The sequence below is a fragment of the Phoxinus phoxinus genome, assembly GCF_949152265.1.
Source record: "Phoxinus phoxinus genome assembly, chromosome: 2".
Classification (NCBI taxonomy): Eukaryota; Metazoa; Chordata; class Actinopteri; order Cypriniformes; family Leuciscidae; genus Phoxinus; species Phoxinus phoxinus.
In genome coordinates this window covers 12,192,541-12,314,436 of record NC_136877.1, presented here as the reverse complement: position 1 = coordinate 12,314,436, position 121,896 = coordinate 12,192,541, and the positions used below count along the sequence as shown (strand labels likewise).

General features: G+C 40.2%; 2 protein-coding genes across 3 annotated transcripts; one reads left to right on the top strand and one right to left on the bottom strand.

The window, feature by feature from the left end:
• The first annotated feature begins 778 nt into the window (after positions 1-778).
• LOC306984861 (E3 ubiquitin-protein ligase TRIM21-like) lies at positions 779-16,085 on the top strand. 2 transcript variants are annotated; one of them, XM_079586565.1, is made up of 7 exons: positions 779-887; positions 4,614-5,186; positions 5,566-5,661; positions 9,910-10,143; positions 10,259-10,400; positions 14,577-14,603; positions 14,925-16,085. In XM_079586565.1, the coding sequence occupies exons 2-7, from the start codon at positions 4,632-4,634 to the stop codon at positions 15,479-15,481; spliced, it is 1,611 nt and encodes a 536-aa protein (XP_079442691.1). In that variant the 5' UTR covers positions 779-887; positions 4,614-4,631; the 3' UTR covers positions 15,482-16,085. The 2 variants fall into 2 exon arrangements, with proteins under 2 accessions (XP_079442691.1, XP_079442692.1); XM_079586566.1 differs by having other exon boundaries at positions 783-887; positions 4,594-5,186.
• An 8,149-nt stretch (positions 16,086-24,234) lies between these two features.
• Positions 24,235-61,117, bottom strand: LOC306987728 (uncharacterized protein). Its single transcript, XM_079592249.1, has 14 exons — positions 60,989-61,117; positions 57,715-58,355; positions 57,050-57,145; positions 47,364-47,597; positions 46,942-47,089; positions 46,812-46,838; positions 42,365-42,904; positions 38,664-38,738; positions 35,529-36,181; positions 34,571-34,666; positions 32,716-32,949; positions 32,057-32,204; positions 25,887-25,913; positions 24,235-25,763 (listed from the first exon to the last, which is right to left on the bottom strand). Exons 1-14 carry the CDS (start codon positions 60,993-60,995, stop codon positions 25,210-25,212), a joined length of 3,480 nt encoding a protein of 1,159 aa, XP_079448375.1. The 5' UTR covers positions 60,996-61,117; the 3' UTR covers positions 24,235-25,209.
• Positions 61,118-121,896: the final 60,779 nt, after the last annotated feature.

The following is a 121,896-nucleotide window of genomic DNA, read 5'->3' as shown; positions in this document are numbered from 1 at the left end:
CATTTCATAAATGTGAATGAGGGCTTCAGGTGTCAGGTTTCTTTCAATATAAGAATAAAGCACACACATTTTTGTGTACACTTTGGGCATACACGTAAGAAAGGTTAATCTTTTCCCACAAACTTTACTCTATTCCATCAGTGTTACTTCACATTATTTTTCATATGAGCCTTCATATGAGCCATATAAAGTATGAGACACATATAGTGGTCCTTCAAAGTTAATTGGTCAGATACAGTTTATACTCTTCTTTTTATGCATATTAATTTATCAATAAACTAAGACTTTTGGAATTGATTGAATAAACAAATGAACAGATTATTTTAAAGCCTCCTAATTCTTTTAATCATATACTTCCTGTTCATCTTCACCCACCCTGTCTTCATTGACATCCTGTAATATAATTACCTTATGCAGGTAAATATTTTTTCATTGGAAACATTTTATCTGACTCCCTAGACTCTCCCAAGAGACTCTCCCAAGAGTCTAGGGGGGAACATTTGTCCAGTTACTTAAATATACTTATAACTTAGTCAACAGGCAATACAATACATTTATGGACAAAGAATGTGAAGATGGATAATGTCATTGATTGATGTTGGTAATAACTAGTGCGGTTGCTTTTGATTTATTGAATGCAGGCACGTCAAAAACACATGCAAAGTAATGATGAAAATGTGTGTAAATGTGGAGTGGTAACAGAGGGTGTGGTAAATGTGGAGTGGTAACAGGGGGTGTAGCTTTTTCTGGGAATGAAATGACAACAGAGAGAGATTGTGAGGAAACGAAACTCTACTGTAGTAGCCTACATAAATAGGAGGAGAGAGAGAGACACTGATAACAGAGTCACTGACGAGAAGAATAAAGAATTCATACTTCTGATTAAGGTAAATCAAATTCCTGCTTATTTCTCATGATCATTAGGGTGTTTGCAAATGAAAGGATGAATACTACTGCTCATCATTATATTGTTTTTCAAAACATTTAAAAAGTATTCAACTGTGATATGTGAATAATTTGTAAAATCACGCTGCATGTTGCTTTTCTAAGCCATCACACTTGCTAATCATACTACTTTTGTATTGTTGTTTTTCAAAAAATAAAATTTGGCAGCTTGTTGAGGAAAGCCGTGATATTACTTTTATAAGCCATCAGACTTATGGTTTTAGCAGTAAGCTAGAAGATAAGATATTAAATATGCAGTTCGCTTGTTCGATAATGCAATTTTTGTTCAATCAATTTCAATTATTTTTTTATTTAAAACCATTGGATTGCCAAAATGCAGCATCAATGGCACCTGGGTTTAAGGGTTAAGTTTTGCTTGTCTTTATGTGCTATAAATGTATTTGAGATGCATACTGTATGTGTTTCGCTGTTTTATCAGCCCTCAGCATTGAATCTTTTGTCACTTTACACACACACATATCATCATGGAGACTTGAGAATGCACTGTTTTCAATCTGTCTTACAGCCACTTAGGAATGTCCTAACAGCTACACAGAATGTCTCTGGTTACGTAACCTTAGTTCCCTGAGAGGTATAATCAGTGTATAATCAGTCCAATGAATGAGCAAGACGTCATAGGCGGGTGACGTCATAGACCAGGAAGCTTTAAAGCACCCCTGAACGCAGTGCGTGTCAGCTTCTGATAAGACTGAAGCAAGTCGATCAGGGCATGCAGGAAGTATGGCAGGCAAACGTTATTTTAATAGGCCTATATTTATGAACTGAAACATAACAGTAAAATAAATTAAACTAATTTATCGTAAAATTAAAACATTGTCAGGACTTGCTAACCGGTTTCAGTCGGCAGCATTTGTGTTTTAGCATTAATTCATATTTAAATAGGTGTACAGTAGGTTGTTATGCATAATTTTCTTTAATAAAGAAAGAAAACATTTCAACATAATACATTGCAATAGAAAAATGTCACACATTTGTTCAGAGTTTGAAACTGAACGAACATTGAAACAGAGTTCAGACTGTAGCTGTGTGGTCAACGCTTCAACATGTGCGTCGCGGACCTTCAAGCGATCAGGAGTTCGATTCTCAGCTCTATCCACATAATTTTGTTTGTAGTTTAAAATGATATTTGTCAAAAATAAAACCTTCTGAATTGTTCATTTAATGATTCGAAACATTTTCCGGAGCTTTGTTATTCATTGTCTGTTATTTTTATTAGAAATAACGACAGTCCGCAGATCTTGCCTACCTCTAACTAGCTTAGTTCCTACAATCCACCTCCGAGAATCATTGGAAAAAGCAGGCACCTCGGTGTCCTGAAACGGCGAACCGGCAGGAAAACCGAACTGGCAGCGTTGCGACCCTCCTCAGAGAATCGCACCCCAGAGGGCGCCGAGGAGAAGCGTTTTCTACCCTACCCCGGAGGGGACCACCCTCAGAAGCCTGCAGCCTCGGCGTCAGGGCTTCTTCTTCCAAGCTATTTTAGAGATAAAACAGTCCTCAGATCTTGCATATCTCTAACTGGCTAGACTGCGACCGCCACCTAGGTCCCTCTCGATTGTGGATGAGCCCGAATGGCGACGCTCTGTTTTGCAGCACTTTATGCTGCGAGGAGCTTTAGTAGGCTAAACTATTCAGCGGCGTTCCAGAGGTTTCTTCCTCACCAATCTAATTTTCCTGAGACTGCTGGGCAGGAGCAGTCTCAGGAACATTAGATTGGTGAGGAAGAAACCTCTGGAACGCCGCTGAATAGTTTATTTCTTTGTTTTTTTGAAAGCGGAGCGTTCAGAAGAACAGACATATTTTATCTGTATTTTTCTTTACCTCAGAAAAACGTCTCAGGTTACGACTGTAACCCTTGTTCCCTGAGAAAGGGAACGAGAACTGCGTCGAACCACGCCACAATCTACGCCTCATTCGCGCCGCAGGATTTTTTTACGCGCGTAAGCGTCTTTTGCATTGACTTAACATTGAAATCACTCGCGCCTGACGCGCTATTCGCATATAAATGACAATATAACGGAGACATGTTTTTAAACCGGCCGAAATGACAGCTTGGAAAAAAGCTGTGCATACCAGCCTCCTACGGTTCTGACGCTGCCTCAGAAGACGTAGTATACCAACGCGGTGGCTACACATTGTCATGTTGTACAATTTAAATAAGACAACGTCTCTATTGCATACCCCTCCATGTTGCGTTTTTTTTTTTTTTTTGGTAACGCAACATCATTACCATAGAAACCTATGTAGATATTCCGGAAAACGAAAGAGAGACAAAGATACACAAATCTTACAAAACAGTTGCGATACACAGTGTGGACATCAATAATTTTAGATCAGATTCCAATCAGATACATAAATTGGAGTGTGAACGTAGCCTATCTGTAGGACCCATTGAAACACATAGGCAGAAGTCACCATGCTGCCAGATTGTCCTCTCGAGACTGACATCTGGTGCATTACGATATGTCCGGTGCTCTGAAGTGGATGACCGGAAGGGAACAACCAAGAACAAATGGTTACCAAGGACTTTTATGCAAATCAATATAACATAACCTAAAGGAACACTTAAGCAATTAAGGGGAAATACTTAATGATGGCCTTAAGTCTACGATGTTCAAAATCGGTCGAGAAAGCCTGAGACGGTTGGGAAGTTTTAAAAAACTCATCCCGCCCCTCCACACACACACACCGCTCCCCTCTGTGCTACCTGATCCCAATGCCGACCGGCAGACTGATAAAAAGCTATTTATGTAACACGTCACACCATAAAAGTATAAATAAATGTTTACCTGCTCAACAAAAAGTCAGCCGTGTCAGCGTCGGTTTTCAGTCCCAGATCTCCCTGAAGCTTCCTCCAACGGTCAATGGTGGACCCTATATTTATCCTACTTAGAGTCCGGCGTTCTTCACATTTTTTTTTAATCTCTGCTCTTTCCTCTACAGACTTTCTCTTTCATCCAAACTTTACATTAGGGGCAAGCAGAGGCCGCTTGCTGCTGTCGTTTATTTTTTTATCCATTGCTTTATCCATTGCTGATCTGATGCTACTTAGCTAGCTACCATAGACTGTCAGCTGCTTGCCCGCGCAATTTCATGTCGCAGGAGGGGGGCGGGGTCGGGTGCGGTGGGGTGGAGACGCGAGCGCCAGGCGGAGTTTCAAGTGGAGCTGGTGATTGGATGAGAGCAGTTGACCAATGTAAGCTGCCGGACAGCTTACATTGGTCAACTTCTCTGCAGCTGTTCACCCAATAGAGTGAATGGATTTTTTTCATTCTTTTTTCTCTTCATATTGTTAGGATTGTACTGTAGAACCATAACCAGCATCTAAACAGGGTTATTAATAATGAACAATCTTTGAAATCATAGACCATAGCTTTAAGGTACCTTAAGCCTTTTATGACCCTTTAAGGACCCTTAGTTTGTTTTGCAACAGATGTTTTACTAAGGGTATCCTTAACTTTATAAATTAACTTTTTAAGGTTTCTTATAACTGAAGGGCCTTGTTGGAACTGGCCCCCTAGTTATTACTTCATCTTAAATGTAAATCTTTGAGCAAACAGTCTTTTTTTTAGGTGTAATCCATGGCCATTGATATTATAATTAATGTTGCTTTTGTTGATGTTACAGCTGTTCTGTTTTCCCCTTAGTTTTGACAGACAATCAAAATGACTACAGCCATAGATGTCTCTCGCCACCTTCATTGCCCCATCTGTAAAAACCTGTTCTCAGATCCGGTCTCAACCACATGTGGGCACACCTTCTGCAAGCGTTGTCTGGACCAGCACATAAGCATGTCTGAGCCACACTGCCCTCTTTGCCAGGAGCCTGTGTCCACCAAGCCATCCGTGAATGCAGCAATCGACGCCCTCCTGCGAGAATTTTACCAGATGCAGTTACCCAACATGAGCCTCTTCTGTGGAGAAAGTGGCGTGGTCCCATGTGACATCTGTGACGAACACCGCACGTTCATAGCCGTGAAGTCCTGCTTGAACTGCCTTCATTCGTACTGCGATCAACACCTGAAGCCGCACCAGTCTATGGTGAGATTCAAAGGCCATAAACTGGTGAATCCCATGGAGAAGTTGGATCAGAGAGCATGCAATGCGCACGGTAGGCCTCTGGAACTGTACTGCAGACGGGACGAGCAATGCATCTGCACCTTATGTGTGAAGTTGGGTGGAGATGTGATACCTGTGGAGATAGAGAGAGAAAGGAGACAGGTGAGAAAATCAAGCTCTCGGGAAATAACACAGATTAATCTTCTCACCTGAGATAGTGTTTGAATTGTTTCCCAAAAAGAATGAACAAAACTTAAACTGGCGAGTTTTTTAAATAATTGAGAAAGAAAAAAATACTATTTAATCATTGAATTTTAAACTTATTAAAAACAAAATTTGAATTTACATAGTTGCCCATCACACCGGGTTTTGATATAATCTTAATTGACTTTAATGCAGTGTACTCAGAAAGCTCTCTCTCTCTCTCTCTGTGTGTGTGTGTGTGTGTGTGTGTGTGTGTGTGTGTGTGTGTGTGTGTGTGTGTGTGTGTGTGTGTGTGTGTGTGTGTGTGTGTGTGTGTGTGTGTGTGTGTGTTGTACAGGCTGAGCAGCAAACAACTATTGAAGAGCTGGAAAGGATGATCAATCAGAGGGAAAACAAACTCGACGAGCTTAAGGAATCAGCCAAAAAATGCCAGGTACACGCTTCTTTCTACAAAACACGCAAATCTGTATTAAACAATTACAATGTATAACTTGACACCACTCACTAAATTAAAGGGGACATATTATGCAAAATTCCCTTTTACATGGTGTTTGAACATAAATGTATGTCAGCAGTGTGTGTACACAACCACCCCTGTAATGGTAAAAATTCTCAATTCTAGATTTTGTGACGTCACAAATTTATGTCACAAAAACATAAATAAAAAATTTAAATAGAGATCACGATTCTCCCACAATTCTGAATAGACTACTAAAGAAAATAATATATATTCCTATAAATGTTTAATTGCTGCATTCTATTTAAAATATTTAATTCATTGGAATTATTATTTTTAAAAATGGGTTTGAATTAATGATTTAGTGACTCACTATGTGATAATTTGAATTATTGTAACAGAAATAATGATACTGTGTGGTTGAAAAGACTGCAACGCTGTTTCATACCTATACATGACAACTGCTCTCTCTGGGTCAGTGGCAACGTATTTTTAAATTTTGCATTGGCATCGTACTTGTCAAATGTTTAATAGACATAGGTGAATTGTTGTCATTTAGGAATAAGATTGCATATGTGTTTGAATCGAGATTGCAATCTTTTCAGCATTAATCATGCAGATTTAAATGGTTGGCACGTTGTATACTGTGTATAAACAGTTGACAAAACAAACAAGCCAATGGGAGTTTGAAATGGTAATATAGCTGTTCTGTGTGGAGTCTGCATGCTCTCTGTGTGTTTGTTTGGGTTTCCAAGGACATGCCACATAAGTAAATTGGAGACACTAAATTTGAAGAATCATGTTTCGACACAAGACAATGACAAGAGCTCAGTGGCAATATAAACATCAACTCGTTCAGCAAATCACATGCGATAGGCAACGTTAGTATTTACTTTCATATTTAAGTCAGGTTCCTTGTAAAGAAGAATATGCAAAGATCATGCAAAGACTAGTTTCACATTTGACTTTGGGCTGCCCATACAGACAGAAAGAGACTGTCACAGACAGTCCAATGACAGTTCATTGTTTTTAAATGCAATTTAGGGGCAGATTATCTGAAATATATACTTCAATAAAATTCAAATGCAAACAAATAAATAAATACATAAATAATTAAATAAGTGTCCAATTGCAGTGTCAACATGATTAGCTGTGAAAATGTGTGTAGATTTTGTGATCAGAATTTCAAGTCCAACAGTTATGCATACAGACATTAAATTAAATTAACATTTAGGCTTATGCATACCTACTTAGCCTACTACTAAAAATCTAAATATGTGGTTTATTAAAATAAGTTATTGTATCAGCCCAGTACTTTATATTCATGACTTTATATCCTGATGGACTGGTAAAACTTGTACAACCATAATTCACTCATTGAAGAACCTAGACCTATGGAAAGAGTCCTGAACATGCAGCCGATTCCTGTTCACAAAACCTCTCCAGCTTTTCTTTCTGTACATTAGCTTTTATATGATTTCCAATGGTGGGGTACAAACCGTCCAATGAGAATATACATTACATCATATAGAAACCAAGACAAAGACAGAAACAAGTCCATAAAGAGAAATGCAAATGTGGCAGCATATGTTCTGGACAAATCCATCTCCTATCTGTGCTGGTTTACAAGAATGACACACACAAGTCACTTTCATTATATACTGCTTTTAACATTATAGATTGTTAACAACAGAGATTTACAGCAGCTCTATAATAAAGTTATTGTCCAGCTAAAGTTAGTTTTGATTGATTCACTTCCATTGCAAAGATCATTAGAAATTATCTTAGGGGCCGCTAACACAACAGAAAACCCTTAATGCGCTCAGGCCCGCTCATCCGCACTAAACAGTACACACTTACATGGAAAAGTACATTAAAACAGATGTGTGCTTGAACAAAAAATGGCTTCTCCCCTCTCCCCATTTTCCCCTTATAGCCTACTCCAAAGTCAGCAAGTTTACAGACCGAGGATTTAGAAAAGTCAGACTGCGAGCTGAATTGTACAGACAATTCAAGCTCACAATACTATTAGTATTTATTCCTATTTTTAATGATTTTTTATTGTATTTTTAGTTTTCACTTTAATTTGAGTAATTTGGGTTTGCTTTTGTCATTTTCATTCGTTTTTAAATATTCCTATAGCTTTAATACATGTTTGTTTCAGTTTAAAGGGATAGTAAAACCACATGATTTATCCCATGATTTACTCACCCTCAAGCCAACCTAGTATGTGACTTTCTTATTTCAGACAAACACAAATGGAGATATATAAAAAAAAAATGTCCTGGCTCTTCCAAGCTTTATAATGGCAGTAAATGGAGGACGAGAGTTTGAAGCCCAAAAAAGTGCATCAATCCATCATAAAAGTAATCCACTTGTATCTGGGGGGTTAATATAGGCCTTACTATACTCTTTTGGATATTTTTCTTTCACAAACGCATCACTTCAAAATCTCATCCTCCATTCAATGCCACTATAAAGCTTGGAAGAGCCAGGGATTTTTTCAATATAACTCTGATTGTATTTGTCTGAAAGAAGAAAGTCATATACACCTAGGATTGCTTATGGAACTTGTCGTCATGCCGATGGAACTAATAATGTTTATGGTTGTGAATACATTAATGTTTGTTTAACATGACTGTGGTACAAAGCCAATCGCGATTGCTAATGGGAGACACATATCATCGCCACACATTACCCGGATATAAAGGAATAAGGACATTTCATTCTACCGAACAACTCGCAAGTGCAGAATTACTACTCACACAGGTCAGTTTATTAGACGAATGAAACTTGTGAGGTAATCCAGCGCTGTTTCACTTGGTCTACACTATCACACTAAACTGCATGTGAGTGTGCATTTGAAAGTTATAATGTTATTCAATGTGCTAATTTGTTGGCTGTATGAGACTAGCAGTAAGCTAGATCAACATTAGAATAACATACTGATCATATTCTAACATTTCATAATTTTGAGCTATATAACATTGATTAGTTTTATGTACATTTGCTCACCTGTCAAATAAAGTACATGCAAGAGCGGCGTCTCGTCAAGTCGAAGTTAGTTGCGGACATGGAGCTCTCGGGATCTCGAAAACGCCACGCTGATATCTATCCTCGTTTTAGTTCTTCTTTTGTCCCAAAGTCTGCTCGCCATGGTCCATAATGTTTGAACGAAACAACAACAGCGTGAGCGTGCCGCTAGACGTAACGCAGTTGTCCACGTCTGTCGCCATGGTTACTAGGAAACCAGGGATAACGCGGATATTACGTCATTGACAGGTGACAATGACCAGGTACGAGCCATTATTTAAAATGGGAATTTATCTGAAATTAAAAATCTTTGGGAATTTTTGGGATATTGTAAGTACACAACTGCAGGAAATAGATCACACTGTGCAAAATATTTTATTACAAAATTCTTAAATATTGTACCTTTAAACATGTATTTCAGTTAGTTGCTAGTTCACATAGAAAAACCTAAAAATTTTCAAATTTAAAACTAAAAATGCTAAAACTTTACCAAAGAATTATTTTATAATATCTACATGTGTATCTGAATGCATACTGAAGAAAAACTGACTTTAGGACCCAGAGGAACAGCTCATTTATTCCAAATTGAGATATGAGGCCATCTAGTGGCTAAATATATGAAATATCATGTTATATTATTCATTTTCCACAAGATCGGCAGACACCCAATGTAAGATATTTTGAGCTGAATTAAAAGGTTTATGCATGAAATTGTGAGTTATTTTGAAAAGTTGAAAGAATGTGAGTAATGACTTAAATGACTATTTATGTATTATTTATTGATCAAATCTAGTAATTTAAAGGTAAATAAAATAAAAAAATAACAAAAAAAATCTCCAAAACAATTGCATTAAAAAATAGAGAAAATATTATCAAAATGACATAAAATAATATTTTTACCCGTGAGGGAAGGATTTGTTACAGAACGCGATTGCAGAAAGCGGTATAAAAGTTTTAAAACTGCAATAAAGTTGCCATGAAACGGAATAGTCTTTTCTCCACTATTGTGACACATATCTGAGTGTATGTGTATGTAACAAGAACATAAGTAGTTTCACACCAGTAAACATCTCATCAGAGAAGAGATGCCTTCTTTAACAATAATAACACTGACAAATAAATAAATGATTTAGAGCTTGCCAGATCAAGAATATGCTTCATTTTTGTGTTATATGCCTCCATTCTTTGCAGGCTCTGATAGAAAGAGAGCAGCAGGAGATAAAGGAAGTTTTTTCTGTAGTGATGGAGGCTGTGAAGAGATCAGAGCAGGTGCTGATGGCCCCTCTGGAGGACGGAAGGAGGTGTTTGGAGAAGGAGATTGATGAGAAGACACAACAAATACAAAAAGACATTCTCAAGTATAAGGAGACCATCGACTCTTTGAAACGTACTATGAATGAGGAAGATGACATCTTCTTCCTGCTGGTCAGTTAATCATGAAATACTGACTAATATTTGACAAACATAAAATAATACTATTATATGCCCCATATAATACTATTATGTGTCCCAAATAATACTATTATATATCCCTTTACAGTCTTACCCGTCTGTACCAACTGAGTTCAAAGATGACTGGATGGTTTCCATTGACACTGAATTAAACTTTGGCACAATGAGAAATATAAAGGCAGGCTTATTGGCTGAGATTGAGACTCACCTGGAGAAACTTTGCACTGTTGGTGAGTTATTATGTCTGAGAGCTGTGACAAAATTAGAAAACATTCCCTATTGTTATTGCTGATAAATAGAGTTAAGGATTTGGACAAGATTAACTTGTCCTGCACTCTTAGTGAACCCTTGTGAAAAAGAAGTATACTTCAGCATACTTTTAAAAATATTACTTATTACAGAAATAATATAATATAAAAGTAAACTTAAGGTTTCGACCACTTAATTGCATGTTAATTGCAACAATTTCATTACTAAATAAAAATGCATTATAGTTAAAATTTATATTAAATGCAATTAGCTGAAATTTAGAGTTTTTTTTACCCACTTAAGTATATCTTTATATGCAATGTATATTTCATAACTACTTCTATTGTCTTTGAAATATGGTAAAAGTGTCAGAACGCCTCCTCTTGCGGGCAAAAATCAATCGGCGCTCTCTAAAAGCAGCACATGTGCCGGGCAGACTGAACCAAGGGGCAGATATGCTGTCCCGGGGCAACGTGTCCTCAGAGGACTGGACACTCCATCCCCAGACGGTTCACTTGATTTGGAGTTTCTTTGGGAAGGCTGAGGTCGACCTCTTCATCTCAGAAGACCACTCTCACTGCCCAATATATTTCTCAAAGGACAGAGATGTGATAGCCCACAAATGGCCCAGCCTTCCCCGATATGCCTTTCCCCCGGTTGCGCTGCTCCATCAGGTCATCAGAGGAATCAGGGAGGACAGACGTGCAAGTCTTTCTGGTGGCCCCTTTCTGGAGGAATCAGTCATGGTTCCCAGAGTTTATGCAGATGTTCACAGCAGCCCTCTGGTCAATTCCCTTGAGGAAGGACCTTCTGTCCCAGGTGAAGGGAACAATCTAGCACCCCTGACCCGAGTTGTGGGCCCTTCATCTCTGGCCCCTCGACTGCAGCCTATTGACCTTCCCTTGAGTCTTAAACACTATTTTGTTAACCCTGTCCACTATTTTCGTATAAACCCTGTCCACTAGACGACTCTATGCCCTTAAATGGTCCTTCTTATGTGAAGAACTGACATCCAGTGAGATTTCACTGGAACTGTCTTTCCTTTAGGAGCTGTTTAGGCGCAACCCCTTCCACACTCAAAGTTTATGTGGCGGCCATAGCAGCATACCACGCTTCTGTGGACAGCCAGTCCGTAGGCAGGAATAACCTGGTTGTTCGTTTCCAGAAGGCTGAACCCGCCTCGTCCCCTCATGGTTCCTACATGGGACCTGTCTACAGTCCTGTCTGTAGCTCGAGCCACTCCAGTTGGCCCCTTTTGCTAAAGACCGCCCTCCTGCTGGCCCTAGTATCGGTCAAGCGAGTGGGTGACTTACAACCACTCTCTGTGAGTGTGTCTTGCCTTGAGTTTGGGCCTAACAACTAGAAAAGTCATCCTCAAACCAAGATGCGGCTAGATACCTAAGGTGCTCTCTACTCCATTCAGAGCACAGGTTATTGCTCTCTCTGCTCTTCCCCCCTCAGAGGACAAGCAGGAGTTGCATTTACTCTGCCCTGTTCAGGCCTTAAAGGATTAGTTCACTTTTAAAGTGAAAATTCTGTCATCATATACTCACCCTTAAGTTGTTTCAAACCTGTATGAATTTCTTTCCTCTGCTGAACACAAAGGAAGATATTTAGAAGAATGTCAGTAACCAGACAGTTTCTGGTTCCCATTGACTTCCATAGTATATTTTTTTCCTACTATGGAAGTCAATGGGAACCAGAAACTGTCTGGTTACTGACATTCTTCTAAATATCTTTCTTTGTGTTCAGCAGAGTGTACTGTATATATAAAGCGCTCTGCCCAGATCAGGGAGTCAGAGCAGCTCTTTGTGTGCTTTGGTGGCCGCACCAAAATGCATCTGGTCACGAAGCAAAGACTATCCCACTGGATAGTGGAGGCGATTGCGCAAGCTTATGATTGGCCTTCAGTGGCCCATCGGAGTAAATCGCTGCGCAACTCCTGCAACTCCGCGGCACAACCATTGGCTCGTGCAGTTTCATTGCGTGATTCTATAAGGCTTTAGTAATCTGAGAAAAAGGAGTTTTCCCAAAGCGGCTGGCGACGCAATACTCGTTCCCGTTATCTCAGGGAACCAAGGTTCCGTTAGTAACCGAGTACATTCAACGGCACTCTTGGTGGATGCGGATCTGGAAGTAACTCTGGATAAATATACTTGTCAGGTAGGGTCAGTAGTATAGGGTCTCGGGATTGGTAATGGTCACGCAGACAAGATTGGCCCAGTGTGCTTTGTTCGACACTGCTTAGTGTGTGGAAATTTCCTGCCCCTTCATAATAGCCAGCTCTACTCACTCAGATGTAAAAAGCCTATTAAGGATGGGGTCAATTTCAAACCAATTCAAGCCTGATTTAGACTTTAATAATTATAATAATAATAATAATAATCAAGTGTAGTGTCAGTTCTGGCAGGTCACATTAGTCAAGCTTGCATCAGCTGACTCTCAGCTGATCCACGTCTACCTATAGGAATACAATGCCTATCACTGTATACATATATAAGCTCCTTTAGTATTATCAGCAGCTATCGTGTTTCTCAGGAGCTAATTACTCTCCTCCATCCCCAGCTCCTCCTCTCGTCAGTCAGGATTTGGCATTCTGATTACCCCTGAATTAGACTAAAATTATCTAATTATGTTGTACATTAAAATTAATTAATGATATCTGCAATAGATTCATGTTGGTTCTGTTCTGTTTACCCTAAGGGGGTTATTGATGCTTGCCCTGCTCTTATCCATGCTAGGCTGCATGGATGCGCAGGGAATTCTTGACCAAAAACAGAACCATACCTCCAATCCTAACTGTATGCTAATTGTCAATCATATTTGACGATAGTGGTCCTGACAGAAATAATAATAATAATGTTAACAAACAAGAGGATTGTGCAGAACGGATTTCATTCACGGACTGTGCAAGCACGGCTTGTTTCAGAGTGGTATGTTTTGTTTAGATACGATGTTATACACCATTTATTATTATTTTTTGCGTGTTCTGTGGGCGTGGGTTATTTAAATTAAGAACATTGTGACTCCATACGATCCAGAAAAATTGTGTTGTTTGTGTTGTCTTCTAAAGTGATTGAGGTGTTCATTCTTACATCCAACAACACAACACCTAAATCACTTTAGAAGACATTCTAGTCTACAGCTGCTCTGGTGTCGAAACAATGGAGGACTGTGGCTCACTCAGGGTGAGTCTACGCTAAAACTGCAATGTCAGTCAACAGTCGTGGGAGGGGCTTGTGCAAAAGTACGTCACATTGCCCCGAATCTGAGAACGGCTTGTTCTGAGACAGTGCTTATGATTTATGGGGATTTTAAAAAAAAGCACTGGGTGGATTTTTATCATTATAGGGTAGTTGTGTACACTGCCAACACACCTTTATGTTCAAACGCCATGTAAAAGTGAATTTTGCATAATAGGTGTCCTTTAAATAAAATATCTCCCTTTAGATCTTTTTTATGCTCAAACAACAACATTACAGACTAACTAAAGTTAAAAAAGTAGGACTCCTTTAATAAAGATTTGAAGTAGGCCTACACTACAAGTGCACATTCAATACAATTAAGCGCACTTCTTTTTCACATGGGTACACAGTCATGAATGACACCTCAAATCTTGTGTTTTGTTAAGGAGAGGTGGATAGTGGTAATGATTGTAATACCATGGTATTATTTAATGTATTTTAGAGTAACATTTATGTATCATATGAATATGGTATCAAGGTGCATATATAAAAAATCAGATGTTCATGGCGTGTCTGTCTCAGTACTTTTAAAAGATTGTTTCACTTCAGAATTAAAATTTTCTGATAATTTACTCACCCCTAGGTCATCCAAGATGTTTGTCTTTCTTTCTTCAGTCAAAAAGAAATTAAGGTTTTTGAGGAAAACATTCCAGGATTTTTCTCCATATAGTGGACTTCAATGGCAACCAATGGGTTGAAGGTCCAAATTGAAAACCTCTGAAACCTTAATTTATTTTCGACTGAAGAAAGAAAGACATAAACATCTTGGATGACATGGGGGTGAGTAAAACATCTTTGATGACATGTGGGTGAGTAAATTATCAGGAAATTTTAATTCTGAAGTGAACTAATCCTTTAAATGTAAGGCTGTCGTCATGATTTGTTTTGTGATGTTATCTGTTTTCCTTACAGAAATTAGAAGAATTCACAGCTTTGCAGGTATGTGTAGGAATAATTGGTAATACTTTACAATAAGGTCCCATTAACTAACGTTAACTAACAATGTACAATACATTTGTTGCAGTATTAATTCATCTTTGTCAACGTTCATTAATAAAAAATACAACTGTTTGTGTCAGCTCAGGTCCATTAAACTTTTTATTTAAATAATGTATTAGTAAATGTCGAAATTAACATGATTAATATATGCTTTTAAAGTATTGTTCATTGTTATTTCGTGTTAACTAATGCAGTTAACTAATGTTAACAATTGAAATGAAGCACAAACATCAAGTATCTGAGAATCTTGTCTTTGCTCAGTGGACGTGACTCTGGATGCAGAAACGGCACATCCACACTTAGAGGTGACTAGAGACGGCAAAGTGGTCAGCGACACTGGAAAAAGACATGACATCCCAGGCAGTCCACAACAGTTCGACCTGGTTGGAGGAGTCCTGGGAAAGCTTCGCGTAACGTCAGGAAGAGCTTTCTGGGTCGTGGAGGTGGGGAAGAAGGTGGGCTGGGAACTCGGGGTGATAAGAGAAAGTGCGAACAGGAAAGGGAAAGTCTCCAACAAACCCAGCGAGGGATACTGGTCCATATTGCTCTGCGGTCAAAACATGTATGGAGCTTTTGAAGACCCTCCAGTTCTGCTGAATCTCAACACCAAACCCCAGAAGCTGGGAGTGTTTGTGGACTGTGAGGAGGCTCTGGTCTCCTTCTATGATATGGTGGCTCTGTCACATATTTACACATTTACTAAGTGTAGCTTTCATGGTGCAATCCGTCCATACTTTAATCCTCATCCTAACAAAGACGGGAACAACTCAAGTCCATTGGTAATTTGTGATGTCAATCAAACTGACGTCTCTGTGTAATAGAAAGGGCAAATCTTGATTTTGAAACAAAGGATCCCAAAGTTTATATACAGAGGTGAGTGAAGGCTATATCTATATAGGCGTTCTGGCGCAATATGGCTGCCGTCGCATCGGTGGTGGTTGGGGAGATTCCCCCCCTTCTATGTAAAGCTCTTTGAGGTCTCAGAAAAAGCGCTATATAAATGTAACAAATTATTATTATTATTATTATTAGCTTCCTCTTCTGCTGATTGTTTGATTACCTGAACGTGCTCCTCCCAAACTTTGTTACATTAAACTTAATTTAAAAATGTTATATTTTTTTATTGAACCTTCTAATTGTAACTTTCTAATTTATTGAACCTTCTAATTGTAATCGATCTATCCATCCATCCATCTAACCTGTAACTTTAAAATTAAACTTGTTTTTTTATCTTGTGGGGACCTTTGGGGAAAACAGCTTATAAATCATCCTAATTATGTTTTTTTTATTTTTTTGTTTTTTTATTATTAAAAAATGCAGAAAGTTTTCTCTAGGTGTTGTGTTTAGGGGTAGGGTTAGTGGATATAATATACAGTATGAAAATTATTTTGTCTATAGAAAGTCCCTATGGAAACACAACATAAATAAATAAATAAAACAACCTGTGTGTGTGTGTGTGTGTGTGTGTGTGTGTGTGTGTGTGTGTGTGTGTGTGTGTGTGTGTGTGTGTGTGTGTGTGTGTGTGTGTGTGTGTGTTTAAGTTTTATGCTTTCGGTCCAAATATTGCTATTATTATCTCCAATCTGGCAAATGAAGAGGCACAATAGCATTGCTACCTTTTGCTTTGCAGCTTTTTGGTTGTCAACCAACTACTTACTGGTAACAAAATAATAATTAGTCACTATTGGAATAATAGGTATAATAGGAATAATATAATGTATTAGGTACTAGTATCTATGAATAAGTAGTAACTAATGAATACTAGTATCTAATAATAAGTAATTGTATCTGATGAATAAGTACTAGTATCTAATAATAAGTACTAGTAACTAATGAATAAGTACTAGCATCTAATAATAAGTACTAGTAACTATTGAATAAGTACTAGTATATAATAACTAGTATCTAATGAATAAGTACTCGTATCTTTAAAAACGTACTAGTACCTAAAGAATAAGCACTAGTATCTAAAGAATAGGCAGTACCTAAAGAATAAGCACTAGTAGCTAATGAATAAGTACTAGTACTTAATGGAATATATACTAGTATCTAAAAAAGAAGTACTAGTAGCATGACAATAGATACTAGTAGGTTTAAAGGATTAAATGTTAAAAGGGCTTGCCATAGACAAACTCTACGTCCCACCACACAAGTGACACTGAAGTTAATTGTTCTCATAACTAATTAATTATGATTACTTTCCCATTTTCTATATTAACATAATTGATGATTAATAATAATTGTAGGTACTAAGAGGAATATATTTTCTATCCACACACTTATGAACAAATCAAAATATTCACATATTTCACAATGTGCATTGTTGTCCATGTATATCGTGCAAAAGCGGGGCAGGTGAGGGAATTACACATGCAAATCCACAGGGAAGTGTTTGCTTTTAGAGTGCTGAATGCTCGCAAGAAACTCAAGATATTCACATCTTTCACACTGTGCATTGTTGTCCATGTAAATCGTGCAAAAGTAGGGCAGGTGAGCGAATTACACATGCAAATCCACAGGGAAGTGTTTGCTTTGAGCGTGCTGAATGTTGCTAAGTAAAATTATTACTTTTATTTCTAACTTGGAAAATTTGTATTAGTCGCTTTCTGAAATGTGTGCTTGAGTTTAACATTTGAATGAGGAAAAATCTGTGTCAGGTTTGATAAGACTGCTGAGGAAAAATCCTGACAATGTCTCAAGATGAAAGCATTTGAAATGTCAGCATTTGCGTGCGTCTAAAGACTTCAAGAAGCAAACTACTTTGAGAAATGGCGAGTCAGCCAGTCCTTGGCACTCCTAACAGAGTTATTTCGGGTTTTCTGGCAGCCTTGCGAGTCGAATGAATGATGGATTCTGTGTAGAAGCTGCATCAGGGTCAGGTTAGGTGAGACTGTTCATTATGACAATATTATCACTTTCATTTTGTCCCCATTATTTTGCGTAGTTAGATAAACATGTTTTGTTGTTCCTTATCAAATAAACATTTAACCATATCGTCACCAACCCTAACAATAAACTATCACTAAAATCAATTATCAGCTATAAAGCGCACCCAAACTAAAACAATGTCAGCTTCTGTGCCTCCAGCAAGCTCTCTGTGTGAAATTGTCTCTATTTATTGTTTGTTTGTCACAACAAGCTTGTATATATATGTATATATATATATATACAGTATATACATCAAAACAGGAGTATCGAGCAAACAGCATATTGAATCGTGTGTCCCCCTGCCCTCGCTACATTATGATTAGGAATACATGCAATGTGCGTGTTGTTCATTTATAAAAAATTCCCAATTTTTGGGAAAAGAAGCATGAACTATCTGGAGTTTTTAGCTCCGCTCCTGTTGTCTTTTTTTCTCGAGGGAAGAAAGTCTTATGGAATTGGTTCGGATCTCGCGTTTGCCGAGGCAATGGTTAGATCATATAGATAAAATATTTGTATAATGTGGTGAGAGCTGAGCAGATGGGAGTTTCCCTTTCTCTCTTGTTCCTGTGATCACGTGCAAACTAATTATGTTAATATTATTTTTGTAGAATTCTTGTCTGCATTTAATTTTGAGATATTAAATGGAACATGTGTCTGGCTATGAGAAATTAAATGGTCTGGATGAAAGAATGAAAATAGTATTTTCACAAAGGCTATTTTTCTTGTCTGGCTGATCTTTGGCTGCATTTAATTTAGAAGAAATAAATGGCAAATACTCATCTGATTTTGAGATGTTAGATGTCTGTATTAATACACTATATTTAGCCTTTCATACAGACTGTGTTCCCTTTTAAGGGAACTCGAGCTGCGTCGAGACGCGGTGGGAACGCCCCTGCGTGATTGCGCCGTGAAGCATGTGTATAATCAGTCCAATGGAGAGACGAGACGTCATAGGCGGGTGACGTCATCGACCAGGAAACTATAAAGCACCCCTGAAAAAAGACCGCGCTAGCTTCTGTGCCTTCAGCAAGCCATCTGAGTGAATCTGCCTCTGTCTATTTATTGTTGTTTGTCCACAAGCATATATATTTATACATCTAGACAGGAGTATGGGGAGTAAACATCTTTGGATTCATGTGTTGTTTGTATGGGAGTGGAGCATGCACGGTCAGCTCTAGTAAAAGGGGGCTGACAGTGTTTATTCATAAATTCCCGACATGTAACATGTGTAACACCTGTGTGATACTTTATCAGTTTATGGTAAGTAATAGGTATAAATGTTCCCTGAAGACTTCACCTAATCACTGACCTTCAGAAGATTTAGGTATCGCAGGAGGCAGGAAACACACTGATCTGAATTATAGGGAAATTTAGTTTATATATATATATATATATGTTTGTTGAGGAAAACAGTGAATTAATTTATTTAACCAATATTATAATTGTGTTTTTATAACAACCTCTTTAAATCCCTGTTTAATTACTCCTAATGTTTTGTTTTTCTTTCCTTCCCTTTTAACTTATAACAAGAAACTATTTTCCTATTTTTTTCCACAGGCTATTTCAAAGTTACTGAATGTTAGATCATTCAAATGTTCAGGTAAATACCTCAAATGAAAGAATCAACTGATTCAAATTTCACATATCAATGTCAGAACACATCACATGAACAGTAAATACAATTGAAATGTCCGTCCACTGCGAATGAGCTATGGAAGTCTCAATGGAAACGGAAGGATCAAATAGAAAGCGTCTTTTTTTCTAAGCGCTCAGTCATTCAGTGAGCAACCGTTAAAGTGTTCTGTCTGCTCAGTTGTGAAATATAACGAAAAAACTCAAGGATGCGTGAAAGAAAACTCAAGGATGTATCCAACCAGTTTGTTCGATGTGAATCCACGAAATTTCAGTCCATTCCGCTCTTTGGGTGGCCCGCCATCTGTTTCTCTCCTCGACTACGCAGTTCTGCGTCAGCGATTCAGCAACTCGTCTCGAACACAGTCCGAAAAGCACACAACAAAAAACCCGGCCTGCACATAACCGGACAGCAAACTTAATTCACTCACATTAAATCATGACAACCTTGAAATGATTTTCAATTCGATATCGTTCACTTAACAGATCACAAGATCAGTTGTTAACATCATACAAGTGATATTACGAACATAGATCGCGCACAAAACAAAATACAATTTCAGTAGTCTATTAATCTATCTTCAAATAAAGAAAACATTATTCAATTTGAATATTGAACTCACCAATTCCTCTGTAAACAACTCAACTAATGTTGTTTCCTCCGTGTGACGCAGCTGAAACTGTGTGACGCAGCTGATATAAAGTTGATCTATTTAATCTCAAAGTCTAATTCTCATTACAAAACTCACTCAATCAGCAAATCTAGTTCAATATTATGTTCCTAAACAATTCGGATCTAGGTTTTTTAACCAATATTTCTCATATTCTTCTCTTTTCAGGGTTTCTCTGCGGAAAACCAATCTTTTTCCAAGTTCAACCAAATCTCCGTCTAACTTGTGGGCGGAGTTACCATCACTGAATCAACCTAATTGGTCAATCTACATCTGCAGTGCGATTTCATCATTTCCATTGGGCAAGTTTTTCTGCAGTATGCCATATATTCCATTTAATATAATTTTAATTTTAATATTATTGCGTTTCATAAAATCAAAACAATTTATTTGATCATCTAAGGGATTTTTTATTTTATTTTTATTTTTTTCACTATGGCTGTTAAATTGGGTCCTATTTTGGCCCTGGGTTACATATGCACTATCGAGAGTTTAGCTCTGCTCCTGATGGCTTTCTTCTCGAGGGAAGAAAGTCAATAAAGATTCTGTTACTCGATCTCTGATCTCGCGTTTGCTGAGGCAGCGCTTAGATTATGGGGTCTACAATAAGAATCTAGTGGCTCATACAGTATCTGTCACAGTGGCTGGTTGTGTTCCCGGGTGTCCACTAGAGGTCTCTTCCCCATTCAGTCACCACATCATCATGTACTACGTTTCCCATCATCCTGTCTGTCTAATCATTGCACTCAGCTGTTCCCTATCACATTGTTAATATCTGTGTGTATATATACCCTGTCTATTTTAGTGTTTGTCACAGAGTCCTTGTTATGTGTCATGCCACTTCCAGAGAGCTGTTTTTCCTGTTCTTGTTTTGTTTCTTGTTGTTTTGGATTGCCTGTATGGTTTTTGACCCTTGCCTTGACTGGATTACGATTGTGGATTATCCAATAAAATACTGCTCATGGATCTTACCCTTTTCCTGTGTGTGTAACGTGACAATATCTCTAGTTTGTAGAGGCAGCGCATAGAGTATGGTCTGCATATCTGCAATAATAATCTAGTGGCTCATCTCGCGTTTGCCGGGGCAACGTGCAGATAATGGGTCCGCAATGTATAAATATGCACAGGGAATTGAGCAGACAGGAATTTCCCTTTCTCTCTTTCTCTTATGATTTTGTGCAAACTAATTATGTATTCTTAATTGTTTGAGATTATAATACGAAAATTCAGCCTGTCATTCAGACCATATTATTGTTTGTTTGTTCTGGCTGCATTTCATTTTTGAGGAAATGTAATATACTCATCTGATCTCTTTGAGCAGTAAATGTCTGTATTGATATACTATTCAGCTTTTTCATCCAGACCGTGTTTACTTAATATTTGGCTGCATTTAATTTTTGATTAATTAAATTTGTAAATAGGTAATAATCTTATATTTTAGGAGTTAGATGTATATATTAATACACTATATTCAGCCATTCATTTAGACCGTTTCTACTTGTCTGGTTGATATTTGGCTGTATTTAATTTTTGAGAAAATTTAATATACCCATCTGATCTTTTCATTTAATTCTGATGAAATAAATGGTGAATTCCCTGGGGGAAATGGATAAAGACTCATTATATGGTGCCCATCTCCCTTCTGTGCCCTCTAGCGAGTTCTAGTCTCAGTGTCTGACTCGCAGAAGGAGGGTTTTAAGAGGGGTCAGTTCGTTTTTTTCCTGCCGGTCATCTGTTTCAGGACGCTGGATTGGCTTCTCAAGCTATACTAAAGACCCGTCTCAAGAGGCTGGTTCCTTTAGTAGTCTCAGCCATAGTCATCTTGGGATAAGACATATCCGAGGACAGTCGTTATCTCAAAGAAGGCTTCAACTAAGAAGAAGTCCTGATGCTGAGGCTGTCAGACTTCTGAAGGCAGTCCCCTCCCGTGAGAAATGGTTTCCACCTCATCAAGATACGGTGTCTGTTTATTCTCGGCGCCCTCTGGGAAGCGACTCTCTGCAGGGTCGCAGCGCTGCCAGTTCGGTTGTTCCCTGCCGGTTCACCGCTTCAGGGCACCGAGGTGTCAGCGTTCCCGAACAATCCTCCGAGGAGGGTCGTAAAGCAGTCCCATTAAATGCCCATCTCTCTTTGGTGACCTCAGGGGGCTGTTCTACCAACCCTGCCACCTCGTGTGCTTCGGGTGCAGGGGTCTTTAGCGAGTTCTTGTCTCAGTGTTCGCCCGGAAACGTTAAAGCACTGGGAGACTCGCACCCTACAAGGAGAGTTTCAGAGGGGTCTGTTTGGTTACTTCCTGCCGGTCATCCGTTTCAGGGCCCCAGATTGGCTACTCGATGTATGCTAGAGACTGGTCTTGAGAGGCTCGTTCTTTCATTAGTCTCAGCCGAAGTCTTTTCGGGATAAGAAGAATCTGAGTACTGTCATTATCTCGCTCGAAGAAGGTTTCGGCGAAGAGGCCCTGATACCAATGGCGCAAGACCTCTGAGGGCAGTCCAATCTAGGGGGGAAGTGGTCAATACCTCATTGTACTGTCCCCATTTCCCTTCAGCGCCCTCAGGGGGCCGTTCTGCCTACCCTGCCACCTTGTGTGCTTTTGGCCTCCATGGAGTTCTAGTCTCAGTGTCTGACCGGAAACATACCCAGCGGCGCTGGGATGCTCGCACCCTGAGGAGGGTTTCAGAGCAATTAGTTTGGTTGTCCCCTGCTGGTTCACTGCTTCAGGGCACCGAATTGGTCGCTCGAGTAACACCAGAGATCAGTCTCGAGAGACTGGTTCCCTTAGTCGATTTTTTAGCACCGTGGAAACTACTGCCAAACATATCTCTCGACTTGTCTACTGTGGTAGACCCCGAGCTGGGGAAGGGAGCCGTAGAACATGCTTCTCCCCCCAAAGAAGGTTTACAGCCGGTATTTTATCATTCTGAAAAATTATTGAGGTTGCGTCCAATTGTAGATCTGCACACTGATGTGAATCGCGGCACGATCATATCCGAGGACTGGTTTGTCATGATAGATCTTTAGGATGCATACTTCCATATTCCATCCTTCCTCAACTCAGGAAGTTCCTCAGGTTTATAATAAGATAGAGTAAAGGTTATGTGTATTTGGCGTGCTGTCCAAGGGAGGGCTCCGAGCTCAGAATTTGGGCCAATCCAGGTGTGAGTGAGAGCATGAATGTGTGCCCACTTAAATGAGTAGTTCACTTCTTCATTTCCTGATAATTTACTCACCCCCTTGTCATCCAAGATGTTCACGTCTGTCTTTCTTCAGTCGCAAAGAAATTAAGGTTTTTGGGTAAAACATTCAAGTTTTTTTGTCTCCATATAATGTACATCAATGGGTACAATTTATTTCTTACTTATTTCTTTTACATTTCTTCAATTATTAATCTTTAAGTCTGTGCAGATGACTATGTTGGCCCCCTCACCCTTGTCTTTGATGATACTCAGAAGTCTTTATACTGCCATGAATAAGAATTATGGAATTACCTGGTTGCATTCGGGTGCAACAGCTGGAAGGGGCTAACATCTTCAACAGTTTCAGCTACAAGTGTGGATATTCCACATTTGTTCTAAAGTGCATCACATTTTCCAAATGTTGAACGGTACATTTTCGTGTATGCCTCATTGGATGTTGCTTGCATGGCATTAAAGGTGTTTCCCCATAGTATCAGAAGAAACAATGTCGAGAGAACTGAAATCGAAAGGAAACCCGCAGCGCAGTGTAAAGGAAAAATTTACTGTTTTTTTATTTGTACATGAATCGAAAAATTGCTGCTTCTAAGCTAACGCAGAGGTCCTCTGAGAAATATAATCCTGTCTGGTTAGGATATGTCTGGGACACCTTATTACTTGGTGAGTTGATTCTCTGTTTATTCCTATTCAAATTTTCATTTCAGCATGAACATTTACCAATATCTTATTTTATTTATTTTTACCAATATCTTGTTTATTGTTTCATAACTGTTTGTATTATATTTCACAATAGTAAAGCAACGGCTGAGATACATATGTGAAAGATGTGACATCATCTTGCACACAGATGAACTCTGAACATTACACAATAAACCAACAACACAATCTGCTAAGAGTGGACCAAAAATAAGTTCAGCAGAAAAAAAGGATCAAATAACTACACAGCATAATCTATTTATTCTGCATAATGATGTTGTTTGTTTACAGTAATGTTTATGGTTTCCAATACTGTAAGCAAAGCCAATCATTTTACAGTACAATTGTAAAAACTTGAACAAAATTGTCAGTAAAGTACTGTTTGCAGTGTTATGTTTAGTTTCATTGTCTTCTGTTTAAATTTTAGTCATGTGTTTTTTTTTTTTTTTTGTCTATGTGTAATCTGTAGCATTGCTTTTTGGATTGTTTTCTTGTTTTGATTACCCTCTTTATTGTATGAAGTTAAATAAAGTATTGAAGTGGCTAGATATCCGTTTTCTCAACTCTTTCATCCTCCTCTGCAACTCTATGAGACAACTGTAGATTTTACAGGAGATGTCTGAGAGTGCAGTTAGATACAAGATAAATCATACATTCATGTACATGAATGTGTATGTCAGGCCATAAATTCACAATAACTTTGCATGAGCTCTTGCTTTGGTGTTGCAACCTCTTTGCCATCCTATAAATAATTTTCTAGATCCGCCCCTGCCAAGGTCGTCGTATTAGTCTAGCAGTCTGTATTGCCTGTCCCCTACACTGGAAAAACACACTGAATTAAATGTGAAATTTTTAAGTAGAAAAAAATTCAAAAGTATTTACTGCTTCGAATCTTTCTTTTTTTTTTACAATGTGTTTTTAATTTGATTGAATATTTTTTAATAGTCCATGTAAACAGTAAAAATGTAAACAAATTTTCCAAAAGGCTGGCCAAAAGTTATATCAAAAATGTATATTTAAATTAACATATTTGAAAACGTATACTTTTAAAATTGTACACCATTTTCCAATATCACACTAACAAAAATAATGGTGAAGCTTGCAGTGGTATTTTAATATGTGGAAATAAGTCTAATAAATACACTTACACTGATGTACATGTTTATTTCAACATTCAGTTATTCAATTAGTACAAATGTGTAAACATGGATTATATGTATTAATTTGTTTTGTATGCTTTGGTTCTTTGTCATAATTGCTCTTGTATGTCCAGGCAATAAAATTATTACTTTTTTTGTAGAAATATCCATATAACAGTCAGGAAATAAAGCAAAGAAAGCAGTTCTCAAACACACATAGTAACAGGATAGAAACAGCAGTACAGCAGGTCATGTCACCAGACCAAGTCATTGTGGAGCTCATGTTTCAGCACTGTTTAGTATGAGACGTCTCTTGCATGGGACAGATCATCATAGTGTCAGAGGCCTTGTCGCAGCAGTAGAGGTAGAAGAACGGGAAGAGTTTCTCTTTAAACGAGTCCACAAAGGTGTAGATGTGACTTTTGTTTTGTACATCATAGAATGACAACTGTCCTTCTTCGTAGTCCACATATACGCCCACTCTCTTCGGCTTGGGCTCGATGGAAAGCAGGAGGGGTGGAGAGGAAGAAGCACGATATTCTCGCCCTTTCCTCATAGCTAAAGCCCAATAACCATGAGCCGTACTCACCGAAATCCTCCCTTTTCTGTTAACAGATGCTTGGGCGACACCTAGGTACCAGTCGTCCTTCTCGCCCACCTGAACTTCCCAGTAATGGCGTCCGGAGGACAATCCTTCATGGCCGAGTGCAATAACCACCGTATCAAAGCGCTCTGGTGTATCAGGCAGGTCCTGCCATGCTCCGAGATGACGCATCTGACGCCTGTCCTCGGATAGCTGCAGCCAAGGGTTAGCCGTGTCCGGGTCAAAGGTTACATCCACTTCAAGGGGACATACAACGGAGATGTGAGTAGATTATCAAACAGAACAGGCAGAGATAAACCCAATTGAATGCAAAGTGGTCTAGTGATATATGACGGATTAAATGAACTAGGAAACATTACCTGAGTACTTCTGAACTCTCCTCAGCTCTGTTTAAGATGACAAAAATAAATAAATTAATAAATAAAGTAATTGCTTTATAGGTTGGATTGTATTTGAGTGGTTTTATAATTATTTAACCTTATTAAAACTTTAGAAAAACCTTTTGAGTCATGTCATATTTGCACAATTACAATATTTTTAATGATGAAGTTGCAATTTGATATGTAAAATATGTTTAAAATGTACATACATTAAATGTAACATTGAATAAAAATAATTTTGTGTTATGTGCAACGGGCGAGCAGCATCGGGCTCCTGGACAGGACCTCGGCTGCACTAGCATATCAACTGCCATGAATTGTTAGCAGTATGGCTTGCTCCGCGCCGCTTCAAATAGAGGGAGTTGATTCAAATTGAGGGAACCTGTTCAGGAGCCTAATGCTGCATGCCCGTTGCACATGGTACCCCAGCCTGTTGCAAGGCAAGCGCGGACTGGTCCGGATGTACAACACTGCAGCCGTTGCGTACATCAACCATCAGGGTGGTCTACACTCCCGTTGCATGTCGCAACTCGTCCGCCATCTTCTACTTTTAAGTTTAAGTGAGGTCACTTTGCGTCATTCAAATTTCGGGCGAGCTCAATCGTGCAGCCAATGAGCTCTCACGACAGCCTACAGTCCCGGGAGAATGGCGACTCCACCCCCAGACAGTCCAGCTTATTTGGAGACGCTTCGGGGACGCATGGCTAGACCTGTTTTCCTCTCCGGACATTGCCGCCCCATTGCCAGTTGTTTTACTCCCTGACCAAGGGGGCCATTGGCACGGATGAGGTGGCACAAAACTGACCTAGAGGCCTACGCAAGTGTGCATTTCCCCCAGTGAGACTTCTCGCACAGACACTGTGCAAGGTCAGGGAGGACGAAGAGCAGGTCTTGCTAGTTGTGCCATACTGTCCCACCCGGACCTGGTTTCCGGAACTGATGCTCCTTGTGGATTCCTGGAGGAAGGACCTACTTTCTCAGAGTTGGAGAACCCTCTGGAACCCGCGTCCAGATCTCTGGAACCTCCACATGTGGTCTCTGGATGGGACGTGGAGGATTAGGTGATCTACCACAAGCGGTAGATCACCACCACCAGTGATCTATCACTTCGGCGATAGCACCCTCTACGACAGTGTTTCTCAACCCTATCCTGGGGGACCCCCAACACTGCACATTTTGAAAGTCTCCTCTTTCTGACACACCAATTTCAGGTCCTAGAGTTTCTTCCAATGAGCTGATGAGTTGAATCAGGTGTGTTTGATTAGGGAGACAAAGAAAATGTGCAGTGTTGGGGGTCCTTCAGGAGCAGGGTTGAGAAACACTGCTCTACGAGGTGTGTAGAAACACATGTCTACCCTTTGAAGTGGAAGCTGTTCGTTGAGTGGTCTCAACGCACTTCCTTATATAACTGATTTGCAGGACTTGATTTGCAAATCTTGCATGCCAATGTGCATTGGCTTGTTTAGTCCAATTCATCAGTTCAGTTCTGAAATAACCTCCTTTTCGGGGGTTACATTGCCTTGACATTTTAGTCTTGGAAAAGGCTTCTCTGTCTGGAAAACCCCCCACCATGAAAGTGTAGCCTACTCTCTTTTAGTAAACTTAAGAGGGATTGTATTTTATTAATATTATAAAATCTGCAAGGACAGTACATATACTTTGAAGATTTGAAGTAAACTACAATTGCACATTCAATAAAGTGATGCAAGTATGACTTAATTCCATAGGCCAAAACAGGGTAACGAGTTAGCATTGTAGCATTTCTGGTTCCATCATCCTGATGTCAATGAGTTTTTTTAATGAGATTTTGGTTAAATGGACGAAATAAGGTCTGTGGTGAACACAAGCTCAAGGCACTTTTTACGTTTTACTATTCAACTGGCGGCCCGCGGGCCAAATCCTGCCCGCCAATAATCTCCATCCGGGCCGACGACACCAACATCCCTCCTACTCTTTTCCTGGCGGTGCGGCTAATTTAGTTTGATACGCGCTCCGATTGACCTGAGAAATGTTTTACGTGCGAATATTTCAGCAGTTATTATTTGTGTCCCGAATTTCATTCGACTGAACCATTTGAATTATTAATTCTTTTAGTTAGATTCTTTCTAAACGCGTTTGCATGACGGCCTGAAACTATTCGGATTCGTTCGGGCCGCTCTCTCACTGAATATTCTGAAGCGATTTCTCGGTCATTCACAATAAATAGTGCTGTTTTCATTTGTTTCACTAGTTCTTTCAGCACGGCCCTGCACGGAGTTGTGTTTACTCCCGGGTCCCAGACACTATTATTAATCAGCGTTGCAACAACCAGTGGGAAGCGTTTCCATTCGACAGACACCTCACCGTTACAAACCACAAATCACTCGATGATTTAATCCTTAAAGACCTTGAACATTTTTGGAGCACCTGACTCGCCTGTTCTTTTCTTTGTTTTTCTAACCCATTATAGCAGTCAGCATCAAGTGCCATATATCATTTTAGAACTTGAAGTTTCCATTTAGCTCATTTAAATTCCCAATTTTACATTAATTTTGTCTTGGAATGGATGAATTTACCAGATTTAAGAAAAACGGTAGCACATTTTTATTTTATTCTTTTATTTTTATTAAAGTATTAAATCGGATTAAACAGCCTCACCATTCCCAACCAGACTGATGAGGAAAGCATTAGAAACATTGTGCCATGAACTACATTTCCTAATCGCCACCCTTACAAACATTTACAATGAATGTACTAGTAATTTACCATGGTTTGGACAGAAATGTGGAATATTTATATTGAATACAGTATGTCAGCCTATACAGTAATTTATATTGCATTAGATTGATGGGTTGAGGAATATATAATTAATTTTTGTTATGAATTAATGTCAGTTTATTTGTGTTAGTTGACATGTATTTGCACAGTTACTTATAGTTAACAGAATGTTCAAAAGGGACCATCAAAATAAAGTGTTACCCTTTAAAAAGGCATTTACTAAGAAGTGGCTAAATGGGACTACAGAGATTGTCAGGGAGATTAAATGTCATCACAGCGAACAGGTCAGCTAAAGTCTGCTTTCACAGCCTCGTTATCTTTATAATCGTGCTCTAATAAACTATTCTCTCAAACTTGCTGGGAAAATGTTTTTTAGATAAAACTGAAAGAGTAGTCGGAAGTTTATTGGTAGTGACGTTGAAGTCATGGGACCGCGGTGTAGTTCGTTTATAGCCTACCTTTAGCTTTTTACTTCTGGCCGCTGCATTTAGACAAAATTCATAAACGTTGTGTTCATCTGGGAAAATTTTCTTGATGGACAAAACGTGTAATTAGAATAAACCTTTGTTTAAACAAAGTGTCACCAGGTGACTACAGGTTGTGGGGCGGAACTAACATTCCCGAGGTTTGTTTCCCATAAGGAGGAGGCATTAAAAGACGGACCAAAACAAAGCCGGCTCTCACATGTGATGTCCTTATCGCTGACGATGGACAGGTGTGCAGCGGGAAAATGTGTGGTTTAATGATTGGCTAACAAGGCTCAACAATATGTTTTTAAGCTGTTGACATACAGTCTTTGGGTGTAAAGAAAACTTTGTGGGGTGAGACGACGGATTTGTGACAAACTCTGGATTCCCGATCAAGAGGTAGTGCTGCTTAGACACGCTAGAGATGCAGCGGTAGAGGCTGTAATAAGGAGAGGACAACGAGCACGAGTGAATCGGAAGCTGGACTGTCTGGGGCTGTGGAATACCGTATCGGACGAGAGCGATCGGCTGGGCTACGATAAGCTAAGTAATCATTTCTACATAAAGTGGCTGGATTGAGTTGTGGAACGCTAGAAAGGTGGTACTGCCAGTATATGATCGGCCGTCCTCCGTCTCCCCCTCGTTATTGTGAGCAAAGTTTTGTCTGAGTATACGTCCAGTTTGGGACTGACCGTGGGTGTTGTAGCCAACGATCCACCAGCCTCATTGTACTGTTCTACCGACTTCCATAATGGATGTGCATACTGCTGTCTTGCTAGTGTTGTAGCCAACGACCCACCAGCCTCATTGTACTGTTCTATTGACTGCCATACTGGATGTGCATACTGCTGTCTTGCTAGTGTTGTAGCCAACGACCCACCAGCCTCATTGTACTGTTCTATTGACTGCCATACTGGATGTGCATACTGCTGTCTTGCTAGTGTTGAAGCCAACGATCCACCAGCCTCATTGTACTGTTCTATTGACTGCCATACTGGATGTGCATACTGCTGTCCTGCTAGTGTTGAAGCCAACGATCCACCAGCCTCATTGTACTGTTCTATCGACTTCCATACTGGATGTGCATACTGCTGTCTTGCTAGTGTTGTAGCCAACGACCCACCAGCCTCATTGTACTGTTCTATTGACTGCCATACTGGATGTGCATACTGCTGTCTTGCTAGTGTTGAAGCCAACGATCCACCAGCCTCATTGTACTGTCCTATCGACTTCCATACTGGATGTGCATACTGCTGTCTTGCTAGTGTTGTAGCCAACGACCCATCAGCCTCGCTGTACTGTTCTATCGACTTCCATAATGGATGTGCATACTGCTGTCTTGCTAGTGTTGTAGCCAACGACCCACCAGCCTCATTGTACTGTTCTATTGACTGCCATACTGGATGTGCATACTGCTGTCTTGCTAGTGTTGAAGCCAACGATCCACCAGCCTCATTGTACTGTTCTATCGACTTCCATACTGGATGTGCATACTGCTGTCTTGCTAGTGTTGTAGCCAACGACCCATCAGCCTCGCTGTACTGTTCTATCGACTTCCATACTGGATGTGCATACTGCTGTCTTGCTAGTGTTGTAGCCGACGACCCACCAGCCTCATTGTACTGTTCTATCGACTTCCATACTGGATGTGTATACTGCTGTCTTGCTAGTGTTGAAGCCAACGACCCACCAGCCTCATTGTACTGTTCTATCGACTTCCATACTGGATGTGTATACTGCTGTCTTGTTAGTGTTGAAGCCAACGATCCACCAGCCTCATTGTACTGTTCTATCGACTTCCATACTGGATGTGCATACTGCTGTCTTGCTAGTGTTGAAGCCAACGATCTACCAGCCTCATTGTACTGTTCTATCGACTTCCATACTGGATGTGTATACTGCTGTCTTGCTAGTGTTGTAGCCAACGACCCACCAGCCTCATTGTACTGTCCTATCGACTTCCATACTGGATGTGCATACTGCTGTATTGCTAGTGTTGAAGCCTACGATCCACCAGCCTCATTGTAGTAGTCCATACTGTCTCGTTATCACTGAATCTGTATTGCAGCTTAAGGATCCCAGCTCTCCGCTCCAGGCATACAACTGCAAACCTACCATCCTGTACGTGTTCTCCCTGGCATGTAAATATCGGAATAGCCCATTCCAGTGCTGCCTGCCTGTCACTGTTCTGCGTCAACTGCCTGCTGATTATTGGTGTGAAGATTGTGGTGAGACCTCACTTGAACCTGGGTGTGTTGCGGTGTTTTTTCTGTCTCAAGAGTATTCCACGTGTGCTGTGGATTTTCCCCCAGGCATCGTTGACGGGGTTGTGACGGACTGAGCATCTAACAGAGTGCCGGGAGTAAGCCTGTGACATCGTACTGCCAGTTACCTGCTGAGGGAGCATCTAATCCCGCTTGGTGGCAACACCCTTTAAGTGGGGGAGTGTGGAAGAAATCTGGACTAAAGCCAGGCTCAGAGACGTCTCGTGGAGGAAGGCAGTTGCTCAGACATTTTAACTAGTGAGACTTTAATAAATTCATTGTTTTAAACTCAATTGACAAGCCTCTGAACTTTATTGGTGGGTGTGGTTTGCTCCTCGGGGTGGTAAGTGGGGAGAGTCGCCCCTTTTACCTTGGTCACAAAAGCTTATTTTTGTAATAATCCAAAAGCCTATGAGGAAATCCTATTGGGTTTTTGTCGAGGGAACCAGTGTGATGCTAACTGCTAAAGTGACTTCACACCTTCACCACTCTATACAATTATGCACTACTTCACAAAGGCAGGAAGACCCTGACAGTTAATTCTTCATGGTTACAGCCAATCTGTCTTAAAACTGTGCCACTTGTTAAGGTGAATATAAAGTATAGGGGCAGAAAAAGAGTGATGTGCATTAGTAAAATACTGTAACAGTAAAGTTCTTACCCATTTCTACAAGTTTTTCTACTTCTTCTGTAAGTGTCTCTTCTAGTTTGAGCACTGCTCTTCTGGTGGTGCCAACACACTGATCCGCATGCACACGTGTCTCAGACCAGTCTTTGGTGTTTGGATGAGCCATTAATGATGTAAAATTCTGGAGGAGAAGACAGTGGACCTTTTAAAGAAGCTGTGTGGCATACAACAGAGATTAGCAGCAAATTCCCTTTCAATTAATATTCCGGTAGCATCCGGAGCTTCTAACGGCAGCTGCAGTAATGCAATGACTTTACTAATCAGCAATTGGCTCTTTTATTTAGAAGGCGGGGCTTATTACACCATATTGGGCATTACAATTTCTACCATTCATAGGTAATATGAGTGTGCCATCTTTGTACATCTAAACACTTTGTTGGCAGACTCTGAAGAATACATCTTGTAAAACATCCAGCTACCTTTGAATGTTTGTTGCCATCACAAAACACTTTGGAGGTCATTTTTAGCACTGTACATGGGTCTCTAGATTTGTTTAATCACTCTTACATTTGAATAAAATAATCCACATCAACAAAATTGACAGTGAGGACATTCTTTTTACACGTTTTACATGAGTAAAAATTAAGAACTGATTTCATGAAGAAAAAAAAAGTAGGTTAAAAATGCTTCACCTGCAGGAAGTGAATGTGGTCTTCAGTGTGTGAGAGATACCCTAACTCTGTGTTTCTCAGTTTCAGAACATCTATTTCCTGCTCCAGTTCTTGTATTTGTTTGTTGGCCCAGCTCTCTGTCTTCTTCTGTTTCTCCTCGATGTCCAGCACCAGCTCGGCCTGGACCTTCTGGACTGCTCGGATCAGATCCGAGAATACCTGCATGCTGTCCTCAATTTCTCTCTGAGTGCTGCTCTGTGTTTGGGAGGAGATACACACTAATCAGTGGAGACAAAAATAATTTAGCAAATAACTTCACTACACTTGAAAGACAAATATCATACTTTTTACTCCTCTACATTTCTGTCAAGGTCCTTGAGTAGAAATTAGTAACATCAGTCAGGGGTTGCATTTTGGTTGGAAATGAAAGTCGAGTTGACGTCAGAACCCGACATCGGATTGGCATCTGAACCCGACGTCGGACAGACGTTGGATTTTGGTTGGAAATGTAGGTCGGGGTTGATTTAAAACCAACCCAGAGATTGCTTCTTTTTTGCTTTACAGATAAGATAGCCTATAGCAATCATGCTTAATCTCTACGTTCCCTATACTTTTTAAATATTATTTAATTTGATGAGTAAATAGAAAAGCAATAGTGGAAGACTTGCATGGTCAAAATACTGTACATTAGCCATACATTAATCAATTCACAGGTATTCCCCTTTTTATTTTTTTTACATTATGTCTTTTATTTTTGGAGGGAGTGAATTATAAGATATTTTTTTACATTTACTCTTGATGATGATCGCCTGTAATCGCGGCTACATGGCAAGGCCATAACCATGTCTTGGAAAAAATAAAATATATATATATTATATTAAAATTTAATTAAAGAGAACAAAGAAAAAATATATATCCTGTTCTAATTTATGAAGTAATCGATCTAAACTATTTGCAAATATTATTTCATTTTAGAATATGCACACATTCACTATGTATGGAAATAACGCAAAAGGTTTCTTGTCTCGTCACATTTAGTTATGAATTACATGAAGCAATTAAATGATAGCATATTTCAAAATGACAAAATTTTATTAAAGTAGTTTGCATTATTGAATATTAATGTTGGTTGTTGAACATTTCTATTGTAAATATTAAATCATTTGTACTGTGTTAATTTGGTAAACCCCACCTTCTTTGATTTGATTGGTCATCTCATTTTGACTGTAAGACCATTCTTAAAAATGTAACTTTTAAAACTTTTTGTCAAACAAAAGACCAAAAGATCATGCGTAATGGAGTGCAGCAGAGCAGCATTAAAATATCGGGGGAATTTGGCCATTTCTAATTATTGGGGGGTGTTGTGTATTGATGTGAGGTCATCGTGACTTGTACCCCTCATTGTCTATGGTGGTTTACGACCCTGCAACACTGACAGCTACACCTCAAGCCATCATATTTATTTGTGCTGAATAGTTGGCTGCATCCGAATTTGCATACTCTCTTGAGTATGTACTTATTTTGATTAAGTAATTAATTAATTCATGTGTGCTATAATGTATGTGCTATATAGCATGCATATGTGTAGAATGTCACAAATCCTCTCACACTTCAGAAACTCATCTGGGCACTGTGAAGTTGCACTTACTACTATTGTTGCATACTGTTTTCACCAACTATAGGGAAGTATGCAATTTTGGATGTAGCCAAAGTTCCTTGCGGGTAACTTGCAGTTTTAAGCATTAACAACTAGTTGCAAAATGTACCTTTAAGTCACACCAGCCCGAGGATCTCTGTGGATTAGTATTGAAGAAGAGAAAGGCTATAGCATCTGCCCATGTTAACTAATCTGATAGACATAAACACTTAAACTTACTTTGTTCAACTCTATGGAGTGTTTGATATCATCAACTTTCTTCAGTCGGCCCTGAATCATCTGCTGAACTTCTGTTTCAGTTTTCCTCAACAAGGCCTGTCAATCACAATATATTGTGTTAAACTTTTTAAACCTGCTCTGTGCATAGCTCTTTTTAGTGACGTAGTCAATCTGTATCCTATAGTAAATCCTTGTAAAAATCAATTACAAAGTGAAGCATTCTTGGTTCAGTTGGAAGTATTTTTCCAATTAATTTTTTGACTATTAAGCCATTCATTTCCATAAAATACTGCAAATTGTATAATATTTATATTTTTTTATGTATACTTTTTAGGAAAATTACTGCTGTTATACGCTAATAATACAAAATCACACATTAGCTAGCTATACAACTGAACATAATATGGGCAACTTCAGTCTTGGAAGACTGCAGAGTTTAGCTCTCTCTAGCTTTCTTAATCCTGAAGACATTGGTTAGCTTGTTCAGGTGTGTTTGGTTAGGGTTGGGGCTAAACTCTGTAGGATAGTGGCCCTGCAGGACTGAAGTTGGCCATCCATTATTTACATGATCTGATTACTTTATTCCGCCAGTAACAAGTAATGAGTAAAGCAATGTTTACTTTTTTTCAAATAAGTAAACTTCAAATTTTATTATGTATCTATTTTCTGACAATTAATTTTTTACTTACTGAATACTGCTTTTTCCCCCACGTTGAGAGAAATGTGGGTATGTGTAGAGGTGTGCCAGCACTGGAATAACTGTAGCATGTATGAGCATAATGGGTATTGCCGTGTTTTTTATGCTTATCAGTGACATACAGAGCTTGTAGCTTCCTTTCCAATCCAACGCAATATTTTTAGTAAATCGAAGCGTTTCACTGTCAATCAGTTGTTCGTTATTTATAGTGGACAAAACAATAGAATTGGCCCTTTTAGCAATGAAAAGTGGCACTTTTACCTTTTTCTCTGTCCACTCTCGTTCGACAGGAACAGTGTAATGTGCCCTGTGGTCCATCTCAGTGCACAGCACACACACAATGGTCTGATCCTTCTTACAGAACAGCTCCAGCAACCTCTCGTGCTTCTTACACATACGGTCCTCAAGGTTATGCACAGGTTCGATCAGCTTGTGTTTGGTGAAGCGGGCAGTGTGCGTCTTCAGATGCTCCTCACAGTAAGACGTTAAACAAACCAAGCAGGACTTCACCGCCCGTCGCTGAGGCCCAGTGCACACGTCGCAGGACACCTCCAGGGCCCACGGTCCATTAGGAGGAATCAGTTCAGGCATTTCTGTAGGGAGCTCCTCATGGGTCCTGAGTCCTGGGTCCAGCTGCATTGTCTTCTGAAAATTTCCGACTGGATTGGATTTCATTGCCTTAAATTTCTCAGCGATTTCCCTCAGCACTGTGTTGATGCTGATGTCGGGCTGCTTGAAGAATGTCTTTTTGCACATCGGACACATAAAGAGGGCACTGGACTTCCAGTAGCTGCCGATGCAGGCCATGCAGAAGTTGTGTCCACAAGGGATGGAGACAGGGTTTGTAAACACATCAAGACAGATGGAACAGTGCACCTGCTCCTCGGCTAACATGCTGGTGGGAGATGCCATTCCTATAGAGACAAAGGGAGAAGCATGTGCCCTCAAAAAAGCTGAAGTCTTCCAACTTTGATCAAAATAAACTTTAAAATGTATAGAAAGCAGAGACAACTTCTCTCTAAACTTGTCAATATTGTTTTCCATGAAACAATAAGCTTTTTTAAGTTTATATACCGTCACTGTCGGGCTGAAGAAATCGTGACTTCTGAGAAAGTGTATTGTATTATGTTTTCATCATCTTACAGGTTACAAAGTTTATAGAATCTTAAAGCATCTTAGATTATTAAAGTCAACAGGAAATACCATTTATAGCCCCTTTTCCTTCCAAAATGTAATGTGTTTTATGAGCAAAACATTCTGTAGCAGAATGGATCAGGACCTAAATGCAAATGGAATGCTCTGGAGAGCTAATCTTAACATATTTCAATGGAAAACAGTTATTTTCATTACTTTTTCATTATTTGCTAATTTTAGAAAGGTTGCATTACATATACCCTAAAAATGTGCTATGCCTATTAAATCAGATGAAAAGGAAAGTCGTTTCAGTGCTTTACAAAGATTACCATGGAATAGCATTGAAGATGAATGGTGCACATTAAGACCAGGAATGTGTATTATTTAGAAACTCACAGTAATAATCAATTTTGAACTCACATTGACTTTAAACTGTTGAAATGTCATCCTATTAAAGGGGTGGTAAAATGCCATTTTCACAAGATGTAAAATAAATTTCTGATGTCCCCAGAAGTGTGTATGTGAAGTTTTAGCACAAAATACCCCACAGATATTTGTATATAGCATGTTAAAGTTGTCACTTTTTGAGGATTTGCAAAAACGCACCGTTTTGTGTCTGGCCCTTTAAATGCAAATGAGCTGCTGCAGAGGGCGGGGTTTCAAGAGCTCATGTGTGTGTTAGCAGCTGCTATTACCTCATGCAGACAAACTAAAATAACAGAAACTTTTCTGTCTTTAATGTCAAAACGGAGTCAGACAAAGATGGAGAGACAACATGTAGAATGCAACAGGACGTCTCTGAAAGGTTAGTTGATGAATTTATGTTGCTGATGTGGCGTTAACTATCTTCAATTAGCATATTCTGTCATGGTAATCTATAAATCGCTCGTATAGGAACTGTTGTGAGATGCACACAGAGTGACTTTCGATTGCATGTGAAAAGATGGATGCTAAAGTTTGAGCTGACTCACTTCTGTGACAAAATACTATACAAATATTACAAATACAAATATTTGACTTGTTCCCTCAACTGCGTGTTCCCGGGGGCGGGGTTTATGTACATTTTAGACTTGCTGATGTCACTAAACCCGGAGGAATGTTGTGTAGTCCCTACCAGCCGTTTGTTGTAGTCCTTAAAAAAACTATTTCTTTAAAAGCAAATATCTCCCTTTGCTTTGAACTTTGAGCGTTGTAACTTTGCAGATGTTGTTTATGCTCAAACAGCAACATTACACACTAACTAAAGTTGGAAAAGTGAAATCATACTTTACCACCCCTTTAAAGGTGCATAGCGCAATATTCTGAGTTTTTGCAGAACAATGCCACCTCTGGCGGCAAGCGAAACTGCAGCCAGAGATGTGCACGCACTAGACAAAAGTTTTCTTTTTTTAATCTTACGTGGAGTTTGCGTTGGTGTTTGAAATGAACTACAAGCAGGTCTCTTACAATCCATCTTCTACGGAGAATGCCGGCGAATACACAAACCTGCCAGACATAGCTATGTGAGCGCGCCGTGAACGTGCATGACGTCACGCCCAGTCTCAAATTCCGGCCCGAATCCCTCTTATTTATTTTACTTTACAGGATTATAGAGACAATCTCAGTGATCAGAGAAGGGCTCATTCAGCCCATCAGGCAATTGTTTAAGCATGTATGGGTTAGAAAACGGGTATTTTTAACATGAAAAGTTGCTTAATGCACCTTTAAACTAGAACAAAACTAGCACAAACAGATAAATTACCAGTCTTTTTTAAACTGACTTGGTGGCATTATTGACAGCTATGCCATGTGCTAAATATACAGAGTCATTTGGATTTGATTAGCAATCCGGCTGTTGGCTTGTGCTCTTAGCAACATGCAGTGGTCTTTGACACAGAAAGACTTCAGGAATTTGTAAAGCCTGGCTATTCATAGAAGATTATCATCACTCCAAAAATACTAGGCTTCCCAGACTCTTGCTTCTGGTCCTATATCATAAACAACAACTGCATGCAATTTCTGGACCTATATCACCATTTTGTCCATAGTTTTTAATAGCTGTTTATCAAACACATTTTTGCAGATGCGTTAGTATTCATTGTTAGTAGTTGGAAGAGTTCCAAGTTGATTTTAGCATGCTTTCATTAGCAAATGTGTCCTTTTCTATACATCTTGGCTATGCATTTGCTGAAATGACATGCAGAATATGCAGTTTCCTCAATCATCTTCATTCATCCAAGCATTTTTTGACTTGAAGAGTGACTGTTTTTAAAGGAGACTCACCGGCTGTCTGTTGCAGCTGAATGCCACTGACCACAATGACCGCCCTGGACTGGACAGCAGTGACATGCGGCACAGCTGACAGCCCCCGTTACCCTGAAATATCCCCCCTTACCCCTCCCCCTTAGCCCAGTTTCACTTTTACACCTTAGACTACATGAGATCTCTTCTAGCCTCAGGAAATATTAACCATTCACTGTCCGTAGAGTTTTTCGTCTTGTTCAGAAATTAGGGTTGAGTGGGTGAAAACATTTACATACAACATTTACAGCAGAAACAGCCTATTTGAAACATATTGTTAGCTGATGCTAACCTGCTAGCTAACAAGCTAGCTGATACTAACTTTAGGTATTTTTTTAATTAAGTAAAGTCACATTTATTTATATAACGCTTTTTACAATACAGATTGTTTCAAAGCAGCTTTACAGAGATAACAGGAATATAATGCAAAAAGTTTGTTTCCAGAAGAAAATAGCATCACAGTCCAGCTTAAGTAAGTTCAGTGATGTTTAATTTTTGTTTTAAAAAAATGTCCTATAAAATGTAAAATAAGTCAAAATATTTGTATTCAATCAGCTAGTTAGATTACATTTGATGAAATAACAAAAGATGTGTTGTTCAGACCATGGCAACTACAGTAATTATGAAAGTGGGAAGCGATGCCCCACAGACCAGGTTTGAAAAAAATTGTCATTCTAAAAATATAATTATCCTTTCCTTGAATAACACATACTCCCTAACTACAGGCTTACTCTTTTCATATCATGTGTAGCAACATTGACTGCCATCTGGTCAAATTAGGGAATCGCGATTCTCGCGAACACTTCATTAATTTGCCTGAAGACAAGAGGTCTTTGTCTCTTTCTCCATTACAACACACACAAGGAGACTCGTAACGTGACACCCCAACATTCCTCACACCAACATCTGCCTTCCACACACACACACCAAGACACCCACGTGTCTTGCACAGAGAAAAATAAATGCTAAATAGTCACTCTTAAATGTAATAAATATATCCCTTTTTGTGTTAAGATGTGTTTATAAACCATAGGAAAGCATATATATGTCCAAGTGTAACATTAATCGAACTTTAAATGTCTGTACTAATGCATAATAATCAAACGTTGTATTCCTGTAACCCGATGTGTTTAGTACCATTTTGAATCTTAAGACCTAACGGAGTTGAATCTCGAATCTTGACTGCAAGGTACAATAATATGCATTTATTCTAGGAAATACCCTATTTCTAAATATGAAGGTTAAATTCGATCTCTCACATGACATAGTCAAAGTGGGCGTGTCTTTACAAACAAAGAAAACTTTCCCGCTTTCGAATCACTGAAGGTTATTGGCTACTCGCGCCAAACGGAGGTGGAGCTATACATTCTTTAAAAACCCCAAAGCTCCCCCAAAACTCCCCTTCCTGTTCTTCTGTTCCCCGACTTCAGCATGTGAAATCTCCGGTCCTGAACTCCAATAAGGAGTTCCCTTCTTTTATTTTCTTTATCTAAGTTTCTTTTGTTTAATTTTCAAATTCCACTTTGTTCGTTTCCACCTACGAGTCGAACGCACGAAGCCTGAATTCCTCCAGTAACATATCACTTCCACAAGAGGCCTTCTTCAAAACTCGCGCCCTGTCCGAGGCTTCAGTAGAGAACGCGCCTCAGCACGAGCGCGCGCACTCTGCTCCGAGAACACGCGCAGGCTGGACACAGCTCCACACAAACGAACTTTGCAAGTATCAAACTCTAACGAGTTTCAATGTTTTAAGGTTTGTTTCGATTGATGTCTCTCAAAGGTCTGTGATGTTGCTACTCCTATGATCATTCGTGATTTACTTTCTCTTTCTCTCTCTACAATCTCAGCGCGTGCTTCGGCACGGCGCGCCCATCCTCAGAACTTTATCTCTCTCACCTTCTCTCTCTCATCTATTATTCGTTGTCTTGTGTGTTCACATGTAAGATATGTATAAACATATAATCAGGATGTGTAGTCTGTATATTCTCTAGTTTTGCATTTATTAAAACCATGTATTATAAATGACTGGTGACTGTTTAACGATTGTAAAAATACAAAGTCAATGAGGTAGATCCGAGCTACCAGCTCTTCTTAGTTACTACATTAAGTAGTTTTAATTTTATAAACACAGGAAAATTAATGTTCACGACCAGAAAGTTAATATTTCTTGGAGTTTATAAGGGATAACTTTATCGAGAGATTGATAGATTGATCTTTGATGGTTTTTGCGGGACAGACACCTACTTGATCATTACATGAATTTCCCTTAAAGGTTGTCTCATAATCGAAATTAAATAAGATTATTGATATATGAATGAGGAATTATAAGACGTTGTGATCGATTATTCATATATTCATATAATCTATACATTTCCAATTTTGATAATTTAATGTAACTGTAATATGCAAAATATTAATCATATTCATGATTAGTTATTAAAATTCCCTATGGATCATTTGAGTTAATTCATACGGACCCAGGGTCCGAGGCATATACATTACACATGTATAACTGTGCTGTTCTGCAAAACAACAAGCTTAAAAAAAATATATAAAAAAAAATATTTTAGGTACATCACCAGTGTAAGCTTCATAGTGAATAGGCCTACTTCTACATCACTCCGAGTCACATAGTGAATATAAAACTGCTAACTATTAATTAAAGACATGACAAATTAATGTTATTAATTCATTTTATTCAAACGTTCTGGAAAACTCATAGAAAACCTGTATCCAAACATTATGACACCCCGTTATAAAGATTAACTGGAAAATACAAGTGATCTGATCTATAAAGTTGATATCTCCATTTAACTTATAAATTGTAATATTATCCATCCATTTTAAAGTAATGATGTAGATGTAGATGTATAAACATTTGGGATATAATCTGGATTGTAGCAAATTATTACAATGAATAACTATTCGCAAGTGGAATGGTCACATTTCCACGGGACCAAACATGAACCAAAGAACACTACCGTTCAAAAGTTTGGGGTGAGTACGATTTTTTTTTATGTTTTAAAGTTTCTAATGCTCACCAAGCTAAGTTGATTTGATTAAAAATACATTCAAAACTTTAATATTGTGAAATAATATTACATTTAAACCATTTTTAATATATATATTAAAGTGCAATTTATTCCTGTGATGTCAAAGTCAAACCATTACTCCAGTATTCAGTGTCACATATGATTCTTCAGAAATCATTCTAATATGCTGAATTGTTGTTCAAGAAACATTTCTTATTATCAATGTTGATTTTTTTTTTTTTTTTTTTTGCAGGATTCACTGATGAATAGAACGTTCAAAATAACAGCATTCATTTAAAATATAAATATTTTGTAACAAAGTATTTACATTATCTATTGTTTTAATTTAATGTGTCCTTGAGGAATAAGACTTAATTTCTTTTTTACTGACCTGAAACTTTTGAATGGTAGATTGGTAGTATATATTTGTTTTTTGTAACCATCTGCATCTTTGAAAGTAACTTACAGTCTTTTTACACAAAATGCATGTGTTCTAAGATCACACTCCTCTGCATACATTTACAGAGTGAACTCTTATAAACAAAACAAAAAAAGTGTATTATTTGTCCAGTAAAGTATCAGCAGTGTACAGTATTCTGTCCAACCCTAAAACCCATGAGAAAGGCCATGAAGTGAGTATGCTGTCTCAGCTGTGTTTAATGGCGGTGATGACCATTGCTTCTGGGTTCTTTCCGTCCTGGTTGATGCAAGGGCTGAAGATAGGGTAGACACTCTCAGTAAAAGCATCGCTAAACGTGTAGAGATGAGAGCGCATCTTCACGTCATAGAAGGACACCTGGCCAGCTTCATAGTCCAGAAAGATGCCCAACTTCTGAGGCAGAGTGGGGATATGAAGAGGAACTCTGTGCCCAGCAAGGGCTTTCACTTCTCCGCTTTTCAGCCATAAACACCAGAAGCCGCCCTCTGGACTGAGACGGATTTCTCCTTTGCGTCGCGCCGACCCCCGGGCCACTCCTACGGTCCAGGCTGTCTTATGTCCCATGTCTACCTCCCAGTAGTGTCTTCCGGTGGAAAGACCCTCGCGCGCTAGGACAAACAGTGCTGGGCTGAAGCGGTGCGGCGTGTCGGAATGCGTGGAGCTCTTGCGGTGTTCTTCATAGTGCACCTGCCTTCCATCCTCGGAGAGACAAAGATCACGCTGAGCTGTGGTAGGATCCAAGATCACCTCACCTACAGAGACAACCCAAACCATGTGTGTTGAACACAAAAATAGACACAGAAGTGTTTCAGTTGATTTGATTCAGCTATATAATTATCCACAAATACATTAATGAAAAAACATGTTTTTCAACTCATTTAATCATGTTCTTTAACCCTTCGAAGCATTCCTTTGGTTTTTAGTGACCTGGGACATCATTCACTACCCTCCTCTTTTTCTAAATTATAAAATAATCCCTTCTTTCCTTTTCTTCTTTTCTTTGGTGTGTAACAATGTTAGTATATATTTCTTTGCTCAACAAAAATTTAATCTTTGATGATTGAATAAGTGCATTTCACCTTTATTCCACAAGGTGGCAATGTCTGATATACAATGATGAAGTGACGTTTCACATATACTTACCACAGGAAGCAAACAAAAGAACAGGAAAACTTTAAATTGATCAGTGAATTACTGCAGAGCAAGTAGAATAACTGCAGAGCAAGTAGAATAGAATAGAATGAGGCATTTATATAGCGCTTTCATATGTACTATCTGTAAACCCAAAGCGCTTTACAATCATATCAGGGGGTCTCTCCTCAACCACCACCAGTGTGCAGCATCCACTTAGATGACGTGATGGCAGCCACAGTACAACGGCTTACAATGTAACGGTTGCAACCGATTATAGGGTAAAATTGGGCTAAAGGCACACTGTGGTAAAGGGCACCTTTGATTTTATTTTCCTCTAAACCACTAGATGGCACAAACACTTTCCAAAACATCCACTTTTCAATATGCACATGGACATTTGGCTGATCCTTGATGCAATCGCGGGCAACAAAGTTGATTCTGTGCTATTTTGATATAATATTTGATGTTTTTTTTAAATATTGTAGATTTAAATTGAATATATTTTTAACAGGTCTTCTTAGGGATTTTCAGTTTTGTTCAAGGTAATTAAAACAAGGATTTTTCAATAACGGAAGAAGTATCTGGGGTACAAGGTGCCCCTGCTGTTTGGGCTAAAGGCATAATAATTAACATGATAATAAATAGCTGGCTGACTTTTCCATTAGTTGACATGACATGGTTAGATTCAGATGGTAAATATCATAATGTTATTAATATTAGGAAAGAATAATTTTAAGTTGGGTGTCCATCTTAGAGATAATACCCATATTTATAATTAAACCATATTTAAAATAAATCATATAATAAAATATAATTTATTGTTACTACTGTAAATCTATATTAAATTATTATGGGATCTCCTTCAATACTTTCAGAATCTTTACTTTTTAAAATAATTTTATTTCTGTTTTTTAAAAATATATTTTTATATTAATTTTAATGAAAAAATAATAATTATTTTATTTATCAAAATAAACAGAAAATAGTACAAACTTTGCTAAAGTGATTGTTTTGAACAAGTATTAACTTGGATGGAAATGCCATCGCAAGTTTCTTAACTGTGAGTGTAAATGCAATTAAGAAAAATAACATTTAAATGATAATTTTGCTACAGTTTTAGCTTGAACATGTTAAACATAATAATTTCTGTAATACATTTTCATTTTAATTGTGCAACTTATGGAGCGTTAAAATATGGATTCAATTTACATATTAAAACAAGTGTATGAAATAGCAAATGTAAATTATATAATTAAATTTTAAGTCTGCACCAAACGTTCCACAAATGTAAGGGAAAACTTTAATTTAAATACAGAAATGCATTGCCATTTTACATATTGCATTGTCCTTTTGCATACATTTCAAATTGAATATTGCTACCCATATGCTTCCATACTGCTGTGCGTTTTCCGTTGAGAAGACGAACAAGAAGCTGAGCTCGTGACGTGAGGTGCTGTCAAAAGCAGTTATATATTTGCGCTTTTCTATATTGTTCATCCAAAACATAAAATATTTAAATGTTTTTTGTTTATTTAAATACAAAGTTAAATTCTGTATTTTTATTCTCGCTTACTGTTATATGAAATAATGACATTACAAAGTGAAATGGTTATGGTTAGGGGTTCGGGTTAGGAGAATAAGTTGACTTGTATTCAAGTTACTTACAGTCAGTAGAATATCTGTTGGAGGACCAACAATAAAGTGTTAGTAAATATTAAAGCTGCAGTCCGGCACTTTTTTGTGTTTAAAAATATCAAAAAAGACATTTTTGAAAAAAAACTTAACCAGCCAGTGTTCAAAACGATCTGCTTGCCTTACCTCGATTCAAAACGGTAAGCTTGTAATAATGATTTTAATTCCAGTGGTACTGGTGGATTTCCGCGGGAATTTCGAGCATGTCTTTGCGTCATTACGTCACTTCTGTACACATAGAGAATGAGTCCCGGCTAGTCGGCTATATAGCGTGTGTGGATGATGGTGGAGTTTTAGCTTAGCACTTGGTATGGCGGATCCCGAAAGTTTAAAGCGACTATCACCAGGGACAACTGGAGAGTCACCAGTTGTAAAACCCAAAAGACTTCGGACTTCAGAGTGGCTACAGAAAAAAAGAGACTGCAACCGAGCCCATGCTAAAAACCAGGATATACATCGACAGGGCTTTTGAAAGGTGGCGTGAACTCCGTGTTTTGAAGGGGTTCAAAATGTATGTGAATAAAATTTGATTATATTACAGTTTTAAATAAGCATTTGATTACACATACGTGTGTGTTTTTTATTTAAAAGAGAAACAGTTATAAGGAACATAAATTTGTTGGTATGACAATTAGAATTTATACTGCACAGAAATGAAAACTAAACTACAGGTAGCCCTAATACACATTAAATGTAGTCACGCAATAATGATGTAGAATAATTAATAATTTGAGAACAAAATATATTTTTCACGTTTTGACGTGATATGCAATCGTTAGATTTAATCAGCATGATATAGCCTACTGCAATGCTTCCCCCCACCCCCCGAATTTGGTCAGAACAAAAGTGAATGTTACTTACTTGTTCAGATGACATTTACCGATGAAAATTCTAATGTTGGTTAACGTTAGGCCTATACACTTTCAAAAAGTATACTCTGAGATTGCTGATGACAGTACAGTATCCACAGCGACGCGGCAGCGACAGGTTCTCCTCAATACATTGTGTTCATCCGCGCTGTTTCATGCCGATTTACTACCCACGCACAGTTAATAATTCCGCGAATAACTGCAATTGCAGATTTCGAACAGAGATGGCGACAAAGAGGAAAAACGACGGACTGCAGCTTTAAGCAGACAGTCTACGAATACTCTAATGACAGATTAGTTGACATGTAGCTGCAAAGTTACTTTTATTTAGTAGAATGTCTAAAGTGGACTATCGAAATAAAGTGTTACCTATTTATTTTTTTTGGGCGGTGCAAGCTTTTTTTTTAAAGGATTAAAGGGGGGCATGACAAGAAGTTTGAGAACCACTGTAACTACATCATCATCAACCGTAGAAGTTAAATTCCAATACTCAAGGACAGATGACGCTTGAAAGTGCCGAATGTGTTCTTGATATCGAAGATGTAGCTTTTGTACAGCTGTTGAGATGCCCTTCATTTTACACTGCAATGGATTTCATTGACTGCTTTAAACATAACTTAATTAACTAGATATGAGAGCATGACTTGTCTTGTTAGCTAAGTACAGTATAATGGGAACCGATATTTTTAGATTTTCATGATGATCTGTGAAATCTGTTATTTGTAAAGAAAACGTGAGCTCTGCTTGTTAATGAATGGTTCCTATTGTGCTGGTAAGGGTTTGCATATTTCGGAGTGATTTTAATGCATTGTTATGCAGCTGTTGGAGGGTTTTGGGTAGTTGCTTTCTGGATAAAAACCTTTGATATTCTGATTTGGAGACATGGCTCGACTGCATATTCGTCAAAATAATACTGAAAAAATAAATAAACTTAAAATCTAATGCTCATATGAATAGCACTTACTTGCATAGTTTTGCAGCTTCCTGAGCTCTGCAAGGGAAATAAACACTGCATGATTACAAAGATCATGTAAATTAGCTGTTGATGAATGTTTATAGTACAGTGCATGGAAGAACTAGACATGGTTCTTCACCTTTCCCATAAAGCTGTTTGACCTCTTGTTGGAATTTGTCAACCAGAGAGCAGACTGACTTCCTGATGGTGCTGAGGTACAGATCTGTGTTTACAGACACCAATGACCAATCAGATGGCTCCGGTGGAGGAGGGAGAGATGGGAGGAACTATGAGGGATTAAATATTAGGTGAAATATTAGAGAATAGCTCAAATGCACACACTATTACACGCTATTTTTACTGACAAGCTTTCAACAGGATTATTTGATGAATAGAACGTTCAAAAGAACAGCAATTATTTGAAATAGAAATCTTTAGTAACATTACAAATGCATTTACTCTCACTTTAAATAAATTTCAGGCATTCTTACTGAATAAAAAAAGTATTAATTTATTTCGGAGAAAAAAAAAATCAAAGAGTTCAAGGTAGTGTATACTGACCTGTAGAAAGAGCACCTTGTCCTGTGTTTGAGCCAGTGCATCAAGCTCGCTGCTCCTCTTCCTCAGTGCGCTGAGCTCTTGCTCCAGGCCGCTGGCGAGATCTCTGGCCTGCTGGTCCACTTGTTTCTGTCGCGCCGTGATGAGCTCCAGAAGGTCAGCCTGCGACTGCTCTAACAACCGCTGCAGCTCTGCGTAAACAGCCCAGCTATCCTCGATCTCCTTCTGACTGTTCTCCTGAATGCAGACAGGATGCCATTCTTTATTATCATACAGCAATTCATTCTGATTGCATTTGACTGACTTTAACAAGCTACCACTCTCAAATAATCTACCAATTATTTACTAATCTTTAACACGTTACTGATCTCAAATCAATCATACAGCGGTTCTGAAATCATACTCTCATTCACAATCAAATGTTCCTGGTGAAGATGTGTTGCGTGAGCATTGACCTCAGTGATGCTGAAGTCAATTAAAGTATGTGGGACTGAGAATGAGAATAGAGAGCTACAGCAAATGAAAAAGATGTTCAGTAAATAGCACCATACATTTTGCCGCTGTCTAGTCTGGGTGATAAAAAAGCATGTAAGCCACTTCCATGGCAGTACAAAGCCTCTCCATCACCAACACTGCTGTTGTGCCTCAACATCCTGCTGCTCCAGGCTAAATAACAGTGGATCTCAAAGTTGTTTGGCCCCCAGAGGTGAATGGTTCAGGCTGTCCACTCACCAACCAAGCCCCAGCTAAGGGTTAAATAGCTGGAAAGATGAAGTTCAAAATCCTGTTTGGGCTTTCCTTTCTATGGGAGTAAACCCCCCCAAAAAACTGAAGTAAAGCCCCAAAAGGCGGTATGGTGCAATTACTATCACCTTACCGGCAGCTCCTACAGCCAAGCTTATGTCAAATGTAGTGCACTGCTTAACTTTGGATCACACCAGTGTGATCAAGCGTCTACCAAATGCATAAATGCATAAATGTAAATGTAAAACCAACATAGGAGGAAGCAACTACAGGTTGCCTTCGTCGATAGGAGAGGTCATTATATCTCTCTGATCAGCTACTGCCCATCCTAAACCATGCAGCCCCATGGTCAGTAGTGTGATGCTGCATACAGATATGCCTTCCAATTGTGGTTCTGAATGTCACCTCTCACCTTGCCTCTCAACATCCTCTGGAAAGTTGAAGATCCTAAGTGTCTACACCCCAACACTGTGCTCAGCCCAGGAAACAAAAGACAAGGTTAATGAAAAGGAGTCTGAAAATATCATCTTGCTCATTGACTTTAATGTTAGAGTCGGTTCTGATTGCATCTCTTGGCCAGACTGCTTTGAACATTTAAGGTCAGCAGGATGAACATCAACGGACAACGACTCTTAAAGCTCTGCTCCTATCACAAATTGTGAATCACAAACACCTTTTTTTTCCAAACTAGGCATCTGTATAAAGTCTCTTGGCGGCATCCAAGGTCTGGACACTGGCACCAACTTGGTTTGGTAATATCCAGGCTGCCATCAACAGTGTGCTTGTTACTCGTAGCTTTCACAGTGCTGGTTGCGACACTGACCATTCACTAGTGTGTAGCAAAGTTCGGATATGGCCCAAAAAGATTCAACAGTGCAAGTTGGAGAGCGGCCCCAACATTAACATCGCAAGGGCAGCGAATATACAACTGCGTGCAGAATTCTAGATAAAAGAAGAAACAGCCCTTAAAACAGCACTGCTACAACAATTGAAGAAAGGTGCCAATTTTTGTAAGACAACATCCATGACATAGCCACATCATTCATGTGTATCAAGGAGAGAAACAGCCAAGACTGGTTTGAAACACCTACTAGAATTGGAGGCTGTCATCGCTGCCAAACAAGAAGCCCTAATTCACTATAAAAAAAATACCTGTCCTCGAAAAACCTTGCTACAATAAAAAGGCAAGAAGTGACTCACAAGCAAGAGGCTGTGCCAATGAATATTGGCAAATCTATGCTAGAATATCCAATCCTGCTCTGAAAGTGGAAACGTGCAAGGCAAGTACGAGTGGATGAATAGAGCCTTCGGGCCCTCTGCAAACAAGATTGCTCCTCTGAAATCCAAGGAAGACATCAAAGACTAGGATAAACAGATGGAAAGGTGGGGCGAACACTACCAGGACCTGTATACTACAGAGAACATAGTTACTGACTCAGTCATTGCTCTCTGATCTGTCTGTAATGGCAGAACTGGATCTATCCCCAACAAAGAAAGAACTTTTACCCATGGTAAAACACTGGGCAAGAATGCATCCCAGCAGAGGTGATCCAGTATGGGAAAGCAACGCTCATACCCAACTTGCACAAGTTTTTCAGGCAGTGCTGGGAAAAGGGATCAGTCTCCCAAGATACAAACATTGAATCACTGTACAAGAACAAGTGTCGGCCAACAAGGTACTATCAGCAAGAGGCAAGACCTTGCTGACGGACCTTGGCAAGCACTCTCGAGAGCGATTGGGGGAAATGCATAAAGACACAGTCTGGGCCACATATGGGCCATGGCGTCCAGACCCAGAGGTGCTGGAGGAGTCAGAGAGAAGTAGAGGGGACATTGCATTGTTTCCTGTGTAACGAAGAGGTAGACCTCTTCTTCGTAAACATTTTCCCAAATCTGTTTCACTACCTTGGGGTGGAATTTCCATTGCCTGTGTGTCACAGCCTTTCTAGACAGTTGTTCTTCTCCCATATTCATATGCTCAGGAATGTAAATCGCCCTGGACAGAACAGGAACTTGTCACAAGCCCATAGCAGAACCTGCTGCACTAGTCTGTTCAGACGGCGCGAACACAGTCCGCCTTGGCGATTAGGACATGGTAGCCCCTTAACTGCCAGAGGAAGTACTTCAGGGCCAGAAATACAGCCAGCAATTTGAGGCAATTGATGTGCCAATCGAGATGATGACCTCTCCAGATCCCTTGGGCTGGATGGCCATCTAAGACCGAACCCCAGCCCGTACAGGAAGTGTCTGTCGTTAGCATCTTGTGAGGACCCAAAGGAATAAACAAGGGTCTGAACCAAATAAAAAGGGTACTAAGCCCATGGCGCATAACCCTCATTTGCCTCTGGGGATTGGCCTCTGGATGTAATCCCCTGGCTCTGAGCCACAACTGAAATGGTATCATGTGCAGGATGTATTACTGTGGATGTAGCCTCCATAAGACCTAGAACTCTCTCAATGTAATGGAAGGTAATTCCCTGACTGATATTGCTCAGGGTGTTTAACTTGGACTCGATATGTGCAGAAGACAGCTGTGCCCGTAGGGTGACCGAGTCACATAGGAGTCGGACCCCTAAATACATTGTCCTCTGGGCAGGAGAGATTTTTTTTTTCTTGGCATTGAGTCTCAACCCTAGAGATATGAGATGAGGTAGGAAGATATCCCAATGTGGAAATGCAAGCTCTTGAGACTTGGCCAAAATCAGCCAGTAGTCTAAGTAATTTAGAATGCAACTAAATTTTGGAGTTGCAACGGATTTTGATTGTGAGAAAAAGGTTCAGACAATGAAGATCTAAAATTGGACACAACCCCCCATCTTTCTTGGGAACCAAAACGTACCAACTGTAATAGCCTGACTCTCTCTTTTGGACGGAAACATGCCCCTTTTTCCAATAGAGTCTACAACTCTTGTGACAGCAAATGCACCTGCTCCAGGTAGTGGGGACCACACCATTGAAACGCAGAGGATTTTGCACAAACTGTATTCTGTAGCCTTTTGCTATGGTCTTTAAGGCCATTTGGCAATAGTTTTGACGCTGCCAATTTCTATGAAAGGAGTACTAATATTTACACTTCGTCTTGTTGGGGGTATGTCAAATGTTCTGTGCTCTGGGACATGGCAGGAAACGACTGAACATGTAACATTTCGCTGGAGACTGGTGCCCCCGGTCTGTGGCTGCGGAGATTGAAGGGTGCCGGGAAGGAGCTTCTGGGCAGTCCTGGGCGCACAAGTCTCAGGATATATTTTTGGCCGCGATGACGTTCATATGTCCAGCTTTATCTTAGGTTGCTGAGTATGACGAGCCACTCCCCAGTCTTTGCACTCGCCACACTCTGCTTGTGGGTTTCCCTCCGTAGAGGGGCCGGACCTGGTTGGGTGTCTGACAGCCCCTACCCTTGAACACAACAGGGGAGAAACTTATCAAAAGCCTCTGTGTGTCTCTTGACCTCCTGGAACCTAATGACAACCGTATTAACAGATTTGCCAAATAGGCAGGAAGGCAACACAGGGAAATCAAGGAGAAACACCCTATCCTTCTCCTTGATACCCGTAAGGTTGAGCCACAGATGCCTCTCTGTAGCGACCATAGCAGCCATAGAACGGACGATGGCACAGACCATCTGCTTGGTTGCGTGAAGAGTGAATAAATCGTGAATTCGCCTCCTCATTAATGCCCCTGCTCGCACTCAAATCCTTCAGCAGGTCAGCCTGCAGAACCGCCATAGTATGCAGGGCAGAACAAGCCTGACCCGCTGCCTGAAACGCTATCTAGAAAAGACAAAGATAAATATATTTTTCACTAGCAAAGACAGATACCTGAAGGCTGTCTGTTTCACATCTATTTATAGCCTCTCCCGAGCACACTTTCCGATTGTTATCGTCAGAGGTTATTTAAGCCAAATTATTGGCGTGTTTGCCACACGCTTCAGAACCAGTCGAACAAAAAATTTATTTCGTTAGCGTTAATGAAAAAGCATCAAGTTTAGATTTTGATATGGAACAAAAGCTAAACTATGCAAGCCTACAATAATTAAATAAGTTAAATAATACAAATGAAGACTTCAGATGCAAAAACATTTAAGTCCATCTGACATCTTTCTTGTAAATTAGCTTGTTTTTTATTATCTGTCTCCTATGTTTACGTTTAGTAATTTCACTGCAATGAAAATGTTATTAGTCGGTTATTGAAATTCCTTATTTTCAAAAATGTCAGTCAGTCAATTAATTGGTCTTTAACAAATTTGGTTGTATTTTGCTGCAAAACCAGCTAAGTCCATGTGTGCTTTAAAAAAATAAAAATAAAAACTCTAAGTCTCCTGTCATCAGTGGAATAGAGCTGTTCTTTATTGTAGGTTATGTCGGTTTCTATCAGAGGTACAGCAGCACACGGAACACTGTTGTGTTTACATGCTAATCGTGAAATCCTGTCATTGCCACTGTAATGATTTTCTTTGTCCTTAGAACGGGCAGAATTATGAGTTTGATGACGTTTCCTTTTAACAGTGACTGAACCTACCACAGGTTCATCCATTTCGTCATACTCCTCCATCTTGAGATAAAAGTATTTTTAAACAGGATAAAAACTTGCAGCTCAACAATTGAAAGCATGACGTCATTCATCTTGAAATCATATGATGCAATTCATGTCTTCTGGATGGTTCTGTGAACTTAGAGGCTTTTACTAGCAAAGGGAAGTGGTATTTAGAAGTTTCTGCCAATTAACCCTTCATGACCTGCCATAGAACAATCTTTTTTTTCTAGACATTCAATTCAATTCAATTCAAATGTATTTGTATAGCGCTTTTCACAATACATATTGTTTCAATTATATTTTATTAAAGACAGAAATTTCATAAATGTCAACCTCAAACTTGTCAATGTAAAAAACTTGCATAAAACACTTTAAAACTACACACAATTGATTTGATTGAACTGTTTACATAAATAAGTTTGTAAGATACACTAATTTTTATAAACAGTGCGTTGTGGAGTCAAAAAAGGGGGGGGGATACCATGTAAAATATTAAATTACACTATATTATACACTACAATTAAGTGGTAAAAAAAAAAACTGTAACCTGTACATTATCAGAACTAAACATGCAGAAAGGCTGTGATTACACTTCCAGTCCAGAATAACGCAGAGGGGCACTTTTGGCATGCCTCACATATGAATGGAGTGCATTTGTATTTGTGGGGTCAAATAGATAACATTTTGCTTTTGAATATTGATTTAACATTTAATTGGTAAAAATATAATATAAATAGACCTTGTCAGAACAGTTCTTGTGTAAAAAATAATAAACTACATTATCAGACCTAAACATAGGCCTACAGATAGGCACCCCTACATATACACAGGCAACCCTAGCTGTCATATGACTTGTGACAGTTCCTGTCCAGCATAACACAGAGGGGCACTTGGCATGCCTCACACATGAACGAAGTGCATTTCCCACATAGCCTGCATTTCCTGCGCCCCTGTGTGGCTTTTTTTTGCCAACTGTACCAGAAATTGCAACAGGTAAGTGCTGGTAGCTCTCCTGTGCTGGTTGTACACACAGCTCCGATGACAACTGTTCTTAGAAGGCCTGGTGTGTCATGAGGTTGCTCCCCCTGGCTGCTATGCAGTAGCTTGTGCAGAAAGTTGCTGTTTGTGACAGCAATGTCAATGAAATGGTGCAGCGCAGTCATGTACCACTTCTTGCTTTTTTTTCCATGAGGAAGAGTAGCCAATCAACTGATCTGACAGGTCAACTCCCCCCATGAAGCGATTGTAATCTTTCACAGTAGAACGCAGTAGAGAAACATACAGCAAATGGGAGTCAAATGTCGCAGCTTGTGACGTCACAACATGCGACAAACCCTGGGGTCATAGTGTACAGAACATGATTACGTCAATGAACCATCGGAAGACGTAACTATCAATCGCAGATCTATAGAACATGTGTGCAAAGACGTAGCCTGACTACGTCAGACTTCCTACTTCCGCTAATTTCATTTCGCTCCTGTAGTTAGTCTGAGATAGCGTCCTATCTTTCAGTTTTCCACCGGCCTTCGGATGGCCGGGCCAATCAACGAACAGAGGGCGGGCTGAGAGCCGTGACGTAGACGCTAAGCGCCGAGTTTTACATTGTAGGTCAGAGAAATCGAAAACCGAAACGAGACACGGGATGCAATTCGCTTTGTTATGGTGAACCAGTGCCGCCGCTCCCACCACGCGCTGTGCGTAGGGAATCAAGAGCTGAAGGGGCACCAAAAAAATAGCGTTCCGGGAGTCTCCCCCATATTGATAGCGGCTCACTGACGCCCACGAATTAGTTAAAATCTCCTGAATCTAGAGCGATCGCGCCTGCGAGACAGAGACTGTGCTCCATACCGCGTAGCGCGTGCACGGCAGAGAGAGCAAGAGACCGCGCGCGTGCCTCATGAAGCTTCTCGGGGTAGAGGGCATCATAAAGGAATTATGCTTAGGGCACCAAAATGGCTAGCAGCGGCACTGGCTGTGTTTAAAAGATCTAATCCTAAATTTGAGAGTTGGCTACAAATATTTTCTTGTTTCACTCTGTCAAAAATAAGTTTAGAGGCCGTGATTGTACCGTGGATGCGTAGATTAACGACGCATAATCTGCAAAAGTCGTTTACAGCCATGTTCACTCCGGTATTTCGCTCGCATCATCATGTGTTTACAGTGTAAGTTCGATCATAGATTTGAGTTCGATGCATGATGTCTGTGGTTCGATGCGGCTGTACAGGCGCATAACATACGTCCTAACTAAACTTATCTGATTGGCTTACGGGTAACCAATGATTTTAAACTTCAGACAAGTGCCCCCTAGCGAGAGAGAAAACACTTCTCTATTATGCCATTCCAGACTCTGTCTATGAAGCAAAGTGAAGTAGCAGAGTCTGGTATTACCAGGCTAGCAAAGACGTGCCATGCATTTTAGTTTTTTTTTGTAAACGCATATTACGCAATTTGTGCAGACTCATTAGAGGTTGAAAACAACACAACAGGAACATGTTGGAGGCTTGATCTGAACATGTAACATCTCTGGTTTTGTATGCAAAAAGAATTATTGAGCCAGCCATTTGGTTTCAGTTTCTATATGTTCTTAAACAGAGACACGTTGGTCTTAAAGGGTTAACAGTCATGTCTGAATGGGCTAAAACTGGGATCTAGAAGCAAATGTATTTGATCAACGTACACTATGTGCGGAGAGCATTCGCTCAATATCGTTATCTAATTTTTTGGTGGCATTTAGCGGCTTTTGCATACGAAGTCTTCAAATACACTTTATGGAATTAATCTCACTTTATTTACCAATGTTTTCACTACTGACCTTCAACGATCACATTCAACCATACAAATACCCACAGATGATCTGTAATTTTTATTTTGTATTTAGTTTTAAATTTGAATATGCTTTAGGATGGCAGAGAAGCTGAACAGTGCGTTTTATGCTATCTTTTGTATGGCATGAATTTATTTTTCATGCAGCTTGATGAAAATTTGTTTTGCTTTTGGTGTGAATAATAGGCCAATCCTGAAAGATTCAAACTTTGGGTAACACTTTAGTATTGGGAACACAAATTCACTATTAACTACGACTTTTGCCTCAATAAACTGCTAATTTATTGCTTATTAATAATGTCGTTTTTGTAGGTTTAAATTATTGGGTAGGAATAATGGATGTAGAAAATGGTCATGCAGAATAAGGCATTAATATGTGCATTAAAAGCACTAATAAACAGCCAAGATCCAAGTAATATGCATGCTAATAAGAAACTAGTTAATAGAGAATTGAATCCTAAAATAAAGTGTTACCACATTTTCTTGCTGTGGAAATGCACATAACACTTCCAGGACAGAGACCAGAGAGGAGCCCTGACACAAACACATGCCGTATAACTCATGAGATTTCATGTTAAACAGCAGCATGCAGAATGTCACTGTGTGTTTTAACAGGACAGACCGGTTGAACCGCTTAAACTTATACAGAAGAACTGTGTTGTTTCACCACCAGTTTAGCTCATCTGCCAGCATATAATACCTATCACCTATATGCTCAGACATCTTTATCGCTGTATAAAGTAATTACTGTAATGATTAATGTTCTAAGAAATCTTAAGTTATTTGCGCCTGCAGATATTTGTATTGTCTCTTTCTCTCTCTCTCCAACCACTATGTAATTGGACCCATTTGTATTTTTAAATGACTCATGGTGGCCCTGTGCTCTATTTACAGTTATTGAGCAAGCAGAACACTTGCACATTAATATACTGTATACAGTTCCAGGACAGAGACCAGAGAGGAGCCGTGAGTTTGTTTCATTTCCTGAAGTGCTTGTGCTGTTAAGCATTTGCTAGAAAGTTGTCTCAGTTAAAGAGGGGTGTGACAACATGGGCAAATATTTGCAGTGCTCTTGCTGGTTTTGCCAGATTAAACAAATGGTAAACAGATTCTTAACAAAACAAGCTAAAGTAGAAGCAGTAACCAGCATGTGACTGCACTGAGAATTTTCCAGTTGTTTAGTTTACTGGATAAGGATTTTAAAAAAAATGTTTTTTTAAAGAAACATAGATTGCAAAGAGCGCTTTCTTACCTATGGACATTAAATAGCTAAGCATAACTGTAAAAAAAAAAAATTAGTTACTCTGATTTTTCCCTACCTACTACTTTTTTTCCCCTACAGCATCCCAGGCCTGGATAACAACTTTTACAAAACGGACAACACAAATAATTAATTTCCAGGCTTTGCCACAGCCTGTACCCTTACAGGGGACTGAGATTAAGGTGTACAGATTGGTCTGCAGATGGAGGCACGAAGACGAAAGGTTCCAATGTACAATGTACAGTGCTGGTCTGTACATTGAAAAAGAAATATGATCAAAGATCACTCCTTCAAGATAAGTAGCATCACAAAGTATAAATAGACTCACTTTCAGGACTTTGATAGACTGCTTGATCTCCTCGAGTTTCTTTTCTCGCTCCTTGATCAGATGTTTTAATTCTGACCTTTTCTTTCCCAGTTGAGTCTGTGAACCAAACAACAAGATCCAGTCACATTTCCACAATTGTCAAGCTCAGTTATAATCCTGTCGGTCAATTTGAACCATTTTGATTTTTGAGATGTCTGAAGTACTGGGTAACAACCAATGATGTTCACCTTGACTATTCCTCATTTGGGTCATGAACATGCACAGTTGTGCAATGTGCATACATAATTCATAATTATAATATTTTAGGGTTAATTTGACATTTCAGGAACAGTGTTACATTTATTTGATATATTTTGCTATGCTGTTTCTCAACTACCTTACGAAGTTTTATATTCATTAATTCATGCATTTGGCAAATGCTTCATTCCAAAGCAACATACATTGCATTAAATGCATGCTTTTTTTCCAGTTCACACATTCCCTCCTTGGTTTTTCTAGTTCTATTCTGGACAGTTTGAATTAAGGTTTATGAATTTGTTTTACTGAGTTTACTGTTTCACCGGATTCTTTCAAAGTCTGACTTTTGGTGAACTGTACTGAATCCAGTTATGGTCAGTATAAGAATGTATACATTTTTTAAAAACACAATACAAGTGTTAACTCACCGTTTTTTTCTTCCACTCTCGTTCGGTGGAGACAACATTATGCGCTTTGTGTGAGGACTCTGCGCACTCCTTACACACGCACACATGATCGTTTCGGCAGTAGGCATCCAGTAGACGTTTGTGTACCTTGCACATCTTGTCCTCCAGGTTGTGAATGGGCTCCACCAGCTTGTGCAAGGTCATCGCCTTTCCCTTCTTATGGTTCCGTAGGTGAGCTTCACAAAATGAACCAGGGCAATTCAGGCATGACTTCTTGGCCTTCATCTTCCTGCCAATGCAGGCATCACAGGGTACCTCTCCCGCTTTAGCAAAGTCTCCCCAGTTGTCTTCTTTCTGTAAGCTTGGGGAGTGTGTTAACTCAACGTTGCCCTTGTCACTTCTGTTGGAGGACAGTGTGGATAGACCCTGGAACTGCTCGGCTATCTCAGCTAGCACACAGTTGACGCTGAGCTCTGGTTTTCTGGAGAAAGTTTTCTTGCACATGGGGCACACAAACTTCTTGCTGTGATTCCAGAAGCCCTGCAGACATGCCTTGCAGAAAGTGTGGCCACAAGGAGTTGAGACGGGCTCGACGAAGACCTCCAGACAGATGGAGCAGGAGAACTGCTCCTCTGACAGGACTCGTCCTGGAGATTGTGGGCCTGCAAAGGTTAGGGTTAAGGAGATGGAATTAGACGGGTGGCAGTAAAAAGTGGAAGAGGAAAGAGTAGGACGATGGAAGGCCATGGTATAAAGACACAATTATGTCTTAATACAGTAGGCATGTTTACATGCACTAATTTTACTCGATTGGAATAAATCGATTTCATATTCTGAAGCTTGTTTATGTGAACCCTAAACATTGCAGTCTGATTCATATTAGTTTACATGTGCATTACATGTATTTCAAACAAAGCGCATTGCTCAGTCAGAACCGGAGAAAGTGACACAATAATGTCACTACAAATATAAGTGTTGTTTTTGATAACATGTCTAAAAAGAAAACATGCACATTACAGCACTGCTCATGTATGCAAGGTATTTTTTTTCCGATTGAAAAGATTCCATTATTTTCCTGTTGATTATTTCAGATCTACACCACCCCTTGCAAATCCTTTCGAATTGAATTCAGATCCATCTCATTTTGATCAGTGTTTACATGAAGGCTTTTCTGTCCAATCAAGCCATAATTCTGATTACTAATGGATTATTTAGATGCATGTAAACGTATCGCTACTCAATACTTTCCCAATCCCATCGCTATGGAAATACATGCTGTTAGCAAGGATTAGGATTTTGAAACTTGCAGGCAAATAAAAATAAATTTAGGTATTTTGTAATTCGATTGAGATGATAGTCTGATTCAAGCGTTTTTGTTGATCAGATTATGTCAGGCCTACACCGTCCCTTCCAACCAGATCAACGTTTCATTCGGATCACATGTAAACACCTCTGTCGGATTAATTGAAGTGTTTACATGAAGCCTTGAAGATTAATCTGATTACTAACGTATTACTTGGGGGCATGTTTTCCCATCACTATCAAAGTACATGCTTTCAGTTCATTGTATATGCAAATTTGAAACTTCCAGGTAAACAACATTATTTCAGTATATTTTCCATTTGCTTATACAACATTTATATTAAATGATTATATGTTTCCACCTGAAGGTGTGAATGAAACAGGACTAAAACATAATTTGAGATGTTGTGAAATGAGATTGTCTAATCACAGGATCTGGTGAGGCAAAGGCATGAGGTTTTTTTTCGAGCATTTGGGAATTTATTCAGTAAGTGTGTTTCCATCATAGTTTATGTGCATGTTTTCTAAAACAAATCTGCCTCATTTAATTGTATTTGCCTCTTAAAGTTTCTACCCAGTGTTTTTTTTATAAAATACTTTCAGGTCCCTCCTCCTATTCAAAGGACTTTCGGGGACACCCATATCGATGAAAGCAAACAAAATGCAAGACACATACTGAATTTTTTTTTTGCAGTAAATGATTATAACATTCACAAAAACAAACAAAGATATACATAATAATACTGACTATTGAATAAAGTGAATAGAAACAGCTCTCCAGGCAATTTCGACAGTATCAGAGGAAAGGCCTGGCATTAAACTGGGAGTGTTAGTGTAGGCGTTAAGCATGTGAACACAAAGGTCAGGTTTAGTTTCAGGTAAAGGTGGTCCATTATTCGAAGAGTTACTGAAGCCCTTGGTTACTGAAGCCATTGTGTCCTTGAGCGAATTACTTCAGCTTTCAAATGGTGAGGAAATGTGTGCAATTGCTGTGTAGGAAAAAAGACTGAAACAATGGAACAAAATTGAGGTTCATTTGAGAGTTACAGTATAGACTTTAATGGAAGGGGAAATGCAACATTTTACCAGCCACTGAAAAACCCATATTGTTCTACCAATGAAAGGAATATTGGAAAGCGATGTGTTTACATCCCTGCTTAGCCCTAAAGTATTATTAAACAAGGCACTCAAGCACTTTATAATGCACAAAACTGCAACAGATTTACAAGCCCAATGGATTCAACAGCCAGTCACTAACAGCAACAAGTGAGAGACCAGATTTACGGCTTATATAAGCACAAACTCAGTCACAGATTCTTATCAGACGTGTGAAGGACGTGCAAATAGCACAGCGCAGACGTCACAGTGTTATCCCAGGAATGTTGTACAACTGGGTTTTCAACTTCAGCAACATTCAAATCTAAACAAATGTCTGTTCCTGTTTGCTCTTTTACTTCTCCAAAATAAATATAAAAACTAAAACTGTTGATATTATTTAGTAGGACTTAAGTACATCTTCATATCTTTATAAGCATTTATAATAAACAAAAAATGTTATGTCATTTCTATTGAAACTTGCATGTCATGTATTTATATATATATTTAATTTCAGATTTGTAATGTTTTTTTTATTATTATTACGAATTGTATATTTTAAAAGTGTACTTAAGTGTGTTAAGAAACATAGTCATGTAATTGTAAAGTGTCATTTTATTTTATAGCCTGTTATCAGCAAGTAGTTTTTTTAAAATGCTTTTAACATTTGAAATAAACAACAAGAGCATTTGGCTTCATCAGAGGAAGCAACAAACAATAGCAAAATCATTTGATTAATGCTAATCAAAAATTACAGTAAATTTGCTTCTTAAAACAGCCACCATATTTTAATTTTTTACTTTTCATAAATTTTTCATTAACTGTCAGTCATTTAAAATAGAATGATAAACCAAGAATAGACTATGCGTACGTTGAATAAACAGAGATTGTGACTTACACTGCATGATGAAGGATCTTGTATTTTCTTTCAATGCTCTCCTAGCTTGTGAAGGGTGCGTGAGAATAAAACCTGAACAAAACCTGTTCTCTCACTCATTCTCTCTCATCTGTTTGCTGTGTGGGTGTGTCTTCAGAGCACCTGTGACTGGAGGTTTAGGGATCAGCAGTTTGAATTGCTGACTTGAAAATGAACCTTGTATTTTGAATTCACATTTTGTTTTTAAAAGGTTTTAACATATTTTATGAAATCTGTAATCAGCACAGAACACTTTGTGCAAGTTATTATGATAGTTTTTTAATACTATATGATTATACTGATAATTGAAATGACGTGCCATGATGTAAGATTTTTTTATGATTATGGGTTGAGGTTCAAGCAGGGTGTGAAATGCAAACAGTGGTATCAGAGCTTTGGTGTTTGAGTCGCCTAGTGGTGTGAATTGGTACCACAAGTAGTGTTTTTTCTTTGGAGAATGAGGGTAAATGTTGAGAGAAACTTAAGAAAAAAAATGTGTTACACAAAGCTGAGAAAATCTAACAATTTTGTAAAAATACTCAGGAAGGTCAAAGCAGTAGCCTACTATTGGCCGAATGATCTTTTAATTTAGTGCCTAATTAATTATACAATATACATACCATCACACACAGCATTACAACTGTCCCACTCTGACCACCTGGCTTATTTCCAGAGTACATTGCATATTTGGGTTTGCTGTAGAACAAAAAAAAAATATCAGTGACCTCTACTAGCAGTAGCCTACTCAGATAAACACACAAAGACAACCCTGCAGAAAAGCCCTAAAACACCAAGGGCACTAAGTCAAAACCAAGTACACTGTTGCAAACTACCTGAGCACAGTGACTGTCACTGATGTGAAACTCAGGAAACCATAGGCGATGTACAGACTCAGCAAGCACAGTCTGGCCGGTGCAGACAGACTCTCCTGTGAGGACAGACTGATGTGAAACTCAGGAAACCATAGGCGATGTACAGACTCAGCAAGCACAGTCTGGCCGGTGCAGACAGACCTGGCTCTCCCGTGAGGACAGTCATTCGCACAACCACAGTGCCTGGTGGCTTGAGAATACAAATAGCTTCCAAGGTGCAAGCCTTTAAGAAAATATTATAGACAAATTATAAAACTCAAATTAAGAACAATTTACCTTGATCTTCAAATTCAAAAAGTTTTCACTCCCTCGCTCTTAATGGATCGTGAAGAATTTGCAGGACCTGAAGGATTTTTTCCGAAGAACATTGGGCAGTTTAACTGCTCAGGACTAACAAGGGACTAAAGAACAACCATCACAAAACAACAGAAGTCGTGGTTCATCCAGGTAACGAGCGACACACATTATTAAGAATCAAAGGTATCACTGTTGAAGGGGGTCATTTATATAAATTCAGCAAAATTTTTGTCATGTAACTTGTAAACATCTTTTATGTCAAATAAAATAATTAACATTTTGCAGATTCGGCAAGGTGTATGTAAACTTCTGAGCACAACTGCATATAATATTTGAATTCTAAGTACAGTAGCTATTATATGACGTTTGTGTTATAATATATAATTTTGACTATATCTATCTATGTGTGTAGGCTATACTGTATATCTTTTTTTTCTATATTATTAATATTATTATCTTTAAATAGGCTACTTGCTAAATATTCAGATATTCTAAACCATCATTAAAACAACCATGTTTTAATGCTTTGGCAATACAAAATGTATTATTCCAATAAAGTTATCTGAATTTAATTATTCCTATTTAATGTTTGATCTGCACCCCGTATTCATTTATTTAAATGCACAGTCGTGTTTGTGAAACATTAGCACATTAATCAGTCAAATGTATGTATTTGTAGCTGAAAAATCAAGAGTAAAAGCAATGCATAAAAACACTGCCATTCAAAAGGTTGAGTTGGTCTCAACTCACATACAGTACCATACAGTAACAGCAAGGCAAGGCAAGTTTATTTATATAGCACATTTCATAATGGTGATTTAAAATAAATAAATAAAAAATAAGAAAATAATCACAAAAAATGCATAAAAAGGATACATATATATGTGAAATCATCACAGACAGTGCTCATTCATTAAATGCACAGCTAAACAGATGTGTTTGTCTGGATTTGAAAGTGGCTACTGTTGGAACACATCTGTTGGAGCGCATCTTTTATTCTGGAAGCTGATTGAAAACAGTTGTGCTACTTCATAATTTTGTGGAAACCATATTACTTTTTGTTCAGGATTCTTTGATGAATAGAAAGTTCAAAATAATTATATTTATATGAATGGCAGTACATAAAGTTTATATTGTGTCTTACTAACTTGTTTAATCTTAACTTTTGTTTTATTATTGTTATCTGTAGGGTATTTAAAAAATGACCAAAGTATTACATTTTTTTAGGGATTAGTTTTATATTCAATTGAACACTCTCGGGGTACACAACATTCAGCTGCAGGTGTGTGTCGTATATTCATACATTTCAGACGTTCCTGGCAGTCTTGAGAGGACTATTATTTTACATTCATCACACCAGAGGAGGGCAGCACTCAACCATCTTTATTCCTGTCACAGCATTGCCTGCAATCCTGAATGTTTTAGTGCCCTGACGCAAACACCTGAACAGTGTTCACATCCTCATCTGGAGTCATTTCAGTTTGTGTTGTTTTGAGACGTCTTTAATCATTGCACATAGCCTACACAAAATGTTGATGGTCAAATACAGCATTGAACTGTATTCTCTAGAAATTATGCTACTGTGGGGATGTGAAAATGAACAGAACAGCTCTGAAATACACATTAAGTGTCTGACAGATGTTTAACAAACATTATTCCACATCTAATCATATTTTCTTGATATTTCCTCATCAGCGATATTTTATTCTATTTTATGTAAAGTCACTCTCGAGCTGCACTCTGTGTTTCTGTCAGTCTTTTTCTATTCTCTCCGTGTGTTCTGTGCCTCAATCATTGTGTTCCCTCTCAGGGTTATTATTAGAAGCACTGTTCTCTCTCTCTCTCTCTCTACCTCTGTTTCTCCACCCCCGCGTAACAGCGCTTACGCCGCTGCTGCGAGCGCGCGCTCAATTTCTTCCCCTCAGATCCCGTGTCGGTGAATTCTTTAAGTGTACACTTACACTAACCCATTATGTCACCTAATTTTCCTCCCCCCTCTCTCTTTCCCTATCTCGTTTTCACTCCCACCCACTATGAGCCCAGAAAAGAACATACAGAATAGATCTCATTACATCATGTTGAGTCACACAGTTGCTTTAAACTTTACAGAAAACCCGCAGGTAAAAAGAGGGATTCCAAACATAATACGGACAAAAGTACGGTATTCTGTTTTATTATGAAAACAAAAGGGCAAAACCAGGTTATCATAAGAAAACGTAACTATTTTAAGAGTATGACAGGTATAGGCTATAAAAAGTACACTGTTAAACATATGTGTAATTAAGTAGAATTGACACAAAATTGTTTATTTACATACCTGATGTAGCTGCCTGGTTGAAATGCAAGTGCTTTCCCCTTTGATTGTTGCCATGTCATGAGCCAACATAACTTCTCTTCCCTTTGGCATTGTAACTGAAAGGGGGGAGAAGTAGATTCCTTTCGACTTATGATAATATATTTAAATATAAAATATTTCATATAAAATATATTATAGAGAGAGAGAGAGATAGAGAGAGAGAGGCGCATTTCAGACAGCGCTCGAACACAGAATTTATTCCTCTTTGTGATGGCCTAGATTTAAGCCACACAATTCTTATACATTCATCTTATTTGATCAATAAATAAAAGGACATTACTATGTTGGTTTGGTTTAAGATCTTTATTTGTCATTGTACTGAGTCAGTGCGCAGGCTTATTGGCTTAAAGTTAAAACATTAAAACCAGTTAAAATTCCTCTTTGGCTGAAATGTGATTTATAAAAACATAGTTCACATTGTTAAAGTTAATTTTGTAATTAAGATGACTTGAAATGTTTAGTACCTGATGTGTTGTGGAAATGGACCAGCCCAAAGACAGTATATAAGATGGACACAGTGACCCATACACTCTAAAAAATGCTGGGTTTTTTCAACCCAATTTTAGGTAAAATATGGAACCCAGTCGTTGGGTTAAAATTTTACATTACATTTTTAACCCAACATATGGGTTTGTCCATATTTCACCCAAAATTGGGTTGAAACAACCCAGCATTTTTTAGAGTGTAGATTTCAACAGAGAAAAGTGAAGTCCATTAGAAGCACTCACTCCCTGATCGCCAGGCGTACTGCGCAGGCTCAAACTGAGCTTGATGACGTAGATGTGACGCGAGTCTTCTAGTAGCTGTGCCGAGAGAAATCTGAATCATTCCCTTCCGAATCTCGCAGAGACGGAGAGCGTGAGTATTACTGTCCATGAGCTAGCAGCAGGATCAACTTTATTACTCTCTATGGGCTTCTCCCTTGACTTTACCGGACTTTATGCCTCCACGTCCCCCCGATTGCTTGCGAGCTTCTCCGCCATGCAGTCTATACGGTAATTTCTCTACAGTGCGACAGAGAGTCGCGTGGTTATGACGGAATCGTTAGCCTATTTTTTACAAAAACGGCTTCTACGAGGTCATAACGTGAGATACAAAGTAATGGAACCTCTTATACATTGTCGTGTTTCTTTAGAAATAAATAATAGACAAATGGAGTCTTTGGACGCCTCAGATGTAAAGTTATTCGCTGTCAATGCGACACCAAAATGAATGGGAGTCAATAGAATGCTAACAGCAGGTGAAGTTCTGCTACAATGGCGGCTCCCGGGGAAGCTTCAGTTTCCGGCGGATGCATTACCCCCTTGGACCAGCCTAGTAACAAAGAGATTCAAACAAGAAGTTGATCTGTTTTATGGGAATTCTAAAGGACTGTACCAACATTGATATATCAAAGGGGACATAGAAAAATGTGATGTCTTGATCAATGTGATTTTTTTTTATAGAATTCTTTTTCATTAACTAAAATGTATCCATGGCTCTAAATTGAGTTAAATGTATTGTTCATTCCAGGGTTTGTGTTGTTGTCGTTGTGAAAATGTGTATGGTTTTGTTTCCCCTTTTTGTTTTCATGGTGCTGGCCACCTCCTATAAATTAAGTGTATGTTTTGTCTAGTCAAATTTGTTACTTATTGTACCCTGGGAAAGGTGGTGTTACATTTTTTCCTCTGACAGTTTGAGAGACTCAAGCCAAATTATGTCCTTTGTGAATACTGGATATTTCCTGTGATGTAATCTGAATGGAATACAATTTTTGGATCTTCTTATTTTAACTGTTACAATTTTTGGTCATTTTCCTCTCTAATGAGGCTTGATCACTTCTTATCTTGCATAAGCAACATTTAATAAAACTGTCACAATTGAAGACCACTCCCTGTTTTGTAGCGAAGGACTAATTGTTTTGTTCTGATTTTGGGCCAATTTCTTCCCTTCCAACAATCCTAGCTATGACCCGATTATCTTGATGGTTCTACAGATTATCTTATCAGATTTTCCCTTGGTGTGAAGTGTGTTAAGAGTGTCCGAACCTGCTCGGAAGAACGTCAGAGCCGCCCCGATCGCGAATTGTAAATATTCAACATGTTGAATATTTACGATCAGAAATTCTTATGTGTGGGGGAACCCCGAGGACAAACCCACGCACGCTCTCGAGATTATCACGTAAAACTAAACAATATCCAATCAGAAAGCGAGATGATGGGAGACACTTTACACATACACACACACACACACACACACACACACTTGCAGGAAGTCGAGTGTTAAGGGTTCAGTGAGGTTCTATAGAGGAATTAAATAACTATTTCTAAAGAGAGAATAAAGACAATAAAGAATGAAAATCTTTCTGTATAATAGGTTCTATATAATGCTAGGTACAATACTTTTTCCCCTTGAATTTTATGTGAAAAACATTCGAAACACTATCATTGCAATTTCTTCCTGCCATGCTTATTCTGAAGTCTCGCGAGATTTTCTGTGTTCACAGTCGAGACTCTGGTTGAAAATCTGTCTTTGTCACATCACACCACACACTATAGGAGCAAAACGGTTAAATCTAGGATTTTGTGTCCTCATGTTTGTGGTCTATCATATTTTGAAAATCTTATAATATGTAAAAAATATTTTGCTGTGTACCCAGGATAAGACTCATGGCAGATCCTTCACAACTGGTGGCAGCGGTGGGATGCCACTAGGGGCAGTAGTGTGTGTGTGTTTTTTTGCACTTCGACTACACACCTGGATTGTGTTTTTTTCCTCCTGCCCTTGTTCAAAGATGGGGCCAAAGAGAGCTCTGGCGGGGCAAGCAAAGGACGTTACTGAGGGAGCCACAGGAGGACGGGACGGTGCTGAGATGGAGATGGGTAACCTTTCTCAAGATGTTTCTCTCCAAGAGCTAAAAGATCTGTTCCAGACACACATTACCATGCAACAGGCACGAGAAAAGCCAAAGGGAGCAAGAAGCATTTCGTCAGGAAGGGCAATGGAAGGCCCTGCACCACCAATTCAGCCAGCTTAAACAAGAAATGCATGTCCGTACTACTCCTGTACCTAATCCAGGACTCGGCACTAGTACTCATATGGCCCTGCTTCACCTCCTTCCATCTGACAAACTTCTCAAGACTTCCTGCAGAGTTCTAGTAGTGGACAGCCAGCAGCATCACCAATTCCTCATCAGATTGTCTACTCTGGGTTAGGACATTCGGCTGTAAAAAAGGAGCCACACCTGCAACAGCTGTCAGAGGTAGATGACATAGAGCACTATCTCACAACATTTGAAAGGATAGTTGTGGTGTGTCGGTGGCCGACAACCGACTGGGCACTTAGACTAGTGCCCCTAATGACAGGAAAAGCTAGGAGTGCCTATGGACATTGTTAAATCTCTCTATGACAGTAACTCTGAAAGTTATCGTCTTCAGTTCAGGTCTTTCGAGATGGGGAAGGATGAAACCCCAAAAGAGCTATGCGTGAGATTGAAAGAACTGTATCACAAGTGAGTTCAACCCCAGAATCGAACCAAGGACGACATTGGTGAAGTGATTGTGCTGGAACCATTTCTGCGCATGCTAGCCCCTGACCTGCAAATATGGATTAAAGAAAACTGCTTCTGAGGCTGCAGCTTTGGCGGATGTCTTTCTGTCAGCTCGATGGAAGAATCAAGTATGGACTTACAACCATTGGCGGGGATTCAAAGAACCAAAAAGTCAAGCGAAGATGTCCCAGGTCGGGACAGAGGCAAAGATTGTTGTGCCCCAGAAAGCAAGCGGTGCTTCAGCTTGGCCATTCGGTCCCATGGACAGGTCATTTAGGGAGACAAAAGACCATAGCTCGTATTGGCCGTCATTTCTTTTGGCCCAATCTGATAAAGATGTGAGTGACTTTTGTTGGAGTTGCCCAGAGTGCCAATATACCGCTAGTAGATGTCCCCTTAAAGCTCCTTTAGAACCCCTACCTGTTATAGGCATACCAACAGTCAAGTCACCATCATTTATATAGCGCTTTTAACAATATATATTGTATCAAAGCAGCTTTACAGTGATAATAGGAAATTAAAGTAACAGCGATTACCTGTTACTTAAGGTAACAGAGATTGTTTTGGATTTATAGCGGTTATTGAATAAATATATTTTCCAGCTAAAGTTAGTTTTGATTAATTCACTTCCGTCGCAACGATCATTAGTTATTAAATTAGACCGCTAAGATGACACCGTTCTCTCTACACAGACTTTAAAAGCGAACCTGTGAGAAACGCTGATGGGGCTCACGTGCGCATTAAGAATTAATTATATAGTTATGTGCGTTTGAATATATGTGCACAGGTCTGTAATTCCCTACAAACCAAGCCTTAACAAACTACTTGTCTGTCCTTAAACATTTTAGACAGAATTTTATCACTTCGGGGTAGATATGCGAAGCTGGATATCCTTCTGGATACGTAGGATACTGCTTTTTCTAGTATCTTTGACAGAAAAGGCAGATTCGAGATCGGCCTGTAATTGACTAATTCTGTAGGATCAAGTTGCGTTTTTTTAACAAGCGGTTTAATCATGGCCATTTTAAAGGTGTTCGGTACATATCCTAGAGACAAAGACAAATTAATGATACTGTATTAAGAAGAGGATCTATGACACCTGGAAGCATCTCTTTCAGTAGCTCAGTCGGTATAGGGTCTAACATGTTGTAGATTTAGATGAATTAACGAGTTTAGAAAAATCTTCCTCTCCTATAGCAATAAATGAATCAAATTTTTCCTCAGGGAGACTACAATGCACTCCCTGATGCGATACTGTATTAGACGGTTGCATAGTTATAATTTTGTCCCTGATATAATCAATCTTATAAGTGAAGAGGTTTATGAAGTCATTACTGCTGTGTTTCTTGGAAGCTTCTGGGCTTGAAGCTTTCTTTTTCGTTAGTTTAGCCACTGTTTCAAATAAATACCTAGGATTATGTTTATTTTCTTCTAATAGGGTTGAAAAATAATCAGATCTAGCAGCTTTGAAAGCCTCTCTGTAAGCAATCGAGCTCTCCTTCCATGAAATCTGAAATACCTCTAGTTTTGTTTTTTTCCAGTTGCGCTCCATTTTTCTGGCTGCTCTCTTAAGGGCCTGAGTGTGCTCGTTGTGCCACGGCGTTGGACTATGTTCTTTAATCTTCTTTAAGCGCAACGGAGCAACTGTGTCTAAAGTGCTGGAAAAGAGAGAGTTAAAAGTTTCTGTTGCAATATCAAGTTCTTCTAAGCTATCCGGGATGCTGAGATGATGAAACTGATTAGGAAGATTATTGATAAAGCAATCTTTAGTAGCAGAAGTTAGAGGTCTAACATATTTATAACACGGAGTCGGCTTTGCAGCCTTGGCTAAATGTAATTTACATGAGACTAGATAGTGATCTGAGATGTCATCGCTCTGGTGCAGTATTTCAACGCCATCAACATCTATTCCATGTGATAGTATTATATCTAGAGTATGATTACGGCAATGAGTAGGTCCTGACACATGTTGTCTAACTCCAATTGAGTTTACAATGTCTTTAAAGGATTAGTGCACTTTTAAAATGAAAATTCTGTCATCATATACTCACCCTTAAGTTGTTTCAAACCTGTATGAATTTCTTTCCTCTGCTGAACACAAAGGAAGATATTTAGAAGAATGTCAGTAACCAGACAGTTTTTGGTTCCCATTGACTTCCATAGTATATTTTTTTCCTACTTATATCAAAAAAAATAAAAAAAAAATAATCAAAAAAAATAAAAATAATTAAACCGGTTTAGAATAAAAAATAAAATACAATATAATGCAGTGGCACAGTGCTCATTCATTAAATGCAAAGCTAAACAGATGTGTTTTGAGTCTGGATTTGAATGTGGCTACTGTAGGAGCACATCTGATCTCTTCTAGAAGCTGGTTCCAGCTGCGGCTTTCATAATAGCTAAAAGCGGACTCGCCGTGAACCCTTGGTATTTCTAGTTGATATTATCCTAATGATCTGATTGATCTGGGTTTATATTCAGTGAGCATATCTGCAATGTATTGAGGTGCAACTGTCTTATGGTCTTTTTGGGAAGGCCAGTGAGGAATCCATTACAATAATCCACCCTGCTTGTGATGAAAGCATGCACAAGTTTCTCTAAGTCTTGACTGGAAACAAAGCATCTAATTCTTGCAATATTTTTTCAGATGATAGTATGCTGATTTAGTTACTGCTTTGACATGACTACTGAAGCTAAGGTCTGACTCTAGAGACACACCAAGATTCCTGACTTGATTTTTTGTTGTTTGACCTCTAGAGTGAAGGAATGCATTCACCTTGAGAACTTCATCTTTGTTTCCAAACACAATGACTTCAGTTTTGTCTTAGTTAGATGTGCCAAACCTTAATTCAGTTAAACAGTTTACCTCATCAATGCATTGGAACAGGGAGTCAATGGGGCTGTAACCGTTAGGCGATAGGGCCAAGTAGATCTGTGTGTCATCTGCATAGCTGTTGTAAGCAATTTGGTTCTTTCTCATTATTTGGCTCATTGGGAGCATGTACAGGTTGAATAGGAGTGGCGCAAGAATTGAGCCTTGAGGAACTCCGCATGTCATGGATGTCCACTCAGACTTATGGTCTCCTATACTCACATAATAACCTCTCACTTCTAAGTATGACCTGAATCATTTTAGGACTATCCCAGACTATCTTTTTTTTTTTTTAACAAAAATGAAACATCACTGAACTTAATTAAGGTGAACTGCAATCCTCAGACGATAGACAAAATCTCGGTACACCAATTAGTTCACAGCCAGAATATAAGGGAATATAAGGAAAAAGTAAGTCAGAGAGGTAGGAAAGAGCAAGACCATTGAGTGACTTAAAGGTAAGCAGAAGAATTGTATAAGTTAAGCCAAGCAGGTAGCCAGTCGAGGTTAAATAGAATAGGACTGATATGAGCAGAGCGTTTAGTGTACAATGTTTCTGTAATGAAGCAGGCTAAATCAAAGGAGAAAGCAGGATCTACGTGTAACAGCTTTAATAAATAAACTCAAAACTAGACAGACTTAAACTCGGGAACAGGACTCCGGAACAGAACAAACAACATTACAAAGACAAGAACCCACAAACACTGACACAAGACACAGACTTTAAATACAGAGGCAAACAAGCTAAACTAGATAACAAGGGGGCGTGGCTAATTAGAAACACCTGGGGAGACTAATAAACAAGAAAAAACTACAAAGGACTACAAAACATGGGACAGAACAGGAAATAACAAAAGTCCACACAAGACAAGGGGAACACAAGACAGGAATCATTACATAGCCCCCCACTTAAGGAGCGGATTCCAGACGCTCCTCAAAAAACAATAGTCCAGGAGGGTGGTGGAGTGGAGGCTGACCCGGGGGCGGGATGGAGGACCAGGCCCATGGAGCAGAAGAGGGCCTGGAGACTGCAGCAAGACGGGAGGCCAGGGCGGAGCAGACAGTGCAGGCGACCAGGGTGGAGCAGGCAGTGCAGGCGACCAGGGCGGAGCAGGCAGTGCAGGCGACCAGGGCGGAGCAGGCAGTGCAGGCGACCAGGGCGGAGCAGGCAGTGCAGGCGACCAGGGCGGAGCAGGCAGTGCAAGCGACCAGGGCGGAGCAGGCAGTGCAGGCGACCAGGGCGGAGCAGGCAGTACAGGCAACCAGGGCGGAGCAGGCAGTGCAGGCGACCAGGGCGGAGCAGGCAGTGCAGGGGGCCAGGGCGGAGACGACCCTTCAGGGGGCCAGGGCGGAGACGACCCTTCAGGGGGCCAGGGCGGAGACGACCCTTCAGGGGGCCAGGGCGGAGACGACCCTTCAGCGGGCCAGGGCGGAGACGACCCTTCAGGGGGCCAGGGCGGATCGGCCTTGGTGGCCTTGCCATCAAGGCCAGGCTTGACCACTACGACCAGGGACCCATAGCCCTCCCCCAAAACGTTCTGGGGCGGCGCTATGGGCTTAAGGGCAGGCTCAAAAACCGGCTCAGGAACAGGATAGGGCTCAGGAACAAGCTTAGCGGCGGCCATCTTGACGTGAACGGCCTCTGGATCGGCAGGCGTGACGTGAACGGCCTCTGGATCGGCAGGCGTGACGTGAACGGCCTCTGGATCGGCAGGCGTGATGTGGAGCGTAGGCTCGGCAGGGCTGACGTGGAGCGTAGGCTCTGGCTCGGCGGGCATCAATTTCAATCTCAGGCTCGGCGGGCATGACGCTCTCAATCTCAGGCTCGGCTGGACTGGCGTGAAGTGCAGGCTCGGCTGGACTGCCGTGAAGTGCAGGCTCGGCTGGACTGCCGTGAAGTGCAGGCTCGGCTGGACTGGCGTTCTCAGGCTCGGCGGGCATGATGCTCTCAATCTCAGGCTCGGCTGGACTGGCGTGAAGTGCAGGCTCGGCTGGACTGGCGTGAAGTAACTCAGGCTCAGGAACAGGCTCAGGCTCCGGAACAGACGCAATCTCAGGAACAGAAAGAAGCGTGAAGGCGGCCATCCTGGGAACCAGAATTAGGCGTGGCCGCCTTCTTGGCTGGAGACTCCCCAAAGCTGCTGCTAGATCCATTTGTGGTGGGTTCTTCTGTAATGAAGCAGGCTAAATCAAAGGAGAAAGCAGGATCTACGTGCAACAGCTTTAATAAATAAACTCAAAACTAGACAGACTTAAACTCGGGAACAGGACTCCGGAACAGAACAAACAACATTACAAAGACAAGAACCCACAAACACTGACACAAGACACAGGGTTTAAATACAGAGGCAAACAAGCTAAACTAGATAACAAGGGGGCGTGGCTAATTAGAAACACCTGGGGAGACTAATAAACAAGAAACACTACAAAGGACTACAAAACATGGGACAGAACAGGAAATAACAAAAGTCCACACAAGACAAGGGGAACACAAGACAGGAATCATGACAGTTTCGCACACATAGACTAATTCGTGGCGGTGCACCACAGAATCAACACCGGCCGCCAACATATTGCGTTTCGTTATTCATAAAAAAATGTAACGCTATTTAAAACACGCAACGTATTCGTTCAGCTGCATTTCCTTTCCCTGATCTCCCTCCGTCTCTGTCACTCATGTGTCTCGCTGACATACACACACACAGCCCCTCCCCTCCGTGCACACCGCGTCTGTCTCCATGAAATCGAGATCATCTCTGGAAGCGTGCAAGCTTGGGCTATTTGGTGCAGAGAAGACGGCTGGCGAAATTCACAAGTTCATGAAAGGTTGGTATCTCGTGAACACCTTTACACAATCACACATTAAAAAGTGCTATAAAAAAATATTTTATATTCTGAATACAATGTTGTCAGTGTGTTAATCCCGACCCTTAGCAAACAAGCGATTGCGCCTTCTTTAGAAAGTTAACTAGTCGCAAGTTTGTGGTAAAATGCAGTTGGGTTGCCAAGGTAAAAACACTATATGTAGCAGCTGTGAATCAAATAAACTTATTATAAATAATGTTATGTCATTTTTTTACTCTTACACTGAATTTTTGCTGCTTCAATCCAGATGAGTATTGAAAAGTATTTTCCGCAACTGAAAAAGGCACGTCTTGAGGATGAGGACCAGCCTGAACTGGAGTTATCAGTCTGAAACAGAGCTGAACAGTCCGACCAGTGTAATTAGTTATGTTATTAATTAATATTTTCAGGCTTCAACCTGTGCTGCTCAAGCAGAAAGACAGGGTCAGGGAGAGAAAGAGAGATTTGATAGGCATTGAAGAAAGAGTAGGAGAGAAGGACAACATCCAACATGCTGCTGTGAATTTTGTATAGGGTGTTAAATGTGTAGATTTTGGGTTGGGCGTGTGAAACACTGTAAAATCACAACAATCCTATTGGCCGGCTCCGGAACAGACGCAATCTCAGGAACAGAAAGAAGCGTGAAGGCGGCCATCCTGGGAACCAGAATTAGGCGTGGCCGCCTTCTTGGCTGGAGACTCCCCAAAGCTGCTGCTAGATCCATTTGTGGTGGGTTCTTCTGTAATGAAGCAGGCTAAATCAAAGGAGAAAGCAGGATCTACGTGCAACAGCTTTAATAAATAAACTCAAAACTAGACAGACTTAAACTCGGGAACAGGACTCCGGAACAGAACAAACAACATTACAAAGACAAGAACCCACAAACACTGACACAAGACACAGGGTTTAAATACAGAGGCAAACAAGCTAAACTAGATAACAAGGGGGCGTGGCTAATTAGAAACACCTGGGGAGACTAATAAACAAGAAACACTACAAAGGACTACAAAACATGGGACAGAACAGGAAATAACAAAAGTCCACACAAGACAAGGGGAACACAAGACAGGAATCATGACAGTTTCGCACACATAGACTAATTCGTGGCGGTGCACCACAGAATCAACACCGGCCGCCAACATATTGCGTTTCGTTATTCATAAAAAAAATTTAACGCTATTTAAAACACGCAACGTATTCGTTCAGCTGCATTTCCTTTCCCTGATCTCCCTCCGTCTCTGTCACTCATGTGTCTCGCTGACATACACACACACAGCCCCTCCCCTCCGTGCACACCGCGTCTGTCTCCATGAAATCGAGATCATCTCTGGAAGCCTGCAAGCTTGGGCTATTTGGTGCAGAGAAGACGGCTGGCGAAATTCACAAGTTCATGAAAGGTTGGTATCTCGTGAACACCTTTACACAATCACACATTAAAAAGTGCTATAAAAAAATATTTTATATTCTGAATACAATGTTGTCAGTGTGTTAATCCCGACCCTTAGCAAACAAGCGATTGCGCCTTCTTTAGAAAGTTAACTAGTCGCAAGTTTGTGGTAAAATGCAGTTGGGTTGCCAAGGTAAAAACACTATATGTAGCAGCTGTGAATCAAATAAACTTATTATAAATAATGTTATGTCATTTTTTTACTCTTACACTGAATTTTTGCTGCTTCAATCCAGATGAGTATTGAAAAGTATTTTCCGCAACTGAAAAAGGCACGTCTTGAGGATGAGGACCAGCCTGAACTGGAGTTATCAGTCTGAAACAGAGCTGAACAGTCCGACCAGTGTAATTAGTTATGTTATTAATTAATATTTTCAGGCTTCAACCTGTGCTGCTCAAGCAGAAAGACAGGGTCAGGGAGAGAAAGAGAGATTTGATAGGCATTGAAGAAAGAGTAGGAGAGAAGGACAACATCCAACATGCTGCTGTGAATTTTGTATAGGGTGTTAAATGTGTAGATTTTGGGTTGGGCGTGTGGATTTTGTGAAGGTGTGAATCATTTTTGATTCATATTTAATATAATTAAGTTCTGTGTAACAAATTACTAACAAAGGAATTATGTTGGACCTCACCCCCATTCTGACATGGAACAACACCAATCCTCCCCACAAATTGCTTTCTAATCTGTGGGAAACACTTGTGCAAGTTAACATTCTTGCGGCCGAGTATTAAATATATTGCAAACGGAAGATAAAGTGTGCTGGTAGTCCAGAAAAAGAGCATTACAGTAATTGAGGTGAGATGTTATAAACGCATGTACTAATGATTCAGCATCTATTGGGTTGACATAGGGACAGAGTTTGGCAATACGGCGAAGATGAAAGAATGCAGCTTTACAGAGTTGACTAAAATAAGCAACGAAGGTCAGTGAAGAGTCAAGAATTATACCCAAGTTCCCTTTCGAAAGGGAACTCGCACTGCGTCAAAGCGCTAGGGGATCACCTAAGCGTGACTGATGACTGAAACACTGTAAAATCACAACAATCCTATTGGCCGGCGTCAACAATGACATCATGGAAGTATAAGAGGGTGCCTAGATAACATGTCATTCTCTTTTCGTTTTCAGGGACTGTTTCACTGACACTGTGAGTGACAAATTATGGCTTAAAACAAGCGCTTTAGGAAGTGTACCGACCCGTGTGAGAGGTTTCTCACACCTGGTGACCCTTACAACCTTTGCGTCCGTTGTCTGGATAAAGAGCACGCACACTCAGTCCTCGCGGGGGCGGGGGGCGCTAACTGCGAGCGTTTCTCAGTGAGAACGCTCCGTTCTCGTCTGTCTCTCTTCTCGAGGGAAGAGGGACAATCATTTCTGCCCCACTGTTCGGGTCCTGCTTGCGCCGAGGCCAAGAGGAGACTCAGATCGTGGGGGTCTCAGACGGAGCTCACCGACGAGTTTGAGAGAGGAGTGAATCTCTCACACTCGCGGGCGGGTGACGAGAATGAGAAAGAGATGCTGGGCGGGGATGCGCTCTCTGATGCATCCTCTGGTCCAACAGCCAGTGCTCTATTCACTTTAAGCCCGGATGAGCAGGAGGAGGCTATCTTTCGCAAGGGGAGACATCGACACTTAGAGCTCCAACCCTGCCATCTAGACCACTTCAAACCACCTCTCGTCTAAATGGCAGGGCATACGCGGCGGCAGGTCAGGCTGGTGCTGCGCTGCACACAATGTCAGTGTTGCAGGCATACCAGGTTTAACCCCAGGCATGGTGGCTGAGTTGCGCCGCACCACAGACCTGGCACTCCGGTGCTACCAAACAGACGGCTGCCGGGATCGGACAATCGTTGGCGGCCATGGTGACTACGGAGAGTCATCTGTGGGTGATCTTGGCAGGCATCGGGGAGAAAGAGAAGACCTTTCTCCTCGATGCCCCAGTTTCGCCCTCTGAGCTTTTTGGGACCTCCGTTGAGGTGGTGGTCGGAAAGTTCAGGGAGGTGAAAGTCCATGCCCACACCCAGACAGCCCGGGCGTCCTGGCCCGTCTCACTCTGAGGATCATAGACATGGCCAGTGGGACTCGGTTGCTGCTCGTGCCCCTCCTCCTGGCAGGAGTAGGTCAACGAGGTGGCGCGAGTCCAGGAGGAAGAAGCATTGTGTCAGGGAAGTAGCTCAGGCCAGACGTGAGCGTCCTGGCACAAGCAGAGGCAGGTAATCGCCTCCTTCCCTGTGCACACTCTCCTCTTCCTCTTTCCCCCTTTGCCTATAACATCAGGCCCATCGAGCTGGACCGATGATAATAATCAAAGACATTCTGACAGTCTGGCTCAGGCCTTTTTTGTGAAACCAACCGATTATAGTGAGAAACAAACCCCTGTAGCCTCACAGCACCGTTGACAGAGTAGTTGGCACTAGGTGCCTCCTCTAGTTAAAGCGAACGTAGCCAGGCTGTTCCACCCAAAAAAAAAAATTATATATATTTTTCTTATATATATATATATAGAATGTAATGTATATTTAAATAATATATGTTTACATACAGGGTTATTCGGCCTCCATTCCCCTCCTGGAAGGATGGGTTTCCCTTACGGTGTGGTGGAATTACTACAGGGACTCTGTCGCTGCTTGTTCACTGTGTCTCTGGTAGCCCAGATCTGAAATTTGTTAATATTGGAGTAGTGATAAGCACAGGTAGCAGGTAAGCCTCCCTGTGGGGTTAGAGGCATGGTTAGGCTTCCTCTCACTTAGAGAGTTATCTGTTGAGGCCTGCGCTCTCTAGAGCTTGACAGAGTGTTTATAAGTCTAGTGATTTTTCAGGTCTCCTCTCATGTGAGAGTCATCATACTAAGGCCTCCGGCCTTAGAGCCCCATGTAGGCAACAAGGCCCTGCTGCAGGTAGAGGTAGTTAAGGGGCCACTCTCTTAAATGGCAGAGAGTTTTAAGTCCTTCGCCTCTCGAGCTCTGGGCTGGATTTATCTAACTTAGTTGTTTTCTCACAAATAGAAACCTAGTTAAGATAACTTGGGTGTGAGTATGGCAGGCCTCCTCTTCTTAGAGTCTTCCTGCTGAAGCCGCTGCTCCACATAGCCCTGTGGAAGCGCTATACGTCTTTAAATTCAAGACGTCCTCTAGCATGTGTCAGGCCTCCTGTCGGTCGAGAGTCATCCTGCTGAGGCCTCAATGCAAACAGCTTTGCAGGTAGTAAAGGGAAATTTATTAGGCCCTTCACTGTCCGAGCTCTGCACTATGAATTTTCCCACATTGGTGTAAGTGTGGCAGGCCTCCTCTGCTCTTGGTGAAGGCCCCTCAGAGGCCAAGCCCACAGTTTCCACAGTTCTGGGCGGGGGTGAAGGATCGTCCCACTCGCCTGAGAGAGTAGGTCCCTCCAGATCGGAATCTCTAGAGTAGAGCCGTCGAGGAGAGACACTAGGTCCGCAAACTATACTCGGGCCGGCCAGAATGGGGCTACCAACAGAAGACTGACTTTTGCCCTTCTCTGCAAACCCTTTCCAGATTTCCTGGGAGCAGAGCAATCGGGGGAAATGCATACAGACGTGACCTCGGCCACGCCTGCACCATAGCGTCCAAACCCGGAGGGGCTAGATGGCTGAGAGAAAACCACATTGGACATTGTGATGTCTCCTTGGAAGCGAACAGGTCTACCTCGGCACGACCGAAATTCTCCATTCATCTCCATTCCCCGGGCCTCGGCACATGCCTTGACAGGATGTCTGCCCCCTGATTTAGATACACTGGGATATAAATCACCCTCAATGAAAGTAGCTTCTCCTGGGCCCACAGGAGGATCTGGTAAGCCAGCTTGTATAAGGGACGCGATCGCAGACCACCCTGATGGTTTATGTACGAGACCGCCGATGTGTTGTTTGACCGAACAAGAACATGATGGCCCCTGAGGTCTGGGAGGAAGTGTTTCAGAGCCTGGAACACCACCAACATTTCTAGACAGTTTATGTGGCACGAGAGATGATGGTCATGCCACAGACCTTGGGCTGGGTGACCACTCATGATCGCCCCCCATCCCGTGAGGGAAGCATCCGTCGTTAGTGTGACGCGAAGACAAGGAGCTCCCAGCACGAGGCCTTGGGACAGGAACCAAGGTTCTTTCCACATGACTAAGGCACGTAGGCAGCGCCGCGTGACCTTGATCGTGCGGAGCGGGTTTCCCCTCGGAGAGAACCCCTTCGTCCTGAGCCACCACTGTAACAGTCTCATCTACAATAGGCCGCAATGTATAACGTTGGACGCTGCTGCCATCAGACCTAACAGTCTCTGAAACTGCTTTACAGTGAGCGGCTGGCCTAGCTTTACTTGTTTCACGGCTGAGAGAATGAAAGCAATACAAGCAGGAGACAAGTGTGTCTGCATCGACGTCAAATCCCAAACACCCAGAAAAGTGGTCCTCTGTAGTGGAGATAGCACACTTTTCTTAGTATTCAACCTCAACCCCAACTTCTTGATGTGAGCGAGAACGACATCACAATATTGGTACGCTTCACCCCTGAAAGCGAACCTCAGGAACTTCCTGTGTTGTGGAAGGATGGATACATGGAAGTGCGCGTCTTTTAGATCTATCTTGACAAACCAGTCCTCGGATCTGATTTGTGACACAATCTACTTGAGAGTGAGCATCTTGAATTTGAGCTTCCCTCCATAAGGTCCTCACATGCAGGAGACTGAAGTGACAAGTCTTCAGTTTCTCCTGTTCTGATACTAACAAAATCCAGCTCCTCAGAACTGGATAGTTGCAGTACCGGGGCCTCGGCCTGGGCGGAAGTAACCGCAGAGCGTGCTTCCAAACCCTGAACTGAGACACTGGATCTGACCGGTGAAGGCTGAGATAGGGATGGGCCCATCTCAAACCCCTCTGTCAGATCCATTTGCGAACCCCACGTCTGAAGTCCCCGCTCTGCCTCGGCGGCTCGGGTCTGTGTTGCCATTGGACTGATTGTATACATGCTTCATGATGCAATCATGCAGGGGCATTCCCTAGCGTTTCAACGCAGCTCGAGTTCCCTTGAAAGGGAACTATATCAGCGTCCACACCAGCGGATAACGTTACGTTTATTCTAAGCGAACGCTGCAGTTATGTCGTCTGCTGCTTTAAATGCTCAAGCTCTTTAAAGTCTAGTGGATTCTGATTGGGCATGCTTCTGAAACCGAAAATGACAAATGGGACACCCACCTAAGGTCTTGAGAACTTAACATACATGCACACGTGCATATGCATATGAAGTGTGCCTCATGACAGGGCCATGGCAATTTGCATACTTCAGGAGGACATCCACCTGCCATTGAGATTAACGGGAATGCCAACCGGCTCTTTTCAGGCTTTATAATGAAAACTCAATCTGAATTGAGTTAATTTGCACATCTGTTTCCATTTTCTCACTGTCACTGATCACAATACAGTAAACATGGGTAGTTCTCCACCAGAGCTTCATGTGCTAATTGTACCATATTTAACCTTTCAAACAGCCTATATCACTGCATTGCCGCTGTGCTTTCTCTTCACACCGCGAGTGCTGCTTGTACGAGAGCAGCTCCGGGGATGTTTCTGAGCAGACTGTGATATGGTGTTACGGCACATTTAATTTCAGTGTGATAGCTTGAAGGGCCGTCTGGAGGGGTCTCGTGGTTCATTTTACTGCATCATCATTTTGATGCATGTTTTTCTCTTTTATAACAAGTCTTTCAAAACACTATTATATGTTAAACTGAAACTGCAGACATGTGCACTCTACTGGTATCTTGTTTTATCCCATTTGTTTATGCACCCCAATTCTGCCTCATAAAAAAGATCATACTTTAATACATATGAATTATGATATAAAGTAATAATTATGACATATTAAGTCATATCTATGAGATGAAAACTAATTGAGAAAATGATTATGAGATTAAAAAGTTGTAATTTTGACTTTTGTCATAATTGTGAATAAGAGTCATAATTTCAACATTTAAGTTATAATTTTGATTTACAAAAGCATTTTTTTATGTTGCTGAAATGGACTTTCATATATTTTCAAGGGTTCAAATCTGTTTGTTTTTTTTACTGAATTGTGTGCTTTAAATAGAAGACAAACACCAGTTTAATTTTGTTTACAGCTATCAGCTTCCAGGAAATTGTAACTGCTCTGTTTATCCCCTGCTTCATAGGTGTTGCACATCAGTTACCCTGCTCTGTCTCTTCCCATGTGCTGCTTTTGGGAGATTACACAAAGACCCAAGGCGGTTGCTCTTGGGGTTTTGCACTCTAGAGACAGTGGCTAATGAAGCTGAAGTCTATACTCATCAGCCGTGAAGCCAAACAGCCTGACTCAGGGAACAGAGGGACTGAAACAAGCCTCCTGTGGGAATAACTACACGAACTGGGAGGAAGTTTTCCTTCAGTGCTGATCTTGAACCAACTTACCCTGTTCAGATCACACAGGTAACCATTATAGGGAACAAAACACTGGCCTCCTATCAGTAGGAAAACATTACACAGAAGGGCTATGACGGAGGGGAACATTTAGCACAAGGACGTCATACCATGGATTAATGAGGTCAATGTTCTAACGTGTAAGTATCATGGGTAAAAAATGTATTATCCTCTAGCCTGTTTTTTTGTTTTTTTACAGCCACCTTAATTATCTGTAGTTGGCATGAAATCACATACACAAAACTAACTCACACATAACAAACTCTCTATCTCTCTCGCTTTCTCTTCATCCTCTCCTTGGCCACCAGAAATTCATTTTCTTTTAATTGTTAAAATTGAGTGTTCATTGGAATGGTACAATAACTTTTCACTTTTGTCACAACTGAAATTGGCATAAAAAATAAAAATAAAAATTACTGGATTCGAGTTTGTGCACAGTTCGAGCACACACACACACACACACACACACACACACACACACACACTAAATAGGGGTATAAGGGGGCAATGTTTATTATTATTATTCAAATAAAAATCAATCAGTGACAATGCAAACCACACACAGTTATGAATGGTAAATTATAAAAAAAATTTACTGTTTTTTTTTTCTGATGTCCACCTTACTTGAATTATTGCAACATCTGACACATCAACATAAATACAAAAAGCTCAAAATTAAAATGCTCAAGTCTACAAAAAAATATTTTGCAAAAATGTTTGTAAAAACATACCTGAATGCAAAAAAATATAATTGACTGACTTTAGGACCCAGCAAAACAGATAATTTTCTACTTGAGCTTGAGGGCCATCTAGTGTCCATAGTTGCAATGTCAATTTCCACAAGAGGTCAGCAGAGACATTATTTTGCATTATTTTTTTATATATTATTTTACATGTATTGCGGAGTTATTTTGTATTTAAGTGAAAGAATGTGAATAATGTGCTTTTTATTTATTTATAAAAGTTAATTATTGTTGAAATCTTAGTAATTTAGAGGTAAATAAAATAATAAATAACAATCTCCCAAAAATTGCATTAAAAAAACATAATAATATTATTCATATATCATTTTACAAAACTGTTTTGCGCATGTGCTCCCACGCGCGCGCTGTCACAACACCGCAATCGGCTGAAACTGCCATTTCACTTTCTCTCTCGTGTGCTCGATTACGATCACAACACGGCAAGCACACAGCACGCAAACTATATGTATAGCCTATATAGTTTTTCCCAGTTACAAACACGAACCTATTCATTAAACAGTAACCCGAACCCGACCCGAAACCCGTGAGTTTTTCGGGACCTGCCGGGCTCGGGTAGCAGACCTCTCTCTATTTATATAGCTAGTTATTTTAATTTGTAAAGTTTTAGATATCAATATTTTTCTGACACAAGCGCATCGCGTCGCTTCAGAAGCCCTTTATTAACCCCCCTGGAGTCGTGTGGAGTACTTTTATGATGGATGGATATACTTTTTTGGACTTCAAAATATCAACACTCATTCACTGCCATGATAAAGCTTGGAAGAGCCAGGACATTTTTTAATACAACTCTGATTGTATTCGTCTGAAAGAAGAAAGTCATATACACCTAGGATGGCTTGATCATAGAGAAATTTTCATTTTTTGGTGAACTATCCCTTTAAACTAGAGTTGCGGGTGTCTTTTAATCCCCTCACACAGGGCCTAAAATTAACACTCACCAAGCGCCAAATGCGCGTAAAAATTGGTGTTGGCGGGTGTCAATCGCCAGTTGGCCGTTAAAACAGACCTGATGAAAGATAATTATCCGCAACGCGTCTGTGTGCAGTTATTTGAAAACTGTCTTTAATTGCCTAAGCCATGATGAAATAAGGGCTTTTAATATACATTTACTTAAACTCTCGAGTGCATTGGCTTGATACGTTTTTATGAGTCGAATTATCCATACATCCAGATAGCACCGGGATACGGATTTTCCTCCCCGTGCAGTGCTTTTTTTGCACTCCTTGTCAGGAACTAAATTCATTACTAGCGCGCTGTGTGGAAAGTTAAACATCTGAAGTGCATGCCCAGATAAGCAACGTCTCAGACATAAATACTAAATTGAGCTCTCTTTCACGTCTTTTTGTGAGGAAAAATTCACACAAATTGTAAAAAATGCCCATCTCTGTGAGTATTCTAGTCGGTTATGTCTTAAATAAATGTAAAGCAAACACACGTGTATCAGTATATTAAATCTGTGCATTCGGTCTTAAAGTGACAACAGCCTTATACTCCTACTGCTGTCAGCATTTTTATTGTTAATGGCCCACTGAATTGTCTTGAAAGGCGCATCATTATTCGATGTGTTGACGTAATTTCCACTGAAACACGAAGACCGGATGGAACATATCGAACAGCTCCTCCCCTTTTTTAAAACATCCACAAGTGTTTTGTTTATATCACGACCCAGACCCGTTGAGCTTGATAAAGCCAGTTTCCTCCTAATCTTTAACCGTTTCTCATCTTAATCTCTATAATGCTTTAAAATATAGCATTCTTTGAAGAATTCAAGTGGGTCTGATGTGTTTTCTGGTATGCACCGACACACGCATAAGATCCGCTCTGTGCTATCGTGTCTTCTGGACCGGAGCAGACTGTGCACACGTTGTGGCGGTTCGTGTGACACTAGCGTGAAATGTCTCAGGTTACAAATGTAACCTCGGTTCCCTGAGAAAGGGAATGAGACACTGCATCCTAAGATGCTAATGTGGGAAATGCCTCAGCGTGACTGGTGTATGAAGCACGTTTAATCGCAACAATTGTATTGGCCAGCGACAGCCCAAGACGTCACTACTAGTGTGACCGTGAGGTATAAAAGGGCGCTTAAAGAACATGTCATCCACTTCTTCTTCTAAAGAGACCAGGCAGACACCCCAGAAGCGTGGCAACGAGACACAGGGAACCCCCTTTCTTAGGGAACCAAGGTTACATTTGTAACCCAAGACGTTCCTTTTCGAATAGGAACTCGCACTGCTCCCTAAGACCCGAATGGGGAACAAATTCCCCCGCAGCCATGCTGAGGGGAATGGATGCCGGAATGGCTATGAGAGGAGTGACGCTACTCATAAACGCAACACAAACGTTCCTTTCTTTGCAGAACACACAATCCTTGTGTCTCCCCAATAATTTTTTTTTTTTTTTTTTTTTTTTAGCAAAAAGACAATTTGGATTGCAAGCTTCTTGCAAGATATAATTTTTGATAACAATTCCAGTCCCGCGAGAGATTATTTCCTTATCACTTCTCAAGTGTGTTTGGTTGTGAAACGTAGTTTGTGGACCAGAGTTATCTGCGATTGTAAAGTCATGCAATGTGAAACCCCCTGTCGCTGATCGCTGACGATTCAATAGTGTATTAAGTGGCGCTTTTCCACTGCATGGTATGGTGTCTGGGCCTCTGCACGGATGGTGCGGCTGCAATGACAGGCAAGAAAAGTGGCCTAACACTCTTATCAGTTGACTTCATTGTAATAGTATTTTATATCTTTCTATCAAATCAATCATCTGTAGATAAGACAGAATGGGACTGAATACGGGATCCTTTTAGTAGTGAGTCAAGATAGCACTGTCCTAACAGGAAGAGCAGATGATGAGCTGATAGATGTCCCTTCAGACAGGAGCCTTCAACTGCTTTTCAGAGAGTCAAAGAGTCTTGGACAGTTCTGGGTGTTTGTTGCCAAGGAATACCCCACTTAGGAGCTGCTGCACTCAAAGTTTTGGTACCCTTTTCTACCACTTACCTATGTGAGAGTGGATTTTCTGCTCTGACTGCAATGAAAACAAAATACAGATCTCGCCTACAGTCATCACAATACATGCGTGTCAGTCTGTCAAAGATAATTCCTAGATTGATGCGTTGTGTTCAAAGAAGCAGGCACACCCTTCACACAAATACAGTTCCCTTGCTTACTCTTAAGCTTAAGGTAGTTTTTAAACATTGTTTCAGTTCTTGAAATGTGTATCAGCAGTACACAGCTATTCCTCTTATAACCTTAACATAGCCATAAAGGGCTGTACACACCGGGACGAATATCGGCGCGCATTATTCGTCAGCGTTTTTCAACGCGTTTTTTGTGTTCACACCCAAACGATTTTCGCTGACGATGAGCCGAGTGAACATGCAAATTCATTCCCTGACATTAGATGGCGCTTAATGTAAAACAGAAATACCCCGCGTAGTCACTGGCACGTTTGTTCTTTGTGAACAAATATAGTTCTTTATGTTCCGACACCAACGAGACCAACAGCTCTACATTCATCTTGTCTTGCATCTTCCTCGTCTTATTTCTTCCCGGCAGTGTAGACGCTATACTTGGCGTATATCTTCTTCACCGTTACGTATGTGTGCTCGGCAAGACCGTTTTGTGTTTGAGCGCCCCCAAGTTGTGTTTTACTGTAACTTCAGAAGCTCCAGACACGTGAGCAGAAGCGCCAATCTCATTGGTCGGATAGTTTTTGACGCGGCGCGTTAAACCAAAAAAACAAACCCGAGGCGTTTTTTAAAAAATGACGCTTTTACGCGTGGCGTTTTACGCGTCGGTGTGCACACTCACATTGGCGCCCTTTGTTTAGTCACGAGGCGTTAAACGTCGGCGAATATCGCGTGCGAAATTCGTCCCGGTGTGAACAGGCCTTAAGGCTGCTGTTTTGACATTTGAATGGTTATCATAACTTTCTGTATTTCTTTTAAGCCTTTTGGTACTGCATTCAATTTTATATTTCACTCATATGACAAGGACAATAAAAACTGTTCTCTACTAAATGAGGATGCATTTTCCCCCATATATCCATAAAAAAAAATGTATGGGGGGTCTTGAGATTGATTATCCTTGTCTAGGTGGGTCCTAGAATGAAAAAGTGTGGGAACCCCTGGTCTATATAATAGGTATTATAGCCTACTTTGTGTTATTTTAATTTGTTAGATTCAATAACTGAAACATAACAGTGAAATCAATGAAACGAAATGATTGTTAAATTAAAACATTGTCAGAACTTGCTAACCGATGTTAGTCGACAGCATTTGTGTTTATGCATTCTTTATTATTTTAAGAATTAATTAAATTAAATAAATAAATAATTAAATAGACTTACAGTAGGTTTTGTTATGATTAGCTTAATTTTTTTTTAAATAATGAAAACATTTCAACAAAACATTGCAATAGAACATTTTTACATTAATAAGGCTTTGCATGAGACGTTGAAGGACAAGTTCGGTATCTTACAATTAAATCCCTGTTTTCAGATCGTTTCTGATGAAATAGAACAGTTAAGATTGAAATTTGGACACACGCTGCTGGCCCGAGAATTTTCGGTTTCTGTGGTAGCAGTGTGAATGCACTCATTGGTTAACATGCACGCTAAAATAAAATACGCGCTGCTCACGCTTGCGGTGTGAAACGACCATAATTCACGAGGTTTCCTACATGTGCGTTTCGTGTGCAAGTGTAATGTTGATGTTGCACAATGTTAATCATGCGGCGCCCGAGTGCATTTGACCGGCATGAAATCGGCATAAGTCAGACTTACTGGCCGGTCGCCGGTCATGGCCGATCACGTGAAAATCGGCCAATTCCGGTCACCAGCCGATCAATCGGTGCATCTCGCTGATGACCATGGATGCGGGCCGAATATGGATTCTCGTTCTCAGAATGAAGATCAGGAAGGAATGGAAGGCTCACAGGATCTGGGTGGTTAAACTGCTCAACTAATCTTTCAAAAGCGGTTTCCTACTTTTCACGCTCAAGTCTGGCCGCGGCGCATTCCATAACCTCCAGCAACTCAGCATAAGCAGGAAAGGGGGGCTCAGAGGGCTCAGTCATTTCAATATATTTTCCCTCATCAGCCACCTCCTGCTCTTTCTGGCGTTACACCAGCAGAGCACATGCAGGCTGCTGAATCGGAAGATGTAAGCGATAATACATCTCCCTCCAGCAGCCTTCTCTCGTCAGCCGCTGAGGCGTGCCAAAGATTTACACCTCTCTCAAACTCCTCTGTGAGCTCCATCTGAGACCATTCAGTCTCCTCTCCGCCTCAGTGTGAGCGGGACCCGAGCCTCGGGTTACAGATGCCTGCTCCTTCCTCCCTTGAGAAGAGGGACAGATGAGAGAGGACCTTCCTTAAAAGGAAACACTCGCAGTGCGCGCAAACAGCCCCTACGAGGACTGAGTGCGCGTGCTTCTCACACACAAATAACGCACAAGTTGTGTGTGTCATCAGGTGTCAGAAATCTCAGACACGGAACCACACACTTCCTGAAACACTTGTCACATTCCATTACGTTGCCGTGTACTTCAAACAAAAAACAGTCCCTGAATACGAAGAAGAGGATGACGTTCTGTAGGCGCCCTTTTATACCTCACAGTGAACATGCGCTTCACGCTGAGGCGTTCCCCTATTAGCATCTTAGGACGCAGTGTAAGTTCACATTCGAAAGGGAACCAGACTTCATTCGCCCCACTGGAAAGCGTACACTGTCTGAATCGTTCCATATCCCCTATATACTGTAGAAGGGACTATGTGCCATTCACAATGTAGAAAATAGCAAAAGATTGTGTGAACAAGTAACTGATTTTAGCCGCAGCTTCAGCATCTAGTTATAATGTAGGGAGGGCTGGACAGTGAACACTTTAGATTCTAGAGAGCTGATGAGAGGCTGAAGTGCAAAGTCATGTCCTCAAAGTCATTGATCCAAATCGACAGAAGTGAGAGACTGTACGTTTTGAATAGTTATATATTCTAAATGCGAATTTTGCCATTGTTTGGAACACACTACGTACATTATAGATAACAGTAAGGCTAACAATTTCATACTAAAAGCCAAAAGCATGTATTTATGGGGTCTTTAAAAACACGAACTGCTCTTGACTGAATAACTTTGTGAAACACAACTATGTGAAAGTTGTGTAAGTGTAGTTTGATTGTGTGACATACCTCCCCTCAAAAAAATAAAAAACTATCAGCACAGCGGAATTAAAACAGACAAATAATACTGCAAGAAGAACACAAAACAACCATGGTAGAAGTTTTCTTAAGCAAGTTGCAGCAAGTTTTAATTGTGCAGAGTTAAAAGAACACAGAGGGCTGTTTAAATGCCATATCTCTCACTTCTCCACACATAGAGTACAGTGGCTGAAAACAGAAAATACAGGGTTCTTCACCTCAAAAAGATGATTTGTCACAAGCATTTCCACATTTCTCTCTAGGACACAGAAAAAGCAGCAACATACTGTAAACTCCAGTACTACCCCATGCGTCCCAATCCACACTATCGCGTCACCTCAATGTAAACCAAGATATAAAAGAACAAAATGATGGATTCTCAGTCAAATTCAAACATGACTAATGAGGATAGATTACAGTGTGACTGACATCTATCTTGTTCAATCTGATCAGCCCAGTAAAAAAGAACACAAGCAATAAAAGACAAAGAATGATGCAACCTTGTTTGTTTAAAGAGGTTAGCAGATGAGCAAGGCTGGGTTAGGGATGCATTCAATGGAAATTCTTAACTTTGTTGGATTCCCTGCAGTGAATGCGGAGGTCTGTCTGTGTCTCTGGCACTTGGAAATGCTCTCGTCTCTTGTAGCATCACCGTTATTGCTAAAGGTTCCAGCATTTTTCATGAAAATGTTTCTCCTGCAAGCCCTTCTCTAACCCTCAGCTGGCTGGAAAGGTTTAGACACGTGCGAAATGTGGCTGTAGTACTACACACTCAATGAATGTTGAGGTTCTTTTCTCTGTGAGCCAAATTCTATTACGGCTCATTTCTGAGCCCTTAACTGGATTAGCTTGCGATGAAGGGCGCGAAGGAGAAAGCAGGCAGCTGAAGAATTGGAACAAGACCGATGTCAATCACTCGAGTGCGGGATGGAATCAAGGCAGTTGAATTGAATGGAAAGCAGGGCATTTAAGATATACAGCTGCATGCTTTCAATATACAGTACCCTACTCATTTTGTATCTATGCTGAATAATATTATGTTCTAGTTGTTATACAGTATCTATGACATCAGTATGGACCACAGCTGCTCAGTCATATATTCCATCAAACTCTAAAACAGGCTTTGAAATCCCAGTGTAGTTGACACACTACACAAGAGAGATTGAGGATTGAAAAGCCTTCAGGGGAAGCAAAATGAGGCCATGCTTAAAATGGGCCATAAAGAACGATAAATGAAAGCGGTCTTGTGGGTAAAAAGAGTTAATGAGAGGCAGAAACAAAAGGAAAAACCAAGGCGATGTGGTTGAAATTGTTTGTTTGTTTTTTAACCCTTTTGCATTTTACCTTAAAGGGTGCAGCAGTCTGAAGGAAATTTCACTATGTAAATTGGACCACTGGGTTATGAAGGTAGCTTTCATTCAAAGCTGAGTCTTAGCAAAGAGATTTTCTCCTTTAAATAGAGAAAAGAGGTTACATTCCAATAATAATTAATAGAGCATTAATTAGTTTGAGACAAGAAACTAAAGTGTAGATAGAGGCCTGGCTTTTCAGAGCAGGTCAGTGTGCCACATGCAAATTTGAATGCGAGGATTTAAAATGTGAATGCCCGGATTTATTTGTGCATTGAGGATTTGGAGTTACTATTAATGTAAAACGATCTTGTGCGTTTTTGTTTCCTCCTCACGTTTTACACGTGTTTCTCTTGTCTGATCTCTCCAGCATCTTTAAATCTGTGTTTGTGTGTTGGGAAGCGCAGTCAGTCAATACTGTGAATGCGCCTCAGCTCGCGTTACCACAGTTGTAACACTATAACGTATTCTGATCCTGTCCGATGACTGGCTAAAACTGATCAATGATTTCATTTGAGTGGCCATCAGCACTCACTCTACGTTATATTCTGATCAGATGTCACGAGGTTTCTTGTCAAACGAATATATTGCGTTTAGACATCTTTTCTATTGGCTGCAGCGTTTATCCACTTTTCAAAGCAGTGGATCCTGTTTCCTCCCAGGTCCTCTTGGCTCTTGTTGTTTCTTGCTTCTCAGTGCTGACTGCATGTGCATCAATAATTCAGTTTGGTAAAGAAATTGCATACCTTTTAGGTTAAGGTTCTTTTGACAAGAACTGGGCACTAGGTGCTTGTCTCGACTACTCAACTGTGCTAGTGATAGTAAGTTGTCACTGTGGTGACCATTAGTCATGGTTTCCATTGACTGAAATGGAACCAAACCTGAGATTCTGTCCCATGCTACACTCAAAACCACAGTGAGAAACGGAAAGAAGAGACAAGAGAAGATGTGCGGTGGGCTTTTAAAATGTGCTTTTCTGATGCGACTGTCATGTGCTGTGCTTACTCTATGTGTGAAAGAAGGAGATCGTTTTTCTCAAAATGGCTTATCATATAGGACAAAGATAAAGCGGGACGTTAAGGAGATGTTTGGGGCAGAGGTTCAGGGGGTAGATATGTGGCTTTAGGAGCAGCAGAGGGGAGACTAGATACGCTTCATGCTCGATTAAGATATGCTTCTCTCTCTTTCTCTTGCTTTCTACCCCTCCTCACATTTTCATCCTAAAGCATGTGTAAGATGTCCTAATTGTTCAAGTATCTCTACTTCTTCTTCTTTTGAAAGCGTCTGAACTGGTTCTGGATGGCGAGGGCTGCTTTCTCCGTCTCTGGGGCTTCCAGGTCGATATCGACCTCTTCCTCCTGCTCAGGTTTTCCTGCAGAGTCAGATGCCTTCTCTAGAACACAATGACCAAACCACAGAATGAATCAACTTATCAGGACACCAGTTCACCCTTGTGAAAAAGAAGCACACTTTAGCATGCTTTTAAAAAGAATACTTATTACAGAAATAATGGCAACACTTTACAATAATTTCCATTTGTTAACATTAGTTAATTGCATTTGTTTATTTGAATTACCAATGAAAATACTTCTAATGCATTTATTCATCTTTATTAATCTAATTTAATGGACCTGAGGTACCACGAACAAACAATGAACAGTTGTACTTTTATTAATTAACATTAACAAAGATGAATAAATACTGCAACAAAAGTACTACTGATTGTTGGTTAATGCATTAAATTAAACAATGAATTGGAACTTTATTGTAAAGTGTTAAGGAAATAATATTCTTTAGAAGAATAAAAGGGATATTTCACCCAAAAAAGAAAATGCTGTCATTAATTACCCTCATGTCATTCAAAACCCATAGGACTTTTGTTCAACTTCGGAACACAAACTTCCACTTTGATGCTTAAAAAGTTTCATAAAGAGATTGTAAAACTAATCCATATGAATTGAGAGTTTTAGTCAAAATCTTCTAAAGAGATTTGATCGATTTTTATGGTGAACAGATTTTGGGCTTTTATTCACATTTAAACATTGATAGAAGCTAAACCGAACCTGCTGGATGCTACCATTTACTAGGGGTGTAACAATACATCGATATGGAACGATACGTCTAACGATACGATGCATCGATGCCACACATAAAATATCGATATATACGGTACCTTTATTTTGACACTCTCCACATCCTCACGTAATTTTTCTCAACTGAAATAGACGCCTGACAAGATTGACTGAACCCTTAACACGTTTTGTAACAAAAGCTGGTATTGTCCACTGTAAAAGCATCGTGAGTTCATGTTTTACAGCAGAAACTGACAAGCAGCCAGCACCCTTGTTGTTTGTGAGCACAACCTGAAAAGTCAGTTTTAGCAAATCAGCGCACAGTATTCAGGTCAGTTGACAAGGCTGCCAGTCACTTCGAAAAGACGCGCTAGCTGAGAGGAGTTTCGTAAAATCTGACTAAAAGAAACAAGGATGGTTAATTTCAACCAACTTGATGAACCCATGATATCTTCAAAAAGGAAAATAAAAGCTGAAACTTTTTCCCGGAACCTTGCTAAAGCAGGACGTTACAGAGGTGAGGGAAAAGCTCCCTGTATTGCATCTAATCACAACAACAAAGTTTGTCAGGCAGTTGAGGAGATTAAAGTTACAACGATTAACCGAGTGTTTTATTATTTATCACGGCAATTACTTGTTTTTGTTTACCGCTGAATCATGAAATGTGGATTTATCTGCTTTTGCTAAAAAAAAAAATACTTTTAATATATAAAAAACATACTTTCAATTAAATTTAATTTTGTAAGTAACTTGTATTTTTTAGAGTTATTATTACTTAATCTAAACAACCCAGCCGCAGTTTGATTAATATTACTTGGAATGTGCAATAAAAAAAACATGATTTATGAAAATGAAAAAGAACAGTTATCTGTTTTTGCAAATGAACTATTCTGTTGTAAATGTCCCAATTGGGACAGGGTGTGCAATTTTCAAAGAGTTTAATTAAACGTTCATGTTATATATTTTGGTTGCATTTGTGAGTTAATAAACGTAACTGGTTGTGTAAACTAAGCACATAATATCTAAATATCGATAAATCAATCGATATAGCCCTCAATCGAATCGTAATCTTAACACAGAATTGTTTGAGGTATCGGCAAATATCAAATATCGTATCGCTGGCTGAGAGAATCAATATCGTATCGTGATGAACTGTCCGATTTACACCCCTACCGTTTACCATAACTGATGTGTGAGTTGATGAATGTTGATATGTGAATAAAAGCCTAAATTCAATATGTTCATCATATAAAGCGATCGTGTCTCTTCAGAGAATTTGTACTAAACCCAATTAATTTGGATTAGTTTTACGATCTCTTATGAACTTTTTGAAAGTGGTAGTTGTACAGAAAGATAGCGTACAGAAAGCTCTCAGATTTCTTTAAAAATATCTTCATTTGTGTCCTGAAGAACACAAGGGTTTGGAACGACTTGAGGGTGAGTAAAGATAGAATTTAAATTTGTGGGTGTACAAATTGAATGTAATATTTTCAGGCACTTAATTCCATGCTAAATGTAATAAAATGGAAATGTATTTTAAATGTAAGTTTAAATTCATATTAAATGTAATTAGCTTAACTTTAGGGTGCATTTTTACTCACTTAAGTAGGACGTAAAGGATTAGTTCACTTTTAAAGTGAAAATTCTTATAAATTCTTATGAAATTCTGTATGAATTTATTTCCTCTGCTGAACAGAAAGGAAGATATTTAGAAGAATGTCAGTAACCAGACAGTTGGTTCCCATTGACTTCCATAGTATATTTTTTTCCTACTATGGAAGTCAATGGGAACCAGAAACTGTCTGGTTACTGACATTCTTCTAAATATCGTCCTTTGTGTTCAGCAGAGGAAAGCAATTCATACAGGTTTGAAACAACTTAAGGGTGAGTATATGATGACAGAATTTTCATTTTAAATGTGAACTAATCCTTTAAGTGGATCTTTATATGCAATTTCAAAATGACCTCTATTGTCTTCTGAAATAAGCGTACTGCCGAATGCACTGTAACGATTTGTGGCAAACTAAAATATTCTAATATTCGAAATATTTCTATTGAAACTTGTAAATCATGTATTCAAATATATTTGTAATCACGCATTTGTAATGATGAAGTTAGAATTAAAGCACTTTACATATTTTAGTATGATAGCCAACACGTCAAAATAAGTGTACTTCTTTAAAGCATGACAAAAAAACTATATTAAAACAATATTTAAAATGTACTTTTCAGTAAAACTTTTATTTTCTAGTTACAAAGTGCACTTTTTAAGTGTACTTAAATGTGTTAAGAAAGTCATGAAAGTGTAAATGTGTTTTTTTGTATAATTTTTACACTACAAGTGCACATTCAAAACAATTAAGTGCACTTTTCAAAAAGGACACAACTGACACTAGATTTATACATTTTCTAATGTGCCCAAGCAAAACGTGCTGCTGTGATGCTGGTGTGTTTGTGGATGGATGCTAGGTGGCTTGCTTTTTGAACCCCACACATAATGCATTGCTTGATAGTTGCAAAGTAAATAGTGTCAAATTACAGTTGGAATGCAAAATGAGATTATGTGAGATACACTGTCCCAGTGTTTCATTGTGAGAGTGGCTGTATGAGGAGATACGTGGAGCAGCAGACAGACCTTTGTTGTCTGTGGAGGATGTTTGGCTGCTGTTGGCCTCCCCTGTGTGTCCACGCTGGAGGGAAAAGAGAGAGAGAGAGAAAGAGAAGGTCAGACACACGCCGGCGATATACTGTCTGCTTTGGGCTACACGTGGTTGTTTGAGATCACAACAGTGAACACTTGTAAGTGTTGCCCTTTGCTCAACAATGCTGTAGATCCTGCAAAATATTTGTACATACAATCAATAATTTGATTGCAAACCAGGCCCATGGAGGATGTTCACCCTAAATTGAAAACTCTGTCATCATTTATTCACCGTTATGTAATTTTAAACCCATGTGACTGAAGCTGCTCTTTTTCATATACTGTAACATGCAGAGACCAGAGGATGTCAAACTTTTAAAAAGACAAAAAACACCATTAATGATTCAGTGAATGCGTGTACATACAGTTCTACAAAGTTGTGCTTCACTGGCAGTGTTATGCTGCTAAAGAGCTCGTACTTATAAGTTATAAAACATAATTACAACGTGTGTGTAGGACGGAATAAAATTAACTCAAACTTTAATATTTTATTTCTATTTTTCAGTTCCTTACAAAGACAGCTTTTCAAGGACCTTCTTTTCTGTGTATTTTCCAGCTCTAATTTGCCAACTACTAAAAGGCATGAAGATAAATATATAAACATTAACATGTCTTTCTGTAATACTGCTTTGAAACACTGTATTGTGAAAAGCGCTATACAAATAAATTTGACTTGACTTGCATTTCCACGCTGTTACAGAGAATGGGAAATAATGTAGTTTTGTTGTATAATCCAGCTAAATTAGTAGTTTTCTGGCTATCCATAACCAACAGCACTCCAAATTGACTTCTTCCTTAAATCTGTAAATGCCTTTAAACTGTATTTCAATCTGGTTATTACATAAAGTTATTGTATGCTTGAGAAGATTTGGAAAATAAATCCAAGTTTATGTTCGTGGTCACTGTATTACTTCACTGTATAAAAAAATAGAAGTGTGAACATTATGCTAAACATCCTCTTACAAAATGAACTGCAGAATGATTGCAGTATTATTGCAATTTATGCAGTAAAAAGTGAAGTTTTGTGTCGCACAATGATGCTTTACTGCACAATCACAAACTGTACTGCAGTGCATACATGGATTTTAAATTGTAGTCTGCTGTAGTGTAAATAAATGCAGTACAGCTAGTTCCCTTGCCCAGGATATGCAGTTGACTACAGTGCAACTATAGTTTAGTGTAGTATAAAAGTCATTATTTACAACCAAATTTTGGTGTAATATAAGAATCAATTACAGAACTGAACTGCAGTAGTATAACAGCTTTGTATAACAGCTCTACTGCAAAATTATATGTGCTACAGTTATTAATTTTTCTGTTTTCAGTTTTAATTTTGCATATAATGCAGTTGTAAAGTTAAAATTGCAGCTATGTAATGTTTCTGGTCAACAAATCAAATGCATGTGACTTGAACATCTTGAGTTGCTGATGTTGAGGTGTCAAATACATCAGATTGTGTTGGAGTTGTTTGCCAACTCTTGAACAGTTACCTCCAGCCGATTACATCCAGCCAATCATAATGTCAATCCAATCTTGTAGCAACCAAAACTCACAGCATATGCAGAGATGGAGTTTGTTAACCGAGCTGCTCCATGCATTTAAATTATAACAGTTAAACAATTTGCTATGAAACAAAACTTTATGATGCTTTATTGAAAAAGTTAGGGAGGAACACGTTCAGATAATCTACCCAATCAGCACATGAGTAGGCCTATCGGCGCAGCGTAACCCCCCGTGCTGCATAGCGGCAATAGACAATTATATTGTTATTGGCCAGAGATATCGTCAAAAGCATAATCTATCTGCAATATCAAGAGGATTAATATAGAAAATTATTATGATTAGGCTACTTTTATTATTAAATTAATATAACAATTAATTTGCCCCACAATAATTTCATAGCGCATCACCACATAACTGACGTGCTGTAAGGATTATGAAATACTAGATAGATTAGCTTACAAATGATAGAAAATGTTTTAAGAACATTTTGGTCTATTCTATAATTATGCAATTGTATTATACAAAATGATTAACAGTCTATATTATGCCCGAACACTGAAAGAATCAGTCATCAATGAAAATGAAGAGCAACTTTAGGCCTACTTCAAACACCGAGTTTCAAAAACAACTTGTTTAAAGTCCCCCTGTGGTGTTCAGGTATTCTGAGATGTTGTGATTGAGTGGAGGTGGGGCTAATTTGCAAATTTGCTTTCTGTAGTGAATTGACTGGTGTTTGAGACTTTATCACTGGCATAACTTGCACATTGCTTTTGTGATATCCACTGGACCAATTACTCAAAAAATGTTGGACAATAATTCACATTTTGTGTGCGTCATTTCCTGTGATAAATTAAGTAAATTATTAAATAAATGAGTAAATAAACAAGTAATTGAATGATCAAATTAATTATTTACATGTATAATAATACTAATTCATTACTGTGGCGAGCAGGACGAGGCCGATGGCCGTGGGAGAACGGCGTGAGGCCGGTGGCGTGATTAGTAATGAGCGACACCTGCGCAACGCACTGGTCTCGTATCTTTCACGGAGGAGGGGAGGCATAAAGGGGGAGCGATGACAGTGAAGATCAAGAGAGGAACAGGCCTGAACTTATGGTTTGTTTCTGTTTTGTGTGGCCAGCAGTCGTCCGCGAGGGGCTGCTGGCTTATACTTTTATTTTTTTATTTTTTTATTAAAGTTGTTGAATGTTCGCCGGTTCCCGCCTCCTTCTTCCCATAACATCTATCCTCATTACAATTACATTTATATAGCGCTTTTCTTGGCACTCAAAGCACTTTACATAGAAGGGGAAATCTCCTCAACTACCACCGATGCGCAGCATCCACCTGGATGATGCGACAGCAGCCATATAGTCCGCCAGAACGCCCACCACACACCAGCTTATTGTTGGAGAGGAGAATGAAGCCAATTAGTATATATGGGGATGATTAGGAGGCCATGATGAACAGAGGCCACTGGTCAAATTTGGCCAGGATGCCGGGTTACACATCTTTCGAAAGACATCCTGGGATTTTTTGTGACCACAGAAAGTCAGGACCTTGGTTTACCGTCTCATGAATGTATGAACTTATACATTCTGAAATGTACATTATTGAAAACCCAAAAACCAGCACGTGCAGAGACTGAGTTTGTGTGGAGCAGCGTTTACTGTGAAAGTGTCGCATATATTTATTTTATTCAATCACAGACTTTGAGATTTCACAATAGCAGTATATGATTTTTAAATGGTTTAAATATATTGTTCAGCCTTAGAAAACAAGCTAATAATGCGGTTCATGGATTCTCGTCTGTGGAATGCGGCTCTTCCGGTATCTTGCCGGTTAATCGACACAAGTAAATTGCAATAGAGGATTTTTTTGCAATAGAGAGAGATTGTGACATAACTACTTGTAATACATAATAGCATTATATCTAATATCTTATTATAATGTATTATTAAAGAATACTGATGTCTAAAGAGTACGGTGGCCCAGTAGTGCACAACACAACGAAAATTAAAAAGCAAACATAAGTTCACAACACAACGAAATGAATCCACAACACAACGAAATGAATCCACAACACAACGGAAATGAGCCACAACACAACGGAAAAAAGCCACAACACAACGGAAAATGTACAACACAACGAAATAAAGCCGCAACACAGCGGAAATGCTCCCGACCACTAGAGGGCTCTCGGAGTGCGATAAAGTTAGTTCCCTTTCGAGGGAACTCTCAATCCGTCGATGACGCTTTGGGAACGCCCCCAGCGTGAATGCGTCTGAAGCATCTATGTCAACTAGTCCAATGGAAAGAATGAACGTCACAGGCGGGTGACGTCATGACCAGGAAGAGATAAAAGCGCATCCGGTGCAACCGGCATTAGCTTCTGTTGCCTCAGCAAGCGATCTGTGTCAATCTGTCTGTCATATTTACTGTTGTCTGTCACATTATATCTAAGAAACACTATGGCAAAACAGTTATCAGGGCTCCAAACTGCGACTAAAATGGTCGCATTTGCGACCAAATATATTTATTTGCGAGTGAAATTTCTGCCAAGGTCGCCATTGGCGACAATACAAATTTACTCCCTTTGATTGTAAAATCTGCATCATACATGCATGTTTTATAACCAGTAGCCTATCGCTTCATTTGTTTTGTTAACGTCATGAAATGAGACGCTTTGTGTGAACTGAGTGAAAGCGCCAAAATATGAGCGGGTAAAACGAATGTCACCTTTCGCGCCAGAAAAAAAATGTCAAAGCGAAAAATATTGGACTTCTTCAAGCAATCCTCATCTCTGTCAATCACCAGACACATTATACCAGACTGCATGACACACCTGCTAACAAAAAATATGCGATATTTTAAATGCGTCATTCTGTTCATAGAACGCTCCATATGAAAGTTTTTTTTTTTTTTTTGCAAAGCCAATTTAGCGCTGGCTCCATGACGAGCCAATAATCAGAGTTGTTCCCTGCACCGCACAGCTTAGTTTCTAGATGTAGAAACTAGCATGTTTTGCCGGACTGGACAAAAGCGAAGCGAACTGGACGAGATGAGACAGAGTGTCTGCGCGCGAGCAATAGTGCGCGAGAGAGACCGAGTGTGTCTGGGCGCGAGCAATAGTGCGCGAGAGAGACCGACGAGTGTGTCTGGGCGCGAGCAATAGTGCGCGAGAGACTTCAAATAAAATAACAAGAGACCTTTCAAATAACAACTACAGAATTTTATTAACTGACATCGGGATCCCGTTTACATGGGTACCTTCCAAAAAAATCAATAATTTGACACAAAATATTGATTTAAAAACGATTGTATTGCTTCCGTGTCCATGACAACGCTCTGTTTTTCATGGCAACTAGCTGTCTTATCAAGAAATAATATACTGCATTCTACATTAGAATTTAACCAAGCCATGTAATAGTAATAATAATAATAACAGAAGATAATATCTCTAGTCAATCCTAATAATTATTATAAATACAATGTATATAAAATATAAATACAATTTAAAATATTAATAAATTATTTATTTTTATTTATTCTGGAGATGCACTGAATTTTGGTGAATAAGAATAATAACAGAAGATAATATCTCTAGTCTATCCTAATAATTATTATAAATACAATGTATATAAAATATAAATACAATTTAAAATATTAATACATTATTTATTTTTATTTATTCTGGAGATGCACTGAATTTTGGTGAATAAGAGGACCCATTTTATTTTGATGCACATAAGCAGGAAATGTAGCACAATATGAATGTAAAAAGCAGTTATAATTAGGCTATGTGACAAATCAACAAATAATCGTGATAATTAATCGTGATATCAATATTGATCAAAATAATCGTGATTATCATTTTGGCCAAAATCGTGCAGCCCTACTGAGGTATGATCACGAGACACAAATTTTTTTTTGTGACTTTTGTTCAAGAGCGGGCAAAGAAATAGCGGGGAAAACGGAGTTCATTACAGGAACTAACCATTTAAAAAAAAAGACACTGTGAGAAAACACGGGGACAGTAACAAGCATAAAAATGCACGCGATCACATAATCGCGAAGAATGCTCCACAGACTGCACCGTTAGCACGTGCAGTTTCTCGTGCATGCGAGCTGCGGGAATTTATTATTTATTATATAAAAAAAAATTATTTGACTGTATATAGTTCATAAGTCGGAAGTGATATTCAGTTCCCAAATAAGCTTCAGTTCCCAGAACATTCACAAGATGAAAATGCTGAAACTGTAAGAAGAGGAGAGACATGCACACAACAGGGTGACTAAAAGTAAATGCATTGTTATGTGGCTCTTAAAAAAATTATTTGGCGCCTGTTTTTTTCCCCTATAGGAGCCAATGGCTCCTTACTTGATTTTTTTGTTTGGAGCCCTGAGTTATACAAACTCTGTGCTTCTCCCTGTCTTATTTAACAGGCGGGGATACACACAAGCTTTGTGTGATGTGTTTGGGAGTGGAGCATGCAGTATCAGCCTTTGAGGGGGCTGATTGACAGCATTGTGAGAAGCTTCCGCTTCGCATGCTCCGCTCCCACCTATCACTTTTCGATGAGGAAAGTGGCCAGGCTCGCGCTCCTCAGGGTGCAGGACTTGCTGCTGCCGAGGCAGCAAGGAGAATACGTTCCTGGGGATCGCAAAAGGATCTCTCAGAGGGGTTGGAGACGGGTCTGAGGGCCTTATCTCCTTCCTTACCTGGGGGATCCAGTGCTCTCTCTCCGATGTCGGAAGCCCACGCTGCGGCTTCTTCCGCCCAGGAAGAGAGCCCAAAGCTTCAGTACTCTAGCTCCGAGGAGGTAGATGTACTAAGCGTTGAAAGTGACACAATCAGGGAGGAAGAGGATTCGCCACCTCTTTCCCCAGCATATGAGGAGCTGGTGGAGGTGATTGCTGATAAATTACATATTGAATGGCCAGCAGAGAAAAGGGGCGCTCGTCCCAAAAGTAAATTATCTCTTGTTATTCCTTCCTTGTTTCTAATATTTCACCTTCATCCCGGTGCCTTCCATTTTTCCCCGATCTGCACAGTGAGCTGTCTAGATCATGGAATAAGCCATACTCGTCCCGTCTTTTCAGCCCCCAAGTTCACGTGTATTCAGAGATAAGGGGGTTAAAAGAGTATAGCTATGGGGCGATGCCCCTGGCAGAACAGACGTCTGTCTCCCGGTTCAGCGTCGTCCCTGAAGGCCTCGGCTCTGCCCAATAATAAGCATCATGTCAAGCCGGAGCCTGCCTTCACATGATGGCAGTGCTTCAAGCATATCAGGCTGACCTGCTGGGGGATTTGGACAGAAGTGAGGGAGTTGGGCCCGATGAGGTTCGAGAACTTTGTCAGGCCACAGATTTATCTTTCAGGGCTACTAAGGAGACCGCCAGAGCAATTGGGTGGTCTATGGCAGCCCTTGTAGCCACTGAGAGACACCTCTGGCTCAATTTGGCAGAAATTAAAGACAAAGACAAATATTTCCTGCTAGACATTGCGTCAGACTCGCGAACTCTGAGGGGGGTTCAAAAACAGTCAATTCGGGTGGTTCCTGCCAGTATGCTTCAGGTCCTGGCTGTCTCAATTACACCAGAGGCCAGCTTCGAGAGGCTGTTTCCCTTAGTATATTTTCTGACAGAATGGAAGAATCTGCCAAATATATCTCAATGGGTCCTGCAGATAGTAGAAAGAGGTTAGAAACAGTTTGGTTCTCGTCATCCACGCTACAACGGGTGTTGCTCACTGTGGAGAACAGGACGAGGTCAAGGGACGTGAGAGAATGGCGCGAGGCCAGTGGCGTGATTAATGATAAACGACATCTGTGAGACGCACCGGTCTCGTATCTCTCACGGAGGAGTGGAAGCATAAAGGAGGAGCGACGACTGTGAAGAACGAGAGAGGACAGGCCTGATTTTATGTTATGGTTTGTTTCTGTTTTGTGTGGCCAGCAGTCGTCCGCGAGGGGCTGCTAGCTTATACTTTCATTTTTGTAATTGTTTTATTTGTTTATTAAAATATTTGAATGTTCGCCAGTTCCCACCTCCTTCTTCCCATAATATCTAACCTTGCTACACTCACATTAGCGAATCCCGAGCAGGCTCTGGTAATGGAGCAAGAGGTGACAGCTCTGTTAGAAAAGGAGGCTATAGAGCAGGTGTACTCACCCGACAGATAATCGGCTTTTTACAGCCGTTATTTCATTGTTCCAAAAAAGATGGAGGGTTGCGTCCCATATTAAATCTTCGTCGTTTGATTCGTACAGTTAATAAACTCAAGTTCAAGATGCTGACACTCAAACAGATTGTGACTCAAATAAGATCCAAGGACCGGTTTGTCACGATAGATCTGAAAGACACATACTTCCATATCTCCATCCTCCCTCAGCACAGGAGGTTGCTGAGGTTTTCTTTCAGGGGAAAGAATAACAGTATCGGGTGCTTCCATTAGGTCTAGCTCTATCACCCCGCACATTCACAAAGTCAATATGCATTTTGAATTACATAGACGACTGGCTGATTTTAGCGGAATCAGAACAGTTGGCGGTTCGGCATCGGAATGTCGTCCTCGCTCATATGCATAAATTGGGGATGAGGCGCAATGCCAAGAAGAGTGTGCTTTCTCCAGTACAGAGGTCTGGGATTCGGTCACGATGCGAGCCGTTCTATCGCATGCTTGTTTAGCTGCTATCCTCACAGCCACGAAAGAGCAAAAGCTAGGCCAGTCACGCACTGTGAAACAGTTCGAGAGACTGTTAGGCCTCATGGCAGCAGCGTCCAATGTGATACCCTTTGGCCTGCTGTACATGAGACCTTTGCAGTGGTGGCTCAGGACCAGAAGGTTCTCCCCAAAGAGGAGATCAAGATCAAGATCACGATCACGTGGCGGTGTCTCCACGCCTTGATTAAATGGAGGAAACACTGGTTCCTGTCCCAGGGCCCGGTGTTGGGAGCTATTTGCCATCGAGTTGCGATCTCGACAGATGCTTCCCTCACCGGCTGAGGAGCGGTAATGGAAGGCCGCTCAGCTCAGGGTCTGTGGAGCAGTCATCATCTCTCTTACATAAATCGTCAGGGGGGTCTGCGTTTCTCGTCCACTCTGCAAACTGGCGCATCAGATTCTCCTGTGGTCTCTAGGGACGAAACTCTCTCTGAGGGCAGTGTATATTCCAGGGGGGCAGAATATAGGAGCAGACACCCTGTCGAGACAGGGGCTGAAGCCAGGGGATTGGAGACTCCACTCCGAAGCGGTGGAGCAAATATGGGAATTTTACGGCCAAGCAGAAGTGGACCTGTTTCTCTGCTCCCAGGAGTTCTGGAGAGAGTTCTGGAGAGTCTACTGCTAGTAGCACCACGCTGGCCGAGTCGAATTTGGTTTGCGGACCTAATTCATCTCCTCGGCGGCCCTCCCTTGGCGATCCCGATCAGGAGAGACCTTCTGTCTCAGGCAGGGACATTTCACCCCCGGCCAGAGATTTGGAAACTATGGGTTTGGCCTCTGAGGGGGCCCAACTCATAGAGAGTGGTCTCTCAACCGAGGTTGTTGAGACCATTTTAAGCTCCAGAGCTCCCGCTACGAGGAAACTATATAATAATAATAATAATTCATTACATTTATATGGCGCTTTTCTCAGCACTCAAAGCACTTTTACATAGAAGGGGGAATCTCCTCAACCACCACCAATGTGCAGCATCCACTTGGATGATGCGACGGCAGCCATATTGCGCCAGAACGCCCACCACACACTAGCTTACTGGTGGAGAGGAGACAGAGTGATGAAGCCAATTAGTATATATATGAGGATGATTAGGAGGCCATGATGGATAGAGACCACTGGGCAAATTTGGCAAGGATGCCGGGGTTACTGAGAGTCAGGACCTCGGTTTAACGTCTCATCCAAAGGACGGTGCTCTTTGTCAGTATAGTGTCCCCGTTACTACACTGGGGTGTTAGGACCCACACAGACCACAGGATGAGCACCCCCTGCTGGCCTCACTAACACCTCTTCCAGCAGCAGCCTGGTTTTCCCAGAAGGTCTCCCATCCAAGTAGAGGTCTGCATTCCCGACCAGATATTTTGCGCCGCGGGATTAAATTTCCGACTAAAACACGGTAGCGGTCGGTAACTCTGGTGTAAATTGAACGAGAAGCGGTCGGTCATTCATCTCGTTCCTTAAATAACAATAACACGTTCAATATCACGTCCTTTCAGAACAGCATATCTTCGCTTTACTTAATCTTAATCTTATCGACCACCCGGTATACAGCCTGCCCTGCACTCAGGACCGTTATGCACGCGCTGCACGCATCACATGGACCAGTTCTTTCTGCGTCATGCATTGTATTTGCGGGATCTGTGCGCGCAGCATGTGCATAACTGTCCTCAGACTGTACCGGTGGTAAATATAGCCTACGGCCCTCAAAAAGGATGGCAGAGCAAAGTGTGGATGCGCTGTCCTTGAAGGACGTTCAACTTGGACTGGAAAATGGTCAGTTTACTGCTAAGAAACCCACGTCAGGCAAGTCTGATGTATGGGAGTCTTTTTCAGGTATCATAGACGCAGATGGAAAAAAAATACCCTTTGCGCAATGTGATAAATGCCTAAAAGTGTTCCCGTTCAGCAGTCACAAGACTGGAACATCGGGTTTAAGGCGGCACTCATGCATCATCACAAAGGGTCAAACTAAACTGACATTTACAAAGTCTAGGCCGGTGCCAGAGCAGTTTAAAAAAGAGACCACAGAAAAATGTGTTGAATTTGTTTGCCAAGACATTCGACCGTATGATACTGTGTCCGGAAAAGGTTTTAATCAGCTGGCCCAACATTTGGTCGACACAGCAGCAAAAATCGGAAAGTTTAATGTCAGTGAGATACTTCCACATCCAACAACAGTATCAAGAAATATTGAAAAGAGGGCTCAGAGTCTGCGTAGACATGTTGTTGACGAAATCACTGCAGTAATACACAAATTCGAATGTGCAATTACAACAGACATATGGACAGAAACGTATCGCAAAACGTCTTTTTTGTCGGCAACCATCCATTACGTTAATGAGCAATCTGAGCTATATTCAAGAGTGCTTTTTGCTGTCCCTTTTGACCCAAGCACCTCAAAGACGGGTGAAAATATTCAAATCCACCTGCTGCAGAATCTCAGAATATTTGGCATTGATGCGACAGAAATGGGCAGAAAGTTTTTGTCACAGATCGTGGAGCCAACATGATCAGTGTCTTACGAGGATACACGAGACTAAACTGCACAGCGCACATACTAAACGTGACTCTGTCCAGTGCGTTTGGTCCTGCCGTAATGGAATTGTCTCCAGAGATCGCTGGGCTTCTAACTGATGTTAAAAAGTTGGTCACATATTTCAAACACTCAGGACAGCAGGCCAAGCTTAAAAGGTCACTGAAACAATCCGTAGAGACACGGTGGAACTCAAATTTTGACATGCTGAATTCTGTTTTGGAACAGTACGAAGACATCACATCTGTGCTGACTGAGAGCAAAACTCATGACAAAATCATACACATCAACGCCAGCACGCTCAAGTTACTAGTATCATTCCTAAAACCCTTCAAAGAGGCAACTGACGACTTGGAAACCGACAACACAACTCCAAGTGCCTCACTAGCTCTTCCGTGGTCTGTGAGATTAATTGAGCACTGCACATCAGCCACAAAAGACCCTCTGAAATCGCAACAGTCTGTGTGAAACGGCTGAAAGAACTACTGTCAACAGACAGCACTTTGCCAAATTCGGTTCACATGCTTTATAGAATAGCAACCTTTCTTACGCCGCATCTGCGAAGTTTGAAAATGTTGGATGAAAGAGGGCGTCAGGAGGTGATACAGGGTGTCAAGTAGACAATCGAAGATTTAAAGTTTGATTATGATACCCATGGTGAGGATGTTGAGCCAACACCTGCCAAAAGGCCTACTGTTCTCTCAAAATTTTCAGATTGGGAGGACAATGAAGAACCAGTTGGATCAAAATCACTAGATATTCAGATTCAGGAGTACATGACCATGAAACTTGAACTATCAAGTCAACAAAAAGTGTTGCAGTGGTGGAATTCACATCAGTCTCAGTTTCCTGCTCTGAGCAACCTTGCATGGCTATTTAAAATAGTTTGGAAAAAGCTGATTTTGCAAAGTAAGTAAACGGTTTTCGTTCATTTCATATATTGCCAACAATTTTGAGATAAAAATGTATTAAAATGTATTATTATTTATTGTTGAATTTATATATTTTATCTTGTAGGAGAGACGTTGAAATCGACGTCGGGACATTCTTCTCAGGATGTTAAATTGTTCGGTTAAAAATGTGATTTAATTTCTCTTGCTTGTGAGTCATCTGGCCAGCCGTGCCCTTTGGTGGTCAGATATATGCAGATATATGCACTGAGTTTTCACTTCTTGGTGTCACCAGCGTCAGAGGGATCCGGTTAACTGTTCAGTTAGTACAGTACTTGAGATTCTGCAAGATCGCTTTGCATCAGGTTTATGTCCATCCACCCTAAAGGTCTACGTGGCGGCCATTGCGGCTTTTCACGCCCCGGTGGGTAGTACATCTTTGGGTCGAGATCACACGTTTCCTTCGTGGCACCTTGAGGCTGAGGCCTGCAACTCGCACTAGGGTGCCGGCTTGGGACCTTTCAATAGTTCTAGAAGGCCTGTCTGGGGCTCCATTTGAGCCCTTAGATTCGGTTTCAGAGAAATTACCATCTTTCTGCTAGCTATTTCGCCCCTCAAAAGAGTCTGAGACCTTCAGGCCCTTTCGGTTTCTACCACCTGCCTTGAGTTTGCATCTGGGATGGTCAAGGCATTCTTATATCCTAAACAGGGATATGTCCCTAAGGTGCCGATCAATATTCCAAGGTCTATTGTGCTGCAGGCTTTATGTCCTCCTCCCTTTACTTCTTCGGACCAGGAAAAGCTGAACCTATTTTGTCCAGTGCGAGCTCCGGACACTTTTGTTCATCGGTCTTCTCCATGGAGAAAATCCGATCAATTATTCGTCTGCTTTGGTGGTCAGAGCTCATTCCACTATGAGTATGGTGGCCTCTAAAGCCTTATTATCTTGGGTTTCTCTCCAAGACATGTGTGATGCGGCGGTTGGTCCTCGCCGCTCACATTCGTGAGGTTTTATAGCCTGGACCTGGATGCTGCCTCAGGGTCTCAGGTGCTTAGTGCTTAGTGTTAGTTTTGACAACAGGCTGACACTCAGGCATTTGTAAGTCTGGCAATTTGGGTATTCTCGTTCCCAAAGCGGCATCGACGCATCGCGAGTTCCCTCGAAAGGGAACGTCTCAGGTGACGTCTCCCGATGCGTCGCCCTGCCATACTTCCTGCATCCCTGTGATCGACTTGCTTCTGCAATTTCTAAGCTAATGCCGGTTGCACTGGATGCGCTTTTATCTCTTACTGGTCATGACGTCACCCGCCCTTGACATTCATTCTTTCCATTGCATTAGTTGACATTGATGCTTCAGACGCATTCACACTGGGAGCGTCCCCAAAGCGTCATCGACGCATCGCGAGTTCCCTCGAAAGGGAACTAGGGTTACAGTCATAACCTGAGACGTTTTCCTTGCCATTGTTCTACAGAGTCAGCAGTCAAAAAAATATATCAACACCACAATTCGTTTTTTACAGTATGTAGCTAACTTTAGCAGTAGTGTAGCAGTATATCAACATTTATTAATTTAAAAACACCTACGTGCATTATAGCTGCGGATTTATACTCTAGAATGCTTTGACGCGCTACCACAGCGCATGATCCCTAAGGGAACGTCTGCCAGTTGTTAAAAGGTATAATTTTTATTAATTAAAATTACTTTTAACATTCAAAAACAGACATGTTCAAAATCCAAAGCTTGATTGTATTTGGTAGTAGACTGACTTACTACAGGTGACTTTTTTCCAATACCTCTCCTCATGTATTTACAGTAAACAATTATTTTTTAGGAAATTTCTGTAAAAGGTTTTTTTTTGTACATTTTCCGTTGTGTTGTGGCTTTTTTCCGTTATGTTATACATTTTCTGTTGTGTTGTGGCTCATTTCCGTTGTGTTGTACATTTTCCGTTGTGTTGTGGCTCATTTCCATTGTGTTGTGGATTAATTTTGTTGTGTTGTGGCTTCATTTCTTTGTGTTGTGAAGTTATGTTTGCTTTTTAAATTGTGTTGTGTTGTGCACTACTGGGCCACCGTAGTACGGTGGGATTCATTGTGTTGTGTTGTGGCTTCATTTCGTTGTGTTGTGAACTTATGTTTGCTTTTTAAATTATGATGTGTTGTGCACTACTGGGCCACCGTAAAAGAGGACTTAACATCATATGTATTTGTATTGTAGTAGTGAATGTGTGTGTTTGGATCTTCTGTCTTAAGAAATCAAGATCATTTAGTACAATTACTTCAAAGCTTCAATGCTAAACTATAAGGCATATATCCATACAGAAACACACACATAAAGATACAACGTGACCTAATTGTATAATCTGAATTCATATCAGTAATATCAGTGTCACCTACATTTCAGTCTCTAATTTGTCATATTTCCATGATTCATAGTATGTGTTCCATGGAGTAATGCCCATTTGTGTATAGTCCAGTAAATGAAATAGCTTGTTTACAAATAACAGGTGCTCCATCCAATTTATTTTATTATTTGGAACTGCATATCAAAATATAAATTATCTCAACAAATGAATAACAAGCTTGACAGTCCAAAAACAGCTTTACATTCTAAAACGCTTGAATTAAAAACAGAAAACAAATATACATTATAAATCTGATTGGATGAGGCAATATACAAGCAAGCTGTGAATGCACATCCGTTGAATTGTACAATATATTAAGTTGTGATTTTCCATTATAACTGTAAAGTCCACCATGTCTACACCATACACACACAAAAAAAAGATTGGTTCGGTTCGCTTTCACAAGGCAACTTTTCAAAGCGTACCAAAATGTGTTTATGCAAGTCACATGCGACAACTGTCATCTTATTGGTCAGTTTCCTCTGCGTCATCCATCAAGACGGTTGATAGCTTCATAAGCTAATTGTGGCTTTATTTGTAACTGTCGAGACACATGCAAACACTATACGAATGTAGTCGCCATTCCCGTTGTTAAATTAATTAACTCCGTATTAATACTACAGCAAATTCAAACACGCTCTCTCTGGATCTCCCAGTGCTGTCTAGAGGTTACCAGTGTCAAGATGCACGCAAACACTGTACGAATGTTATAACACAGCTAGAGCAGGAATCAAGGCTTCATTGAGACAGCATTCTTGCATGGAGAAGAATGCTTTAACACAACATTTTAAGATGAAGAGGTGCTCTTTTGGTTTTCAACCTTGATAACTAATGTGCTCACTCAACAGAATCAGACACTACTGCTATTTATATAGCACATTTCCAGTTATGAAATATAATACCATTTGGTTCATTGGTCTGTTGGGTCGGATTGCTTTCAAACCTTAAGCAAACTGCCGCAGAGTTGTTTGTATTCGGGCCGAGACCACCTTGTTCAGGCGATCTCGGAATGATTGTTTCAGTGCAGATCCGAGCGTGATTGCCGTGTTCACATATGCCTAAACGAACCAAACCAAGTGACAAAACGCACCCGGTTCTGAAACAAACGCTCAGGTGTGAAACCAACAAAGTTTAATTTTCATGGACTCTCAGTTTGCTTTCATTAGTTCCTGTTGTCCTTTGTTTCGTTTCCCACCACTTATTAGTTATTATGGAGATTAAGCATCACAGGTGTAAATGGTAATAAATGGTATATTTGGGGTGCTGTCCGAGGAAAAGGCTCCGGGCTCTGTATTTGGCCCGAACCCAGAGTATTCCCCCTGTATTCTTGGCTGTGGAAGGAACAAGCCAAGAGTGAGAAGTCAGGGTGCTGGAGGGATGATAAAAAACATACATGAGAGTAAGGGAACGAGTACTGCGTAGCTAATAGGCAGTGGGGGAAACTCCTTTCCTCGAGAAATACTGAAGCAAATAATTAAAAATGCAGGGCAGCCGCACATCGAACACAGCAGAGCGTCTAGCTCGCCCATTGGCTGTGCTGCAGCAACTGCACATCCTATGGCCAAGCGCCTCTGAAGCGCGAACCAATCAGGAGACTTGGCGCCATAGACCGTCAAAACGTGTCTAAATGGGCGTGGCCTAAGCCTATAAAGGGCCAGGAAAATCAGGTTACATTTTTTTAACAAAGTTCTGGATCACGTCAGTGATACATTGTTCATTTGTTCGCTTCTTTTTACTGCAGATCAGTTTTTAAACAAGACACAGTTTGACGCAGGATTTTCAGAGAGACTGGCAACAAATGATGATGCAGGGCCGACTATATTAGATCTGACAGTAATGACGCAACACAAAAGTGTGATTAACAATGATTTTTGCCATGTGTCACTATTGCTTTGTTTGTAACAGATCATTTGATATGTACTTACTTTACTTTCAATTTATGAAAATAATGAACAACGAATATAAGAATGAGAGTGCGATAAATGATAGTATATTCATTAATAAATTGTTTAAACGAAACAATCCTGTCAACTATAACTGTGGTAACTCCAAGTCAGTCCCTCCAGAAAAACGAGATTATGCGATCGCATGATTCAATGCAAAATCAGCCAAAGTCCGCATATTTATGCGGGGGGCTCATTTTTTCAAATACGCCACACTTTCGCCGCATAAATTGCAGATTTCCGCACGCAAAATATGCGGGCTTGCATGATTTCATAATCCCCGCATTTTCGTTGCAAAAAGTCACATATATCTTAGCAGAAAGTTGAAAATCTTGCGTTTACTTCACACAAGCGCAACCATTTGTCCTGTTGCCATGGGAACGTTATGAAGTGACGTAATTGCGCGACATCATTGAAAAGCTGCAAACCCCGTAATGCTGATGAAACCATGATGAAGCTCGCAAATCATTCTCATTTGCCAACAAACATAAGCGCAAAAGACCGAGCAAAGCAGTTTCCCAGTGTGTTACATGACAGTGGGGGCAAATTATTTTGTACTCCGTGCAACTGTGTGTTGGACCACAGGCGGAAGTCGACGCTGGACAACCACTTTGTCATTTTTACAGAAGTTGTAGCATATTCATTTTGTAAAGCTACAGAACTTGTTCGACTCATCAATGTTTTGTAAGTTTGAGCCATGTGTTTATTAAGGTCTGAAATAAAACAAGATGAGAACTTAAATATTCCCAGCACTTTATGTGAGGTAGTATGCTTTCTTATCATAGGAAGTAATAAGAAATGACTCTTTACATTAAAGTAGTAGCCTAATGAATAGGGTGTTGGGGGAAAAGAAAATGTTTTCTCTTTTTCATCAAACCGCAGTTTTTGCAAGTTCCCGCAATTTTTACAAGTTCCCGCAATTTTTGCAAGTTCCCGCAATTTCATCGCATAAAATTGCATAAATATCCCGCATATTCCATCGCATTTTTTAAGAAAACGTGCCGCATAATCAAGGATTTTTGCCCGCAACAATCACAAAAAAACACGTTTTTCTGGAGGGACTACCAAGTACTTAAAACTTTTACCTACCCAGACAGCAACATAGTGTCGGCCCATATTTGGGCCACACGTCGTACAGTACATGTGGATTCCACGTGTGCCAGATGTGGGCTGTCTCTATGTTGCTGTCTGGGTAGGTTTCTCTGATTTAAAAAAAGAAACATTGAGATGTATGTTATATGTATGAATATCAACAAGGCTAAAAAAAAACAAGACATTTCTCAAGGAAACACTTTGAAGATGTCACTCAGTCAAGCTCTCAAATCATTCAATTATGTATAGAAAAAACACGACAGGAACAGAAGGTTTGGAGAAAAGGAGATAGAAATGAGAGTGAGTCAGTGTTGCAGTTGCAAATCATAATCAACGTCTCAACAACATTGCCATAACGTTGCTGTAACATCATGAGGCTGCAGCCATTCACCATAGGATGGCGATTTGCAGTGGAGCAGTAAACCTCTCTAATGCGTTTGTTTTTATTCACCTCCTCTATCTTCTCCCATTCCTCGGCCCGGAGCGACGGGAGTTTATTCTGCACTTTTTCCTTCCCATTTAAAAGCAAGACAGCGGAAGAGACGTCTATGGAGCGGCTGCACTGCACAAGGCAGGAAGAGAGGAAACAGACATCTGTGTTTGGGGTGAAATGTGGCTGAAAGACGAGATGAATTAAATGAAGAGGGAGGGAGAAATCTCAGGGGATGGAGGAGGGAAAAGCAAGGTCACAGACAGCATGAAAGAAAGACAGAAACGGAAAAGCAGCCCACGCAATTAACACCTTCGCTCCCTGCCTCGCGTCCATTCATCGACACTCTCTTTACATCCCCTTCGTTCTCTTTCTGCATCTCTCGGCTGATTCTGCAATAAAGATCTGTCTTGTTTCATTCTGTAAGAACTGCAGTTGGGGAGCAGGTGAAATGATGGAGGGAGGGTGGGAATGAGAGAGAGAGAGAGAGAGAGAGAGAGAGAGAGAGAGAGAGAGAGAGAGAGAGAGAGAGAGAGAGAGAGAGAGAGAGAGAGAGAGAGAGAGAGAGAGAGAGAGAGAGAGAGACGGCTGTGAGACAGAGACAGATTGCAGCATTTAAGTGCCGCCCCAGGGAGCTGCTGTAGGTTGAGTGGGGAGAGAGAGAGAGAAAGAGAGAGAGAGAGAGAGATCAGGAAAGCCTGCAGAAGTTGAAGTTGCCATTGATGCAAATGCAGCTCGAGTGTTTCCAGCAGCGGCCATGTGTGTGGCTGTTTCTCCAGGCCCTTTACATTTCAGCACCGCATGTCGCATTCGCTCACTCTCTCTCTGATTGTCTCTATTAGGGTTGGGTGGTGTGGTGTGGTGTGGTTTGGTAGGCTGTTTATACTGTGTAACCAGTTGAGTTTGTGCTGTACACCCTTAAAAATTAAGGCTTCAAAAGTGGTGTTATTGCAGCAATGCCATAGAATAACCATTTTTGGTTCCGTAAAAAAAAAGTACGGAGCCCCTAAAGGGACCTTTGCAAAACTAAAATTATACAGACTTTCACATGCTCACGAGAAACTGTCGAGTGTGCACAAGAAACTATCGCGAAACTATCATGAGCACGAGATACGAAAGATATCTTGAAAGGGGCTCTGTAGAACAGTATTTAAAATAACCAATTTTTTCTCAGTGTGAAGGACATTTTTACAAACTAAAAGGGGGGGGGGGGGGGGGTGGGGGTTCACTTTTAGATGTCATCACTTTTAGGAACCATAGATGTCAATCAAGAACCTTTATTTTTAAGAGGTTGCTGTTCATGGTGGTGGGCTTTGCGCTATTTGCATATGTATGAGCCAGGACATGCAGCAAAAAAAGTCAAAGAACGTCCTCGCAGTGCAAAAGAGAGTTTGGTTCACCAACAAACACAATTACATTAATGTAAAATTCACTCACAGGTATATCATTGTATACATTACAGTGGATTTTAATGATTTAACTAGTCTGATTTTTGGTTCTAATTGTGTTTAGAGTTTTATAGCTAATCTAAACTGTTTGACTGTTATATCATAAAAAGATTTAACTATATTATCGACTAGTGATATATTAAAAGTTGGATATAACATTCTACTTTACTTCTGTACATACAGTATACTCACATAAAGCAAATCTCGAATGTGTGATTGTTTTTATTGTCGCAACATGTAAACTGTATTATCACACAGCTAAATTCAGTAAACTTTATTTTGCACACATACAGTATCTTCTCATAACTCTATTTATATATGTATATCAATACATCTCAACATATTTTATTTTGTCACATAATATATGATTATCACAGAGCTTCATATAAAATGGCCTAATTATGCCCAACTTTATTTGCATACATAGTGTCCTTTTGTAGGGTGATATAGTACTATAGCAAATCTTAAATGCTTGATTGCTTGTATCATAGCAAAATGTAAACTATTATAGATTGGCTCTCTACTAAATACGACTATAAGATATTAAGATATTATAAACATTAACATCATGATTTTCTGTAAAGCTGCTTTGAAACTATGTGTACTTAATTTGTAAAATGCGCTATACAAATAAATTTGACTTGAGGTTTGAGTTTTGTTATCAAGTGTTTCATAAAACTAAGCTGTTTTAGCCAGACTTGTTATTAATTTGTTATAAATACTCAGATTTCTTTATAAAAAATATAAAATAAGTAAATTTCTAGCACAAACAACTATAGGCCTATTGTGGCATATATAGTATAGCATTGTGTAACATATGATGCAACCCACCTCTATGGTGAAAGTGCAATTCAGATTGTGTGTGTGTGTGTGTGTGTGTGTGTGTGTGTGTGTATATATATATATATATATATATATATATATATATATATATATATGAACTGAAATGAACTGTAGACCCACGAATCTGCCCACTGGGAGTGATTTGTTCCAGCTGTCATATAGGTTATTCTCTTCTACTTTTCCACTCTGCTCATTTTACAAAAACATGGATTGTCTTACAACATCTATCACACATAAGAATCTGTTCATGTGATGACAAAAGCATTTTGGGTCATATACACCTAAGCAATGTCACCTGACCTGACCATCATAAATAGCTCTGAGCTGGCGTAAGAATGTCATACTTAATGACCAGCTCCTACAACACAATTCTGGAGTATGAGAAGGAAAGAGTAGCCTAATCACTACAATCAACTATATTTCCATCTCTTCATCATGAAAATTGCTCAAACAGTCTATAAATCACATTCTACAAGCTTTTTAAAATATTTCATTGTATTACAATATTATTATAATTAAAAGATTATTCTCGCTAGAATAGAGCTCAAATAATCGTATATAATCATATAATAAAGTTTTGTTTTAGTCATGAGTGCTTGCGACACTAGATCTCAGTTTAGATCAACTGTAAAAAGTAAAATATATACAGTATATATAAAAAAACGTGAAATACTGAAATCATGATTAAAAAATTGTTAATTTAAATGTTAGGTTACCTGGCAAAACATTTTTCCAATGTAGATATTTGGGAGGGGGGAAAACAGGACACCTTAAAAACAAGAAATAAGTAGGCCTACGACTAAGTGACAGTTTCAATATTATATAGCGGGAAATGCGCGCCACATTCTGAGATAGTTCGCCTGTTGCTAAGGGGAAATAAATTAATATTCAAAATAATCTTACCACTCAGTGATGTCACAAAGTGAAATTTCATGTATAAAATGTAGGCTATTTACAATTATTATTATTTTTTCTACCAACTTTTTCCTGAATAGTGCGTAGCTATAGATAACATCTGGCTTAAGACATTTTCCAAATAGGATAGGCCTATGTTAGAGTAGCCAATCTTCAACCAAACCAAAACTTATCGCAAAAAAAAAAAAAAAAAAAAAAACTAATTAATAAAAAAAATGAATAAAAAAGTTAGCAAAACCATTATTCTACTGATTCATGACAGCACCCTTTTTATTTATTCTGGGACAAGAGCAGCCAAAAGCGGAAAAAAAGCACACTTTCCACTGAGGTGATTTTGGCGGCTCGGAGATGCGTTTAGTGCAGCTTCAGAGATGCGGTGGATGGGGGTGGGGAGGCTCAAACGGATGGAAAGTGCAAAACAGCACTGCTATATTATGTGTTAAAGACGACTTTTCAAATAAAACATACTTGATTTTAGTTCAAATTGTGCATTTCGTCGCAAGTACTTGTCGAAATAGCGATTTCCCCCGAAGGCATAACACCTAAACGAGACAGGCGATAAAGAGCTCTACAGGAGACTTACCTGCAGTCACTGATGCATTTACTGCAATGACAAACCCCCGTGATTCATTCACTCACCTCGCTCATCTTGAAAAGCTGATGTTGAGTTTCCTTTTCTTTCTGTTAGTCTTTGGAGCTCCACAGTCACCTTTTCCCGCTCTTCTTCTCTTGTTCTTGGGTGCGATTATGAAACAAGGCGATATGCGAGACGGAGTGATGTGTGGAAAGAAATCCAGCGGGCTCCCAGCGACGCGGCGCGAGCAGTGAAGAGCAGTGCGGTTGTACGCGCGCGTGTGTGTGTCTGTGTAGACCCCCTCCTTTCCTCACCCCTCCTCTCGCACTTCCCCACTCGCCCACTCAAACGCACTGAACTGCGAGGACATTGCGTGGTGTATAGACCTATTCAACGAAACACTTAGTCCAAAAAGCATTTTGGAGCGAATGCAGCAACTTAGCTCATGTTAAGTAGCCTACATTTACAAGTGCGTCTTTTAATAGTTGTATTTTATTTCATTTAGGCTATAATCGTATTATTATTGTTGTTGTTATTAATCAAAGAAAAGGTGTAGGGTTGAAAATCAATTATTAACTTTCAACTTTTAATAGACTGCAGGAAATCCATTAGTCCAATTAATCAGTTTGTCATCTTTACAAAAACGTATTGCATACCCAAATGGTGGGAGACATAGAGGCCTACTTCTCCACACTACATAAACAACAATAAATGCTAGGGAATAATTATAATATTATAAATAGACTATAAGGTCATAGTTTTCATAGTCATACTTCTAGCTCTTCAAATTAAGAAATTGGATTTATTATAAGTTATTATAAAAGGTTTCAGACAAAATTATCCCAAATGTAATTTTACTCTCTTTTTTTTATAATTACTTTTTTGCATCTTAAACTATACCGGTTTTCAGCTGCCACTGTAACATAAGATTCGCTTATGAAGTAACATGGGTTTATAGCGCCCCTGTCTGATCTATCTATGCATGACAGCTTTGAGAAGGCCTACCGGTATAGAAAGCAACTGTAAATGCATCATGCAGCACTAACAGTCATTTTTTATTTACACTGCATTTGAATGAAGGATACCATCTTGTATTTTGAGTATATGGAGTATGTAGAGAATCTTGTTGAACCAGGAAATGTGGTCAGTCAGTAACATCTCTAAGTCTCCACAGATTAGATGAAGTCTCCAAAAATGTGTGATCAGTTCAAAACACTTATGGCTTAAAAAAAATGTATTCACCTCCCAAAATAAAGAATGAATAGCAAGCTATAATGTACAAATGTGGGAAACCATAATTTAAAGCAAATGAGATAGTAATGTATTGATTAATTACAGATAAAATCAAACATTCAAACACAAAAATTACAACAACAAAAAAACGAAGTTAATGTATGTAAATAAAAAAATAATTTTAAAAAGCTGAAAAGTGTGTGGTATCTGTCAGGAGTTATTAAGTGATGAAGCACACGGGACAGGAGTAGCAAATTGGATGGAATAAATGTTGTTTACTCTTTTACTTATGTTCTCCAGACATACGTCTTAACAGTTTCCTTTTCAAATTAGTCCACAACAACCCAACTAAGTAGACATCCGAACATCGTTTACTGAAGGTCTAGTGTTATGAGTGTGTGTTTAGTGAGCGGTGTTCTCAGCTGGAGTTGTTGGTGTGCATGGAAATGCAGTGAGATGGAAAGCCTCCAATGTTTTCCATCACAAATAATGTATGTACCCAAGTCTTAAACTTTCTGTGTCCCATAGCAACATACAAGGAGTTCCATGCTCTCACTTTATCCCCCTCCTGCAAACAAAGAGTACAATAACCTCACTTATTCGTTCATGTCAGTTGATAGGTGCACCGGAGCAGACAGCAAAATAGACAGCCTTGGGTGCATTTCACTGTCATTGTCATGAAACAGAAGGATTCACACAAGTAAATTAATGAACAGGGCCGGTTCCCTAAAACGTTCTTATTCTTAGTTCTTAACCTCTCTCTTAACGTTATGGCACGATTCCCAACACGTTCGTTCGTACGCTAAGTATATCTTCTGTAAGTCACACTTTCGTAAGGTTGGTCTCTGGACCATTCGTAAGCTCTCTCTTAGCGTTGTTTGAGCTCAAGATGCTAGTCGCCGCCACTGTGCAGCAGTCTTTAGAAATCAGCGCAAGCAGTTCAAGTCAAACTATGGTATGTTGACAATTTTACAATGACATTTTAAGACTAATAATAAAAAAAATTTCGCAATGGATACAGGCCTATTTATGAAGTTTACTTTATTTGGTATCAGAACTAATATAGTGGTAATTAGCCTAGGCTATTTCGTAATGTCATTAAAGCGTTTAAATTGGCAATCACTTTTAATAATTAAAATCTGGCAAACAATTTGGCTCTAAATGGCTAAGATCTATAAATGGGTAAGCATGGTGGTGTCCAGTAAGCGACCAACTATGGCAGCGATCCAACATGTCCTTGTATTGAATCAAAGACAACGCCGGCGGCGGAGCCGTTTAGTCCTTTTGACATTTTGCCTGATGTGGCTATATTAAAAAAAAAGGTCGCCTCCCAATACAACTCATTATGGAGCTGCTGGACCTTCTCAGACCAGGCTAACGCGGCGGAATTTTGCTTTAAGCCCTGACGTCCAGCTGCTTGCAGCGCTAAGGTTTTTTGCTACAGGGAGCTTCATCAAGGTCATGGGAGAGGGCTACGGCCTAAGCAAGACCTCGGTGTGGAGGTGCGTCCACACTGTCACCAACGCCCTTCTGCGCCACGTCAGGAGGTCCAGGAGGTGCACCAGGGCTGCCATGCCATTGCTGGCATCCCCAGAGTCTTGGGCCTGGTGGATGGCACACTCATCCCTATCGCCAATCCATCAGTGATTGATCAGGCGTACATATCACGAAAGGGATACGTGGCCATAAACGTGCAGGTTATAGTGGACCACAGGGGTGTGATCTCCGACCTGGTGGCAAGGTGGCCAGGCGGCACCCACGACAGTTTTGTCTGGGACAATTCTGCCGTGGGTGAACAAGCAGAGAGAGAGGGGTTTGGTCAGAGCCTGTTCCTCGGGGACAGTGGATACCCTCTGAGAACAAACTTATTCACACCGCTGACCAACCCACAGACTCGGGCTGAAAGAGCCTACAATGTTGCACACGTTCGCACGCGCAACGTTGTCGAGTGTGCAATTGGCATCTGGAAGCTGCGCTTTCGGTGCCTGCACAAGTCAGCAGGAGGACTGCGCATGAAGCCTCACAGCTCTTGCGCAGTTACGGTGACAACGGCCATACTCCATAACATAGCTGTACGTGGAGGCGCACCTATTCCGGAGGGGGGGGAGGAGGAGGTGGAAGCGGATGAGGAGGAAGATGGAGAGGGAGAAGTTGAGGTCCTCTATCCTCCACAGAGGGCTGCCCTGCACGCTGCCGGGGTTGAGGCAAGGCAGCTTTTGATTGCAAATGTTTTTGGTTGATTTATATTTTCTTTTTGGATTAACTTGCTGAGCTATCATTAGCCATAGCCATCATCCATGGTTGAATGGACTTTTCTTTTGATTCGCATTATGATGGAATTTTCTGAAAAATAAACGGGAGTTTCAAACCGTGCATCCATTAAATGTTCTGTGTGTGATTCTAATCCTTTAAACCTTTATTCTATCATGCCATTGTGTCCATTCCATAAGTGCTCTATGCAACGCCAATCATTGACATGCTTCTCTTAAGGTTGGCAAAGGAGCCTACACGTTAGAATTTAGAATAGTCAAAAGCTGACATATGCCCAAATTACAACGTCACATTGCTGATTCATCTTCATTCATTTATTGGGCATTGAACACAGGTCACATGGTTGTCAGAGGATTCCCTTTCCGCTGCTTTGCCTCATGCATAGCCTTACGCGTCATCAAACATACAGATAATGTACATTACAAACTAATGTCTTTACGCAGCCTCTTCAAACAAGCCTTTATATCTGAATGTGCACTTAGATTGACACTGCTTAATTTCCTTGTGGATAAATAAGGTATCTCATAGATAGAGCAAGATTTTATGTGTAGGTTTCCAATGGCAATAGAGAATCAGTTGTTGACTCATTAAGGATGACAGAATGACATACAATCTTGTTGATGATCAAGTATTTTTAATGAAAATGTGCAAACACACACAGACACGGTCACTGGTGTGACTGTTGCTCAGCATCTACCCACTAAACATCAGACGTCTATTGGACAGGCAGATCATGTCTATATTGCGTCAGTCGGTCCAAGACCAATTTTTGACCTTTATGCAACGTGCAATCTAGGTCTGCTATTTGGACATCTAACCATGACCCCACCTGGACGTCAATATAATGTTCAATATTTGAACGCCGGAATAGGTCATTTTCTGGATGTTATGTGGACGTCTAAGACAGGTGCAGGAAATTGACATGATCTAGGTTTGCAAAGTTACCTCCAAATGAGGTCTTTTCTACATGTTTGGAAGTCAGATTTTGGTTCCCTGAAGGTGCAGACTGTGATGCCATGTGGACGTCTAAGACAGGTGCAGGAATTGACATGATCTAGCCCACTAAACATAGACGTGCAGATCATGTCTATATTGGGTCCGTCTGTCCATGACCAATTCTGGACATCTATTCAACGTCCAAACTAGGTCCACAATTTGGACGTCCAACCATGACCCAACTTGGACGTCATATTGACATTCAACATTTGACCTTTGAAATGGGTAATTTTTTGGACGTCATTTGGACGTCTATGACAGGTGCAGGAAATGTACATGATTAATATATAATATTTTTTTATTTACAAATATCAACATTGTTGTTATCAACATGATTAATACATATGAATACAGATTATTAATAATTATTTAAGATTGTTTTCCAAAAACTCCATTTGATTGTCTCAGCAGCAGGTGATAACTGGAGACACAGTTTAATATAGTTTTCCTGTAGCTCAACCAGTAGAGCATTGGTACGTTGTCTGGCGTCACAGTCTGCACCCTCCTGATACCGACATAGCACACCGTTGAAACTACGTCATCTGGAGGTAACTTTGCGCAGGGGGTATAATGACAAAAACATACCAAAATCAGATTAGGAACTGTGAGGAAAGGAACATCAAAATCTATAAACCAAGAACAACTGGCTCACCTTCAGCTGGCAGCAAGATTGGTACCGAGATTGAGGGCCTGTTGAATTGCGCCTCTGCTAGGGCATGCTGCTGCTTGGCCAGTTCCAGCTTGGCTCTCTTCAGCTCCAGAGACTGGCGAGCGAGCTCATTTGCTTCGGTCAACTGGTGCTGAATGTCCTGCAACACGACCAACTTCTCCTTTTCAATGTTCACCAACTCTTTGCTATACCGTCATGGTGAGATTGTAGACAGAGCGACGTCGTGATGTTGTGTAGCGATGTCCAGGTGTGTACGGGAGGTGGTGGCGTAGTGCACCCTTCCGGCTCGGTGCTGCCAGGTGAGGAGAGTGCTGCAGGTGGCTCGGTGTCTGGGGAGCATGGCACATTGGGGGGTGGCGATGACCTGGAACATGAGGCCTGTTCAGCGTCACCTCTTCTAACGTCAATCCCCCCAGGGATTCCATGTGAGACTGTCTCCCATGATTACCAGTGCCTTCTCCTCATGTGCTGTTAAGGGTTGCACCGAACTGGTCCCCACACCTGTCCTCGTCCGGTCTCTACGGACAGCAGAACCTCTCACCTTAACCAGGCTTGAAAAATCATGCCATTTTTTCCTGAAGTCCTACCAGGACCTTGGTGTGCCTGATCCGGAGGCAGCCATCTTCCTTGTTATATCGCTCCATAGATCTTTTTGTTGCTGTTGCACAAGTTATTCTGAAA

Coding starts and splice junctions, on each gene's coding strand:
- LOC306984861 (XM_079586565.1), top strand. CDS start 4,632: ATGACTACAGCCATAGATGTCTCTCGCCACCTTCATTGCCCCATCTGT. Junction 5,187..5,565: donor TAGAGAGAGAAAGGAGACAG/GTGAGAAAATCA, acceptor TGTGTTGTACAG/GCTGAGCAGCAAACAACTAT. Junction 14,604..14,924: donor AAGAATTCACAGCTTTGCAG/GTATGTGTAGGA, acceptor GTCTTTGCTCAG/TGGACGTGACTCTGGATGCA.
- LOC306987728 (XM_079592249.1), bottom strand. Junction 36,182..38,663: donor TCAGCTGCAACAGACAGCCG/GTGAGTCTCCTT, acceptor TTGTCTCTATAG/GAATGGCATCTCCCACCAGC. Junction 25,764..25,886: donor GAGAGTTCAGAAGTACTCAG/GTAATGTTTCCT, acceptor GTCCCCTTGAAG/TGGATGTAACCTTTGACCCG.